Below are 144,179 nucleotides of genomic sequence, written 5' to 3' on the forward strand. Positions count from 1 at the left end.
GTACTTAATGCCAAATCAATAGCAGTACTAGGCAAGTCTAATTCCAAGTCTAGGTATCAGTACTGATTCAGAGCTGTGATCATAACCCTTGGCCAGACTTGACAAGTCATAATCAAACTCTTGCTTGTCCAAAACGTGCAAGTCTAAATCCAAGTCTTGGCCAAGACTTGTCAAGTTTTAATCTTGGTAGGCAAAATACGTCCTAATACGTCAAAAAATCCGAAAAAACGTCAAAATTAACCGGTGTTAGAAACAACTATAACCCGATTATTTTTAACACTAGCAATAACTGAGGGCAACATATGTTTACGGGAAAGTTTGAACTGAGGCACATTTATTAGTGATTCCTGTTCCGACTGATTTGTGATTCGAGTATTTTGTACAAGAATAGTGTCAACTTTCACTTGGTGAGAACAGCAAGAGCTCGGGGGGTCATCTGGGGACCCTCACAGTTGCATACCTTCTAGCATTTGGGCCTCCGTTGGAATCGTTCGACATTTGGTTTACCGGCACTTAGTGATTTCGCCTAGTTTTGAGGCTGAAACGGCTAAAAAATGACTGAAATTGGATCAGAGCACCTGAAATACCCACAATTGGCGCTGAATAGACCCGGGCGCTAATATTTAGTTTGGCATGCTCCGGCATCGTTTTTTAACGAAATCGCGAAAATCGTGGCACGTTGGAAAATTTTTTGGAATTCGAACTTCTCACTAGAAACTTTTTGAAAAGTTGGCTTTGACGTTGGGAATCAACTTAAAGGTGTTACCGTAGTCTTGGCCATGACTTGCCAGTTTTGTAAGACTTGTTTTAAGACCTGCCCAGTACTGAAAAACGAAATAAAACTTGGTTCGGTACGTGCTAATTAAACAAAACTTTTGATAGAGCGAAGAGCGATTAATTTTTGTCCGCAAAAATTTGAATGAATCTCTACCTAATTGACATGGCACAAAAACTCTGCGAGACAGACACAGGCTCGAAAGTCTGTTGTCATCGATACTAAATTTTGCTAAGCAAACTATAGCAGATATCAAATCATTTACTATGAAAATTTTTTACCACGCTTTCTGAATGGCAGACGGTTATGAATTTCAACGGTGGCAAGAGCTTGATGCGACAACTGTAGCATACCTGAACAGTTTGACTGCTTTGCATAGGTTCAATTCATAGCAAAGAGTTATGTTTCTGAAATCTTGCCCGTCGCCAGAAAAACTCCTGTTGTTTCTAACTGTTAAAAAACTCTACATTGTACCCTTCCAACTTCCTGGAAATATCATCTTAAAATCTTCAATGTTCGACCAATGTGTTTTGTATAAAGCTAGCATTTTCTTTACTATTACAAAAAGATTTTGCCATCGTAAGTTATCACTTGAATTGATTCGAAATTATCGTGGGTCCATTCTTGTTCTCTATAAATTACTTTTTATAATAATCTGAAGGCAGCATGAAATTTTCAGGTTTGAACATTCCTGAAGTATGAACAAAATTTTTCTTTATAACAACTCCATCCTTCCTCGTTCCATCTCTATTTTGAAAAGCACTTGCAAGGTTCCTTCGTTGAACTTGGCCCGAATTTGAACTTTGACCTAGATTCAAGCGCTGAAGAAACTCGGGTGCCCTCGAAATCAACTCGTCGGTTTTACCAGACAAAATTGTTCGTTTATCAGAACGGTACAATCGGCTGTTTGTTCCTAACTGAGACGGCAATTTTGATCTCTCGCTGCTACCTTGTGTTGATTCAACAATAACCTCTTTTGTGAACGTCGGTTGCGAACTTATATTTTGCAACTTGAGAGGAATTTTTGGGTCTGGGACAAACGGAGATTGATCTCTGAAGATAGTTTTGACCTTGTGTGTGGATCCATGTGAGGAAGCTTTGCTCGAAACAGAATCCTTGTTACTGTCCGGGCCGCCAAAAATGGATGCTGTTCTGGTAGGAGCTTTAGATGTATGTATTATGAATGACTCTTGACCCCAATTGACCTTGTATTGTCTTCCCGAGGATGGAATAACCTGTTCGTCAACTGTCTCAGAAGAGGTGTCCTATGTATAATTGCAGCGGTGAAAAAGAGTAGAAATTTTTGCAATATTTTGCTATTGTTCCTTCTATGAGTTTCAATTAAAATAAATATTGTTGTCCTTTTTATTCGAATACTTGATCACTATAGCAACCAGAAATGATTTCATCTCAATCATTCCAAATTTTAATTTTTTGGGGGAGACAACGAAACACTTTGGAGAAAAAGAATTGAAAATGCATCTCTAATTTCTTAATACTCGCAAAAAATGTGAAGCAATCTTCTGGATTGCAACCCTCCAAAATTTCAAACTTGAATTAAAAAAATGTGAATTTTGCTGCCAATGACAAACAGAGCGCATTGTGAAAAAAACCAAAAGTTTTTACTGCTGGGGAGCTGTGTCGACGATTATTGAGAGTGTTCGATGTCTCAATGCTGGTCTCCGAAATGTGGCTTGTTGTTGGGGTGGGTGTGATGGCACGTTCTCGTGATGTAGAAGTTCGGTCCGATAGGACAAAAGCTGTTCCACTGCTGGGCTGAGAAATTGAACTTTTAATAGTTCTTGCAGTGTCTGCTAAAACAAAATTACTGTCGTTTATTATGTAAAAACTAATAGAATGTGTTTGATCTTTTCAATTGGGAAAGCAACGCCAAAAATTCGCCAAAGGCTCCATTTGAGAAGTTGACTTAAGACAGTGGTATTCGTTATGAAGAGACTTTATGTTGATTTTAATGGTCCGGGTTGGCAGTGGGTTGACCGATATTGGCCGCAGTTGATCATCCTGTGACCGAAAAAATTCGTGGTCGACAATTTGTCGACCAAAAAATATGATTTAAAATATACATGAAAAAGCGTTCTATCGAAGATTTAGGTAGCCGTATCATCTGGAAAAAATACTGCTGGTCGACTTTTGAAAATACCCTGTTAAACCATGATCGGGAAAAAAGACCGTGGGGTGATTTACGAGAAGTCCAAAGCGTGGTTGACAAATTTTTTGCATGAAAAGAACTTGGCAGATCAATAGCGGGTATAAAGAGATCGTGGTCGACCGATACTGGGAATCAAAATACCAGGGATCATTCTCTGACAGTCTTGTTTTGAAATAGAAGGTGGTCTTGACTTGACCATTTTAGTAAAATTTAGAAATTGATTCTCGATCTCACAACATAGAGGAACAAGGAGGCTCGTTAATGTGCGTTTGCACATCAAGTTCCGACTCGAGCTGATCTACATTTTTGAATTAATTCTCAACCAAATGAAGAGATAACCAAAAATAGATGTTTGTATTTTAAAAAAATCGTTTCACAACCAAACTACTAATTCAATTACATAATGCCATGCATCATTACAGCGCTCAAAAGATCTGCCAGTAAAAAGGCTATGAGAAAAAACATACAAAAACTTAGCCGACTAAACGTCGGAAGAATTGCTCTCGAACGACTAATGGGAGTTCTAATCAATTGCAGCCGGCTTCAGTCGGGGGGGGGGGGAGGAGGGAGGGGGAGCCTAAATGGGACTAGGAAGTTCAATAGTGGGCTTCAATTAACCACATTAGAGGTTAACATATACCACTATTAAGATTACCACTAAGTAAAAAATGACACCGGTTTTGGCGCACTTTTAATTTGATTTTTTGTATTAAATTGCGGCCATTTGAGCTCAGCTTCTTGAAATTGTGATTGAGAGAGAATTTTAGATCACGCGAAACGCAAAAAGTCAAGGGCGTAAAAGTCACTCGAAAAGTCAAAAATGTCAAGCAAAAATTTTGCATAAAAAGACACACACGTTTACAATAATTGCTATGAACTTTTTTTCAAAAGCAATTAAAAGGAAAACTACAAAAATTAATGGCAAAAACTAAATATCTAATTGTAAAAGTACCTAGTAAACAACATTAAAATGCACTCAGATAAAACCCTAACTGCCCAATTTTTTTGTCTTAACTATACAACAGATAACACTTTTTCTTAATGAGACTAGGTAGCAAGCAAAAAGAAAGAATGATGAGGCGAAATTCAAAAATGTATGAACATTTTTAAACCAAATAATTTCAAACGTCATAAAAATCATTAGCCTTTAACAAACTAATTCTCGATAAGTTTACTAAAAAGTTACTACAAAACAGATAGAACCTGTCTTTGGTTAAACTACGCCATAGAAACGGACTAATGATGCAGAAAAGCTCAAGAAATTTCGAACAATCTGCGAAAACCCAAATTATTGAAGCCATTAAAATCAATAGCTATTATCTAAATATTAATTTTTAATTCAATTGTAATCTATATTAATTGAGCTAAAATTTTGCTGAACGATTAAATATGTTCACTCGGGCCTCATTTGAAAGTAATTGGGCTCTGTTACTACGCAATTGTGGTAGAAGAGAAAAAAATATGGACAACTCACAAAACATTTATGAAAACGCATATTGTCCCACAAACAAAACATCAGTTACGAAATAATATCGAAAGAAAGTTCACTTTTTGAATTCCAAGGAGTTGGATGGGACCTCTCAGTGTTGAAAATAAGTTAAAATTGAAGAATAGAACAAAAAATATACAAAAAAACTATACAATTAACAAAAAACGAAAAAAAAGGAATACGAATAATATCATAAATTTTAAGACCATTCGCTATGAACTCACTGCAGTGAGTAATAACATTCATTCGATCCTCAATTAGAAGCTTATGAGACGCCTCAGCCTTTTACGACTAAATAAAGAAAAAAAACAAGCAAAAAAGCAAATTCTGAAAAAAAATGAGACAAAAGGTTCGAATCCATTAAAAAACAGTTTTTCAGTACAAATATTTCTATTTTCCGGCAACTTGTTAACAACAATATAATTCTTCTTTTTTAAATATAAGACTTTAAAAAATCAACAAATATGAACAAAACTTTTAAAAACACGAAATATATCAGAAGACCCTTAGTATCAGCGACATTTAATTCAATAGCTTTCAACGGAAGGCAATAAACACGCTACGTTATGCTTCAATAAGAAGAGCATTTTTTTAATTGTGGACCTGTCATCAATATACCATTCATCATAAATTGTTGACCTGTCATCATAAATTGTTGACCTGTCATCAAAAAAGCTTTATCACACTAAAAACAAAAACAAATACAAGCAGAAAGCAAAAAACACTAGAACAGTGCGAGAACAAAGTGCCAAAGCCAATTAAACTACGAGCTTTTCTATGAAAACTTCAGCCTTAATATTTTAACATTTTCTCTGAGCCAATGGGAACCATCAAAATTAGGACCATGAAATAAAATTCCTAAAAGAAACAAAACTATCAAAAATTTATCCAAAAATAAAAAAGGTATGAAAACTCGTCGCATCGAAGTCATAAAACCAATAACTGAAGAAAAACCGCCAACAAAGTTTATTTTGGTAGAAATGGAAAATTTTGGGTGTATGTCAATACTGACACTGACTTAGAGTACGCAAAAATAAGGTCAAGATTGGTTAACTTTCATAAAAAAGTTTCCGATAAATTAATTTTATAAAGTATTAACGGCCATTATCTGTCCACCCAAAGCACTAGATAGGTTCAATTAATGCTCCTTAGGAAGACTATTGTACTTTAAGTGATCGTGTCTAAGACGTAGGACTTCAAAAATTCAGTAAAATCTCATAAAGAAAATCAAAATTTCAATAAAAAATACGAAAACTCAGAGTCGGAGCTAAAAAAAATAGGAGCGATTCCTTGAAAGCTTAATTCCTGTTCATTGCGCATGATTGGACTGTAAATGAGGTTTGTAATTAACGGAACCTCGATAAGAAAGGCGACTATTCTCTTACTGACATAAAAAAACAAAAATGAGAAAATTTTTCTAAAAAAACAGCTCTCAAATAGAATTCGATTTCTTTGGTTAGTAAATTTCCGAAGGAGTCCAGAACTAGTCTTTTTAATCGTCTTTCATCTATTAGGAACATCAAATTGATGCATTTTTAAGCGTGAAACGTAATTTTGAATTCAATTTTTTGTAGAAAAAATGTTAGTTCGCATAAAAATTTCGTTAAAAGTGAACAAAAGTGAACCAAATATCCCGTCTTCATTGAAACTTTTAGCCTCGGTAACTCCTCGAAGAAAACGAAGTTCGAAAAAATTAAATTTCGAAATCTACACTGGATGAGCTTTTTAATGATACCACTCACATTTTTCTATGATGAATATATCGATCGGCCGAAATTGTCTGAACAAAAAAACCCATTTGAGTATATATTTCCTCCCCGCCCAAGTGGGGTCAGAACAAAAATTTTTATCATTTAATCATTTCATAACACATTTAATAAGTTAAATCCTGGCCCAATTTCAGACACACTGATCGTTTCTGCGTTTTTTTTTATTTTCGTTTTTGACAGGGAGATATCGAGGTTTAAAGTTTCGAGAAAATAGATTGAATTCCGTTAATTTCATTCACTTTTTTTGGGAATTTTTTACTATAATTTTGATAAAATTTGATATAATTTTTCATGAAAATGTTGTTGATTTTACGTTTAAAGACAAAAAATAGTGTCGGCTAATTTCATTGAATTTTTTTTCTCACAAATTCCGGCTAAATATTTCACAATTTTCAGACTTTTTCATCAAAAACAGCACGAAATAAGTTTCTTTAGTCCACTCTGATTAAATTTGCAGGAAGTTCACGCCCAAACACCACTAACACAATCTTTGTAGACTGACAAGGGGGCTAATTCCACTTCAACTTCCGTTGAGAGCGCTCTAAAAAATAAAACTTTGCCGTTTTTTGCCAATTTATACGTTGATTATGAAAAGCGCAGCATTTATTTTGATTTTTTAACTAACAAAATATCAGATCATTCCTACTTGTTTTCTAGACTTGCAGCAATTTCTTTTATGATCATCACACAATTCAGTAGATTTAAAAAGATGGAAAAACTAAATAATTTTAATTTAAAAAATCATCGAGAAAATAACAATATCATGAGAAATAGTTTTCCAGCAGTTATGTCAATAACTTTTGTAACAAACTGCCCAAAAAACTACTCCATATACCTTTTTGAATTTCATCGCATTTTCGCAATTAAAGAGTTCAGATTTCTGCTTTTAACCTCTGTTTTGAAAGACATAGAAAGTTAATGGCTTTGTATTGAACAGTTCCCTGACAAATTCATACGTTTTGTGGCACTAACGGTCACAAAAATTGTACATCATATGTAATCCCATAGGAAAAAAATTTTGATTGGGTATCGATTAATTCGTTTATAATATGTTGTCTCATCAGATCTTGTACGATGTGAATTCTAGTGAGGGGATGATTGTTATAAATTGTCTTCTCAGATCTGTCAAGATCAAAAATCTTACAAAATATATGTTCTGACCCCCACTTTAGTGGGAAGGGAGGAACTATATACTCAAATGGGTTTTTTTGTTCAGATAATTTAGGCCGATCGATATATTCATCGCAGAGAGTTGTGAGTGGTATCATTAAAAAACACGTAAATCCTGGAATAAGTAATTAAAGAGATTTTTTTCTACAGGGAGTTATCGAGGTTTGTGAATATTCGACAGATTTTATTCACTTTTTCTGTAATTTTTGCTAAACTTTGGAACAGTTTTAGAAATATTAATTAAAATAAGTTAAAATTTTTAACAGGAGAGTTTAATTGTTACCGTTAGAGACAGAAGGGCGTTGCCTTGATTTTAATTTCTTTGGCTAACAAGTTTAATAATTTCAAAATTCAGAATTTTATATCAAAAATTGGACAAAATATCTTTTTTGGTCCACTTTGAATAAGTTTGCCGAAATTGGAGATCTATGAACTGCTGACACAATCTCTCTGAACTCCAAAAGAAGTCTAGTTGAAACTGGGTGCCCCATAAAAGCCTTCTGGAATTAAAATTTTGCGTTTTTATACAAATTTAACTCATAAAAATACAGTATGCATCATTTTTAAAAAAAAAACATTTTAGGTATTTCACTCAACAATTGGTCTAATTCGCAACAATTTGGAACAATAGGGCCGTTTTTTGAGCTCGCGGCAAAATCAGGGGTAGGTTTGACATTATGATGGATTCTTAAACTCATAAAACGCCTTAAACTCTAATTTGTTGCTGCCTTTTTTTTCAAAATTTTTTGCTTTTGTTTTTTAATGTTAATAACCGACAACATTTTTATTCGCGGCTTCATTAATGACAGCGCCCATTTAGGTAGAAACGAGGCTGAATGTATATGTAGGCTGATTTCAGAGAACCTAATGTTTTGCATTGCTTTGAAGATGAGTTTCAAAAAGCTTTAAATGAATTCTTGTGTTGCCTTAATTTTTTTTTCTCTTGCACTCCGATTAAAACGTGTAACTAACCATTTAAAATTCCAAATGGCTTCCTCAGGAGGTGTAAGCGGACCTATACCGCCCATTTTGTTGTTGTCTAATGTATCTTATGTCATTGAATATTTTGTTACAAGGAGACTTCAGTATATTTTAGAATTTGTCAAAATTTTTACAACATTTCTGTCAATTTTGAGCTTAATCGCAGTAAACACAAGTCAAATTTTCCGTCGTATAGAGCACAAACAAGTTTTGTGGCATTTTTTAAAGAAAGGTTTCTTGGTTTTGGTACTAGGAGTATTCATAAAAAAAATGATTTTTGTGAATAAATGCCCATATTTGCTTTTGTTTGTGATTCTTTGGTAAATTGTCACATTACTTAACGATCTAACAAAACAATTTTTACAAAAATTGCAACTGAATCTATTTTTTGTTTTCTTAACACATTGTTTGAGGGCAGTGACATCATACTCTTGCAGAACTTTTTTATTTTTGCCATGTATTTGTAGTTAGCTTTTGTTATCGTATGCCAATTAATGAGTATTTAGTTTCCAACTAATGATACATATGATAAAAAACTATTTTAACAACTGATATTGATTTATAGCTAATGGTTTTATTGACCTTCAAAATTTTATTTTATTCTCCAACTTCTCCCTTTTTGTTCTGGTTTTGTTTTTTTTTCGTATTTTAAAATGTTGTATCATTTTCCTAACTTTTTTAACATAAACATTGAGTTTTCTGTTGTTTAAACGTTGTTACTGATGGAAAATGTGTCTTCAGGAAATCCTCTCTAGACAATTTGTTTCAGAGGAATTTTTCAAATTTTGATACTTTTCATTCTTCGTGATTTTTTGCTGTGATTTTGAAAAATGGGACTTACAAAAAGATCGTTTGATGTTGAAAGGAGACGCAAAAAAAGATTGAATGTTGTGGCCAATAATTTTTTATAAATTTAATGGCTTCAACACAGTGGTTTTGTAAAACTGTCTGTGAAATTTTTTATTTCAGCTTGTATATGATGTTTTTTATAGTCTTATGTTTTACTTTCCCTAACAAACGGTACTTTCAGTTCTCGAAGAAGTTGGAAGAAAAACTGTATAAACTTTAGTCGAAAGATTATTTCGGATATGAGTTCTGAAAATAAGTTTTTTTACAGAAATACAGTGGGTTTCTGAGATTTGCTAATTTTCTTTCCGTTAACTTGAAGCTTAGCATTTCTATAGATAAGTAAAATCCTTTATCTAATGAACTACAATTTGCTCGATTATAGTTTTAATTTCCTCAAATGGTTTTTGTTCTACGTACAACCAGTTTTCTTAAAATATTCGTGATTTTTTCGTTTTCGCTCATTTTTGTAGGTTTTTACCTTCTTTTCACAGTATCACAACAATGGGCGGCCCTCTGGTCATTTGAGAAAAACGCAATTAAATCATTTTAAAGTTTTTAGTAAACATCTTATTATTTTTTTCGCTAGATTTTCGTGCAAATTTTTTCGTGCAATTTTTTTTCTTTTTGCCTATATTTTTCCTTCTTTTTGTAGTCGTATGACATGTTCTGGATAATTAAAGTTCTGAATTGCTCTCTAGAAGCTATAAAACAATCTAGTAACGATTTCATTTGATGCATAATGTTTCTCATCTGTTTGACATTAATTGTTTTCAAAAAAAGCAACGTTTCTTAAACTCTGCCCTTTTGCTCCTTTGTTGTGGATTTGATACCACGTCGCTTTGAGGAAAAATCTCACGTTATATATATGAAGTAGAAATTTTTTTGGTACAAGTTTTTTCTGATGCCATTTTGATTTGGTTATTATTGGTTTTCAAAAAACCGACAACTGGTTTTGGTCATTAATAGTTGTAATTAATATTTGTGATTATTTGATTGTTATCGCCGTTTTTTCTGGTAGTCATATTATGGTAGTCAGAGGTCACATCCGGGATCTAATGTAGATTTTTTTATTTTCGTTTAGTTGTTTATTGAACAATATGTTGATATTTTAATTTTTTTATCTCATCCTCATTTGGTAGAGAACTAAGTAAAAATTTTAGATGATTGGGTCGGAACTTTATGTGCAAACGCACATTACCGAGCCTCCTTGTTTGTTTGTAAGATTGGTCGGGCTGGCCTTTTGTCATGTAAAAATTTTTCAGATATTTGAAAAAATTTACTAGTAGGCATCTTACCAGATCTTACATTTTAAAAATTCTATAGTTCAAGGTAACATAGGTTTTTCTGGAAAAAGCCACCTAGTTAGTTCAATCAGTAAACTTATCTCGACACAATATTCCATTGGAGAACTCTGGGAAAAATGAGTCTCTTTACTGTTTTTCTTTAAAATTTGTGGTTTGCCGAAGAAAATTTGAGTCCAATTCTTTTAAAAATTTTCAGCATCTTAACATTTTCCTTTTTTGGTACAATTTTCAGGAGCATTTCATGGTACATTTGATTTAATGAATTAAAAAGTATTTTATGAAATAGATCTTGCAACAACAAAGTTAATGAAATGCCACCGAGAAGTTTTGTCTAATGCCATTTTGATTTGGTTATTAATGGTTTTCAAAAAACCGACAACTGGTTTTGGTCAATAATAGTTGTAACTAATATTTGTAATTATTTGATTGTTATCGCCGTCTTTTCTGGTAGTCATATTATGGAAGTCACAGGTCACATCCGGGATCTAATGTAGATTTTTTATTTTCGTTTATTTGTTTATTGAACAATATGTTGATATTTTAATTTTTTTTATCTCATCCTCATTTGGTAGAGAACTAAGTAAAAATTTTAGATGATTGGGTTGGAACTTTATGTGCAAACGCACATTACCGAGCCTCCTTGTTTGTAAGATTGGTCGGGCTGGCCTTCTGTCATGTAAAAATTTTTCAGATATTTGAAAAAATTTACTAGTAGGCATCTTACCAGATCTTACATTTTAAAAATTCTATAGTTCAAGGTAACATAGGTTTTTCTAGAAAAAAGCCACCTAGTTAGTTCAATCAGTAAACTTATCTCGACACAATATTCCATTGAAGAACTCTGGGAAAATTGAATCTCTTTACTGTTTTTCTTTAAAATTTGTGGTTTGCCGAAGAAATTTTGAGTCCAATTCCTTTGAAAATTTTCAGCATCTTAACATTTTCGCTTTTTGGTACAATTTTCATGAGCATTTCATTGTACATTTGATTTAAAGAATTAAAAGATATTTTTATGAAACAGATCTCGAAAACAACAAAGTTAATGAAATGCCACCGAGAATTTTTTGATGTCTCAATTGAAAATCAATGAATAAAAATTTCAACTTTTATCACAGCCTCCGTTTTTTGCACAATTGTGTTCGTTTATGTGTTTTAAAAAAGCTAAATCAAGCTTAAATTAAAAAATACAAAGAATCAAGCAAATGATAATGGAAGCTAATTTATTATCAAGCATTTTGAAAGAAAAAAGATATTGAATGGCAGTTGGGAACATACCAAATATTCAGTATAAAAAGTCTGAAAATTTAGTGAAAACAAATTGTCTTTTTAAACTCGGAGATCCTTTTTCTCTGTTTGTTTATTTAATTTAAGGAAAAGATTTTTTTAGAGCTCTTTGTATCTCATTGAATCCAAAAATGAAGATAGATCCCATATATCTGAAGCAGTTGAGACACCTTCAATTAGTTATAAAAGTTGAACAAGTAATCAATTGAAAGTTCCCTTTGAAATATACTGTTTCTGTTGAAAAATGGGGTTTAACATTTGACTTTTAAAAACGATTAATATCTGTTTAACATGATTTGTTTAACATTTATTGTTTAACATTTGACTCTCATGATCTATTTGTTTGTCTGGAACAAAGTAAATAGATGACTAATTGCACTTTTTTGGGCCACGCGATCTTCGTAGATCGGTATTGTTTTGCGCTCCTGCTTTTATTAAATACACATCTGACAAAGTTTGCTTCGCTTTATAAACCTTAGCCAAAATTTCAACATTTCTATTTCCACTAAATCTCTTTGATTTTTGTGGAATTATTGTTCCGACCCCTCTCTGAGGGGGGAGGAACTATATACTCAAATGGTGTTTTTTGTTCAGACAATTTTGGCCGATCGATATAACAATCGTAGAGAGTTGTGAGTGGTTTCATTAGAAAGCTCCCCAGTGTAGAATATGGAATTAAAAAAGTTTTTCATTTTCCGTTTTTTATAGGGAGTTATCGAGGTTGAAATTTTTGTGAATATTAGATGTAATTCAGCTGTTTTTGTTCACAGTTTTGACCAAATTTTCGTCAATTTTGATCAAATTTTCGTCGATATTGCTGAAATATGTTAAAAATTTTAACTGTAGTGTTGTTTATTTTATCTCTAAAGATAGAGGAGGGTTGCTGAACTGTTCGATCCTAGTTTTTTGTCTTAAACTCTTTTCGTCGAAATTTTTTTTGCCAACTTGCTTTATTTTTACTTGGACTAAAAACCTTTAAACTGCAGTCATATTCTTCTTAAGTCCAAAAAAGAGCTAGTTGTACTACCGCTGATTTTAAAAGTATTCTGGAATTATAACTTTGCCAATATTTTGCAAACCTAAAGATGATAATTATATAAAATGCATTATTTGTTTTTGACAAACCGACAAATTTTGTATAGAATTAACCTATTTTGCAACCACTCCATGAATTGAGTGTTTTGTTAGACGCTCAGCAATATCTGGGCTGATCTTGATCTCACCATGGTTCCTCATGATATTTTCTTAGATTTTAATGGGGCGCGACCTTTTTTTCAAAAAATTTCCGCTATGTAAATGCTTTTTATGTAAATTAGGGACCAAACAATGGAATCACGGCTCGATTAATGACAGATACTGCTTACAATAAACGAGCCCCATCGAGAACATATTATGGTTTCAGAACAAGGCAGATTGTTTTTATGGCTCTGACCAATTGTTTTCGTTAAAGTTTTATGGACTTCTGGCGTTTTGTTTTCATTGCGTCTTTTCTCAAGATTTTTGTAGTTCACTATCTTAGTGTTCACAATCAAAGGTCCAGTTAAGTTTTAGAAAGTATAAAGGACTTAGACATTTTCTTCGGTTGTTATCTAATGCCTGTTATCACTTTGAATATAGTTTTTTTGAGAAAATGTCGGTTGAACTTCGCCCTTCTTTTTAATTATTTCTCTCAACTATGGTGACAGTCTCAGTAAAAATAGGCGGAAACCAACTTGCTGTGATTTAGAAAATAAGGTCGTTAAAGATTTCAACTAATGGTTTCCTTATTTTGGTACTACACGTTTTCAATTTTTCTTTCATTTTTTATCATAATTGCTTATATTATGAATTCATTTTATTTCCTGCTCGAATTATCACATTATTGAAAAATCAAAATAAAAAAGGCATTTTAGGGAAAACCTACAACGGTAATAGTGTATCTGGATATGTTTTTTAGTTTTTTGTTGAATATTTTATGCTTCTTCGGCTGAGACATAGTTATCTCGCAAAACTTTGTGGGTTGTTCTGATCTTGCCTAATTTTGTCAATCTTTTCGTTGTGGTACGACATATACCCGATATATTAATTGCTTCCCCAAGACATATAACTCAACCTAGTTAATGATTTTAGTTTGTAAATTAAGATTAAAAAAAATTTTCACCTGTCTCCTTTTTGCTTTTATTTTTGTCGCCCTGTAATTCAACCTCAATCATGAGAAGTTGCAACTACTTTTGTTGATTCAAACTTTTTTCGAGTTTGGTTATACGTTGAGACTAATTGCTTCGACCATCTAATTTCATAAAAGTTTTCGAGATTTTATACTGTTCAATTTTTTGGTTTTTGTTATCATGTCTAAGTAGTCCTTTTATTAGGACTAATTGATGTTAAGATTAATGAAAAATGATAATTTACAGTTGTTGCAGGTAACAACTTGTAATTATAGTGCCTTGAACAGCGTCATGTCGTAAAATTGTTTGAAGTTTTGGCTTCCTTGTGAATTTGCTTTTTTGTGGGCTCGTGACATAGTCTCATTATTTTATTTACAGGCCCAATTGGCTTCCTGAGCTGTTGAAACTTAATCCATCGCTTTTGTTGTAATTCTGAGTTTGTTGTGGTTTTTGAAAATATTTCTTTTTCAAGAATACGTTTTGGTTTTTGCGCTTCGTCTGTCTAAAATAGTTTTTCGGTCGATTTGCAGCTCAGTCTCTGTAAACACAGGTCACAATCCATTTCCAATGAGCTATGATTTATAGCGACTATAACTTCAAACACTCGTTTCTTGGCTGTGTTACTACTGTAGCTACGAGAATTGATAAAATGTTAGATTATTATATTTTTACATTTCAAAGAATTTTCGGTTTCTTTTTAAATTATAACAATAATCGTTCAAATCTAACCTCTGAGAAGTACAGTGGATGTCAGTCTCTTATTTTATGTCTCTTTTGTGACATAAAGTAAAATATAAAAGTTTTAACCTGGTATACGCTCAACGGAAAGTGTCATCTGCACACCTGCTTCGCGCATTTGGTTATTAATCATCAATTCATTCTTTTCCTCTTCACTTAACTTTGCTTGATCTGTCGACAAAAACCACTGAGATTCATCATCAGGCGTGAGTTGCAGACTTGTCGTGTCCGAGTAGGGGTATTCGTCACTGCTTACGTCAGTAGCGGACATGTTGGTGGTCAGAATGCTCATTTCTGATATGACAGAGATCTCTGGTCGCAGGTAGAATATTGACCTGATTAAGCTATCCGTTTGTATGCTCGATATCTGCCAAAACACTGTCATCATTATTAAACTAATGTTTTGAAGATTTAACCTTTTAAGTTCTTGGATTGACGAACTTGATCTGACTTTTAACACATTTGGTTATCACCAAGAATTCACAAGTGTTGCGCTATAGCTTGACAAAAAAGCCAGGTCTCATGGCAAGTCCTGGCTTGCGTTTGGCAAATGTGATTGGAGTAGACAAGAGTAGGCAAGTTTTGATTAAAGATCGGTGAACTTTTCAAATCGAACTTGTGAGGACGTCATGTATCCCATGACTGCTATTTGCAAATTATTTAAAAATTACCTCAGTTTATGATATGTCCAAAATGGGTGGTTGCCAAGAAACGTTGAAAATAATCATTTACTAGCAACTTTTTGCAGAAACAAAACGGGCGTGGCAGTAGATTATATTTTAGCACAATGCCTGATAACTTTTTCCTTGATTCCCCATAAACCAAGTTTGCTGAAGAAATGATGTTTCTTGAGTTTTTCTCTGCTCAATTTCCAGCTATTTGCCGGCAGACCATTGAGCGGAATGATTCGTCTCTTTAAACTTGAAAACCTACAAATGAGCAAAAACGAAAAACTGTCGGAAGGTACTCGAAGATCTAATGGAAGAACCGAAGGGAAAACAATATTTCGAAAATAATATACATTTCAAATTTAATTAGAACACTCAGCGAAAAACTGATTTGAAAAAGAACTAAAAAATTAAAAATTTAAAAACTTTCAAAAATAAAAACTTTCTCTAAGGCATGTTGGAAAAATAATATAATAAAATAATTAGGCGAGCTGTTCAAGGCCAACAAATCTTTTGTTGTAAAGATTTATGGCTACATTCATGGCTACACAAAATGGCTACATTTACTCATTTCTTTCTATCAGATTTCTTTAAGAAATTTTGAATACTCATTGTAGAGTAACAATTCAAAAACATAGAAATGCTTTACCTAGCCTAACAATCAGGAACAAGTTCATAAATCTCCAAATCAGAAGGCAGACCATTGGGAGGAAAGGTTTGTCTCATTAAACGTGAAAACTTACAGAAAACGAAAGCCGAAAAACTATCGGAAGGTACTCGAAGATCTAATGGAAGATCCCCAGAGGAAAAAAATATTTGAAAAAATAATATAAAGTTCAAATTAATTTAGAACACAGCAAAAAAATTGATTTGAAAAAGATTAAGTAAATTTAAAAATTGAAAATTGTCTCTACTGCATGCTGGGAAAATAATTAAGTAAAAATTGGGCGAGTATGTACAAGGCCAACAAGTCTTTAGTTTTAAAGTTTTGTGGTTGCCTTTATGGCTACACAAAAATGGATACATTTATCTCATTTCTTACTACCAGATTTCTATATTGGTTACTAACCAAAATGGCTACATTTATCTCATTTTGTTGTATCACATTTGTATATAATTAGTGCATCAGCTTAACATATTCAAGCCGTATTCAAAACAACAAAAATTTTTGAACCAGCCTTGAAATCAGCAACAGGTTCGCAAATCTCCACGTCAGCCTAGAGCTCATTTTCATTTAAAAAATGTCTTAAGCCATAGTGTAGCCCATTGAAACATAGAAAAAAAACAAAATAGATTAAAGATAGCGGACTGATGAAGAAGAGGAGCTTGATCAGTACTTTTGTCAATTTTAAGAAATTTGTATAACAACTTTGTTTTTCGCTATTTTGGAAGCAGCGGAAGGAAAAATTTTTTATTAATTTCACTGTACTGTTCACGTTTAACCCCAACTGAGATCTAAAGTTCCATTTGTCATTATTTGTAACATTGAGGACAATAAGTTAAAGAAAAACAGAACTTTAATGAAATCAAAATACCCAACCCTTCAGGGTTACTTAAATATTTCGAAAATTTTTTAATTTCTCGTGGAGAATTTCAAAGCAAAAACAGTTTAAGACGAGTTTTTAGGCTCTTCAAAGTATTCATAACTTCCGGCATTGCTTATATTCTTCCCAAATTTTCGGCTTTTTCAATCATTTTATTTGATTTTCTAATTTGATAACTATAGTTTTCATCTTCCGGGTTAAGGGTCACCGTCAATCAACGCAAATTTTTGCAAGGAAGCGGTGAATGAGAAAAGCTTCGTAAGATAAGCGGTGAATGCGGTGGAATTACATAAATCAGGCGGTGAATGTGGTGAGAAAACCTTTATCGCCTGGTAGCGGTGAAATTCATAACTTCACGGCTGAATTTAGCGGTGAAATTACATAAATTCACCGCTTTGAAAAAAAATTGTCCAAGTTATGTAAGATAAGCGGTGAATTCAATGAAATTACATAAATTCACCGCTTAACTTAATCGTGTACTTACATAAATTCACAGCTTAGAAAAATGTTAAAATTATGTGGCAACAGCAGTGAATGCGAATAAATTACACAAATTCACCGCTTAACAATATTTGGAACTTTTGTTAAGCGGTGAATTTATGTAATTTCACCACTAGAGTATGCGGTGAGTCTACATAATTTCACCGTATTCACTACATTTCACCGCTAAAAATTGAAATTTCACCGCTTATCTTACAAAAGTTCAACGCGTATGTTTTACCCAAAGGACAAAGGAGAGCGAATTTGATGTAAATTCAAAACAATTATTCGAGATTTTAGTGAGAGGTTCTTGAAGTAAGGACGGTAACTTGAAGTAAGAGCTGATATGTGGTGAAATTTTGTAAGTTCGCCGCTTACTTTAGCGATGAACTTACATAATTTCACCGACTTTCACCGCAAAATTATGTACTAAATTTGCGGTGCAAAACTTTGTTCGAACTTTCTCAACGATAGTTTAACAAATTTACTGGCACGCCATCTTTGCAGGCGACCTTTTGATTTTATGACTCTCCAGCCTTCGCCGGTATCAGCGTGGTATTTGCAACTCAATGAACGTAAAATGAACCTTGGAGTTGTCTCCTGCAATGTACAAACTTTGTAACATCTTTTAATACAATTTTCAACCTTTCCTTATCGATGGTACATACATTCGGCCTTTGAATTCCCCATTGTGAGGCAGATGGTTTCTGACACCTCGTTTCAGAACAAATTTATGGTAGAGTTTCGGATAGCCCTATAATGTGAAGCAACTGAATCACGCCGAATTGAATTTAATTGTTGTTCTCCGTTAATAGCTAACCCGGTTCGAGGTGTCACCGCCATTCAACGCAAATTTAAGTAAGATGAGCGGTAAATGCGAAAAATTTTGTAAGATAAGCGGTGAATGCGGTGAAATTATATAAATCAGTCGGTGAATGCTGTGCAAAAAATTACAGCCTGATAGCGGTGAAATTAAAAAACTTCACCGCCGAATTTAGCGGTGAAAACACATAAATTCACCGCGTAAAAAGTGTCTAAATTATGTGAGAAAAGCGGTGAATGCGGTGAAAATACATAAATCCACCGCTTAACTTCGTGGTGATTTTGCATCATTTCACCGTTTAGAAAAAGTCAAAAATATTTGAGATAAGCAGTGAATGCTTTGAATACAAAAACTCGCTGTGAAACTTAGTGGTAAATTTATATAAACAATAGGTAACATAAACTACAAAAATTTGAAACTGTAATTTTGAGAGCTTTCGTTTTTGCAAGTAGAAAGCACTTATTAATGATACTGAAATTATGTAAGACGAGCGTTGAATTTTTGTAACATCAACGCTAGGAAGCATTGAATTTTTGTAAGATCAACGCATAAAATTGGAAAATATGTAAGGTAAGCTGTGAAAGGTTGTTTTTTTTTTCACAGCAAATTTTGTAGATAAATTTGCGGCGAAATGCAGTGAAACTATGTAATTTCACGGCTAGAGTAATAAGCGATGAACAAACACAGATCCACCACATTTCACCACTAAAGCATGTAATTTCACAACTTAAAAAAGCCGAGAAATTTCATATTTTAGCGGTGAATTGTAAGTTCACCTCCTACTCTAGCGGTGAAATTACAATTTCACCGCATTTCATCGCAAAATTATGTTTAAAAATTGCGGTGAAAAAAAAACAACTTTTCACCGCTTATCTCACTCATTTTTCCGATTTTACTCTACCTGGGCTGCTTTTTTCCTCAATGCTAGCATCGATCACTTTCCAAATCAGCTCCTCAATCTACGTTCAGATTCATTTCAGTTTAAAATTGTTAACACTTAATGTTTCTATTAGATTCAATGTTTGCTTACCATATGTCGGCGTTCTAGGTGTCTGTATACAGTTAGGTAGAGCAGTCTGTACTGAAAGGAAGAGTCCACTATCCTCAGATTGCGACTCCACCTAACATCCGCCACGCATCCCTTGATATCCACAAATCTCTTTCGCTGAAAAAAAGTAGCTATCACATCAATCCACTTGCTTAGGAGACACACCCGTGAAGCTGGCTAGGTGCGCTTTTACCCCCGTATTGGCCTCTGTGATTTTTTGTTTCAGATTAGTACCCAGCCGATAACAAATTAGAGATCTAACTGAGTACACATGACATATACAGTTTGATTCTGATCTTCAGCTGTAACGCACTTAATTGTAGTTTAGTGAACGTGAAAATTAAGCTCTCAACAATATTCTAAAGTACGGTGAAACTTGACATGAACACACCAATTTCTGGTCAATTTTTGAAATGCTCTTTTTCCTACAAAAATTAACCGCATTCACGGCATTTCCTACAAAAATTTACCCAAAAACCTCGACCCGGGTAAGGCCTCGGCATATTCTATCCCTTCGAAGGATAGATTCTTACCTCGGCTTCTTTGATGACCCTGTAAAGCACGACAAAGAAACCAGACAGTTTGATGCCAGTTTTGCAGTGGATAAGGAACTTGGTCACACTTCTGTCCCTCAAATAGTTCTCCTTCACCAGCTTGTCCAGTGTTAACACCTGGTCCAGTATATAGTCGATCGATTCCAAAGTGACATCTTCGAACCGAAGTATAGTGCCTTGATCTCCAATATATCCGTTTTTGCCGTTTTGGCTTCCAAATTAGGTTGATAAAGACACGTTTTTGGGCAAAGCAATTATTTCGAATCTTCTGTGGACATAGCAGTGACACAAGAAGCAATTAACATAAAATTTATTTCCAGAATTTCTTTATTAGTTACACAAAAAAGATTTTAATCAAATTTCCGTTGACTTATGTCTAAATGACGCGCCTCAAAGAGCAACAGTGGACATCAGTGGTGACCGGACAATAGATCGAAAGGACAACAGATCGAAAACCGAAAAATTGGGACAATAGATCGAAAATTAATCTTTATTCTTATTGGTTGAAACTAAGCATTATTTGCGAGTTGCAATATAATTAACACATTATGGCCATGCCTCGCGAGCCATGGCCATGCCTTAGCGGCCCGTGGGACTTGATATGAATCTATCACAACCGAACAAAATAGCACAACATAACATGTTATATGCTGTATAATATATGAGCGCTCAAATCTGATTGGCCAATAGGCAACTTGAATAATTTAATTTTCGATCTATTGTCCCAATTTTTGCTTTCGATCTGTCGTCTTTCGATCTGTTGTCCTAGCACCGACATCAGTAACTATGTCGAGCAAATTTATTGGAGTAATACGTAGTAAATGGACGAATTATCAGCCAATCAGAATCGAGTATTCAAATGCGTACAGAAATTCAAATGCGTACGTTCTAAATTAATAAAATACGTTCTAATATACGTAGAAAGTTCCGAAAAAGTTCATTTAACCTAATTTTAAGTGAATATAACCACTATATGTATCGATTAAGCTGGTTTTCGGCTTAATATTTTTTGGTTTTCTAGACAATTGCCAATTGAATACGAACTGATTTTTACGTCAATGACATCAGACGAAAAACCTGTTAAATGAACAGCAAAAAATCTTGCCGTCTAAGTTCCACTTGTTGCTATGATCAGCGCTAATGCTTGTACGTTGTCTTGATATTATAATGTTTAAACGTTGCTTTATGTATGAAAAACGCCGTTAATTCACAATCGAACTACAGTGTATTTACTGAGTTAATATGGAGCAAACTAAACTTTTTGCAACTCAACGCGATGATGATAATTTATGGAACAATTTCAGTCTTCCTTGCCCCACTAGAATAAGAAAAATACTGGTCAATTAGAAATTCGTAATGATAAAATAGACCAGAGGTTTATAATTACCACAGACTTCGCTTGAAAGTAATTAAATTTAGATTGTAACTCTAGTCTGTAACCACTACGGGGGTATAAATCCTTTATCTGAGCAAAAAGCGTTAATAGTTCCGGTTGCAGGACATTGCCTACTAGGAACAATCAAATGAAACGAGATGAATTCTTGACTATAATAGTTTTTCATCGTGTTGAGCAATGTGAACAAAATCAAAGCTATTGTTAAAAATTTTCAAATTTCACAACAATAAAAAGAAACGCTTGAAAACTGTCAAAACGCAATGTTTTTGGGTCGAGTTTTATTTCTAAGCAAGTTAGTATTATAAAGACAAGGCACTTTTTGTTTCCAATGTGGTAAGAAACACGTTTAGTTGCAAAACCAGACGTCTCACAGCAACATTATCACGCTTCTTTAGAATCATTTCACGACAGTTGGGCGCAACCTCCTCCCACGATTTACCCAACACGTGAAAATCTTCAACATCAATGAACCCTTCTTCATCTGTAAAGTCAGGATAGTATTTAAATGAAGCCTTTGGATCTTTTCTAGGGCTGTCTTGTGATGTCAATAGCGCAATTTCTTCTGAATCTGTAGTGACTCGAACTACAAGTCGAATGTTTTTGTCAAATATCACGTGAAGGAAGTCGTTAACTGTTGATTTCATAGGATCTAGGAACGAAAATTCATAAAACTACGTATGAGGACTTGATTTTTTTTAGCAAGCTAGACTAAAAATTGTTTTTTTAAACTCAGCAATCACACTGGGGACTCGTCATGTCAATTTTGATTAAATTTGAACAATTCAAACCGACAAAAAATCACACTATAAAATCGGTTACTTGAAAAATTTTTATAATTACGTATGATACACGAACTTTTTTTCTGAGGCAACCTAGACTATTATTTCTTTTTGTTTCATGCTTCTCTCACGCTTGAGATACTCCAAACCAGGTTTGGTTCCAATTAAATAAGTACTCGGTCCGCCGAAAGTTTGCTACTATAAAATTTGCTAACATGCTTTTGAATACATGAAAGTCTGGACATAGGTAATTTTGAATGCACAATAGACTGTGATTTTCTATGTTGGAGCGCACAAACTTTGGTTTCGAACGCGCGAAAACTTAAACACAGGCAATTTCAAACGCACGAAATTCTGGACATAGGTGCTTTCAGTCTGTGACCGTGTGGACATAGACAATTTTCGTCTGGAACGGTCTGGACAGATCTACTTTCTGTCTGGGACCTCAGATAGAGAACAATTGGGGAGTTATTTGTCAACGGGTAAAACTTGCTAAGAATTTAAAAGTCAGTATTGTCAGCAGAGTTTCTTATGGGAAAGCCCAAGTGATTGCGGAATTTTTTAGTGTAAGATCTGATAAGATGCTGACTAAGAATTTTTATTGTTTAAGATTTTATCAGATCCTACACAATAAAAGTTCCGCTTATGAGAACTTAAACGATAAAAATCTTGATAAGAGGAGTTTTTATCGTGTAAAATCTGATAAGACATCTTATAAGATAAACATTCCTCCTACCAGAATTTTTATCTTGTAGGATCTGATGAGAAAATTTATTCAAAAATTAAGCAGTTGATTCTCGATTTTTAAGACATTTAAACAGCATTTTAACACTAGATATATCCGAGATGCGAAACTTTGCCTTTTATAAAACAGTTTAACTTCTTTGATAAAGCGGCAGAATAGAAAAAAAAACAAAAATTGCTCTTTGTTAAATGAGAGTTTTTGTTATTCGAAGACTTTTTTTGCGAAAATATACTTTCTGACTTAATATTTGTGGCGAAAGTTCTGCTTACACCTTTTTTTAAAAACAATAAGTTGCGATTGTCAGTCCCACAATTTCCCTTTTTAATCTTCTAGAGTTCAAAATATGTTCTTTTAACTAGTTTTTTTGTTGCTAAATTAACAGGGTTTTTCGTAATAACGTCTTGCTTAATCTCAAAAAAAACAAGAGCATTTTTTGAAAAGTTCGCCAACTTGGCAAACTTTTTGATGGTTTCAAAAAAATTATCAAATTTGAGTGTTAGTTCTTTAGTTTGAGTATGCTTGAGATTAGATCTTTTGAGCTAAAAGCAACAACCACTTTACTAACAACATTGTAATCACAGACAAATTTTTTTTTCATTTAATTAAAAAAAAGCGTAAGCACTTTGATTCTTTTAAAGGTCTAACTTTTTGTCACAGTTGTTTCAAAAGCACATTTGTAGCATTTTTAGCATATCTCAACTCACAAATATCAAGTGTTTTTATCTGCCTATTCGATTATAGTTTTGAATTACCAGATGTTCTGTGATAATTCTGCTTCATCAGATTGTACTCCGTAAAAATGGTGTCTAAAGCGATCTTATTGGATAGCAATTTCTGTTGTGACCGGTCTTACACGATGAAAATTCTAACTTTTCAGATCCTACAGGATAAAAAAAAATTGATCTTATGAAATCAGACACAATAAAAACCCGCTCAGGAAACCAAACTTTACGAGTTTTTTTATCTCTCATGGTTTTTATAAGTCGGAATTTTTATCGTATAAGATCTGATAAGACAGAACTTTTACCGTGTAAGATCTGATAAAACAGAATTTTTATCGTGTACAATCTGATAAGAAAGAATCTTTATCGTGTAAGATCTGATAAGAGGAATTTTCATCGCGTAAGATCTGGTAAGACAGGATTTTTATCGTGTAAGATCTGATAAGACAGAATTTTTATCGTGTAAGATCTGACAAGAGAATTTTTATCGTGTAAGATCTGATAAGACAGAATTTTCATCGTGTACGATCTGATAAGAAGAGTTTTTATCGTGTAAGATCTGACGATCGTCTCATAAGATCTGATAAGAAAATGCATACCCTTACAGGCTATTAGTAAGACACTTTTGTAAGAAATTTGTCAGATCTTACACGATAAAAATTCCCGGATCACTAGGGAGAAATAATTGAATGTGCTAATTTCTGTTTCTAGGCTGAGGTGCGCGTTTGAAAACCAATCTAACTAAGCTCTAATCAAATTTTACGGTTTAAACGGCCGCTCTTGTTTGCTACTTAGTTCGGAATGTCCGGAACTGTCTTGATTCGCTCACCTCAGCCTGAGTTTTGTTAAATTATCCAACCTTGAATCATAATATACTCTTTCGCATACTCGTTGCTGGGTCCCGGTATGTAACTGGCATTAGCATAACCCATGCTTTTTGAGTGAAATTTGTCAACATGGTCAAGTTCCAATAATGTATGATCGAAAGGCAAATACTTGTATGGATACCGATTCTTGCCACGATTCACACGTAAAATGGCAATTTCTCTAGTCGGACATGGAAAATTCTCCAACAGCGATTCAAATTCGGCTTCTTTTGATGAATAGAAGTTGTCGGAAAACTCGCGATCGAACTTTTTAACCCAAATTGGGTTGCGGAAATGAAACACGGCATCTTTAAATTGTAATAAACAGATCTTTCGGTGTTTAGCTCGGAAGTACAACTGTTTTCGTCGCTGGTCGTTCAAAACAATTCCAATAGTTGTGAAGATCACTAAAAGTGCTAGTTTGATGCAGAAAAACATTGTTAAGAAGTTGTTCAGGTTTAAATCTTGAGCTTGATGACGAGCCTTAGTACTGTTCCAGCCCAATCTGTGACAAAGAACTGTTTGTTTACGATTAAGTGAAGAAAAATAAATCCAATATTCGTTTAATTTCTTAAATCTTATTTAAGGAAACAAGCTTAGAATTTATCTAACATTACAAAGAGGTTTTTGGCAACTTGCCAAAAGTTTCCTCGCTGGTGCTACATATAAATAAAGTTTTTTAATATCAGTTTGTGTTCGTCTGTTTTTTGGATCGTAATCAATGCCATTGTTAAAAAAGGGCTTTTTCGCTTTGCAGTATTTCAGGAAAAATATTTGATGAAAAAGAGCTTGATAAAAATTGGCAAATAGCCGGGTTGACAATCCTCATAAGACCTTTACTCAATTCAAAAATATCACATGACTTTTTGCTTTAAGTCTCTCTTTTTTGACCAGTTGCCGGGAGTCCAGATGTTATTGTGACATTTTCTACGTTTTCAACGTCTTTGGTTCTGTCTGGGTTAGCTTTTCTGTTCCGCTATTTGTTTTCAATTTATGATTGAGTTCCTGTGGACGGCTGGACATGGCTTTATGTTCCGAGTCCCGTCTTTTATATGATTTGGTATTTTAAATAGAGAATTATTGTCTCGTTCAAACTTCAGTTTTCTTCATAAAAAATCGCTTGAGCTTGTTCAGACTATGCTTTTTTATTCTTTGGTTTTAATTTTAAATCCTTTCTTTTGAGCTTTGGATTCGAATAAAAAATAAAAATTCTCTTTTCCTGCTGCTAGAATGCGAACGCCAGATGTCATTTCTTTTTTACTTTTAAATTTTTGGCTGTCATGTGTTTTCCTTTTGCCTTATCAACGATATTTTCAGCTATGATGTTTTTTGGTCCTTTTTTATTTCAAGATTTTTTTTCTTTCTAGCATCTTTAAATCACGATCTTTTCTGAACACGATGTTTCGCTGGTTAATTGCATTCAGCCAGAATTATTTTAAAAATTCTAATATGTTTGAAAACTTTATATCATTTTGTAAAACTTATATGTTTAAATCTCCAGAAACACAATGCATCATCTTAAATTTTATCCAATCAGAATCGAGTAATTAGAATACAGATTTAAATGCGAAAATGTGTTTTTCGGCTTAATTTTTTTTATTTTTTCAAGACAATTGTTGACTGGATACGAACCGATTTGACCTCAATGACATCAGGCGAAAAAAACCTGTTAAATGAACATCAAAAAATTTTGCCGTCTAAGTTGCACTTGTTGTCTTGGTCTTACTAATGCCTAAGCGTTACTTTATATATGGAGATTAAACGTCCCGGGCAATGATTGATTAAATTCCCGGGCAATGATTGATTAAATTCCCGGGCAATGGAGATTAAATTCCCGGGCACTGATTGATGGAAGAAATTTTTGGCCCTAATGATTTCACGGAGAGTTGCGCCCTAAAGGACCCAAAACCTGGTCAAGACAGCAACTAGTTGACACCCAAGAGAATTTTGGATGACGAGAGGGATCAAGCCAACAGTATCCAGGGGGACCTTATAGATAACCATCGATTCAAAGACCCGTTAAGAAAGAGAAATTCGTTCTTGGACTTGATCCTTAACTTTACGAGATTGCGTTTTATTTGTTAGTATTACAGTTTTCAATAATTTTGTAAACTTTTTCAGTTCCACACCTTCTCATACAAATTTAGGGTTGCAATTTCTAATTTTGAATATGAGGCAGACTATAGATCCCAGAAGTGAATTTTCAATTCAAGCTGGTTCTACTCTAAATCACTAAAATAAATTTCTAGATCCTCAAATTTCCGTTTTTACAGATTAAATTCTTAGTCAACAAATGCCGTTGGTCATACAAATTATTTCCGATTTTTAACGTTCCATCTTTTTTTCGATTTCTTTAAAAAGAGAAACTATTATTTATTAACAAGGTTAAAAAAGGGAGATGTTCAGTTTTGGATAGTGACTAATTTTTCATTTTTTTGAACATCCTGTTATCAAACTGAAATTTAGAGGTTGTAACCAACACGCAAATGGAGCACACTGAAATTTAAACTCATAGTTCAAAAACCGAAGAGTCAAAAGGCAAAAATAGATTAATGATCAATTGAAATTGCACAATTCGTAGATATGTATATATTTTTTTATAAATTTATGCTAATCTTTGGTTAAAAAATTGTCCGTTATCTTGTATTAGAAAACCAGTCTACTTTCTACAAATCTGTTCGAATCTAAAAGAAGCACGATAGCGAAAGTCACAGAGCAGCTTGTTCTTAATTATAAACACTATACACAAATTTTTAATAGTATTATTTTGGTCTCAGTTGCTTGTTTTAGACATCAAAACAGAAATGCTTTAGGAAATCGCAGCATTTAACTTTCTATGCTGTGTAATTTTTGTTTTGAACAGAAAGTCTAGGTCCAAAGAGTTTGCAAGATTTGCTTGTCATCTTCTACCAAAAGTTACAATTCGTTTTCTAATATTCCATTTATTGCATAAAACAACCCAAAGTTCAGAGTATCATATTTAGCATACTCAGTGGCAATAAAACAAAGTTTGTAGGGAGAAAAAAACTTTGAGTGAAATCTTAGATTGTATAAACATGATAGTGCATTTTTCGATTTTACTGAACGACACTAAGTAATCCTTTTGGATGATAGGTGCAGCTTTTTTCAGAAAAAAAGGTGCAGATCTTTTTCCGATTTCTTTATATTTCCCGTACAGGCAGCCGGTAATCATTTATTTTTTGCGTTATCGATGAGCATCATAGCTTTTGGATATTTCTTTAATAACAGGGTTACACAATTTGTCGATATCAGTTGCATGATATGCACCTACAAAATTTATTTTTACCAATGCTGTTTTAATAAAAAAAATCACTCACAATTAAAATTTATTGCAAGAAAATGTGTATGTCAAGTCCGTTTTAACAGGGTTACACATAGCTTGTCAATATCATTTACATGTTGTTTCTAATAATCACCCACACTTGAGAATTCAATTTTGCTGCCATCAAATGTGTATGCCGAATCCGTTTTATCGAAAATGCGTTAAAAGAAGGCATCTCTTTTCTCAAATGTTGTTCTGATCAATGTTTATTTTCAAATGTATTTTTAGCCATTTTGTAGATCTCATCTTAATCGCAAACATGAGCAAACTTTTGCCTCGGGATTTTGATTTAAAAATTTTACCTTAAATTTTTTAAAACTTTTTTAATACTCCCGTAAAATGAGACAAAAATTAAATGTATGAAAACAACAGTTCCTGTGAATTTCGCAATATCGTTTACGAGCAGTCTGCAACACAATAAATATCTCATAGGGCGTTGAGTCTCGCAATTGTCCATTGCAGGATTCTTTCTCCTTATTACTCTTCGCGCATACATCATCAGTGTCTGTACCAATTGAAACTACGAAAGTTTCCTTTATGTCCATCAGTGTTCTAATAGATCAAGCTTTTTGATTGAATATAGGAAATAAACCCACACGGAAAACCCACGGGACTAAACTCCAATGTTAATATTGAAGTTCGGTCTTAATATTTTGTTGTGCTATGATAGCTTCATATCGAGCCAAGGGGGCCGCTAAAGCATAGCCATGGTCCTCGAAGCATGATTAATTGCTCTAAACGCACGGCTCCTTAACAATCAAGCTTCTAGGATCTTTTCCTAGAAAATTATTCTTTGGGGTTTTCTTTACTTATTTAGGTGGTTTTCTATACAGAGATCTTTACCGAAAACTTGGTTGATTGAACATTCAAGTGACGACATAAATTTAGTACTTGCCGATGATATTCCATAACCTAAATAATGGAGGTCCCTCCGTTTCATTCTTATTAATTTACCTCTTTTGTAAACCCCAATTAAGTCAACCCACAAACAATTTACCCCCGTTTTAAGGCACCACAAAATGGGTACAATAAATATTCGAAATAAGGGTCACCCAGGCTTTGGGAAAATATTGCGGGAAAAATTCAATTTTTAAAAGTTGGTAGTTTTTTGGAAAGCAGTTTGTGGTCTGATGTTTGCAATGCGAGATGATATAGCGGCAAAAAACTTACGTTAAAAAATGAGGGTTTATTTCGAGCATTTTTTTGGTCTCGAGCATGAATCCAAAGTTTGTTTAATATAATAATTGATTTCAAAATACACTTGATACACATAACTCAAGAACTTTATTAGTGGGTATGTTAATGAAAATTAAAAAAATTAGTCTCGATAGAGATCGTTTCTAGCTTTAACATATAAATTTGCGGCAGTAAATACTGCAGTTTTTTCACTTAACAAATTGCTCTCCCAACCTGAGATTGAGTTATTTATATCATCACGGAGGAATGGCGTGTTGTTTCTTGGTCATAACCAATGTCTCTCAGGTCAAAAATCTCGAACCGATTTGTGACTTATATGCAGTGGTAAAATTATGGTTTCAACAAATTTAATCGATTCGGTTTTAATTAGACACCGATTCTCCAATAAACTTTTCCAACATCAGTGATCAGACATTGGTTTAGATCGAAGTTCTGAGATATCATAAAGTTCTCAGATATCAAGTTCTGAATTCATGAGATCGCATCCTCCCGCTTTTTCGAGTTAGTTTTAAGTACAATTATCTGGATGTTTCTTTTGTCCCGTTGACGATGATTTCTGGGCCCTGAATTTCGTTCCTCTTAAATTACATGACTCTCTTCATTTTTAACAGCGTATTGCAAGATCAAAATATCACTGCCGCTGTTAACTGGTTGGTCGGTAGATTTTGTACAGATCAAGAAGTTCCAACCCTGCAACTTGTTTGTCAACTAGAATGTCTTCTTTAATTAACTGGCCGGATGTGTGAAGCATCCATTCTTTCGCAAATAATGACGGTAGCTTGAGCAGTTGATGAACTGCCCCGTCACTTTGGACTAGTTCACGCAAATCAGAATCAGTGATCATTGTGCGTCACTGTGCGTCTCAGTTGCAGTCCACAGAAATTTTGGCCAAATGTCTTAGATTGTTTCGTTGTGTCATAGGAAGCTTCTGTGGGTAGGATACAGATGAAAATATTTACATAGAATTCTGACGGTTCGTGTCTTTTTGGGCACCAAAGTTTCAGACAACTGGCTTAGGGCACCATTAACAAACTGGGGACGATCGTCTGTCAAATACATTTTTGGTTGCTCAAAAAACAACAATATTCGACTAAGCTGCGCATTCACAGTTTGTGATATACTTTCTCTCACGGGGAAGGCTACACAAGGTACTGTTTCCAACGTTTTTGTTAACTTAGATATTACTTTGCGGTTTATGATTATCCAAGTCCATTCGCACCCAGGTTTAGACCTCGACTTATGAAATTTTTTTATAATTCTAGTAGGGGGGTCCAATATTGATTAAAAATACACAGTCCAGGTCCTAACTAAAGTCAAGGTAAAGTCTTTTCATGGTCCAGATAATGTCTTTTCATAGCAAACTATGGTCGAGCATGGTTTTTCAAAAGGTCGAGCATGGTCTTTTCATGAGTCGATGATCTTATTTTGTGGGATTAATAACAGTTAACTTTTCTATAATACTTTTTGTAGATGTATGACACCTACCAGCAACACCAAACTAGCGTTGCAACAGGCATTCCACCTTCGAAAAACAGGTGAAATTTCGCCAAAAAATCTTAAGAAAAATTGAATTCTTAAGATAAATTACCGTATATACACACAATTTATGTCTAGCCTTCGGTGAAGAAATTTTATGTACACTATGAAAGAGTTTGAGTTGTTGTTAAAACTGAGTTTTGGAAATCACTGTATTTAAAACATTTCTTCAGCGTTAGGTGGACTCAGCCATTTCAAGTGCCGTGAAGGACTTCTACTGGCTGATATCGACATTGTACTTGAATTGGTCGTTTGACTTCTTGGCTAGCCTCGTAGAGTATGAGCGATGAGTTTCAATTTCTTCAGGTAAGTATTTTCTTAAAATAACTGATCAATACTAATAAAAAAAACAAAAAAGCAAAATAAAACAAACTTGCAAGGTAAAATAATAAAGAAAAAGGAAAGAATCGATGTTCTTTGGTGGGGCTCGAACCACTTTCTGCGCACCTGCTGATCGGTTAGCGCACTGGACCAGAGAGATCGTTTAAATTGAAGATAATAGGATTGAGATCTAAAACAAGTGTGTTTTCAACTTCAATTAAAAGAAGTAATGATGTGATAAAAAGTGCTACGCTTACCTAAACTGTAAAGCCACTGAAACCAAACCGCGTGTAGCACATTGCAACTTGGAATGTTGTTCTTCTTTTCTTTAAGTCATTGGAGTATCAATAAAACATGTTCTAAGAACTGTAATGAAATCGAAATAAGAGACAATGGCAAAGCAGGGATTCGAACTTCCGTCGTAAAATTTGTCCGCTTCGCGTTCGCGCTTTTAGCCGCTGCACCGTTTCGTTAATATTCAAGTTTAAAAGATATGTTGATAAAAGCTGCTGGGAGAGACATGAGTTGTGAAAATGGGAGGAAGGCTTTGGTAATCTGATCAGCCCCGAATTTGCTAAGCGAGCGGCTGGCTGAACAGAAGGAGACAAAGGACTGAAATGGAGTAAAAGTGAGTTGTATCTGGCCCCGAATTGACTAAACGAGCGGCTGGCCATATACTCGTAACATGTCTGATAAGTTTAAGAGACGCATGTGTCAGAAATAAAAAATGTAGGAAAACATTTGCAAGTTGATACTTCGCGGCTTCGAACTCCTGTCGATTCGACCTTCTTTTTAGTATTGAAGGTGGTCAAGAGTACTTTTGCAAGTGTTAAGCGGGCACTGTCGTTTTTTGTGTAATAGATCTATTACAGACTGTATGTTGTGTTTAATTGCCCGACTAATATACCCATTGGCTAGTTTAATCAGAAGTTCTTTAATCATTTGCATGTTTGCCTCTTCATGGAGCTTTTGGACCCTGTAACATCTTGGTTTCCGTAGGCAGATCCTAAGGGCTCTATTTTGGACGTACTGTATTTTATTAATGATTCCTTGGAATTGGTTCATCCAGCAGGCATTAGAATACAAAAAAAGTGGTCGGATCCAAGTTTTATATACCAAAAGGAGACTTTCTTCGTTAATGTTTAGATTGCTAAGTCTAAGAGATGAGGAGTGAGAGTGATACCCAGAAACTTTAGCGACCCTGTTTTTCCAATGGGTACGCCTTTTATTTTTAGGTTAAGTTCAGACTCTTTCTTTGATGGTTTTTTGAAGATCATGTATTGGGTTTTATTAGGGTTTATTTTAAATTTCAAGTGGTCACACCAGTCTATGAGGCTATTCAATGATGATTGCAGATTGTTTTGAATGAATTGTGTTGAGCGAGATCTGTAGTACAAGGCAAAATTGTCAGGGAACTGTGAGATCTCTGCTTTCAGTTCTGGCAATTGGCTAACGTATATAAGAAAGAGAATGGGGGCAATTACGCTGCCTTGGGGCAATCCGGCTGTCGGGCAAAAGCTGGAACTTACGGTGGAATTTATCTTTACGTATACATTCCTTTGTGACAAGAATGAATTTATCCACTTAATAATTGGGTCTTTAGCTCAATTGAATGTAATTTGTGGATCAACCCTAGACGCCATACAGCATCAAACGCTTTTTCAACATCCAAGCACACTAAACCAACCATTTCGGACCGCTGAAAAGCTTCACTAACGTGCTGAGTGAGTTTGATAAGGTTGTCTGTGGTACAGCGATGTTTCTTGTATGCGCTTTGAGTTTCGCCAAAGACATTTAGACTTTCGCAGTGTTCTAAGACAATGTTTTTCACAACAATTTCACACATTTTGGCGAGGCATTTTGTAAGACTAATGGGAATGGGTCGATAATTTTCAGCCTTTGAGCAGTCCTTGTCTTGCTTTGGTATCTTTTTTATCTGCGATTCCTTCCAATTTGCTGGAACATACGAGCTGTTAATTGAGCTAGAAATTAGGAGGCAGGCTAGGGCTTTAACATATTTTGGTAACTCTCTGAGTAGTTTGTAGCAGATTTTATCAGGACCTGGGCATGACTTTTTTGATACTCTAAAAATTCCATCAAATTCCATTCTTGTGATCACAACACAAAGCTGCTCGGTGTCTACAACTGTGCCTAAAATCGCTTTAGTTTGATTTTCAATTTTCTCGCAGTGTTCAGCATTTCCTGATGAAACTGGTGTGTGATCCTTCATGGTATCTTTTAGCAATTGTTTGCACAAATCGATTTTTTCCTGATCTGTGACTGCCTGCGACTCTTTATAGTTTAAATTGGGATAGTCCCCAGTTTTCTGTTTCGACTCGTGATCTTTTGTAAGTTCTTTTATTGCTCTCCAAAAACCTTTCCTGCACTTATCGCTTGCACGTTCCAAAATTTTTGCTCTTTTTCTTTCTTCTGATTGCCTAATTGATCGTTTGATTTCTTCTTGTAGATAATTTATCTCGGTTCCTAGAGACCTAACATCTTCACCGAAAGCACTTTTGAGCTGTCTTTGCTTTCTTCTTTTCAGTTTTACCAATTTTCGTGTCTCAATACTGTAAGGAAACTTGTTTTTGATGACAAAGGAATCGTCAAGCGATTTGTGTATTAATTCAACCAGGCTTCTGCTAAACTGATTTAGATCATCCTTTCCCGGATACTGCGCAGGCCAAATAATCGATGATCTATAAGACTTTCTTGTGTTTTCTTTAAATATTCTGAGGTCAATTTTAGATTTCAATTCAAACATTTTGCTTTTTTTGAGGTTCAACGTTGTAATTGTGGTGGTTCTATGGTCACTGCCTAGATCCCCTGAGACTTTAAAATTGTTAAAATTTGTAAAAACTGTACTATCGCAAAAGTGCAGATTGAGCATATTTCTGCTTTTTCCGTCAACCGACTGGTATGTGTAGTGACCGTTGTGTAGCAATTTTGAATTCTTAGCAAGTTTGAATTCTTAAGATAAATTATTTTTTCCATTCAACCAATATAGCGAATTTGTTCGGCTGAATTCAACTAGTTAACAAAACTCTAACAATCGACATTTCATCAGCAATGAGTTTAGTCTGTTATGATTTAGTTCATTTGTTTCTAAACTTCGTTTTTCAATTACATTTATAAGAGCCCAGTTCGTTTTACGAGAAAATATGAGAAACACTGGAAATTTTGAACGAAAAAACCCGTTGACTACGTTATAAGCAAAAGCCAGTTTTCAGTGCAAATATAAATTTGTTGGGTCCAGAATTAACATTTTTGGTCGAGGTAAAGTCGAGCATCTTGTTTGGGTCGAGCTAAAGTCTAGCATCAAAAGTTTTGGTCGAGTCAAAGTCTAGCTGAACGATTAGGTCTAGCTAAATTCTTTTCATAGGCTGTTTGAGTGCAGCATGCTCTTTTCATATCACTTTTTGGTCGAGCATGGTCATTTCATTAGTCGAGGCCTAAACCTGGGCATCGTTTCCCAGCTGACATTTTTATTCAATTTGTAACTGTTTTCCACATGCTAGTCCTGTTTTGTTTGCAATGCTTACAGGAGAATTTCTTGACTGATGGCAGACCAGCAGGCTTCAATTTGGAATGACGTTTTTGTTTTTATTTTTGGGTGGGTCTTTTAGTCTTTTATTATGAGCAAGGGTAACGCTTCGGAGGGATTGCAACTTAAACAAAACAGTTGATGGTTTCGTTGTGGACGGTCGGATCAGCTCACGATTGTTCAAATCCTACTGCCCCCTAGCACTCTTTTGTCGTTTTTTGGATGGTGTCTTGGAGAAGTACAGTCAATCCTAATCAGACCTGATCTTTGTCGTCAGCCAAGTTTCGCCTGATCAACGCATCATCGTGGAGATCATTTTGCTGGGTGTAAATTTGAGTCGGATGCCGTAATTAATATCGCCCATCGCTGGATTTTTTGTCTGTTTTGGGATTTCTTCTGCTATTGCAAAAATATTATTTAGAAATCTATGGTCAGTCAGTTGAGTGAACCGCTTGTAGAACCGGAAAAGTTTCAGTCATGTAGCCAAAAAAAATCGTAACAGGTGCCTCTGACCTTTGATTCTTTCTTGCTCTGTTTTTTACTATTTATAGGGTCTTTAGAGCTTGGTTGCTGGCACTGCTGCCTGAAAAAAGACAACCTGCTTGAAGCAATTGCAATTGGGAGATTAGCTTGACGTGAAACATAATTGGTTCCAACGCTTCGTAAGTTCTAGTTTTGACTGAACAAAATTTGCTTCTTTTTGGCCATCTGTTGAAGCATGAGCAGGCAAAAAAATATGTCGAATCAGTCGTTTCAACAACTGAAGGTGATTTTCAATTCCCTCGTCCAAAAGAGCATCACAAAAATTTTGCTTAGACTTTCTAAAATTTCTCACACATGGGAATAGTTTTGTCTGACTTCATTCTCAAACCCACTGCAACATTTGATTCCCTTGGTAGCCATCATTTTGTTCTGCAACAAAAGCCAAAAGGTATTCACAAAATTATAATAATTGTTCTGAGAACCTTCAAAAAGTGTTTTGGACAGTTTTTCTTGCAATTTCAAAGGCACCAAAGCTTGTTTCAGTTGAAAATGTCACTGATGACTTTACCAACAATTTGGGTCAACATGCAAATTAAAAAAGAATTAGGAATTTTTAGGGGTAAAACCACGACAAAACCGTTTTTTAAATGAAATTTGAGTATAATGAAATACATATTTTCCATTTTACGTACACGGATTAGCGTTCCACGTGATCTAGTGGTGGGGTGCTTAAACCTGAGATCAGGGTATATAAATAGCAAAGCTCAGTCATCATCAGTATCATGAACTTTATGATCGAATTTTTTTTTTCACACGCGGGTTGACTACCATAGAAGATACCATGAAAACGACGTAAATGTTTCTGTTGGCCGCAATTTATCTGACTCGCCGGATAGATGTTTTCAAATTTAAGTTTTCACGGCAAATATTGCAGCAATGTTGAACGGCTTGGACATTTGGAGTATAAAATTAATTTTTGTATAATGAGAATACTACTATAAACCGGGGTTCATCAAACTTACTTAACATAAAACGAAACATGTATGGTTTTATACTTAGGAAAAAACGGACTACATATCCGATAGCACATAAAGGCCATATTTTTTTGTTCTTTGATCTTGCTATGATTCCTTAGTTACCATGTATGGTCCGTTTTTTCATGAGAAAGCTTTGATTAATAATTATTGATTAACAATTTAAAAACATAATGTTGAGGAAAAGAGCAATTACTACATTCTAATCGCTATTTACTCCTCTTATTCAAATCAAATGTTAAATTTAGCAAGGCCATAGGTCAAATAACTGCAAATAGTGAGAACAGGAGACAAACGGCTTCAAAATATTTTTCTAAGAAATAATAAAAGTAATCGCCTGATATCTAAGTAACAATTCTACATTTCTACTTGATAATTTAATTTCGTGTTTTGTTTTTGAAAAGGATGTGCCCTGTGATTGTTTTTTGCTAAGTGTAAATCCGAAAACCTGTATTAGTTGATTTTATACCGAAAAGCGTGTTTGATCCATTTTACCCTCTTTTGTTTAAAGACTATCACCTTTCATAATTTTTTGATGTTTTGAGCCGCAATCCGTAAAAAATTGCGTTGAAGTGATTTACAAAACATCCTTTGGGGGTTTGAATTGTATTTTTATTGATATATGACCAACAGAAACGGATTCGAGAATCCGAGGACAAAAACGTTTGCATAAATGCGAAAAGTCTTGAAAAGAGCAACTTAAAAATTTAATGTCCAGGAAAAGAGCAATCACGACACTTTGATTACTTTTTGCGCCTCTCAATTACAGTGAAACTTATAGTGCCATGTTTAAACATGATCTTGGCAAGTTTAATCAAGAAATTTTCTTGATATTGCTTGATAAGATCATGGCAAGATCTCACCAAGATGTACCAAGAATTTTTCTCCTATCAAGATCTTGGTAAGATAATCCATGTTTTGTCAAGACTGTCAAGATCTTGCATGTCTTGGAAAGGTGTATCAAGTTTCATTTCACTGGGTCAGGCCGATCAAGTCAAAGTTGGGTATCAGCCAGACGGAGCATATCCAATTCAAGAATGGACCAGACGGAGCGGGGCGACGACAATTTTGTCCAGACTCTGAGCTCCGTTGCACCAGACCCCCCCCCCCTCTCCCCACTGTCCGCGGCAAAATTCCTTCTGGCCCATGCCCCTCAAAATTCGTGGACTTCATCCAGGCAGGGTACCACGCAAAGCATATATTCTCAAACTTTGGCTCTTTGTCAATGAAATTTGTAGTGAATTTTAATTTAGTTTTTAGAATGGGTCCATCGGGGCAGTTTTACTGGACAATTTTGTAAAAACTCTGTGAGTGAGGTTAACATTTGAAAAAAGTAAAACGTGTTTGAATCAGAATTCAGCTAAGCTTGATCTGTCACCTTTTCCATGGGTCGTAATATGGTGAACAACTTGAAGGCCGGTCAAAGTTGTCTGTAACCCAGGCAACTAGGCCACTGTGGGGCTCCAAGTAAAGAAATTTATGCCAGGCGCAAAATTTAACTGCTTTTGGCGGGAACAACAATTTTTGCGAGTTCTCAACCAAATAGAAACGGAAACCAGTAATGTTGAGTTTGCCCGACAAAATTGCACTGCAGGGTAGTCGTAGATTTATGGTGAACAAAGTGCTATTCACAACGAAATCGGTCACATTTTTCAAGTGATCAAAAGTCAATCTGGGTTTATATTTCTCGGACGAGACAGTAACAATAGATTCGTTTCCGTACCCTCGATTGTGAAACAGACCCCGAGCTCTGACCTCAAAAACGTAACCATAGTAAATTGGCATACTTTGGCAATGATCAAGAATTTGAGATAAGTCAACGGCGTCTTCAGAATAGACCTCGTAATATGGTCGTACAATTTCCAAACTTTCGGGGTACGAATAGGTCGAATTGAGATTTACACACTTAATTTCGTAATACTCTAGTAAGTGCAAATGCGTTTTTGCTTTCCGAAATGAACAGTTTATTTGCAAGTGACTTTTCAATGGGTCATCAATAAGATGACAGGTCAAATTCTCGGGAGGAGTGGTCCAATCAGCTTTCATATGGCACAATTGTTGCTCAAAGGACCGGTCCATTAGATAATCTGAAAGCTTACTCATTACATAATAATCTGCCTCTGCTTTAACTCTGAATGCCAATTGCACTCTGTAAACGTTTGAAGACTGCAACTGTTCGAGTCCTGCTTCTGTCCAAGTGTAATTGATCGGGAATTGAACCCTCAGTTTTTCCCGGCCTTCTTCTTTTATTGACGTTATATGGAGTTCACTCCGTGAAATTTCAATGAATTTGTATCTATTATAGTGATAACTTTTTTCAGCCGATAAACTTCTGATAAAGTAAACTAATTCTACTTCGTCGTGAAGTGACTGAGTCTTGAACTCAGCTAGGCAAAAGTGGGTTTCACATGAACAAATTGGATTTTCGATTGTAGGGAAATTTGAAGTGTGTTCGTATACTGTAACTTGTTCTGTACACAAGGTTGTTCTTCCTGATTGGAGCAAGGAAAAGTTTCCATTACAGAGAAAAAAATTCATCAATAATAGCTAGCAGCGTACAAAAAAGGGGAATCAGTAGGGCGCGTTTGTACATATTTCAAGCACATAAAAATGGTTAAAATTTTAAAAGAAAACTTATCCTCAATGTTATCCTCAGTTAGGTATTTGACCTCCCGGGTCGAGTCCGAATGGTTATCTTGTAAGAACTTGCAAGTTTCTGGCAGAAACTTACAAGGCGATGCATCGCCTTGCAAGTTTTTCTTCCAAAAACTTGCAAGTTCTTACAAGATAACCATTCGACTTGCAAGTTCTTACAAGTTAACCATTCGACTTACAAGGCTCTTACAAGTTAACCATTCGACTTACAAGGCTCTTACAAGTTAACCATTCGACTTACAAGGCTCTTACAAGTTAACCATTCGACTTACAAGGCTCTTACAAGATAACCCTTCATCTTGCGAATGTTTATCTTGTAAGAACTTGCAAGTTTCTGGCAGAAACTTACAAGGCGATGCATCGCCTTGCAAGTTTTTCTGCCAGAAACTTGCAAGTTCTTACAAGATAACCATTCTGCCTATGGTGTAAAAAAAACAATAAAAGTTAATAAAGTCAGAAACTTTGAACAGTCAAAATTTTTTGGAATTTTTTTCTCTAGTGCAGCTTAAGAGGAGTCCTTTTTCGTCAAATGAACTTGAATTCAAGAAACTTTGATATAACTGCCAATAATCTTATATGAAGTTAATCAAAAATTCGGTTTTCAGTGTGTTTTTCAGTTTGGACTGAAACTTACAAGTTAACCATTCGACTTGCAAGTTCTTACAAGTTAACCATTCACTTGCAAGTTCTTACAAGTTAACCATTTTTTGCAAGAAACTTGCAAGTTCTTACAAGATAACCATTCGGTCTTGACCTGGGCTCAATAAAATCATGCTTCCGGTGCCTGCAGACCAGTAACTGTTTACTAATGTGGCGATCTGCTTGCTTCGAAAAAGATTTTAGTAACAATCTTGTCCGTTCAGTTTTTTTAAAAAAATGATTAAGCAGTTTAGCATTTTCAATATCTGATTCTCATGAAAAAAAAATATAAAAAAATTAGAGCAATTTTTTATGCTTTCTGTTCAATATTTTTTTTGCTTGTGCTAATGTTGTTTTGGAAGACCGAACGGCAATATTGAACATAATCTAACTCAAGTTTCTGATATCAATATCAATTCTGTAACGTTCATAAGCAATCAGAGATACATCTAACAAAATCTGGGCATTCATCCATCATTAAATCAGACAACAGCTGCAAAATTGTCTGGATTCCAATCAATCAACGACTGGACTGATTGCCCATATCAAAATGTCCGAAAGAAGCAAAATTTGACCTAAACAATGTAGTGCTGAAACGATGAAAAATTTGAAAATACAGAATCTCCAGTTGCAAGAGCATGCGAAACCCTCAATTTTTGGGTGCCAAGAAAATGAGTTCAGTTTTCAAAAAAATAATTGATATTTTTCTCCTAAGAAACATAAAAAACAGAGTTTCTGCAAAATTGCTCCATGTACTCTGAACGATACCTCATCTTTTAAAAATAAACTGCATACAAGAAAAATAAACTTTTTTGAGTTGAAAAAAATGATTTCAATCTCAAACAAACAATTTTATATTTTATTACAAGACGGAAAATATTATTTTACTCTACAAAAAGTTATACACAAAATATGTATTAATCAATGCTGCCAATAATAACCGGTTAATATTTTATTTTTCGTGGGAAGACAACATTACCAAAAATGGGAATCAGTTTCTTTAAACATCTGAAGCAAAATTTGGTGCTGACATCGGTTGGCTTGAAAAAGTTGGGTTAGTATTATGTCACTTTCGTGGGTTTGGAACAATAATTTTTTATTAGATTGAACATTTTTCACTTAAATTATACCAAAATATACCGGGAAAAAATAAGGTCCATTTTAAAACAAAAAAAGGAATGAAATTAAATTTTGAACAATTTGTGTTCAATGTTCGCTTCTCATATATTTTAAAAACATATATGGGATTGATCTGTTCCAGGGTTTGCTAAGTACAAATCCCCTAAAGTAACGAAAAATTTAACAAACTTCACAAAATTTGTAGTTTTTTCGAATTCTGAAGTCCTGTTCGGCTAAAAACAAATACAGTGACAGGAAACTGACCAAAAGTTTTGTTGAATGAACCAAAAGATTTGAAAAAAAATTCTTTGTAGAAAAACTGATAGAACTAGAAAAATTTTTCAAGAGTAGCAGTTTCAATTGTTGCGTCTAGTCTTAAAAGCTGCTATTGTGTGAAGGTCTCATATTGTATCAAAACTTCAAACTAGCAAATAAAGTGTTGCAGTTTAATCAGCCTTCATCATTATCACCACATAGGTTCATTCTCCATTCACAAATATCAAAAGCAGAGGTGGAGGTGAGTTGCTGAATACCCGGAGATGGGTGACAGAGCAAATCAGCGCTGAATCCGTCTAGAGGCATTCTGTTTTTTAGTATGGCTAGTACTCTGTTCATGTCAAGATTTACACTGGCTAGTCTTGATTTTTTTGTAATTTGAGTAAAATTTACTGCATGAAAAATAATATGTTCAGCTTAACTCCCGCCAACAAGGTTTGCTTTATATGCGACTGGAACTCCCGCATGGGTACTTTTAACATTTAATTTGCGTAGCAGGTCATAACCACTACGCTAAATGGGCTTTGTAGTAAATGCCTACAAACTAGCTTATGTATCAATACTTGTATACTACTATAGTAATTACCGGTTATAAGCTACAAATGCATGACATTACTCTGCTCAGACTTAATTTTGTGGTATGAGTAATTTTCAGAATGTACATGAAAAGTTTAGCATGGGCGAACTCTATCACCTCAATATAATCATAATGAAGAAACACTACACATAAAGAAACTACACATATTCTGAAAACGCAATGCTTCAGAACTGAATTAGGTTTTTACGCTTGACATATTCTGGTTCGGAGCTGAGATGCTCTGTGACTCAATTCCGGGTAACTTCAATATGGTGATAACTACTGCGTGACAATGTTTTTAATCAACACTGTTTGCTTTTATTATTGTTGCATAAACTAAACCACACTAATTGAAAAGAAAATTTAATTACTAGTATCTAGCCGTACCAAAACAAAAACCAGTTCCAAGAAAAGTGGCCCGCACTTCCCGCCGTTTTTTGACGCCCAATGTAGTCAGCAATTTAACTTCGCACAGTTTACATTCTTTTTGTTTCGTCTCGTCGGTCTTATCTTAAGATTTAATGTTTCGTTGATTTTGCGTCTCTTATTAAGCGTTTATTTTCGGTGCGACTTGTCAAATTTGCCAATATTCAAGCCAATTCACTGAAAATTGTATCCAGCTCCTATTAAAAACGATTTTTGCTTCCAGTCCTTGAAAACGCAATATGCGCTCTCAAATTAGGTAAAATCGAATTTTGGCATTTTTTGCTGACTGGGCTTCCACAAAAATTAATTTGCATCGGAAAGTAGATTCCACTATTGAAAAATAATACCTGGAATTTCCACTTAGGGCACCGCCTTTTCATTCTCCAATTTTGTAAGTAACTTTTCCCACGTAAGATGGATAGGAAAAGAAAAAAATGTGGCTACAAAAGTAAAAAAAATTGCTCGCCAGTAATGTTTTTTATCACCATTCTATTTCCGCCATTTTTTAACAACAGTCTCGAGAAAACAGTGACAGAAAAAGTCATATACCTATGCAGATTTTCTCCAGTTTTAAGTTCTCCAGCTTAACTCTTCGTATCATTCATTGGGTACGACGAGTTGCGTTTTTCAATGCATATTTCAACTGTTGTGATCGCAACGGAAGTTGAACGAATGTCTTTCAAAGACATCAATGCCACGGTTGTACTCTAAATTCATAATATCCATCCAAAAAATCAAACACCAAAGAACTCGACTGTCGAAGAAAAGATCAAAATTCAATGAAAGTGGACACAAAGACCTTGCACGATGGTAAACTAAGCAAACTAGACTATTGTTTTACACCATTGGTTTTATAATTGTTCCATTCAGCCGCCTTTCAAACAATTATAAAATTAGAAAAGACAAAATTTTTCATAAATTGTGGACAAAATCGTTTTTTTGTGATATCTCAATAATTTCTAGATTTCTAAATAGGGTGATCAAAAATTTGTGGCGAAGCAGAATAGATCCTGCATTCCTGTTTAACTAAGTTTGCTCACTCTGTGATGTCCTATATATCGAGATTTTTACAAGCAAAGAACTAAAAAAACTTTTCCTTGCAAAGATATGCACTGTGAATTAGTGAAGTCAGCCTTGAGTTTGAAGTAAAAGAACCAACAGTAAGGAAGTCCAACATATGGTTGAGCGTCTTTAGTTGTATCAATCGCAATAGGAATTTGTCGTTGGTATTTATTCATACTGGGGTAATAGTTGCTAAGGACTTCCTGATAGCTCAACTCAAACAGTCTCGTTTCTGTTTTGTTTTTCTGATAAAAGTGTTTGATGAAAATTCCTTTTCTCGTTCATTGCAGAATTGCTTGACTGAAAAGGTGTTGTTTGCCAGAGAAAAAAAATGATATATGATTGCACTGCAAAATGAGCTCTTTTGTCGATTAAATTTACCAAAATTCTTAACTGTTTTCCACAATATCTAACGTACCAATAGACATAAAAGAAACAAATCAAGTGCCATTAAAAGCTTGCATTATTCAGTGCAAAATAAAGAGATAAAATTAAATTGCAAAGTAGATAGAAAAGGCAACGATAAAAAAATTTTCTAAGCAAAATTGATTTCTGACTTGATCTTAATGATAAAAGCAAACTCGAAAAATCAATTTAATTCTAATTGAAATTGTTGTCACTTTTGATGTTGTCCACGAAAGTGGTAAAGTAGACGAGCTATGACACATGTGTACGTTGTGCTGCGTAAAGATTATGCAAATTTGATATTTTTGAGAACAAAAGTAACGAAATAACCTGATGGGTAAAATTCTGAAGGGTAAAATTTTTTTTATGATAAAACACTTGTTATTTGTGATGAAAAACAAGTTTTTGCTTGAAAATACCCTTCATGAAGTTTTTTAACACAACACAAAGCTTTCAGAGAGAGAACTTCTGCTCATCGTAACTGCTCGCTTCATTAGTCTGTAGTCTTTTGAATAGTAATAATTAAAAATTTTTCTGACAGCAAGTCGCTTTCATAATCATTGGCTAATTATTACTATTCAAACGACTACAGAATAGTGTAGCTTACAGTTACAATGGGCAGAAATTCTATTTCTAAATGCAGAGTGTTATCCCGGGTCGAGATTTGTTTCGAAAATTATGAAAGCAATGCGCTGACAGGCGCTGCAAAAAAGGTTTTTCGGCGGATAAGTCTCACATATTTATCCGCTCAGTCTGCTGTTCTTTCAAAGCATTTGTTACATAATTTCAGCACGTGTCAGCTCATGAAGCGGATATTTATGTAAGACATACCAACTGAAAAAAAAAAACAATGTTTTTTCAGCACCTGTCGGCTCATTTTTACATATATTTCAGTACATTCAGCAGTTATCTTACATTTTTTTTTACAATTTCCTCAAACCAATCCAGAACTTATCTTTCATTTTTCCAACGCTTTCTTTACACATTTTGAGCACTTATCTTACACTTTTTCAACGCTTTCTGTAGACAGTTTCAGCACTCACCTACAAACTTTTCTGAAAGGCTGAATTCATGTATAAAAAGCATGATTTCGCTTTATTTTTGAAGTGTTGAATTTGTGTAAGGAATGTGTTGAAAGATATGATGGATTTTTGTAAGAAATAGGCTGAATTTACACATGGAATGTGCTGCAGGCGCTGAAATTCTCTCTTTGTCTGAGTTGCTGAAATTATGTTAAGAATTGTGCTGACCTTTTGAAGTGTTGATTTTACGTAAGGAATGTGTTGAACGATATGCTGAATTTTTTTAGGAAATGTTTCATGCATGAAATATGCTGGAAGCGCTGATTTTGGGATTTTCGGAGCTGTTAAAAATACGTAATTGATGTGCTGAAAATGGTGCTGAAAGTTTGTAAGAATTGTGCTGACAAGTGCTGAAAATAATTCTATTCAGCAAATTCAGCGCCTACAAACAAACTTTCAAATCATTCAGCGCAATTTTTTCATAAATTCAGCTTTTTTGGGCGCATTTCTTACAAAATTTTACGCTTAAACCCGCTCACATTTCGACCCGGGGTGTTAAGAAATTTCACAAAGGATATTTACAAGTAAAATAAATTTTATTTACAAATAACAGGTGTTTTATCAAAAAATTTTTGCGTGAAAATTTGATTAACAGAATTTTGCCCATCAGGTTAGCTGCGTAACTTTTTTTCATAAAACGTCATATAACCTAGGAAACGCTTTAAAGTTTGGTAGGAGAAAAGGAGATCATTGCCTGATATTTGACAATTTCAGTCAGAAATTCTTCTTCCTTGCAAAATCCGCCGAAATTATTAAGCAGAAAAATGCGCTTGTTCATATTCAAGTATGAATTGTAATCGCCACTATTTATCGTTTCAAGTTCAATCGTGAACAATTTTCGATTTAAATGATCTTCAAATAATATGCCAATCACTTTAATTGCTGGAATTTCGACGGGTAAGCGCTTCGACGTGTATACTTTTCTACTCATTTCGATGAGCATGTCATTTGGACACACGCGTGATCTCTCCACTTTTAAGAAGATGTCTTTTCCCGGACTGAGGTTCGTGACATCTATTTCAAACCAGCTGCGAAATATATGAGTTATAGGGTTATAAGTGCCAGCCAATTTAGAGATTTTGAAATCATTTGTAGTAATGGAACATTTTTTAATGCTGATGGCCTGCTTAGACTGCCTTAATAAGACGAGGCCCCGTGGCCGACCCCTGAGTTTGACCGCAAAAAAATATAAACACCAGATATACTCTGCAATTGGAGATTGGAGATGCAAAGTTTGAGGGCGATCTGCTCGTTGGAAGAGAGTTTGTCTAGAGAGAAGATCTCGAAAAAAGGAAAAGAAGAGTAATAAATCACATTCATATTCGAGAAATTAATAGCAGAAACAAATCCATTTTGTGATTTCTTAACCAATCACGGACTGACAAGACTCCATTCTCTTTTAAATACCATATGCTTTAATAATAGAGTCAGTCTCCAAGATAGTTTTAAAGCACATGTGTGCACCACTGACCCCGGCACGGCAACATATAATCATTTTACAGTTATAACTGAAGTTTAACTTCAGTTTCTTTAGCTTAGTTTTTTTCCGAGTTAGCCTATATTAGAATTTAGCAATTCTACTTCGTGCCCAGAAAAAAGTTTATATCCATAGAACCCTTAAGGCTCAGAAACAACAAAATGAACACCTCATAGAGAAAATACAACCTTTCTCAATGGCTAACATGAATTCAGCTGATGACTTCCACATTTAGTTACCACAGTTATAAGGCCACTAATTCGGGCTTGAAGAACAGCCCTTTCCTTCTATCTCAGATAAGTTTTCCCCAATAGCTCGAATTGCCCCTGTGTCTTAAATAATTGGATTTTACAGTCACAACCCCTATAAACAGTACAATAGTATTCCTACACTAAACGCTTGTCAGCAGGACATCCCCTATAACATTTGTAATTTTGTACTTGCCATTATCCGACAGTCTTTATCAAATTTACAAGCGATAGAAAGGGAAAACATACAGCTAACAGAAATTACCATCATTTTTTGAAATTTTCAAACCTTTAAGATTGTCCGTAAACATAAGTACTATTTCTTCCTGAACTGAAATTGCTCAAAAAAAAGCCGGTCAATAAATTGAATGTTTCCATCATCAGACAGCAAAATTAAGACAAAAAGTCACAGAAAGTGAATAACCTGAAACACATGCATTAGAATTCTTTAAACTTTTAACAGTATTTCCAAATGTAAACACGCCTTTACGGCGGTTATTTAGACAAAACTCACAAAATTTTAATAGTCAATCAATATTTTTAAAAATACCAAAAGACCAGCAACCGACCGCTCATGTAACTGTGCAACAGTGATTAACTTCAGCTGGACATTTAACACAGAAGAAGACGCAGTCGAATACCGTTGCCCCCAACACTATTTCATGAAAGCTGTGTTTACTCGAAGTCCATCAGCGGTAGTAAGACGAAGCAACCCAGGCATATCGATTTTTAGATGTTTCATTTCCATTGAAACAATTATTGAGACCATTTGTCTGCACAGACGTAACATGTACAAAAGATTTAATTAAGCGCTATAACAGCAGATATATCTATGAAAGCAAGACCAGAAAAATCAGGTTGCACGTTTCTTGAAGCAATCGGACATAAGATAAATCAATTTGATCCAAACAGCATTAAAAGGCGCAGCTCCACAATAGTATTCTCACTTAACAATTGAGACAATGACTGATTGGGAAGCTTTTGGCGAGAATTCCATAAACCTTTTCTTAACCGGCAACCACGAAAGCCAGCTCAATTTCTTATCGAAGGTATTACCCGAGCTTCAAGGGAAAAGATTAAAGCACCCGCATTTCGATTTGTAAAAATCATATAAATCACACAAAAAGCATACATTGACAACTCACAACACATGAAATTTAGACAAATCAACCGCATTGTAACGACAAATTCTACTTTGTCAAATTGTTGATAAAATTCATGGCAATATAATGCACGTGCATACTCTGATTGTCGCGAAATCGAATTTGAGTGTACTCATACTAACCCAGTGAAAACTGTAATCCCACATATGACAGATCTGACAGATGAAGATATCGAAGCAATGGAACTTGACTTGGATATGGAATAAATACTTTTAGAAATAAATATTCCGGTGACAATTATTGTCAGATGAAACAATTTTTTAAATGTAAAAACTGTTCCAGTTCTGGTCTTGGTAACACAGCTTGCCAATATCAAACGTTGAGACGCACAGAGGAAAAAACTCAATTTCCCAAACAAACCTTTGAACAGGTAGTGAGAAGAAATCAAAACCTACCGAACCGATAAGCCACCTCCAACAGCGTTAGAGAAACGCCCCTTCAATTTTCAAACCGTTTTTGAGTTGACAGCGCTGATCAGAGAGTTTCTTCTCAACAGAAATCACTTAACAGAGGCTATAGTTAGCAAAATTTTCACAATAGTTTTTCAAAATGAAATAGGTTATAAGTAATAGATAAACCCTGTTGAAACAAGAAGGTTGCAACTAGATTTACCGTAAGAATGCCTGTATATAGCTCAAAGCACAGTACAAAAATGCAAAACCTAAATGTCGAAAACAGAAATCGCAAAATTTTGTCACGTAATAAGTTTTGTGTGATTTTCACGGAAGACTGTTTACTTGTGTTTTTCTAAATTTCGGGACTTTTATTTTCCTAAAACTTAAGGACGTATGTTAGTCAAAGAAAATAAGCAGGCCGCGTTACAAAAGGTTTGCTGCCAGATAAGACATCGAGTTCTTCTCATTAGAGATTTTTTGTTTGGAACTCCTTTATGCAGAATTAATAATAACGGAGACTTAGTAATCATTTGTTGATGATGTAAGATTACCTTGAATCCTTAGAGTTAGTTTCGGCTTCCACAATCTGCGTCAATTGCGCATATCCTAAACACATCGTTCAGTATATGAGGATAAGAAAATAAACAAACGATGTCCGCCAACCCTGCTCGATGTGTCAACGCTAAAGTTGTGGTTGTTACATAAAGTAGTTCTGAAAATCGCAACTCTAGGCGTTGGATTCGGTGAATCTGTCAACAAAAATCTCACTTCTAGAACCCGCGCATCGAACGTCAATCAACCTTGTATAAAATCACAGCAATTTATTTGGTGTAAATTTGTTGAAAAATTCGTGGTTTTTAGCGTTGAAATTTGAACTGTCACCGCCCTCTTGATAACGGTGAGTTATTTTTTTTCACTACCTATTCGGTGAAAATAAAAAATTTGCCGCTAATCTTTCAAATCTTTGCCGCTAAAAACCGCAAACCTTACAAAAATTCATCGCTAGAGACCACATTGCTGACAAAAATTTACTGTTTCCACCTAATTCGTCGCTACAAGATGCGGGCGCTTTGCGTTGAAAACTTTTATCTTTTTCAGCTATCCACCGTAAGTCTTCCATTTTTTATCAAAATTTTATTTATTTATCTATATTTTTAACTATTCGTTTTTTCTTCAATTTGTTTGTTTTTTTAAGGATTTGATTGTCTATTTATTACCTATTCAATTATTAACTTATTTATTTATTCTCTTTCATTCGTCAATTTGTTCATTCATTTATTATTTTACCATTTTTTGTTCAATTATTTATTTACTTTTACACAGTTTCAACTATTCTTTCCTTTATATTTTTTTCACTTTTTTCAAATAAATACTTATTTATAAATTTATATATTTATTGAGTCGTTCATTTAATAACTTTTTATTTATTTACCTAATTTTTTTTCAAAAGTAATTATTTTTTTAATTATTTGTTTAATTGTTTAATTACTTATAAACTTTTAAATTTTGTTTATGTGTTTTTCTGATTTTCTAGTTATTTGATTATCTATTTATTAATTTTTTTAAAATATTTTTTGTACTTTTAATAGCTTTTTATTCATTTACTTTTGGTTAATTTAATAATTATTCATTGTTTCTTTTATTTTTTATTTATTTTTTCTTTTTGTATTTTTTTTTCAATTTTTTTTTATTTACTTAAATATTAATCTAAACATTTTTCTGTTTGTTCGGCTGTCTTTTATTTTTTTAATTGTTTATTATAAGAAAAATATATTTTTAGTTTTTTATGTATTCTGTTTTAACTATTTTGTTTTGTTTTATTCATTTTAATTTTTTGTATATTTTTAAAAAGAATAATTATTTTTTATTTCTCTTTATATATTAGTCGATTAAATTGAAAGTTTCTTTATTTGATTATTTAATTAGTTATCTATTTTTTTTTTGTTTTTTATAACATTATTTTTATTCAATTTGTATTTTTAACTCTTTTATTTAACTGATCATTTAATTACTTTTTTATTCTTAATTCTTTTCACTATAATTTATTTTTATTTACTTGTTTAATAGTTAACTATCTGATTTTTTGTTTAGATTTTTTTTCATATAATATTCTTTAATTTTCTTTTCAAATTCTCCTTATAATTTTTATTTACTTATTTTTTCGTGTTCATTTTTTGCTCTATTATTCATTCACTAAATTTCGAATTTTAATTACTTTTTTAATTTTTTATATCAGTATTTTTCAAATAATGTTATATATATTTGTTGAATTATTTACCCTGTCAGATTAATCAGTTATTGGTTTTTTGAAGAATTTGGTTTGTTCATTTTATAATTTCATTTAATTATTTGTTTTTGAACTAATTGTTTTTTCGTCTTTTATTTCTTTTTAATTTATTGACTTAATTGTCTAATATTTACCATGCTTATTTATTTTTCTTTGTCAGTTTGCTCAATAATTCATTTTTTAAAACAATTGTTTTGCTCATTTACTCATTTATTTTCGCACCTTTTCAATTATTCTCTGCCTATATTTTTTCACTTTCTTCAATTATTTACTTATTTAGTTTTTTATATATTTGTTCAAGTGATTCATTTGCTATCTTTTTATTCAATTACCTAATTTATTTTTAAAAAATATTTCTTCCTTTTATGTATTTGTTTGATTGTTTAATCACTAACATACTTTTGATTTATTCTATAAATTTTTTTTAAATTTTTTAGTTATTTAGTTATTTTTTAGTTTATTTGTTTATTTAATTGCCTACGTTCATTTTTTCTTTGTTTACTTTTTATAACCTTTTTTTATTTGTTCATTGTTTCTTTTATTTGTTTACTTATTTGATCGTTTTTAATTTTCTTTATCAATTTTCTTTTTTTTAAAATTTTTATCTATTTTTCTCTATTTATTTGACTGTTTTTTATTTTTGTTTTTTTTAACTAATATTCATTTATTTATTGTTTTTTTTTAATTTTAAAATTAAATTTTTTGTTCTTTTCTGTTTTCTTTTATGTATTTTGTTTTATTTATTTTGTTTATTTCATTTGTCTTGTTCATTTTCAGAAAAAAAATAATTATTTTTTTTTCTTTATTTACTTAATAATTCATTTTAGTAATTTATTTACTTGATTATTTAAATAGTTATATATTTTCATATATATTTTTTAAATTATTTTCACTTAAACATTTTTTATTTATTTATTTGTATCTTTTACTCCTTTATTTAACTGTTTTTTTATACTTCATTGTTTTCATTTTCTTTTATTTTTATTCACGTATTTAATAGTTCACTATCTCGTGTCTGGTTTAGATTTTATCTTTGCCTATGTTATTCTGCAATATGTTTTTTTTAATTTCTTTTTTGTACTTTTTATTTGCTTCTTTTGTTCATTTGTTGGTTGAATATGCATTTACAAATTTTCTAAGTCTACTTATTTTGTTAGTTTTCCATATATCTATTTTTTCAAATTAATTATATATTTCTTTGTATATGTATTCTTTTTTAATTATTTATTTATTCATAATATTTTTTCTGTATTTACTTTTTACTATTAAATTACTTATTTCCTCGTTTATTTTCAGTTTTATCTTTTTGTTTTTTAATTACTTATTTATTTTTCGTTTATTTGTATTTTATTTATTTATTTATTTTTACTTCTTCTTTCTTTATTTTTTGATTAGGTTATTGAGTTATTAATTTTTTGATGTCTTCGAGGTATTTATTTGATTATTTATTTTTTTATTAATTCCTTGGTTACTTATTTTTTTACTTATTTTTTCTTATTTATTTATTCACTAATTTTTTTCATTTTTCATTGATGTATTGACTCATTTTTTTCTCTTTTGAATTTAGTTTTTTATTTATTAATTGCTTGCATGTTTTTTACTTCTTAATATATTCATTTTTTATTTGTTTCAGTTTTCTTTGAATTTTTTTTTATTCAAATTTTTATTTATTTGATTTTATGGCTTTGTCTTCATGTTTGTATTTTTTTTATCGATTTCTTTAATTTGTGGCAATAGGACGACTCACTCCTAAGTTACTATGCAGAAACTTAGTACTCCCTGATTTCCGTACTTTGATCTTTGCTTTTTGTTGTGTATGTTCATTAACCATATGCGTCAATCGTCCGACGAGTGACTACTTACTTGACAGGTACTTAACGGAGCATACACGTTAGCCGCTAAGTGAACAACTGGAGTTCTGCTGTAACGTTTTGAATTTGAATTGTTCTCTGATCTGAATTTCTAACAACACATATGGAAACTCATTAGGACAATGATTAAAGCGTGCATGTTTTAGATCTTTTTATAAACTTTTTGTTTACTTTATTATTTATGAGCGTGCTCCACATATCTATCACGCGACGCCATATTGAAAAACATAGACTATAATTTGTCTTCAAACGGAAATTTTGCCTCAACACGGAAAGAATATAATTTGTTGAAATATAAGAGTGAAATTGCCTAATGGGTGTTTAATGTTGTTAGAATATCGATCAAACTATAGTCTTAAACATAGTGAGAATTAGAAAGAAAGTTTGACTTACCAGATTAGAAATACAGCAATATGACTTCGATCAAAGAAATTATATAAATGAATCGTCAAAAAATGGTACTTAGAATCAATATTCGGTTCAATTTGTGAATCTAGATAACTATTATTAGAGTTAGATTAATTGATGCAAAATCTTCCCAGCATGTATTAAATGATGATGATATCTCCGGAAGTGTGATTGAATTCTTCGAAAAGTGCAAATGCATTCCATTTATGGTTCCCTTTGCGACTGATTTGCAGAAGCAAACCATATTGGTTAACCTTTGCGACCCCCCTATAAATCACGGTGCTAAGATTAGTTTTTCATCTTGACTTTTTCACACTGATAATGGGTATATATACAGCTGATTTTTGAGTCCTTTTTCATCCCCAAATTCAAATCACCATCTTGATCTAATAATCAGATCTCTCCTGTAAATCTCTAAATTCTACTGTAAAATATCATTTTGTTATTCCCTCATTTTTGAGAAATTAATTCTTTTACTTAGTTAAAAACGCTTTTTATTCCGCTTGCGAAAGTCCATAACCCAACAGGTTATGGGCCCAGCAATTTTCTAAGTCATAAAATTAATTTCCAAAACAAAACAAATTTGTTTTTGACAGTCATAATCCTTTTCTGCTTAGTACCTTTTCTTTTCACAACTGTTTTGCCTGCTCAAACTCCAATGGATCAACAGACAGTGAAGCTGCTGACCTACACAGGAAAGGCACAGGACTTTCCAATCTGGAGCACAAGATTTGTGGCGATGATGCAGACGAAAGGACTCTACAAATCACTACTGGGGACAGAGGAGCAACCCAATGAGCCTGCACCACTGGCCAATGGGGCAACAAATGATGAGAAGAAGAACCACAAGGTGCTGAAGGATGCATTTGAGAAGGAAGTTGCAGATATCAATGAAAAACGGACCAAAGTGTGGTGCCAACTGGCACTGACTCTAGATGCAACAACCCCCATGCTGATGACACATGACTGTGTGGGAGATGACGGCATCGGAGACGGAGCAAAGGCTTGGAGGCTTTTGCATGAGAGATTTCAGAGTGTGGAGACGCCGACAGTGGTGAATTTAGTGGCACAGCTTGCTCGACTGCAGCTCGAGGATTCTGAGGATTTGGACAGCTTCTTCATCAGAGGACAGGAGTTGCTCAAAAGGCTAGAAGAAGCAGCGAAAGCAGTCTCAGAGACCCTCTTCAACGCCTTGGTCCTCAATGGTCTGCCAATGAGGTATGAAAGTTTTGTTATACAGGAAAGCTTCAACCCGGCAACGAACTTCACAGAGTTGAGGAAAAGGCTGCAGAACTTTCATGAGAGCACGGTGCAGAGACACAAGGGACAAAGTGGTTCAGTGGCACTGGCAGTGAAGCGTGACTTCAAGAAGGGACCCAAGAAAGGAAACTGCTTTGTGTGTGGGATCCCTGTACACTTTGCCAAGAACTGCAGGAAGAAGGAGACAGCACAATGCAGCAAGTGTGGTGAGATGGGTCACCTAGACAGGGCATGCAAGAGACAAAGAGATGGAGGCAAACGTGAGTCAGTGGCAATGGGTCCAACACTGGCTACGCCAGACGAGGAATGCTGGGCAGCTCTTACCCAGTGGAAGACAGCAGATATGCTAGTGGACAGTGGTTGTACAGATCACATAGTGACGAACATCGATGCGTTCCTGGACTTTGTGCCCATTCAATCAGTGGTCAGAAATCCCAACGGAGAGGCTTCCAGAGAGGTGGGCAGAGGCTGTCTGAAGATCAGCATACCCTCAAACAAAGGGGAATTCAATGCGAACTCAAAAATGTTCTGTGTGTGCCGGACTATTCTTCAAACCTCCTATCAGTCTCAAGAGGCACGGAGTGGGGACATAGCTTCACTTTCGAGAGAAGAAACAGCTGCATGAAACTCCAGAAGGAAACTCGGGTAAAACAAACACAAGAAAATAATTTGTTTTACTTACCCTGCAGCGTTCTAGAATTCAAGATGAGTTCCAACAGCCTGAAACTTGACAGTGCAAGGAAGTGGCACAGACGATTGGGTCATTTGAATCAAGCGGAGGTGGTCAGGAATGCACCAGAGACAGTGGGGGAACTCGATGATGTATGCATTGTGTGTGCATTGGCCGAGATCCCAAAGACTCCAGTACCAAGAGTGGCAGAGACCCAAGCAGAAGAGAAGCTGGAGAGGGTGTTCACAGACGTGATGGGACCTTTCAGAGTAGAGTCACTGTCAGGTTTCCGGTTCTGCATAGTGTTTGCAGACCAATACACGAAGTTTGTGTTTGTGGAATTGCTTAAGGCAAAGAGTGAAGCATTGGCCAGCCTGAAGTAATTTGTTCTCAGTGTGGGGACGCCCAGGAAGCTGAGGAAAGACAATGTGAAGGAGTTTTTCTCAGAGCAGTTCAAGACGTACTGCTTAGATGCAGGCATTCTACAGGTGAAGACCATACCAGAGACGCCACAACAGAATGGGTTAGCTGAGAGGTGCAACAGGACACTGCTGGAGATGGCAAGATGTTTGCTCATTGACTCAGGACTTCGCAAGATGATGTGGGGAGCAGCAATTCTTCACGCAGCAAGGATCAAAAACTTGATTGTGAGACGAGGAGAAGAAAAATGCCCAGCAGAGCTGATGAGAGGTATAAAACCTAAGCTTCCAATTAGTAAATTATCTATTTTTGGTTGCACAGTCTTCATGAGGAATAGGGACAGAGAAGTCAGCAAACTTGAACTCAAGGCACTGGAAGGAAAATTTGTGGGTTACACTGAAGGAGAAAACGGATACCTGGTGTACATACCCAACACACGCAAGGTGATGGCAGTTCGAGATGTGATCATCAAGGAGTCTGAAGTGGGCTCAATCCCTGACAACAAAGAAACGGCTGACCTACTAGATGATGGGTCGGAACTGGGAATCTGGCACCCAGAGGATGGTCATCAAGACGATGACAACAGAACGACAGGACACATCTACTGCAATAAAGGAGGAGTGACATGACGCATGAAAGCGTGAATACTCAAGAAACAACACTGAGACAAGAGGCCTCGGATGTTGGAGAAACAGCACTAGATGAAGGATCTACTGCAACAAGAGGGAGTCACAGAGACTCAGAGTCACTGGAAGACAGTGACACAAAAGACTTCTCACAGTTAGAGACAGCTGGCTTCAATGAAGATGCACTGGAACACGCGGACAGAGCAGAGCCCAGACGAGGGACACGAGCAAGGAATGTTCCGAAATTTTTTGGAGAAGTCAGGACCAATCTTGCTGTGACTGAGGGCGACTATGTGGAACCCAAAACAGTCTACGAAGCCAAGCAAGGTGACGATTGGGACCAGTGGTACCGGGCAATGAAGGACGAGGTCAAGGCACTCCAAGACAACGAGACTTGGAACCTAGTGAGACCACCCACAGACAGGGACGTCATACCGGGCAAATGGGTCTAAAAAGTGAAATTGGGACCCAGTGGTCAAGTGGACAAATACAAAGCGCTCTATGTGGCGAAAGGCTTCAAACAAGTGGAAGGACTGGACTACTTTGAGACTTTTGCGCCTACCTGCAAGCCAGAGACATTCAGAGTTCTACTTCAGCTATCAGCGCAGCAGGGCCATGTGATGCACCAATTTGATGTCAAGACTGCTTTCTGCACTCACCAATCGAGGAAGAAGTGTATCTGGAACAGCCACAGGAGTTTGTAAAACGCGGATCAGATGGGGAGAAGTTAGTATGTCGACTAAACAAATCAATTTATGGTTTGAAACAGGCTGTTAACAACTGGTACAAAGAGCTGGCAAACTTTCTACTGAGACAGGGGTTCACCAGAAGCAAGAACGATCACTGCTTGTTCGCAAGATCAGAGGCAGAGGATCACACCTTCATCTTGGTCTGGGTTGACGACATCACAGTAGCATCAAGAATTATGACAGTGGTCTCTGATGTAAAGAAGGCACTAGAAACAACCTTTCACATGGAATACAGAGGGAGACTACACTGGTTTCTGGGTCTAAGAATCAGACGAGAAGAAGGCAAAGTCACAGTCGACCAAAAACGCTACATAGAAACAATGCTTGAGTGGTTTCAAATGGATCAATACAAACCCTCAAGAACTCCAGCTGATTTGAATTTGAAACTTCAGACAGCACAGAACGGAGACGAAGAAGTGGACCAGAGGATCTACAGAAGCTTGGTTGGATCACTTCTGTATCTGGCCAAACAGACGAGGCCAGACATCATGTTCACAGTCAGCATTCTGTCCAGACACATGAATGCACCTACCAATCAACACTGGATGTGCGGAAAACGACTTCTGCGATATCTTCAAGGTTCAAAAAGTTTAGAACTTACTTACACAAAAGAAGCTAGTTATGATTTAGTGGGGGAAAGTGACGCAGACTGGTCTGGAGACGTGAACGACAGAAAATCAACAACGGGCTATTACTTCAAGCTCAACGGACGTGGCGCAGCACTCAGCTGGGGTGTCAAGAAGCAGGCCACTACTGCTCTTTCTTCATCGGAAGCAAAATATCAGGGCATGGCAGCAGCAGTTCAGGAAGCACTCTACCTGAAACAACTTCTAGAGGATTTTGGCATCTAAAAGAAACGTCCAATAGCAATTGGAGAAGACAACCAAAGTTGTATCAGACTCTGCCAAAACCCAGTCATGCACGAAAGGAGCAAGCACATCGAAACAAAGTTTCACTTCATCCGGGACAAGACGGAGGATGGGACTATCTCAATTCATTACGTCCCTACAGACAAAATGGCAGCAGACATCTTCACAAAGTCCTTCCGTTTCGAAAGTGGAAACATTCAGAGCAGTTTTGATGTGAACAGACTCTACGCAATCAGCTCAAGTCTGAGTGGGGGTGTTAGAATATCGATCAAACTATAGTCTTAAACTTATTGAGAATTAGAAAGAAAGTTTGACTTACCAGATTAGAAAGACAGCAATATGACTTCGATCAAAGAAATTATATAAATAAATTGTCAAGAAATGGTGCTTAGAATCAATATTCGGTTCAAATTGGTGAATCTAGATAACTATTATTAGTTAGATTAATTGATGTAAAATCTTCCCAGCATGTATTAAATGATGATGATATCTCCGGAGGTGTGAATGAATTCTTAGAAAAGTGCAAATGCATTCCATTTATGGTTCCCTTTGCGACTGATTTGCAGAAGCAAACCATATTGGGTAACCTTTGCGACCCGCACTATAAATCACGGTGATAAGATTAATTTTGTATCTTGACTTTTTCACACTGATAATGGGTATATATACAGCTGATTTTTGAGTCCTTTTCCATCCCCAAATTCAAATCACCATCTTGATCTAATAATCAGATCTCTCCTGTATATCTCTAAATTCTACTGTAAAATATCATTTTGTTATTCTCTCATTTTTGAGAAATTAATTCTTTTACTTAGTTAAAAACGCTTTTTATTCCGCTTGCGAAAGTCCATAACCCAACAAATGTAATGCGAATTGTTACCCATGGCCGAAGTATAGTGGAATTAGGTAACGGCACCAAAGACCATTTTCACTACTATTTGATCAAGAGAGATCTTTTTCATGACCTTATCGTAAGTCAGTGGCTGAACTGGTAAGTGATTGCTAAAAATTAAAATGAGATAAGAAATTTTGGCACTTGCCGTTTATGCGCGAATCGGTGTTTAATTTTAAGGAAAACTGAACAAAAACATTAGAAATGTTCATTATATCATGAGATGTTGATGTTTTTTTAACTCAGTTGAACAATTGCAACATAAGATAATTGAATTTTGTCTTGATCTTGAAAAAAATCTTTAATTTCCGTTTTCGATTTTGAAATTGACCTAGTTTTTGTTGCTAGTCTTTTTGAATCTTTAGATGTTTTATTAAATCCACTAGTAGCCAACTTTTGGCTCTATAGATACGACACTTATTTTTTTGGGCTCAAATTCCACTGGGGTACGTAGAAAAATTCCCAAAAATTTTTCAAAAATTATCCCCGCAGTGAGTATTTTTTAGGACTTTACGTAACTCTCTTTTATCGTGTTCTATTATTCCTTAAGTAGTCCATATCAGTAAATTCTCTTCAAAGAAGTTGGAAAACAACAGTTGCCGCCTTTCAAGTGAGCTTTTTGGCACTTTAATGGTCTATAGAATGTTTAAGGAACCCTATTCGTCATGATAGGTTGCTTCATTGAAAACCTTAGCACGGCTTTACTTCGGGTTGAAACTTCTTAATCTAAACGACTCAATCCAAAAGACAGAACTATGGAAAAAAAGGGGGGAAAACTTTCCGTGGTCGTTTAAGATAAAAAGACCGCTAAAAACTTAATAGTTTTTGAAAATTTGTTCTCTCATATTGATTTTTGTTCTCTTATCGATTTCAGGAGTGAAAAAGGGGATCTCTATAACATAGCCCCCTTTTCAAAACTGTTAGATGGAATAATGGAATAATTTTAAATGAATCTACTAATGACTCATCGAATTGACTAATAAGTTTCCAAGCTTAGGTTGAGGTCAAAAAATAATCTATCATCTGCAGTAAATGGAGTTGACCATTTTTTACACAAATCGTCCGCGTCTTTTGTCAATCCTAGTATCTTTAGCGATCTTCGTAATGTTTGCCGTGAATTTAGAGTGGCATTTGTTAGAGATTTGCAGTTTTTATAGTTGAATTTTCTTTACCGCATTCCAAGCCCAATTATAGGTTGTCGGGTAAATAATCTAATAATTGCGGATACTATTGCTGAAAAAATTATTTGGACGCAACGTGTAGGCATATTTTAGTGTGAATGCGTTGAATGTGGCAAGTTTTTAAGGATTTCTGATGATGAAAAAATAGTAATTTTTTGTAAGGCTCGAAGTTTTTAGCGGTACAATTTTTCACTGCTACCGACGCCGTCACCCTTAGTCTCATTATATTAGTTTCAATATTGAATAAAATGAAGATATTCCGAGAATTCAGCGGTGAATTAAAAAAAATGTAGTTTTTGACGGTGAAATTTTTCAATACATTCACCTCTATTATTAAATTGTTTTAATTGTTCTGACCCACTTTATTGGGGGAGGAACTATATAATAAAATAGGTTTCTTTTGTTCAGTCAATTTCGGCCGATTGATTTCTTCATCGTAGAGGGTTGAGAGCGGCAACATAAGAAAGCCTGTTCACCGTACAATATATAACCAAAAAGATTTTTTTGTTATGTTCGTTTTTTCCTCGGAGTTATCGAGGTGTAAATTTTGTGAACTTTTGACTAATTTTTGTTTCAATTGTTCACATTTGACATATTTTTCACGAATTTTTTCCAGGTTGCTAAAAAAACGTGGTAAAAATGTTAAAGAATGCGATGTTGGTTTTACTTCTGAAAACAGAAAAGCGTTGTCGATTTATTTGATCCAATTATTTGGCTGAAGTTTTTGCTTAATTTTTCAAAGTTAAGCCTTGGTCATCAGAAATGGCCCAGAAAGAGCTTCTCTAGTCTACTCTGTTTAAATTTGAAGGATTAACACACCTAAAAACTACTGAAACAACCTTTGTTTATCCCAAAGAGGGCGTGCTAAATTTGTGCTTTCGTTGAGAATGGACGAAGGGCATTCGCAATGCTAGTTTTGGTTTAACTGCTGTTTCTTAAAGCTCAAATTTCGGATTGTAATCAGTCGATTACTGACACTTCAATTTAAGGCGTACTAATGACAGGTTCAACTGGTTTCCTAAGGAGTTTCAAAAACCTTATGGACTTTCAGAATTAAAAATACATATCTTCAAAGTAAACAACAGATTTTTGAGCTTTATGCTATGTTTCAAGTTCATGGTCAAATCGTCGGTTGAGATCAGTAAAAGCAGGTCTCAGTGTTTTTCAAGTGGATGAAAATTTAATATTTAACGCGGTCTAATGTTTTAAAAAAATAGATTTTTCGGCTTTGATGATAGGATTATTCAAAGAAATTTTTTTAATATTTGGACATTTTATGAAATTGAGGTCCTCGTTTCTGTCTTGTCACATTATTGACAGCTCAAATAGAACAATATGGGCATTTAAGAAGAAGTCACAATAAAATACATTACTTTTTTATTGAGTATATAATGGTTTAAACTACTGCGGCACAGTTCTAGCAGAATTAACTAGATTTTTTCAACTTTGCCTTTATTTACAGTAGTTTTTGTGTTCGTTTGAAAATTTCTGGATCAATTGAGGTCTTAGAAATTTTACGAATTTGATGAGTTTGACGAAATTTAAATTTTGCGTTTTGATTTTTGTTTGCCTACTTGCTGCCTAGTCTAACTAACTACAGATCGCAAGATAAAATTCTGGTGTTGAGAAGAAGCACAACTGAACATATCAAAGATTTTTAAGGCTTTGCTTATTGTTTTAACGGCTTCGATTCCAGTTTTTCGCAATATTAATTTTTAATTTTTGATTTTTCTCCATTCATTCATTTTTTGCGGACGTAAGAGACATTCTGAAGAATGACATATCTCTTTCCTGAGGATAACAAGAACCTGTTTAATTGTTCCTGTTGATAATTGATGTTCTTATGTCTTTAAAACTTACTGTTTTTGAAAAAAAAACAATTTTTTCCTAATTTTTCACTTTTTGCGCTTTTTTCAATAATTTTCCTAGTCTCACTAATCAGAAGTTACTCATCTCATTTTTTTTTTCAAAGGAGGCGCAGTTGATTATATCTTTTTTAGGGAATAGATTATGGTTTCAACAGCTTCGACACCGTTTTCTTGCGAAAAAATAATGAAGTTTTTGCTTTTCGTCTGAATTTTTTGTTTGTTTTTGTAGACGCTTAACATATTCTGGATAATGACAGGTCTCGTTGACTTCGTATTTACATATAATTCCCATAAACCAATTCATAGATTTCAGTCGACATTTAATTGTTTCATTTGAAGTAATCCAATCTTATTTGAAATTATTTGTTTTCAAAATTTTGAACAATTTTCTTTTTATTTTGACGTTTTTTTTGTTTAGTTATCTAATTGTTACCGGATCTCATCATGGACTGGTCCCATGTTTTTTCTAATGAAGTGCAGACTAATTTGTTTAGTTTAGATTTTATTTGACGCTATTTTGATTTTGTTATTACGTAACTTTTTACTTACAAAAATAGATATTGCGATTTGGATGTAAAAGTTTGTTGTTGTCAAATGGTTTTTTTCTGTTATCGTAGTCTTGATAATGGTAGGTCATGGGTCAAGTAGTGTGGTATTTTTTACTTACTAAGGGATTTGAGTTTAAGTCTTTTTGGCGTACACCAATTTTTTTAATCAATATGCCAGATTTTTTGAAAGTTTTCTGTCTCCTCTTCATTAAACCATTAAACAATTAAACCAAATTTTTGGATAAGTGGGGTCTGAACGTTATGTGCAAACACATATTACCGTGCCTCCTTGTTATGATATTGAATTCGGTGATACGATATTCGGTGACTTTGGAAATGAAGATGTAAGAAGTGTGGATTTTAGCGTTTGAATAATTTCACCACGGGTCGAGAAAAAATCGGAAAAATTTGTAAGATAAGCTTTTTCTTCCACTGCACCACTTCTCACTAAAAGCTAGCATGTTTGTTTTGAATTTAAATCAAATTCACTCTACTTTTTGTAAAACAAATGCGTTGAACTTTGTAACATTAGCGGTGAAATTAAAAATTTTAGCGGTGAAAAGTGGTGATTTTTTGTAAGTTCACCGCTTACTCTAGTGGTGAAATTACATAAATTCACCGCTAAAAAGTTTCAAAAAGGTGTATGTTTATTTGTGTGTAAATTTTCCATTCGTCTTTTAATAAATGTATCTTAACTGCGTTGAGCGAAAGACAATTCGAAGCCTTTTCTAAGCGGTGAATTTATGTAATTTCACCGCTAAATTTAGCGGTGAAATTATGTAATTTTTCCGTTACCCTGCATTTACCGCCTTCACTGCAAATTGAAATCCTTTCGCAGCATTCGCAGCAAATCGTACATTTTCAGCATTTCTGGATTACGCGATTTCTGGACTATCTCTCAGAATGCTTATGTTAGTAAACAGCTGTCTAGACAGCCTCCTATAATTCTCAATGAGGCGTAAGCATATTTGAGCAGTATCCTATCCTAAGCAGGCTATGATTCAAGACCGACATGATATCTTATCATAATCAGCCGAGAGTCCACATGTGCATTCTGCACTCGAAACCACATGAGATCTGTCTGACCTCAGGAACGCACTTGAGTTCAATCAGAGGTGAATTCAAGCACAAATGAGTCTGAGCAGTATCAGATTTGAGCACCCTGAAGTCGGAACAGAGTTAACGCTGAGAGCAAGGGCGTCTGATTGGAGACAATTTGGAGTACACGTCGGTATGTTCAGGGCCCAGCAAAATTAGAGAATTGAAAAAAGTGATTTTTGTTGGTTTAAGAGTTTATTGTGCTACCAAAAGCCACCAGTACATACTCGATCTAATCAAAAACTCCGGCGTTAAAGTCTGTGATAAAAACCGAGAGGTCAAGCAGCTAACAAGCGCTCGTAAGGTATGAAACATTCGCTGAGGAAGACTTGTTTGATAAATTCTGCTCATTTTCAGCTTTTGTGTAACCATCTTGTCTCTGAGGGGCTTATAAAAAATGCATTGTTACAATTTTGGGAAAATTGAATGCCAAATTTGTTCCAATTTAAATGAACGCTTTTTGTACCACAGTTTTGGCCTAATAAAATTATTTTATAAAAATGATTGACTAGAGTCTGGGCAGTAAAGGTTTTTAGCGCACTTGGATCTGATTATAAAGCGCTGATGGGACCCTTTGAGTTAACCAGAAATGAATTTAGAGTGTTCTTGAGTCTGATCATAGGCGGTTTTGGTCTGGGAACTTATGTTGATTAGCACGTCAATGGTATCAAGCTTCGCTGAGGAAACAGGAATATATCGAAGCAATTGTTCAAAGGATTCAAAAATCGTTCGGTGAAAACGAAAAACATATAAAAAAGGCAATATATGTAGAATAGAATGTTGAGTACCGCCTTGCTGGACTGTCATGACTCTGATTGTTATATGCTCATCACTTTGGAAGGGAACAGGAGGCGAGTTTCCGAACTTGATCCTCTCGAAGAAGAACGGATTCACTAAAACATATTCTTTCATAAATAAACACCAAGAGAAACATAAATTATATATATTTGTATATATATATATATATATATATATATATATATATATATATATATTATATATATATATATATATATATATATATATATATATATATATGTATATATAGATTATGCATAACGGTTTCATGGCAATTTCAAGTTAATTTTGATTTAATTTCAAATCACACAATACTGGTTCAGATGTTACCAGATAACTATTGTTGAAATAATTATGTAAGATCCCGGGTTGGGCTCCTACGTCAAAAAAAAGGTCCGAAAAACGCCAAAAGTGATTCGAAAAACGTCAAAAATGGGTCCAAGAAACATCAAAATTGTTTACAAAGACGTCCAAAATAGGTCCGAAAAACGTCGAAAAAGATCCGAAAAAATAATATGGTGTAAAAGAAGATATAATGGATCGATAGAGTCAGAACTGTCTTCTTCCCCTTCATTCCCATTCGCCATACATTTCGTGGATTATGGATCTTTCGGTCCCTCTAGCGCGTCGACACCCCCTCCCTCCAGAGCGTCACACCCACCCCACCAACCCCCCCCCTCCAGTGTGTGACACCGTTTAAGTTTTGGCTGAACGTCACAACCCCCCTCCTCCAGTGCGTCACACATTTTAAGTTCTCGTTTAAGTGCGTCACCCCCTCCCTCCTCCCTCTTCCAGTGCGTCACCCAATTGGTCATTTGGGGGGGGGGGGGTGCAAATATCTGCTATATAGGACGAGGCGCTAGCGGAAAACATCCGAAATCCGTTTTCTGAACATGTAACTTCTGATAAATTGATCGCGTTTAAGTTCTCGTTTCGCTTAAGAGCGTCACCACCACCCTCCCCCTTCAATGCCCCACATTGTGTCCAAATTCTGGGTTATAGCAGAATAGATCGAAATCTAGAGGCTTGTAACGAGCTTTTAGAGACACGTAACCAGCTTTTTGGACAAATTTTTGCAAACATGTGAGATTAACGAAAATTTCAGTATTAAACTTTTTTGTTATGAAATTTCTATGATCCATCGATAAGTTTTTATCAACAGTTTTGATGAAGTTTCTCTGGGCCATGGATGGAATTGTAAGTTTTATGAAATAACGATGATCCATCGATAAGAAGCTATGGGACTCTAACCCGGGATACCAAGTAACAAAAGTAACCAACCACTCGTCGCTTCGAGCAGCTCGCCGAGTTTTACTAACCATCAAAACGAGACTTGGAAGCTTGGGACTTCGAGATTGAAAAAATTCCGTTTGGATATTCTGTGCAGATGTCCTCAATTTGACTGAATCCAAAATTCCTTATTGTTCTCTGGATCTCCTTGCGTTTGGAGGGGTGAAACGTCCTCGCGGCTTGAACTGAGTACTTTTCGCCAGGACACAATTTGTCAAGCTGAACGCTGAGTCCTTCATGGTATCGGGATGTTTCATTGGTTTCTCAATAAATGTAAACTTAGAAAATTGACTGACGCGTTAGCGTACAATTTCTGATTTAAAACATCTTTCTTATATACTCGAGTATATGGAACAATGTTTTAAAAACGAAGTTATCTAAGGAAATAAATAAAAAATAATGTTTTAAGAAATAATCGAATGGATCGTTTGCCAGAAATGGAGACAGAGAAAACCAATTTAAAGCGTTTTATTTACAACTGTTTCGTTTACGCAAAACTGATCAATGTCAACAAAGTGATGTTGGATCATTTTATTTAGCGGTGAGACAGTCACCGCCAAGATATCCGTCCAAAATTAAATACACTTAGTTAGAGGCTGACAGACATACGGTTCAGAGACTCAAGGACTAATTATTGGACTTATGAGCAAAAACTGTTCATTAACTACTACTGATGGTTGTTAAACACAAACAAGTTTTAAAGCCAAATTTTTACAAAGACTTTATATTTTTAATATGCCGCTGCGAGCGGAAAAAGACAACATTGAAGAAGTCCAGATTATAAGAAGATTCGATCGAGAGCCAGATACAAACGTCCACAAAATAGAGGAAAACACTGTCAATTTAAGTTTTTTGCTTACCGATTCAAGCCCGAAACAGAACTAGATAATGAGGTCTCTGCACTGTCGAATCAAAAAAGGAACAGACCCAAATCGCTAGGCAAATCCTAATTGTTAAAATGCTTATTTATTTAACACTGGGCTACTGAAAACCAAAACTTCCAAACCAAGTCAGCATTAGAAAAGGTCCAAGGAAACACCGATAAACAAATTATCAAAAATGAACGCGGGACCTTTACAATCGAAATCGGCGAAACAATAGTCATAACACAAAGTCTGAACTGTAAACAAAAAAGACGAAGACAACTAAATTTGGTACTAATGCAACAAGAAAATCACCAACAGCAAATTGGCAGAAAAAAATCTAGTAAGTCAGCGTGAAACAAAAACTAATAAAATCAATGTTTCCTAGTGGATTCCAGAACAAAACTCAAGCAGATGCGTGCCGAGAACTGAAAGTTTCATTCGAAAGACTACAAAACACCCCAGTTATATCATGCAAAAACAAATACTCCTCAGAAGACTTGAAAATCGTATGAGAACCAATGGCTTCAATCTGGAAAATTATTCCGAAAAAAAATCAAAAACGCAAAATTGTTATGACTCCGGTAGCAAATACTTCCAGAGAGTAGAGGATTTAAAAAACTGCAGAAGCTCAAAACAAAAGGCAGCAGCTCAAAAAATAAGAAAGCAAATACCCAAAGACCCAATTCAACCAACTTGGAATCAGAGTCCACATAAAACGGACAAAAACGCGGACCAAAAATTCGAAGACCAACCCGGAAAAATAATAAGAAGATGAAAACAAGCAAAAAATAAATCGGCTATTACCAGAAGCCGAAAAAACATTAGAAATAAAAAACAGCAAAACATTGACAGCGAAGAAAACATCGAAAATCATGACGTCGACAGAACTGTGGAGATTGAGTTTGCAATAAATGGCTAAGAGCCTAAACAATTCTGGATTCAGGTATCCCAATATCAAATTTAACATTAGAAATAGCCACTATTTTATTCAGCTAAGAAACTGTCCCCTCGAAAAAAAAATAATAAAGAGAACTTGATGATTTAAACCATAAACCGACAAACAAAATTGGGAAAAAAACAACTCTATATACCAATAGCAGAAAACCAGTGTATCGAAAAACTTGTGGCTAATACGATACAGCGCGTCATCTATTTTAGTTATAGAGAACAGGAAAGACAAACTGTTTTTTTTTTGGTAGTTCATAACAATCTCATAGAACGGACATGCAGATAGTTATGAAAGTTACAGACACATTAGGCCTAAAAGGTTCAGAGACATTAAATACAACATAGTTTCCAAAAAACTACCCCACAACAAAGTGCATATTTGTCCCAATACAACTCCAGCGATGTGAACACTGAATATGCCGAGCTCATCGATGAAGGTCAAGTAATCCGAAAAATATAAAATGAGAGAAGTCAAACGCATCAGACCAATTATAAGCAATAAAAAGTGAAATTAAACGTTAAAAGAGGCAATAATTACAACCAACCTAAATGACAACCATTGCGAAAGAACCACAAAATCTTAGCTTAGAATTTATTATTGGACAAAAATATCGCTCTAAATTTCTTCTGACAGCCAAAAATTCAAATTCTATGCATTTCATAGTTAGGAAAAAAAATTTGGACAAACGTATGAAATATAACAAAACTGAAAACGCCGCAGTTTTATAACTATAGGAGGCAAAATAACTATAGGAGGCAAATTACCATTGCAGAACCGTGTTTCATAGGTTAGCTGGTCTGCCCGAAATCTTCCCAAGAAACGAACACTGAACTAAGAAATGACCGCTTGGCAAGACGACATATCTATTGTAACTGGAGGCACAAAGAAAAACAGCAAAAACTTGAACAACATTAACACTGATTTATAAAAAGTAACGTTAGCAGACAAAACAGAAATATTTGCGACTTTATCATACGACACGGTGTAACATAGACAAATGGGAGAAGCCGCACAAAACCGAAGAAAGAAACGAATATCAATTAATGGTCAATTTGAACTGTCTACAAAATTGAAGAGTTAACTCAATTTAAGGTTCATTGTACTGATGGGGCCAATCTAACCCAAAAGATACAAAACGCAAAATGCACTTGCAAAACTGCTCGAAGTCTTCAACACGTGGGATTGAGGTATTGAAGAACAAAAGGCATTTGACAAAAAAGACCAAAATTCCTGAAATAAAAATCCAACAATGATACCAACGAAGAATTAGTCTTGTCGGTGAAATCAAAGACATTAAGATTAGCAGTTAGAAAATGTGAGCTCAAAAACAATACCAAATGGCCAATCACATGCACTTCGGGACGATAAAACAAAGCCGAAGAAAAACCAGATATAAATAACCAAGTAGAGTTGAATGTCAATAAGGAGGTCGCATAAGATAATTTTTGGGAAAAAACCACTGTATAATCAGACTGTTGAGCACTAATATCTGTCAATGACATATATAAACAGACAATCAAAATAGCCACATAATTATTGGGAGTGGACAATTACCAGTCTACCGATTTAATATCAAATATTGGAAATTGTACGGGTATCAAGCATAATGAAGATACCAAGAACCATAATAAACCTAAACGTACCTAAAAAGTCTTCTCATTTACGCAAATAAATTGAAAATCAAACATTTACACAATTATTGTCCAACTCTAGTTTTGCATTGAACTTAGTCGGCAAGCAAACAAAATACAATTAACTTAGATGATGAGTCAAAAATCAAACTATCGCCTTCAAGTTTGAACAAGACAACTGAGAATGACGATTTCAAGCTGTGAACAACAATAAAGGACAGCAAACAAAACGACTCCCCGGAATTTAGTCTCAGAGCATTTCAGTGCTAAACCGGTACAATTCAAGAGTAAGATTTTAATTTGGTTCTGAATAATCGGATTTCTAGAGTTTTTTTAAAATTTTTTATTTGCAGTTTTTCTTCATTGTGATTATTTTGAGGTCATAGAGTTTCCTCAGGCCAAACTTGTCCTATATAGTCTGAAAATCACTCAAACCCAAATTTAAGTCTGAGCAAAACGACGTCATACTTTTGTAGCTTACAACTGGAAATTATCAGAGTAGTATGCAACCTATTAATACGTAAGCTAGATTGTACGCAATTACCTCATAACCGATTTATCGTAGTGGTAACCTCTTGCTACACAAATTAATTGTTAAAAGCACCCACGCGGAACTTCGAATTGGATGTAAAGCAAAACTTGTTCGCGGGAGTTAAGCTGAACAAATTTTATTTCATGCAGTTAATTAACAATCATTAATTTTATTAAGTCAATTAAATAATTAAAAATCAGGACTGACTGGCCAAAATAAATTGTGACATGAACAGGGTACTGGCCTTCCTAAAATACAGAATGCATCTAGAGTGATTCAGCACTGATTTGTTCTGCGACCAACCCCCGGGCCAAATATTAACGTATATGGCCATAAAGCTTGCTAAAATTGCACTAAATCGTTCAAGAAAACAACAATTTGAGCTAATCACAAGTCTATCCAGCAAAATAAAAAATCTTACTTCAAAAATTATCCGATGCATTTAAAATTGGAAAGTGATCATAATCAGAAAAGTCAGACTCCATACACTCACTGTAACGTCTGAAATGAACCTGGTTAGGTTTTCCCTGGAGTTATAACGTTAACCTCAAAAGTCAGAGTCCACAAAATTGCATATGCATTTACGAACAACAAATACGTGAAGCGTGTCCATCAAGAAAAACAACATCAGTTACAAAAAGAAGACTGAATTCAAAAGAAAAGATCAGAAAAGTTTATGAGAAAAGTTTTGAGAACAAGGAGAGTAAACTCGAGCCATCCTGGAGACGAAGATCTACAAATTTCATTTGTTAACAGAAACTAGAACATAAAATATGACTACCCGGTAAAAATGAACTGGGAAGAGAAAACTTGGTAAAATGGCTAAAATGAACTGGGTAAAATGAACTGGGAAAAGAAAGTACAGGCGATGTTAATTCACATCTAAATTAACAAAATAATTTCAGATACCCAAAAACTAATTTCTTAACTAGGCAAAAAATAAATCTTTAAGAAATGATCCTAGACAAAAAACTGAGAGCAATCCACTTGCATACAGGTACTACATAAAAACAAGGCACCGCATTGTAAAACATGATGATGAAAGACAAAACCTTCATAGGCAAACGTAATTGTCGGTGGTTCCTCTTGGCGCTACTGAGATCCCGCAATATCCAGCAAAACTGAAAGGAGTTTTATCTGATAACTTTGGAATTGCCCAATTTGGAATTTGAGATCGAACAACAGGCAAACAAAGGCCTCACTTAAAAATCTTGAGGTGAGAGTCTAAATGCCAAATCAACGAAAATTGATATAGGAAAACTGAAATCAGTAGGAACTTTTGTGGACCAGTAAAATTTTAAGACCTGAAGAATTATTGGGATATTTAGGTCGATTCCCAAATTGAAAAATTAAGTTTAAAAAACAGTAAAATCAGAACGGTATTAAATTTTATCAAGGACAAAAAACTGACCACATTTACGAAGAAATATAATAAAGCGTAGCGTGCAGGATGTTTCAAACGCAAATTCCATAAACAAAATCAAGTCAAAATTGAGTCAAAAATCAAACCAGCGCATTCAAGTTTGAACAAGACGACTGAGAACGACAATTCCAAGCTGTGAACAAAAATAAAGGACAGCAAATAAAACGACTACTTGGAATTTAGTCTCATAGCATTTCAGCGCTAAACCGGCACATTTCAAGAGTAAAATTTTAATTCGGTTGTAAATAATTAGATCTCAAGGGTTTTTCATGTTTTTTATTTGCAATTTTTCTTCATTATGATTATTTTGAGGTCATAGAGTTTCCTCAGGCCAAGTTTCTCGTATATAGTCTGAAAATCACTCAAATCCCAAATTTACGTCTGAGCAAAATGATGTCATACTTTTGTAGCTTACAACTGGTAATTAGCAGAGTAGTATGCACACTATTTATACGTAAGCTAGTTTGTACGCAATTACCTCATAGCCGATTTATCTTAGTTGTAACTGCATGCTACGCAAAATAATTGTTAGAAGCACCCAAGCTGAACTTCAAATATGATGTGAAGCAAAACTTGTTCGCGGGAGTTGGGCTGAACATACTTTATTTCATGCAGTTCATAAACAATCATTAATTTTACTAAGTCAATTAGTTAATTAAAAATCAGGACTGACTGGCCAAAATAAATAGTGACATAAACCGGGTACTGGCCATCCTAAAATACAGAATTCATCAAGAGTGATTCAGCACTGATTTGCTCTGCGACCAACCTTCGGGCTAATTATTAAAGCATATGGCCCTAAAGCTTGCTAAAATTGCACTAATTCGTTCAAGAAAACAACAACTTGAGCTAATCACAAGTCTAACCAGCAAAATAAAAAAATCTGCCTTCAAAAATCATCCGATGCATTTAAAATTGGAAAGTGATCATAATCACAAAAGTCAGACTCCATACACTCACTGTAACATCTGAAATCAACCTGGTTGGGTTTTCCCTGGAGTTATAACGTTAAGCCCAAAAATCAGAGTCCACAAAATTGCATATGCATTTACGAACAACAAATACGTGAAGCGTGTCCATCAAGAAAAACAACATCAGTTACAAAAAGAAGACTGAATTCAAAAAAAGATCAGAAAAGACTATGAGAAAACTTTCGAGAACAAGGAGAGTAAACTCGAGCCATCCTGGAGACGAAGATCTACAAATTTCATTTGTTAACAGGGACTAGAACATAAAATATGACTACACGGTAAAAACGAACTGGGAAGAGAAAACTTGGTAAGATGGCTAAAATGAACTGGGTAAAATGAACTGGGAAAAGAAAGTACAGGGGATGTTAATTCACATCTAAATTAACCAAATAATTTCAGATACCCAAAAACTAATTCCTTAACTAGGCAAAAAATAAAGCATTAAGAAATCATCCTAGACAAAAAAACTGAGAGCAACCCACTTTCATACAGGTACTACATAAAAACAAGGCACTGCATTGTAAAACATGATGGTGAAAGACAAAACCTTCAAAGGCAAACGTAATTGTCTTTGGTTCCTCTTGGCGCTACAGAGATCCCGCAATAACCAAACAAAACTCAAAGGAATTTTATCTGATAATTTTGGAATTGCCCAATTTGGAATTTGAGATTGAACAACAGGCAAACAAATGCCTCACTTGAAAATTTTGAGGTGAGAGTCTAAAAACCAAAACAACGAAAATTGATATAGAAAAACTGAAATCGGTAGGAACTTTTGTGGACCAATAAATTTTTAAGACCTGAAGAATTATTGGGATATTTAGGTTTATTCTCAAACTGAAAAAATAAGTTTAAAAAACAGTAAAATCAGAACGGTATTAAATGTTGTCTAGGACAAAAAAAACTGACCACAGTTACGAAGAAATATAATAAAGCGTAGCGTGCAGGATGTTTCAAACGCAAATTTCATAGTCAAAATCAAGTCAAAATTGAGTCAAAAATCAAACCAGTGCATTCAAGTTTGAACAAGACGACTGAGAACGACAATTTCAAGCTGTAAACAAAAATAAAGGACGGCAAACAAAACAACTCGCCGGAATTTAGTCTCAGAGCATTTCAGCGCTTAACCGGCACATTTCAAGAGTAAAGTTTTGATTCGGCTCTAAATAATCGGATCTCAAGAGTTTTTTATGTTTTTTTATTTGCAATTTTTTTTCATGATGATTATTTTGAGGTCATAGAGTTTCCTCAGGCCAAAATTATCCTATATAGTCTGAAAATCACTCAAATCCAAATTTACGTCTGAGCAAAATGATGCCATACTTTTGTAGCTTACAATTGGTAATTCGCAGAGTAGTATGCACACTATTTATACGTGAGCTAGTTTGTACGCAATTACCTCATAGCCGATTTATCTTAGTGGTAACTGCTTGCTACACAAATATATTGTTAAAAGCACCCACGCGGAACTTCGAATTGGATGTAAAGCAAAACTTGTTCGCGGGAGTTAAGCTGAACATATTTTATTTCATGCAGTTAATTAACAATCATTAATTTTATTAAGTCAATTAGTTAATTCAAAATCAGGACTGACTGGCCAAAATAAATTGTGACATAAACCGGGTACTGGCCATCCTAAAATACAGAATTCATCTAGAGTGATTCAGCACTGATTTGCTCTGCGACCAACCTCCGGGCTAATTATTAACGCATATGGCCCTAAATCTTGCTAAAATTGCACTAACTCGATCAAGAAAACAACAACTTGAGCTAATCACAAGTCTATCCAGCAAAATAAAAAAAAATCTGCCTTCGAAAATTATCCGATGCATTTAAAAATGGAAAGTGAACATAATCAGAAAAGTCAGACTCCATACACTCACTGTAACATCTGAAATCAACTTGGTTGGGTTTTTCCTGGAGTTATAACGTTCAGCTCAAAAGTCAGAGTCCACAAAATTGCATATGCATTTACGAACAACAAATTCGTGAAGCGTGTCCATCAAGAAAAACAACATCAGTTACAAAAAGAAGACTGAATTCAAAAGAAAAGATCAGAAAAGTTTATGAGAAAAGTTTTGAGAACAAGGAGAGTAAACTCGAGCCATCCTGGAGACGAAGATCTACAAATTCCATTTGTTAACAGAAACTAGAACATAAGATATGACTACACGGTAAAAATGAACTGGGAAAAGAAAACTTGGTAAAATGGCTAAAATGAACTGGGTAAAATGAACTAGGAAAAAAAGTACAGTGGATGTTAATTCACATCCATATCAACCAAATAATTTCAGATACCCAGAAATTAATTCCTTAACTAGGCAAAAAAGTAAATCATTAAGAAATCATCCTAGACAAAAAAACTGAGAGCAACCCACTTTCATACAGGTACTACATAAAAACAAGGCACTGCATTGTAAAATATGATGATGAAAGACAAAATCTTCACAGGCAAACGTAATTGTCGGTGGTTCCTCTTGGCGCTACAGAGATCCCACAATAACTAAACAAAACTGAAAGGAAAGTTATCTGATAATTTTGGAATTGCCCAAGTTGGAATTTGAGATCGAACAACATGCAAACAAAGGCCTCACTTGAAAATTTTGAGGTGAGCGTCTAAAAGCCAAAACAAAGAAGATTGATATAGGAAAACTAAAATAGGTAGGAACTTTATTGGACCAATAAATTTTTAAGACATAAACAAATATTGGCATATTTAGGTTGATTCTCAAATTGGAAAAATAAGTGTAAAAAACAGTAAAATCAAAACGGTATTAAATTTTATCAAGGACAAAAAACTGACCACGGTTACGAAAAAATATATTTAAGCAGAGCGTGCAGGATGTTTCAAACGCAAATTTCATACACAAATCTTCCCACAAAAAATTTAAGACAGAATATGTGACAGAGTACCAGAATACAGAACCCAACAAAATAGAAACAGCAATAGTACAGCAAATAGCTAGCTAAAGTATTTCAGAGAAATAGAGTGTGCCCTAGAAGACCGAGTGACAAATATTCTCCAAGCGCTGCAGTTTTTTCATTCTTATACCACTCTTCCAAAAAACAGCCACATTAAGAAACACTAAATAAGTAAACCGACAATATTTTTACAAATTATGCAAATCATTTATTGACATTTCAGTTTTTCGACTCACCACTATAACGGAAACCGTCAGATATCGAACATGCAGAGAAAAAAAGTCGACAGTCGCTTTGAAAAAACCGGATAAGTTCAAGCCTCGCAAAAACAAGAAAAAATCAAGAGAAAACAAAAGCAAATTTTGCCATCTACGAGACCCAGTCCAGCCTGATGACGGATGCATGTATGCTACAAAAACGAAAAAAAGTTCATCCGCATTATCAAAAATGGTAACACCGCTGAAAAATTATTTGACCCGATCAAAAAGTCTGCACTTCTTACAGAGAAGAAGATAAAATTGTTCCTCTCCGGAATGGAATCTGGATTCTTTGTACTCCGATGCTAATTCTCACTCCACCTTGGCCAAGCAACTGGCAAATAAAGTTAGAGCCTCGTTAAACCATAAACCAGTAAGAGTTTACAAAACTTACTCGGCAGCGTCGAATCACAATCACCGCCTCAAGAGATCGAGCGAACCCGAGAAAATCCAGAAAACAACTACTTGGAAGAGAAACCTCAACTAAACCCACAAGATAAAAATCATCCTGATCTTGACTATTTTTGCAACATTGAACAGACAACAAACGCTTAATGAATTCGAAGTAGCGGGGCAACAAGCAGCTGATGAAATTTGAGAAAGCTCAACCTATTTAGAACGGACGCAAACCAAATCCAACGTAGATCAGATCGGCCCAAAGCAAAACATGTCAACTAAACACAAACGAAGTAAACGTAAAACTAAAACAGGAAGGTAACCTAGACCAGAAGACAAAAATAATGACAACTCGACAGAATCCGAAACCAGTTGACTCTCTGAGGCAGAAGCGAACCCGGATATACAAAGGCAATCGAGAAAGAACTTACCATGATACTCTGATATTAACCCTGGAACAAAACATAATATCTCAACCCCAGAAATACAGCGACTGTGATGCCCGAAAATCTTATTTAGCAGTGACACTATCACCGCTAATATATCCCTCTGAAAAAATAGACTAAGTTAAACGGTTGCCAGTCACGTGGAATGAAGAACTAAATGTTATATTTGATCAGCAAAAACTTCAAAGGGTAGTTTTCAACGAGAACTCAGATGTTACCGAGTTTTTTGAGAAATTATATAAAAGTTGATTTTATTGAAGGTTTTATCAACTTAAAAACCAACAAAAATCAAAATTTCTTGCCTTTCATATCAATGATCACTTTTAATAATCACTGATTCAATGAAAATGCATATCTTGGATCAGCACTGTATCAAGCTGAACATGTCACTTTTTAAATTTGGCATGTCTTGAATCAAATCTTAAGTATTGGCGAGTCTCAAGTCTTGTCAGTATAAATCTCCAAAGTGAAAAAGATGCACAAGCGAATGCAATCACTTCAACAAATTTTATTTGATAAAAAATGGGAAAAATACATTGCCTAAACACACCAGTGATGGCCACTAATTTCTGCCCATTGAAAAGGGGTATTCAAGTGAATATTTAGGACACTTTATTAGGTGATAGGTGCTCAAGCCAGAAAAGACTTGGTCAAGTTTTGATATTGACTCGATTTAGACATCTCTTGAGCAATTCTTCACAAGCCTCCTCAAGTCTTAAAACCTAAAACAAGACGCGATCAGCAATAGTGTGTCAGTTCAAGTCGAGCATTTCGCTGGAGAGGTATTGATGAAGACTTGAAACTCGTTCCGGGAATACATCCAGGAATTGGAGCAGATAACGCTTAACGTACTAATTTATTTAAAATAGCAAATTCTTATTTCCTATGTGAACAAGAAACTTCGATTGTCCTTGTTTGGCTGATAAAGACTTGGAGGCTACCTGACCGTTTAACAACAACAAGCTCTCCACGTTGGGGTCCCACGCCAACAGTTGATATGTCCAGACCGTCGCAAAAGAAACATGTCTATGTCCAGGCCATCCCAGGTGCAAAGTACCTAAGTCCAGACTTTGGTGCGATAAAAATTATCTATGTCCAGACTTTTGTGCGTTCAAAAGCATTCGTGCGTTCATCATGCGTCCAAAAGACCCTGTGTACAGACTTTCGTTCAAAACTGCCTATGTCCAGACTTTGGTGGGTTCAGAATTTCCTATATCCAGACTTTGGTGCATTCAAAACTGTCCGTGTCCAGACTTTGGCGTGTTCAAAGTTGCCGATTTTCAGTCTAACGTGCGTTCAGAAATTACTATCTCCAGACGTTGGCGCGTTCATTTTTCTTTCCAGACTGTTTAATTATGAACGCACGACACCTCCTGGTGCCTTCATTTCGGTCTGGACATATCGACTTTTGGTCTGACACCTCAGTCTGGATGTCGTTCGCTCGCAACTGAATAAAGCGAGTCATGCAGCATTCGAAGGATCCAAAGTTAACTGTGCTGCATTCTTCTATACCAGATCGGGAGAGTAATTGGCTCAGGCGATATTTAGATTTTGGGTTAGCTGCAATCACAGAGAGAACAACGTCATCTTTGGGGAAGGAATCGTAGAATTTTGAATCGAAGTTGTAAAAACTGTCATGAATTTGAATCACCATGCTAAAATAGAATTAATCAACTCTCGTTGCAATTAGCACAGCTGCCTAACGTCCAGATGAAGCCCCAAAAGTTTAAGACGGTGGCAAAAGTCTGCATAGGGATTAGATTTCGTTTTCCTCAATTCTTTTCTCGCCACTGTTATTATAAGAGTACTGGCAATAAAATAATGGCGGGAAAAGTAATCTAATCTGTTCCCAAAGAAACGAAACTTTAGTTTACCTCGATAAGATCCTGATAATATTCTTGGAAAGAAAACATCAAGATATGTACAATTATGAAAGATCTTTATTTGTAGAAATTAAGCATTTTGCATAGATCCTTATCAAAACGTGTCAAGATTTATCGTGAAAACTTAGCTATAGAAGATGTTCCTACGATGCGTGGGTTTCGTTTCACGTTGAGCTACGTAGTGACGTAACTTATGCAACTGTTCAAAGCAAGTTATTAATAATAATGGGTCCGCTTTTCTGATTAAAGTTCTTTACATGGTTATGTGGCGATCAAGCGCCTTGTTCTCATTTACTGACTTCTGGTTGACTTTTTCTTTTTCAAAGTTGTGTTTTAATTACCGTTTTTTTTCTTTTTTTATCAGAGTTAACTTTTAATTGTTAGTATGAAAAACTCTGTGTGAAATGCGCCAAATTATTTGCAATGGTTATCATGTCTCGTTTATTTACTGATTGCTTGGCTTTCGATTCGTAGTCAGTTGGGTCCTTTTCTATTTTACCTTTTCCTTTTTCTTCCTGTCAATGTGTTGATACGAGTTACAGGGTACTGGTGCTCTAGAAATTATCCTTGTTAGTGTATTGGAGTACATTCGCATTCGCTTTGAAGTTTGTAAACCTTTTTCTTTCAGTTTTACATTTTTGGAAGAGTTTTTATTGTCTAGCTCCCTTTTGTGTTTCATTTTTCGAATAACTTCCGCAACGGTCTCTTTTCATATATTAGAATAATTAAAATTTTTGTCAAGTATTTTTTTGCTAAACGTTGTAGACACTGAGTATTTGTTGAGTTTTGTGAGATGATGCAATGTTAAAAATTTACCGCATTTAATACCGTGCTTTAATACCGCATTCTTTAAATTGATATCATGTCCGGTCTTCTTCCGTTTAAATTAGCTTCGACGTTCGGCATTTTTTTCTTCTTCGTAATTCAATCTTTCTGACCACATTTGTTTCTGCTGCTATTCTAGCTTTGAAGTGCTATTTTCAACTGCTTTATGAATTGAATTTCTCTCATTTATTTTTTTTTCGAACTACTTGTAATTCAAAGATTATAATTTCCGTTTCAGTTTTGAGTTTTTCTAAGTGAATGGGTCTTTTACATCCTTTTATGTTGGGCCAGTTTCATACTGCTTATAATCTTTAAGATGATTAAAAAAGTTCTGCACAGTTTTTTACCTTCAGTATAAAAACAATTTTAAATTTTATTCAAATTTCTTGGCACATTGGTAACAGTTTCTCTGTTGTGCTCGCAAATGTTGTCGAAGTTTATCAAAACTATTCGTTCCGTTCCTTCAGTTACAATTGCAATCTGGTTTTCAAGTAATTTGCCTTGCAATTCTTGCAGTTAGATTTTTGGCGTGCATCTTCTGTCTTTCATATACTAATTTTACCTCGAATTCTGCGTCACCATGTTTAGGCGCCGAATCTCCGCATGTTAACTCTCCTTAAAAATGCAGCCTAACGTAGTACATGCGTTTTCAGACGAGCTATGCCACCATGTAGAAGCTCGGTATCTGCACAAGTCTTAGCGTTCCTTAAACATGCAACATAGCAAACACAAAGAATCGTTGAACAAAAATTACTGTAACTTAGGTTAATGGACGCCAACCATACGCATCGATAAACACAAACGATGGGCATGGGTTCAAGCCCGAGTTCTTGCGAAAAATAAAATTTAATTCCTTTAAAACCATCCATACCTTTAAATGAGTTTCCTGAGATGCTTTTGCAGGCAAGCTAGTACTTTTTAAATTGATGTCGTCAATTTGGCATTCCGTTTCATCTATCTATCTCGTCTATGTCTTGCTAGGATGTTGCTTAAAACATTTATTCTGTGTCGTTTTTTTCCTCGTTTTGGCCTTGCTGCTTTATTTTGTTTAGTTTTGCGTACGTGTCATTTAAAGTGTCTAATCCCTTTGCATGCTGACCACTGTTTGATACCTACTTTTAACTATTCTTATTGTCCAAATAAGGATCACGCGAAAATTTTACCAGTTGCTATTCATGTGGTTTTTTGTTTGAGCTTTAAATATAGTACCTTTTCCAGTTTAGAACTTTTCGGGGTCTGTTGTTATGCTCAACCGCTTGTTGTCTTCAGTATTGCATTGTTAAGAGAAGCTTCAAATTTTTTGTATGTCGTTGATTTTTTCATTTTATTTTCCTCTTTAGTTTTATTCTCTTCTTTCGGCTAGTCCGTCATACAAGGTAATATCAGCTAGGCTCTTTAATTTCTATCTCTTCAATATATAGTTCTGTCAGTTTGGATTTGGCAAATTCCTTTATTCAATTGAAACAGTTTTTGGTTTGTTTTTCACAATCCAAAAAAAAAATTAGCGCTATGTTTTTATAAAGATTTTTTTCACACTTTTTTCAATGACTTTCATCTTTCAAAATGGCATAAACAAGTGGCGCCCAGTGGGTATTAAGCTTGATTAGAAGCCTAGAGTGGGCTTCGGTAGTCCTTCAAGTGCTTAGAGTGATGCAGCTGCTGGGATGTCCTTAATTTAAGATTAAAAGGTCATTTATAGGACTTTTGACCTCAATATGGTCCATTTTTTCATAATTTTGTTATTTTTTTGAGTTTTTGTTTGATTAGCCTGAGGTTGAAGTTTTTAAATGTTGATGAAGATCTTTTGCGAGACAAAATTACCTGTTGTGACCATTTCATGAGCTATATGTTTTGGTACTACAAACACGCAAAATGATGCTAATTTTTGCAATTTTTTGGTTTTTTTTAATAGTTTTTTATCTTTTTTGAATTTTTCGAGTGTTTCCAGCACTGCATAGCTTCTAGTAACAATGAAACGGTTTTCAACATTTTAATGTTTCAAATTTTTGCATTTTTTGATAAGATCTGCAATCTTTTTTCAAGTTTTCGTAAAATTTTCGTCAATATTTGATTTTTGTTCAGCCTCAAGGGCCAGAAAACCCATTTCACGGTCTGATAGACAGTTATTGCATGGTTTTTGATGTCCATAGAATTGATTCCAGCTGTTTAACTTTTCGAGTTTGTTCAACTTGAACTTGGCTTCGCCTTACAGTGAGACAACTTCTCAACAGTAAAAACAATTGCATTGGCAATATTAGTGAGCGAAGTTTTCACAGCTTATATCAGTATATATTTTTTCTTATAGTAGGCTATTTGCATAGTCTGGAGGTCAGGGGGGGGGGGGGGGGGTTAAACATGCGTAGATCAGATTAGAGTAAAAACCTGTCCTTCATTAATTTCAAAAAAACCTGTGAGATATACAGACAAAGGAACGATCAGCGATGAAACTAATCGGTAATTACACATTCCCCTCTGTCTTTGTAGTCAAGTTCCATGCGGAAAATATAATCCCATGTTCGGTTGTTATAGTATCATATCAAGTCCCAGGGGCCCTTTATTTATATAGTCGGCTAAATAGTCGTTCTGGTGTATTTTGTGTGTTTTGTCACGTTGGGTATTTTGGCATTGGGTATTTTGTCCTGACACCCGTTCTGGTAATTTAAGCAATAGGGTAAACTAAAGTTATCACTGGGTAAAATGTTATTGGGCAAAATGTTATTGGGCAAAATGGCAGGTTGGGTATAATATGGCATTGGGTAAATCGTACTGACACCTAAATAAAGGTAGGGGTGCTGACTTTTAATGTATTAGCACTTTACCTGTCCATGAGGATTCTGTTCACACCATTTTTCTTGTTTCCATACGAGTACTCTATCTCGAGTGTCACACTTTCTTTGGAACACAGTTGTTGGGAGGGTTTGAAAAAGCAAAGAGAGTGTTTTGGTTCATTGTAGCCAGTTTTACGGAAAAACTCCACGAAGAAGTTGAAACACACTCCGGGTAACATCACTTTGGTTAAATACACAGCAACGCTTTCTGTGCCTGTAATGTAAACCATAATTTTCATTTGAGGGTTACAATTTGCTGAACATAAAGATCACACAAAAGCTTCCAGGCTGAAATGCCAGAGGACAACCGGTATGTTCAGACCGTCCCAGGCCGAGTGTGTTTCTCCGGACATTCAGGGCTTAACCAGACTTTTTTGCGTTCATTTCCAGAGTTTCGTGCGCTCACCAGACATTTTTGAATTAATCACTAACGAGCATTAATATACAGATTTCGAGCATTAATATACAGATCATTAATAGCATTAATATACAGATTTCGAGCCTTAATATACAGATCTTCGTGCGTTCATGTTTATACTATCGTGCGTTCACGATAACCTTGAGCATTCATGCCGAGACTATCCAGTGCACACCAGATTTTTGTGCATTAATCAGACTTTCGTGCAATCATGTACAGACCTCGTGTGTTGACGTTAAGATTATGGCACATTCACACGACTTTTGTACAATCATGTCGAGATTTTTGTGCGCTCACCAGACTTTTGTATGTTAATCAGACTTTCTAGATTAATGTGCAGACTTTCTAGCGTTCATGCTCAGATTATCGTGCGTTCACGAGACTTTTGTGCATACATGCCCAGATTTTCCTGCGCTTTCCAAATTTTTGTGCGTTAATCAGACATTCGAGTATTCATGTACAAATCTTCGTGCGTTCAAGTTCAGACTGTCGCGCGTTCTCGAGACTTTTGCACATTCCAGAATTTTGTGCGTTCTCGTTGAGATTATCGTGAGTTCACCAGTTTTTCTAGCCTCTGCTAGAGTTTTTTGTTCATGATCAGATGAAGTCTCAGAGCTTGGAAATTAACACGCGAACTTCTGACAATTTCTTAAAAAGATTTTCTTGTTTTTCCGCCTTCACCACAAATTTGCGCCTTCATTTCTATACTTTTGTACTTTCATATCCACGAATTGACATATTGATCAAGTTTCTGTGCGCTCACCAGATTTTCGCAGCCATTCGTATGTCTATTTTCAGATATTGGTGCTTTAATCACAAGTTCAATGCTTTGGCTCCAGTAAGAATATGCTGCACAATATTTTTCCCGATTTAAAAAAAATCTTGCTTCTTTATTATACACATGTAGCTCGTGAACAAAGTAGTTCCGAGGGAAATTGCCTTTCTGTTCGTTTTTCGATGTTTCCAGATTATGTAATATTGAATGCGTAAGACCCTTTCGTGAGATCACCCTCTTCACCCTCTATCTGGTCAAACTTAATTTCTTCTGGGACCTCAACCTGGGCTCTTTAAGTCTACCTAGTACGAAATGTCTCTACTGGCAATAAAAGAAAGTGAGAAACAAGGCGCGTGTGGCTGGGTTGCCCCAGATTTGCATGCCAACTTGCTGTATTTTTGAATTTTAAGTTGAAGGCAAGGAGGAGCAATATAGAACTCTCGCCATGTTTATAAAGTAAGTTAGTGAAATACACACTATAGAAGAACTTGAAATAAATGCAGAAAATCCTAGCAAAAATAACTCCAACTTAAATCTGAAAAAAAATACAGCTGGGACTTTTCCAAGGATTCAGGAAATTTGCAAAATTCAGAGAATAATAAAATACTTTTAAAAGCAACTAGCTTATTACAATAACTCTATGAAGCAACTGTCGTTACACTTCGGCAAATCTCAATATACATACACACGCAAATATAGCTGCTAGGACAATAGATCGAAAAATAACAGATCGAAAGCGAAAATTAGGACAATAGATCGAAAATTAAATTATTTAAGTTGAGTATTGACCAATCAGATTTGAGCGCTCATTTTTTATACAGCATATAACATGTGTTGTGATATTTTGTTCAGTTGTGATAGATCCATACAAGTCCCACGGGCCGCTAAGGCATGGCCATGCCTAGAGAGGCATGGCCATAATGTGGTAATTATGTTGCACCTCGCAAACAATGCTTAATTTCAACCAATAATAATTGAGATTAATTTTTGATCTATTGTCCCAATTTTTCTGTTTTCAATCTGTTGTCCTTTCGATCTATTATCCGGTCACCTCAAACATATACCCATACACAAACAAGCGATAGCACACACACACACACAAATACGCCTCCCACTGCTTTACGCAAGCACATTCTCATAAAAGAGAACACTTAAATCTCAAGCTACCAAATTTTAATCAATTATATCGACCGACAACAATGTTTTAAATGCAATTACTTCTAAAAACTTTATTCAGTTTCATTTTGTTAAAATTTTTATTCATTTACATTTTTAAGCGTTAAACCAAAGCATGAAACGAAAAATCAGACAAACAAAAATTCTTGGATACTTTCTGCTAGCGCCCCCCAGCCTTATGTAGCCGTTAAATTTGCACCCCCCAAAATCTAAGTTTTTGCGAATTGTGAGAACGATATTTGCATTTCATTGAAACAAGAGTGTCTAGGTCGATTGAAGGCACTTTTAGAATAGTTTCCTTAAGCAGTTTTAAAAAATCAAGCCCTTATTGTAGCCGATAACACCAAAAATGATCCAATACAGAAATTTTTATTGATGCTTACGTTATATGCACCAAATTTTGGTTGAATACGTAATACTTTTAAACCATAGCTGTGCTAGCTTTTAGTAAATGCATATTGTTCATATATGTTCAAGTAAAAGATTACCCAGTTTTAACAATATGTTTACACATTTTTTAATGGGGTGCCTACCGAAGCGGGGGGGGGGGGGCGCTAGCAGAAAAGATCCAAATTCTTTTGTTTGTGATTAGTTATCATTTTTCTTTCCATAATATACATTATTTTTAATTGGAAAAAACGGCACACAATCTCAAAAGTTTGATGTTCATAAACCAAACAAATTTGACTGCAAATAAACAAAGACTGAAATTTTACAGAAGAAAAACTACTGTGATGAAAAGTAAAGAAAGAATTTATTTACTAACTCAGCGTCATCACGGATGCTGGTTTTCTTATTGTTAAACTTCGATTCCTATGTGTACCAATCAGGTTTAAAATATTGAAAACGTTTGTGAAGTGCAGTCAGTCACTCAAATCAGATTCTAACTAAATATATTGAATAAAATGTTACAAATAAACCTGAACGCCGTAAGGCAAGCGTCCTGTAAATGTTTCCTCTCAGCGACGAAAAACTCTCTCTTTTATGTTAATCCATATAACACTGTTGATGGTTTCGCAAGAACAACTGACGCACCTATCAACTTGTGTAGTATTCCGAGTACAGATGTTCTTTTCAAAAAGACTAAAAACAAAATAGTTTTTGTTCCGACCCCACTGAGTGAGGGGAGGAACTCTATGCCCAACTGGGATTGGCTTTTATATAGCCAATTTTGGTCAATCGATATTTTCATCGTGGAGAGCTGCGAGTGCTATCAGTAAAAAGCTCTTCAAGCGTAAAACTTAAAACAAAAAAAAATTTTTAAATTAATATCTTTTGAGAACTGATACATTTAGTTTATGAAGTACTTTTGGCCACTTTAGGTGTCAAAATTGTTCAATTTTGGTCTCAAATTGTTGCTCCGAATTTTTTTTTGAATTCGATTAATTTTAGTTATTTATGCAATGCTGGATCTTTCTTGAAGTGTTCTCAGACTTTGAAAACCTCCTGCTGGCGTTTCAAAGACGCTCAAAAAAAACTATAGCGAATAGCATTTGGTTTTAAATAGCTTCATCACTTTCTTCACATGCTTCTCTACTTTTTATTTTTCGTTTTTACCTGTATTTGTTGACCATTCTCTAGTTGTGAAAAAAAATTCTCTTCTGATCAATAATAGATCTCATTGCCTTCTTATTGAGATGTGAGCAACGTTTTTCGATGCCATTTTTTGATAGCTAATGGCTCAAGAGATCTTATTTTTCAGCAACTTCAGGATAATTTTTGATTTTGCCCTCGTTGTTCTTCTTTTTGTAAACTTAGTATCTTGTTTCATTAATGAGAGGTCTCGTCAATTTTTCCCGTTTATGCAACCTTTTTGTCGCGGTTTTCGTGATTTAACCGCAGTTTTCTGACGGTGGCACAACGCGTTTTCAGTAGTTTCACTAAAAATATGCAAGTGGTCAATATTTGTATTTCTTTTTGTTGGTTTTCAACATAAACAGTTTAATGGCGGGTTTCACTGATTTTCAAATGAAACGCAAAAAAAAAACAGATAAAAATTTTTGAGTATTATTTTTTAATATAGTGTGAATAATAGCCGAAATAATTTATAATACCCTGTTAATAGCTAATGACACTAATGGCTTCAGTACTTATTGATTCCGTAAACTGGTTTAAATTTTGTGAGCATTTCTCTATTGGTTATCATTTTGTAGTCCTGACCTATGACTAATTGTCATTAAAAAAGTCGCAATGTTTTTTGAGGAGTAATATTTTAGTCTAGAAGTTATTTGTTAAAAGCTAATGTTTTTTATAACTTGTAAATTTATTTGGCATCAAAAAGCCATTTATTCTAACTTCAACCCCTTTTTTTCGTTTGTCCAGTTGTTACGTAGTCCCATTACCAACATGCTACAGCAATCTTCAACAGTTACTAAGTTGACGAGTGCCGTAGATTTGACTTAAATAATGTATTTCTTGTTGTTTATTTTGGTGTTTGTATTGCAACGTAGTGTTTTTATTGGCAGATCTCTTGGGCGCTTTTAATTCAGCATGGCGTTATTTAATTCATTGATTAGTTTGTGTTTGTAACATTTTTTTTACTCTTTTCGAACATCTCTACATATGGTAGACAAATAAGTCAAAAAATTATCAATGAGCGAGTCAGAAACATTATGTGCAAACGCACATGACCGAGCCTCCTCGTTCTCTATTTGGCGTTGTTTTTTTTAGCAAAACTCAGAAACAGAAAACCTTGACAAGAGCTGGGAAGCAGTGTAACTTGGACAAAAAATGGAAAATAATTTTGGGAATATTACAGCAAAAAGAGCTCGGCTTTGGATGCAAACGTTTTAAGTTCTTGGCTTCAATTGGCTTAGGCTTCTCGGAACTATATTTACCTTAATAAGACTTTTTAGCAAACGAATTGAGGTTTAATTTTCATGTGTGAAACACTTCTTGTGAGAACTTACGTGCGTCAGTTGAGGTCAAATCCAGCATATAGGATTGGGTGTACCCTGAAACAAAATAAATACATACCATCTTGTTTGCTTTGTAAATTTTTTGAAGAACTTAATCACAAATCTAGAGTTGCGGTCAAATTTTTGGTATATTGAAAAAAATCAGTGTACAAAAATTCCTACTATTCTAGGAAAAGTGTAAAAATATTGTGTTGGGGAGTATAGTTTTCTGATAAAAATTATCAGAAAAATGTTTAAAGTCAGGCACATTCAGCCACTATAATCATGGCTATTGATTTTCACGCAAGTGCTGCAAAAGATGGTCCGTTTTGATCAAAAATTAAAGCAGAGATGGAATATGACAAAAACTCGGAACTAACCTCGATAACAGAATCCACTGGATAAATCAGATTGCATATTCTCCATTTCGCTGCAATTAGTCTGAGTGAAATTACTAAAGGTGTCGTTGTGTCTGATGAAGTACTTCTCTATCTGATCTCTCAAATATTTCAAATAGAAACTCAAATCGGGATATGGCCACTCAGAGGAACTGTGTTGGATTATAAACTGTTTCCCTATTGTTTTTTTGGAATCTACGCAAGAAGCCTTAAAATTGTTAAACCTTAGAGAAGCGTGGTCGAAATACACACGACAGCTATTGCTTATCCTCCTGGATCCTGGTAGCAGGGTCTCTCCTATAATAGCCCCCGTACGAAATTATAGCACCCCCACTCCATTGTTGTTTGTTCCCCATGATTTCGGCGGGGAGGAGGTGGAGGGGAGGAAATACACGTTATACATTATATGACCTCTAATCTGGCGGGGGGTTATAATGCGCTAAAGTTCCTATTCATCATTTCTCAGTATTAAATAATCAAATCAGTACTGTAACACGATATCCCTATTTTTTTAGTTTCAGTCTTGGCAGAACCAAGCAGCTTGTTTTTTCCCATGACTGTAGAATGGACATTCGGTTTTTGCACGTTTTTATTGATCATAAGAAAACCAGTTAATTATTTGAAAAATGAAATTCATTAAAAATTTTGGATGGACAAATGGCTTCGGACACATAAGTTTAGTATTTAGAACTGTACTTGCCATTCCTGCATTTGCTCAGCCAAATAAATCTTGCAAGATCCTACTCGATTTTTGGCTGCAATGCATATCTTATACAAATCATTATAATGCTCACAAATTGAGCGCTCTCTTGCAAAAAGAATAACATATGTTTTCTTTAAAAAAGAGGTTGTTGGCATAGAAAGAGTGACAGTTCACTCACTATTCATGACATTTTTTATTTCATTTTTTCTATAGGAAAAGTTTCCTCTAAGTGTTAAAATCTGGGGTACAAGAGAACAGATAATTACTAAATGTTACTGGCAAGAAAAGCGTTTTTCTGCCTTTTTCTATGTCTTTTTTAATGCAGCCAAAGAGGTCACAAGCTAAAAGTCAGTATGTGAAAGCAGAAAATGAAAGCACAAAATGAGTCGCGCGTTCAAAATTACACATTCTGGAAACACGAATGAATGCACGAAAGTCTGGACATGGGCCTTTTTGAACATACAAAAGCCTTGACATTGCTAACTTTGAACGCAAAAAATCTAGAAATACGCAACTGTGAACCCACGAAATTTTACAATAGACAATTTTGAACGCACGAAAGTCTGAACATAATAATCCTTGAGCCCACAAAAAAATCAAATTGAAACAAAAACGATAAAAACGGTTGAGCTTATGGTTAATTCAGCAATCTTGACTGATCTTGCAAAAGAAAGTTTTTTACGTAGATAACCTTAATTCGTTCAACGAGTAGAACAGTTTCAAAAAGTCAAACGGAAAAAAGTTGCATCCAGCATGTTGCTTTGTTGTGAACAAGTTTACGACAAAAATTAGAGAACATTGCTAAACTTCTAAAAATTTATCAAGCTTTATTACCTGGATTTATGGCACCCCTTTGTCCAACAACCAAGTTTTATTAGTTATATATCTATAATTTTCTAATGGCCTACATCATCACCATCATCACCCTATGGTACCGATAATATCTATACTTGTAATGATAACTTTATCGGACATGAACTAACATTTTGAACGCACGAATAACGCACAAAATTTTTTGAACACACGAAATTTTGGTGAAATGATGATAGTTTGGTGAATATAAAAAGTCTGGAGATGAAAGAACGACAGTCTGAAAATACTTACTTTTGAAGAATGAATGAAAAGTTTAGATTGCGGTAGAAGTTTTTTGCCTGGAAAAATCTAGACACAAGCATGTTCTGTCTGGGACAGTCTGGATGTTTTTTTCACGTTGTGTTATAAAACACTAGAACATGGAACATATTTGCACAGCTATTAAAGTTTCCATAAATTAATTTACATGTTCTGTTGGTCATTAGTGTCTTAATTCTAAACAGCACAACAGATTCTTTTTTATAATAATTTATCAATGAGTAGAAATCCAAAAAATTTAGTAATAAATTATATTGTGAGTCGGACTCACAATATAATTTATTACTAAATTTTTTGGATAAATTTCCTTAATATGAATAAAAACTTGACGGCTTCTATAGCTGTACTTATAATCTGTTAAAGCTACCTTTAAATGATGCCATTTTTCGTTTAATTTTTCTGTATACTCATTTTTGTAAACTCTGTACTATACATTGATCGATAATCTTATTACTTAGCAAATCGCATTAGTAAACCATAAGAAATTTGTAAAATAATGTAGAACGGATAGGTCTTGATATTTTTATGCAAGCCGGAGAAGCTTTTGCATTATCACTAAAACGTCATACAGAACAGTTCCCTATTAGTTGAGTTTTGCATGTTTTATGTTGTAAACCTTGCGCAGTTTTGATGTACTCAAAATCGAAGAGCTATTTCTTTACCACGACGAAGAAGTGATCAGAGCAAAACAACAACAGAGTAATTCTAGGAGTGATTCAAAGTATGGATGCTTCGAGAAAGCATGAGGGATAAAGTATATTAGTATATTTAAAATAATAGATTGTTTTTTAGCCAGCTAGTGGGTTTTCGGTAGATTCGCGGGTTGAAGTTTCTTTGATTTCATACAAGGATCATATATGATTTCATACTGTCCATACTTGATTTCTTAGTACGATCCTTGTATGAAACCAAAGAAATCATATATGATCCTTGTATGATTTCCAAGAAATCATATATGATCCTAGTACGAATACCAAGAATCATACATCTATTTTTTGAAAATCTTTAACCATTTATGTTTTTTTGTTTCTATTCGGTAGGGCATCACATATACGATACCATGGCATCACATTGTGATCCGTCAAAAGACCATAAAGTACAATATCAATTGCAGGTTTTGAATATTGAACTCAGAGTGTCTTACATTATGAGGAAATATTTAAAAACAATGACATTGCAAAAGGACAATTAAGAAAGAACAATCATTATTCAATAAGAAGAGTTAAGTTCTGAAGTTTGTTAGGAAGGAAATAGTATTCAAGGAATTTTCAAGCCATGCAGCAAGTAAGATGCGGGTCGTAAATCGAAGTTTTCTTGTAGTTGGATAACTAAAAATGTCCTCCCAACTGGAGATGTCAAAGGAGGATCGTAAACTGGAGAGTCGGTCACATTTGAAGAGAAGATGTTCTGCTGTTTCAAATTTATTGTCACAGAAGCAGCAAATAGGGGACTCGGATTTATTCCAGAGCCATCGCAATTGTTTGTCAATGAGGGTGTTGTAGCATAAGCGATAGAGAAGGTCTCTTTGGTACGGTCGAAGCTGTTTATTCAACCAAATTTTCCGTGAAAACAGCATCAATTGATCATAGGAAGTTCCAAACCGTGTCATTGATCTCTGAAGACGCGTATGATTTAGAGGATTAAATTTAAGCATAAGAAGCTGATACACATTATTGAAGATAGGTGGAGATTGAAGAGTGATGACTTGATTGTTGATGCTAGAAGAAATGCAGTTGTTATCTATGTCAATTTTAATATTGTGGTGTTTGAGTAAGAGCACAAAGAAAGGGCTCAATTGAATGTACTTTCGAGAGTAGTCAATGATGAGGGAGGCACATAATTTTGCTGGTATGTAAGGTAGGTTGACACCACCATTGTAAATCGGGAGATGTAGAGTTGACGCTTTAATTTCAATTTTGTTGGATACTTTCATAAGATTGTTGATTTCTAATTGACATTTTTTCAAAGTAGAAATTGTAGTTGTAGAGTGTCTGACAATGTAAAAGAATTTGGGAAGTATGAAAGTGTCAATTGCGAGGGCTTTTGCTCGCGTATTCCGACAACGAGCTTAAGTGGCTTGATTATTGCTAATTTGATGTTTGAGGAGCTTGTGAAGATCGTAGAGTGAGTGCATTAAATCGAAGATGATACCCAATATCTTGGATTGACGAACTGTTACATAGTTCTCAAGCGGGCTGATACATAGAATAGTAGATTTCTCTTTGTTGAATTCCAGGGATGTCATGTCGCAGAAATCCTCAATCATGTCAAAGAGAGTTTCTAAGAATTTGGTTTTGATAAAACAATTGACATCATCAGCTTAGCCGATTGTTTTGCTGCCTTCATAATTTCGTATTTGAGGACATTCCTCAATGGATTGTAGTAGGGGTTCAGGGCCCAGAATGAATAACAGGGCAGAGAGAGGACACCCTTGTTTCACACCCCGATTAATCTCTAGGGGACTTGATAGGTGACCATTTATCTCAATTAGAGCGGTGTTCGCTTTGTTCATAAGTTGAATCCCTTTAAGGGTGATCTCATCCAAGTTGAGACCATTTAGTAGATCATATAGGTATTCCCTGTCAATTTTATCGTACGCTTTTGAAAAGTCAATATTTACTACGCATCGAGAACGATTAAGTAAGTTAATACGTTTTCGGATTGCGTGAAGTGCTGAGTGGATACTCCGATTGAGTAGATATGCAAATTGAACGGAACTAATAATTTTGTCTAAAACTGTTTTAACACGTGATGTCAAGATATGCGACAGGATCTTAACATCAGTGTTAAGGAGATTTATAGGACGAAAGTCTTTCAGTTGTTCAGAGTTCTCTTTCTTAGGTAAGAGTTTGATGATGGAAAGCGTTTGACTGGGAGGTAGTGAGTTGTAATCAAATGCTGAGTTATAGACTACACATAGGATGGGAGATAGTTCCAAATAAAAAAGTCGATAAAAATTAGGGGTTAAGCCGTCAGCACCAGGAGCACTTCTTTTATTCAATTTCTTAATGGCTTTTTGGACTTCGTCTTCCGTTATGTATCCACCAATTTCAATGTCTTTGTCAATTGAGTGCTTTTCACAGAATTTCTGAATCAGAGGAGCACAGCTACTCGGAGTTTTCTTCTGATATATGTCTTCAAAATATGTTGGAAAAGAATTGAGAATTTGGACCGGACATTCTATTACATGATCATCATGGGTTTTGAGGTGGGAGATATTGATGACAGAATTCTTGTGGTCTTTCCAATTTTTGAGGATCTTAGGACTGTCAGCATTGCAGAGTCTCCAGTTTCGTTTGAAAATTGCGTCATTGTCATAGTGTTCTTTAGTTTCAATGGATGTCAATTCATTCTGTAGTGTTTGAAATTCATCAAAGGAGGAGGAAGAGTTGTCACCACATTCAATGCTTTGGGTTTTTTTGTTTCTATTCGGTAGGGCATCACATATATGATACCATGGCATCACATTGTGACCCGTCAAACGACCATAAAGTACAATATCAATTGCAGGTTTTATGAGGAAATATTATGAGGAAATATTTAAAAACAATGACATTGCAAAAGGACAATTAAGAAAGAACAATCATTATTCAATAAGAAGAGTTAAGTTCTGAAGTTTGTTAGGAAGGAAAGAGTATTCAAGGAGTTTTCAAGCCATGCAGCAAGTAAGATGCTGGTCGTAAATCGAAGTTTCCTTGTAGTTGGATAACTAAATATGTCCTCCCAACTGGAGATGTCAAAGGAGGATCGTAAACTGGAGAGTCGGTCACATTTGAAGAGAAGATGTTCTCAAGCGGGCGGATGCATAGAATAGTAGATTTCTCTTTGTTGATTTCCAGGGATGCCATGTCGCAGAAATCCTCAATCATGTCAAAGAGAGTTTCTAAGAATTTGGTCTTGATAAAACAATTGACATCATCAGCTTAGCCGATTGTTTTGCTGCCTTCATAATTTCGTATTTGAGGACATTCCTCAATGGATTGTAGTAGGGGTTCAAGGCCCAGAATGAATAACAGGTCAGAGAGAGGACACCCTTGTTTCACACCCCGATTAATCTCTAGGGGAATTGATAGTTGACCATTTATCTCAATTAGAGCGGTGTTCGCTTTGTACATAAGTTGAATCCCTTTAAGGGTGATCTCATCCAAGTTGAGACGTTTTAGTAGATCATATAGGTATTCCCTGTCAATTTTATCGTACGCTTTTGAAAAGTCAATATTTACTACGCATCGAGATCGATTAAGTAAGTTAATACGTTTTCGGATTGCGGGAAGTGCTGAGTGGATACTCCGATTGGGCAGATATGCAAATTGAGCGGAAATAATAATTTTGTCTAAAACTGTTTTAACACGTGATGTCAAGATATGCGACAGGATCTTAACATCAGTGTTAAGGAGATTTATAAGACGAAAGTCTTTCAGTTGTTCAGAGTTCTCTTTCTTAGGTAAGAGTTTGATGATGGAAAGCGTTTGACTGGGAGGTAGTGAGTTGTAATCAAATGCTGAGTTATGGACTTTACATAGGATGGGAGATAGTTCCAAATAAAAAAGTCGAAAAAAATTAGGGTTTAAGCCGTCAGCACCAGGAGCAGTTCTTTTATTCAATTTCTTAATGGCTTTTTGGACTTCGTCTTCCGTTATGTATCCACCAATTTCAATGTCTTTGTCAATTGAGTGCTTTTCACAGAATTTCTGAATCAGAGGAGCACAGCTACTCGGAGTTTTCTTCTGATATATGTCTTCAAAATATGTTCAAAAAGAATTGAGAATTTGGACCGGACATTCTATTACATGATCATCATGGGTTTTGAGGTGGGAGATATTGATGACAGAATTCTTGTGGTCTTTCCAATTTTTGAGGATCTTAGGACTGCCATCATTGCAGAGTCTCCAGTTTCGTTTGAAAATTGCGTCATTGTCATAGTGTTCTTTAGTTTCAATGGATGTCAGTTCATTCTGTAGTGTTTGAAATTCATCAAAGGAGGAGGAAGAGTTGTCACCAAATTCAAAGCTTTGGGTTAAGAGTAGTAGTTTGTTTGTTAATTTTTGCTTATATTCCCTTTCTACTTTGTTCTTCACGATGGACAAAGACCGTAAGAGATCGCGTATAGAGAGTTTTCCTCCTTCATATTCTAGTATGATGTTATCAGCGGAGTGGTGGAATGCATTTATTTTGAGGCAATAAGTTCTTTGTTTGGTAATAAGACACTTTCATTGAGTTTCCAATGATTTGTTCCACGATCTTGTTGTGATGAAGGAGGTATTAATTGAAGTAGAAAGTGAACCGAAAGTGTAGAATGATGAGTCTTCATAGAAGTGAAGCTACAATTGGCTAGTGTAAAGAAGTAATCTAAGCGAGAGAAAGATTTATGCTGTTTATCTTAATGTGTGAAGTGGATTTTGTCTGACAGGGCAGCAAAATCGTGCAAATAATGTTGTTGGATAAGATCAACGACTTTGGAAAACCGTTTAATACGAATGTCATTAGTACGTAAACTGCGGGATGAGGTAATAGGAATAATGTCAAAAGAATTAAAATCTCCTGCTAGAATAATTTCTGTATTATTAGAGAGAAAGCTAAGAGCTGAATTTACATTTTTACAAGCCTTTTCAAATATTCTGCCGCATAAATAAATGTTGCAAATTGAGATGTTATGGGAGCATAAGTGAAGTAATTGGCAGGATTCATTATTTTGTAGCAGGGAGGTCGTGCCCAAATCTGAGCTCCAGGCAATAAGAAGACCACCGGATTTGTCGGAAGCGGAATGAAAGTGAAATTGTAACTTGAATTTGTCAAAAAGAGCTTTTTGAGAGACTTTAAGAAAGGAACATTTGACTTCTTGAAGACAAAGGACAAAGTATTCAGTGGTTTTGTGTTTGAGGCAAAAATTGAGCGTGGCTTGTATATTAATCGAGTTTCCCATGCCCGCAGCATTGAAAGAAAATATGTTGAGAGCCATGGGGGAGAGTTATATTGAAGCATCTCGGTCAATATGACCGGAAAGAAGCAAATTAGTTTGTTTTTTCTTTTGTCTATCTCGTTGTCTTTTGCCAGCTTTATTCTGCCTCGGTCGTTTCGGTCGTGCGGTAGGTGAACATGTTGTAAGTTGCCTTTTATAAGACACTACATGAAAAGTATCGTCATCTATAAAGGGATCATCATTACTAAGGTTTGTAGGATCTTTATTTGATTTTTCTGAATCACATTCAGAAAAATCCGAAGTGGAATTTTGATCCACTATAGAGAGCGATGATTGAATATCGGGTATCAAAGGGTCATCACATTGTGAAACACTCGGAAATTGTTGTGTAGAGTTCTGCTCTTGTAGTTTGTTAAAAGTAGTGGACGATTTGTCCTGTATTGTAAGTATATGAGTTGTTGTATGAGGAGTTGTATTAGTATTCTTTTCAATAATAGTAGAATCAAGTGCTATGGTAGAAGTAATAGAAGTAACAGTATTAGTTGTCTCGTTAGAAGTAACAGTAGATGTGTTATTCAAGTTGTCAGTAGTCGAGTCAGTATTCAAGTTGTCTATAGTAGATGCAGAATTGTCGTTATTTGAATCTTCTTTAATGGGTTGTTCTCTGGTAGAAGCATCTTTGTTTTCACTTTTTTTTTGGCAGCGAAGGAACACCAATCCTTGTGATGACCTTGGCTGAGTTTCTTTGCTGCAACGCAATGCTCACAGTGATGTAGTGACGGGATTTGATAGCCGACTATTACAGAGTTCCACACGAAACCACCACTGGTTCTAGTTTTGTAAGACCACCCACGTAGAGTGGTTTCCTGTTCCGAATTGGAAATAATAGCATTCAACGTGGCTTTGCCTTAATAGCAAGACACAGAACCAAAAGTGTCCTGATCTCTCACAAGGGCAGCCTCATGCTAAATTTCTGACGGAAGCACTATCAATTTCTGACGGAAGCTCTATCAACGTAGAGTGGTTTCCTGTTCCGAATTGGAAATAATAACATTCAACGTGGCTTTGCCATTATAGCAAGACACAGAAATAAAAGTGTCCTGATCTCTCACAAGGGCAGCCTCATGCTGAATTCCTGACGGAAGCTCTATCAATTTCTTGACATTAATATTGTCGCAAATTATAGGTAGATTTGTGAATTTAATTTTGACTTTTTTTGGGAAATATTGTATTAAGGAATCGAGTTTAACTCTTTTAATAGGAAACACAGTTCTGTTTTGTATTTGTAGACCCTGTGTCCTAATTCTTACAAAAGTCGCTTTGGCTTCTGGTGGGAAATCACTGAGATGGAATGAAGAATTTTACCATCTTTCTTTTTGAAAAACGTTTTCGAAGTCGTGAGTTTAGGATGTAAGTTTTCAGCAAACTGCTGTAAAATGGAACTTACACATTCATTGTATTCAAGTTGTAATTTAGAAGAGTCTTTAAAGTCATCCTTCGTAAACGGAGGAATAAATTGCATATGTTGTAGATCTATTTCGGATTGCAAAGTATTATTAAGTTTATTATTTTGTAGAATATTGGAATATGACACAGCAGGTGAGGACACGGAAGATGAGGTCATATCAGATTCTCAGTGATAGAATTAAGAGATCAAATTTGACAACAGAGCAGCCAATAAAGCAGAACGATAATCACTAATATTTATAACCATTAACAAGTTAAGCGAGTGAAAATGAACTCTATGAAAATAAACTCACCTGAATAATCCGAAGATGAATTAAACTAAGAAAAGGATCAACGTAACATACATAACACTAATGTACCAAAACGGAGGAAATGATGAAATAAAATAATGAAAATGGTAAAGTAAATTAACAGGAGTAAAAAAAAACAGTGAAGTAACCAGAAAGTAACTAGACAGAAATAAATGAAATAAAATAACAGTAATGTAACAGGAATGAAGTAACTAAAATGAGTGAAAAGTAATAACAGTATTGTAACAGGAATGAAGTAACTAAAATGAATGAAATAAAATAACAAGATTAAAATAAAGGAATAAATGAAGTAAATGAAATAAAAGAAATAAAGGAAATAAAATAACAGGAATGTCACAGGATTAAAATAAATAATGTAAAGTAAAATAAATGAAATAAAATAACAGGAATGGCACAGGATTAAAAAAAGGAAGTAAAGTGATGAAAAAAGGTAATAGCAGCTTTGAAGGGGGTGGAGGGTGGGGGTAGAGGGTGGGGGGATGAGGGGGGGGGGGGTAGTTGCAGGACATGAAATAATGAATTTTAAAATTGCAAGGATTTATTCAAATTGGAATTGAGAAAATTTGGAATTTGGAATTTGTACAATTTGGAATTTGGAAGATTTGGAATTTGTACAATTTGAAATTTGGACAATTTGGAATTTGGACAATTTGGAATCTGGACAATTTGGAATTTGGACAATTTAGAAGTATTAGGAATGTACAAGGATTTACAGGATAAGGAATACTTTACTGGATTCATAATTCGTTGTGATAACAGAATTCTGGGAGATAATGACCATTCTAACTAAAAAATTAAAAGCAATAACCCTTAGGTTTTTTGGGGGTAGGGCGGGGAATGCACCCCCGGCCTGTTTCCTACCAGACTAGTCCCGCAGATCAGCTAGTAGGTATACGTGACTTTACTACTGGGACTCGTAACAACTATTGTTAGAAAACAAATAAGAGTGGATTTTGTAAGCGTAGGTTTTACATGGGGGTATAGGATATAAATAACAAACAGTAAAATGGACGAGAAAGAAGTATAAAATGGGTGCAAAACAGTTCATATTTATACTGTCCGGAACGTACGATAATCTATTTTTCAAATCTATGAGCAACCAAATCGTTATAGCCGACGCCAGGTGAATTGCGTGAAAATTGATACTTGAAAAAACCTTTTTTAAAAGGATAATAACATGCTAATGTGTAATCGATATTCTCTACTCAAGGTACTGTGATAATAACAACTAATGCAGTGTTAGTCGTGTGAGGTTTCACCATATTATAGCCAGAGTTACCAACTTTTTCTGTATACAAACAGAATGGCGTTGACAATGTCATTTGATAACTCAATTACAATTTAAATCAGCTCAGCTAATAGTAAATTCGAACAGTGGAAATTTAAAGTATCCTCCACAGTCCCTTTTAATATGAAAGACCGTGCTTCTAAATCATAATCTCAAGAAATTGAAACAATGCATCTGATTTCCTTTTAAAAGAGTGTGGTCCAATCGGCCTCCACCTTGAATCTGCTGCATGCATGAAGAAAATCTTGGTTCGGAAATTTATTTCTTGGTAAACAGGATTGAATGTTTATTTTTCAACCCTTTGGTCCACTAAATTTGACAACAAAACGGTTGCGTGATATTAATGCGCAATAATTTTTTATTTTGTTTTTTATTTAATTTGGCTTACGGGTATGTCATCTGCTATGATGCAGCTCTACGTTGGCATTCGTTACAACACAGCATTCCGTCCTGTCCGTGATCACAACAGAACTGTCAACGTAACGCTAGGTAACTATAATGGTGCTATGCCGAAGTCCTCATAATAGCTGGAGATCAAAGATTGTAATGCACTTGTGGTTAGTCATAAGTACCCGTGTCGAAATTACCCCCTGAATAACCCCAAGGTTAAGGGGGTAACTGTTTATGGGGGGTTAAACGATAAAAGAGTAGGGGGTAATAAGGGGTGATAGGGGTAATGGGGGGATTTTTTAGAGTTGACCCACTAAAAATTACTCCACAAAAAGATGTAAGATTAAGGGGGTATTTTTTTGGGGGGTGGGGGTTAAAACGATGTAAGATTAATGACTAGAGGGTATTAGGAGTAATGGAGGATTGTTAGATTTTACCCCCCCCCCCCAAAAAAAAAAAGAAAATTAACGCCCAAAAAATGTAATATTAGAGTGTAAGTTTAAGGAGGTAAAACGATGTAAGATCTTGGGGGTAATGGGGGGATTGTTAGCTCGGGTTGAAGTTTCTTTGATTTCATACAAGGATCATATATGATTGCATACTGTCCATACTTGATTTCTTAGTACAATCCTTGTATGAAACCAAATAACTCACATATCATCCTTGTATGATTACCAAGAAATCATTATTGTTTTCGTTCGGTAGGGCACCACCTATATGATACCCCGGCATCATTTGTGATCCACCAAAAGACCCTAACTTACAATATCAATTGCAGGTTGGGCATAAAATAAAAGAGTACGTCCAAACAAATAACAAAATTTTTGACATACTTTGTACATATAAATGCTCATTTATAAAAAAAAATTAATCAAGAAAAAAATGCATATCACGCCATATTCGTTTCTGAATACGTTTAAACCACAAAGTTATTCTTTTAGCGCACACAAAGAATCAAATGTGGATTGCAAATGCGATATAATAATTTAATAAGTCTTCTGACTACATTATACGAGAGTTTGTGGCACCAGTCAATGTATTATGTGTCATATATGACCTTGTATGAAATCCAAGAAAATTTTTCAACTTCTATCGAAAATCAAAATAAAACAGTTTTTAGTCTTTGAATTTTTTGTATGATCCTTGTATGATTTCTAGGAAATCATATATGGTCCTTGTATGACTACCAAGAATTCATACAAATCATATATGACCTAGTATGATTACTAAGAATCATATATGACCTAGTACGAAATCAAAGAAAGTTGTATGATCGTTGACCCGGGTTGATTAGTATTTACCCTCAAATTTTGAAAACTTCCCTGCAGAAATATTCACACCCTATCTAAAATGGTAATGAAACGTTTAAACGCCATTAATGTCCGGATTTCATGAATTCAAAATGATCTATAGATGAACCTCTCTGGGCTTTCCCATATTACATACATAATTTCCAGGTTTTGGTGCCAGACTAGAAGTCAATATTTCCAGAAGAACCCAGACAGAAAGTGTCCATGTGCAGACTTTCGTAAGTTCAATAGTTTTTGTGCATTCATCTTGTGTTCATAAACACTTATGTCCAGACTTTTATGCGTTCACCAGACGATAAAAAAGTAGGTATTTCTTCATTTGATCAAGGATTTGTTCAAATTGAATTTATTTAATTTACATGATTAAATTGGTTAATGTTTTTGCAGAAGGAAACTCATCCTTGTCTTCTACGGAATGATGATTTGTGACAAGGTATGAAATCTCTTTGAAGTTTTTAATGTCACTTAAAGGAGTGGAAAAAGACTCGATATTTATATATGGTCGTGAAACGTTGACTCATAAAAGTTAAGCTCCTTAGAGAGGAAACAGTTTAATTCCTCGAGAAATTAAAGAAGCACGCTTGGAACTGAAAGTTGACCATGGGACATGTTGACCTGACTCTCTGTAGCTCACTCTTAGAGACTCTTGTAGAATGTAGGATGTCAAGTATGTACATGGTGACAGGTTCTCTTGTGTGGCGGTCAACTGTCTCCACACTGTAGAAGGGAGTTGAAGTTATTTGCGGGTACGAGGGACAGGTAGGCTTGCATTCCCAAAATCCACGAGTCACTGAAATTGGGTCAGATGCTTGGAAAAAAATTGGTGAAATTCAACCCGTGTCTCATCCAATGAGCTGGCCGGGGAGATATTTGTTCTTGACATATATACTTTTGGTCTGCTACCCATCAGCGTGATTATCATTGCAGAGCAATTATACGACCAGATTTTAAGTCTTAAACATGATCTCAAGCGAAATGTGATTTTTTCTTGATATGAATCAAACTGACGCATATGTTCAACTAAATAAAGTTCTTTAAATTGATACCACATAAATGAATAAAGCTATAGCAATTCAAAATTATGAAAAACAAGGAGACTCATTAATGTGCGCTCGCACATAAAGTTCCGACCCCGCTCATCTTCATTTTTGGTATGAATGTCTACCAAAAGAAGAACAGATAGAAAACCCCCAAAAACTTAAGTATTTTTCAAAACAAATGTGTATGAACAAAAAGATTGCCACCAAAGCAGATAACTCAGTGGATTTAAAAATACTGCTTTAGATTGATGAGATCTATTAAGACAGCAAGCTGCAAGTCAAGACAAACAACAAAATCAAATAACAATAACAACAAAAATTAATAACATCCAAAACTTTGTCCATTTAAAAAAAACTTATTTGAAAGGTCAAAATAGCGTTAGATAAAACTGAAACTAGACAAAACAAACTGTACTTTAAAAGAAAAGATATGAGACCACTCCCTAATTACACTCGTTAATAATTAGACAAAAAAGAACAAAAAAATAGCAAAGTTAAAAAAAATGGCTTAGTTTTATAAAAACAATTAGTTTCAAAGTAATGAAAACCATTAGATATAAATTGAAAACATCCGAAATGATTATAATCAGATACGCCTCTAAAGTAGGGCAATAAGGCCTGTCTTCATTAAATTTTTTATGCAGTTACAAAAAGAACAACAAAGAGAGGCAACCAACAAAAATTCGATGAAAACTTGCGAGAAAACGCTGTCAAATGCATATTTTGCCCGTCCAAATAGTTTCCACAGAACCTTCTTTGAACGTCAACAACCTAGTGTGCGCGCTTTCTTTAATGAGAATAGATAAAAAGTAGACAAAAAAAAAGGAAAAAAGGGCAAAATTAAGTATCTCTTTTGTATTTTTGGAAAACAATTAATTTCAATATCATGAAAGCCATTAGCTACAAAATGAAAAAAAATAGGTTTGTTTATTCATTCAAAAAAAGTGCTTGAGACCTTTAATTATTCAGAATACGTCTTAACTCTACAAAAAGAATGTCAAATTTAGACAAAAATCAAAAATCAGTTTATTTTTTGCGAAAAACCTGTACCGAAGCCATTAAAAACATAACGACATCTTTAAAAACCTTGGATTCTGTTAACTGGCATGTTCTTTTGACGGCAATAGTGTCAAATGTGCCCTGTAATGTACGAGACTAGAAAAAAAAACAACAATTGAAAAAATATTTTGTTTTGTTTTTGAAAACGATTGTTTTCAAAGTCCTGAAAGCCATCAACTCAAACCAGAATATAAGTTCATTTTATCACCAATGAAAACCATTGAAACTTGCCAAAAATTCAGCAAATTTTATATGACTGAAGAGCATAGTAAAAATGACTGTTAAAGACAAATGAAAAAAAATTCAATTAATTTAAACGGGTGTTGAAGCCGTTAAAACCATAATCCTTGCCCTTAAATATTTTTATATGTTAACTGGTGCCCTATTTTGAAGGGCATTAAAGAAATATGTGATCTTTTAATAATTCGATAATGTGAGAAAACGAGAAAAGCTGTGAAAAATGGGCCAATGTCTGAAAATAAAAAAAAAATGTAAACTCTAGTAGTGTCAAAGCCAAAGAACCATAACTTAACGCGCAAAAGAGATTATTTTTAAATCAGTGGAAAAAAATGGAAGTCTTTCTTTGCTGACACTAAGCTACCAAATAGCCAATTTAATTGAAAAAGGGTAGCAAAGTTCTTTAATCCATTGTTTGCTTAAAAATCAAACATTTTTAAAAGTCAAATCGACCAAACTCTTTCGAGCAAAGAAACTAGATACAATAATTTGAAACTGATTATGATGAAGACAATTGGACCTATCAACACTGAGTTTTAAGAATTTTTCTTTCCTTAATTAAAAAAAATCGGTTTCTTTTACAAAAACTCCGACTGATTTTAATCTGAATTGTTTTTGGGTTGTAACAGTCCAAGATTGGATCAAAACCAGCCGTGCTTTTGCAGTGCGTCCATTATGAACACGCAATTCTTTCAAATGTTATAGATCTACATAATTTGTTAGCTAAAAGATCAAAAAAAAATGCTGCATTTTCGATAATCATAGAGCAAAGTTCGCAAAAAACGGCAAAATTTTAATTCCAGAATACTCTCAATGGAAGTGGTGTAAATCTAGCTCTTCGTGTAGTTTACAAAGAATGTGTAAGTTGTTTATGGGTGTGTACTTCCGGCAAATTTAATCAAAGTGAACTAAAGGAGCTTATTTTGGGCAATTTTTGGTGAAAAATGCTGAATTTTGAAACTTTCAGCCAAAAATTTTAGCCAAAAAAATTAAATCAACATAGTCAACAACACTTTTTTCTCTTTAAAACCAAAATCAACAGTACAATTGTTTTTATATGTTACACATATTAGCCAAATTGACGATAATTTAAGCAAAAATTCCGGAATATGTGAAAAATAAACCAAGTCGGTCTAATATTCACAAAAATTTATTCCAAAAATTTAAACCCGCTCTATAAAACGAAAACTTAAAAATTTCTTTTTAATTTCAAATTCTACGCTTGACAAGCTTTTTATTGATACCGCTCATAACTCTGTACGATGAGCATATCGATCGGTCAAAATTGTCTGAACAAAAGAAAACAGTTGAGTATATAGTTCCTCATCCCCCCTCAATAGGGGTCGGAACAAATATGACGAGAAAATTGTTCATGCATCTATATAACGCTCTTTGTAAAGAAATACTCCTTGTAAGAAGAAAAAAACTATTTTACTAAGAATGATTGTGTTTTAATATTTAGTGAGCCATTTCAAATAATAAAACAAAACAAATTTTAAGACCAAAATATTTAGACCAAAATAATCAACAGTACAATTGTTTTTATATGTTACACATATTAGCCAAATTGACGATAATTTAAGCAAAAATTCCGGAATATGTGAAAAATAAACCAAGTCGGTCTAATATTCACAAAAATTTATACCAAAAATTTAAACCCGCTCTATAAAACGAAAATTTAAAAATTTCTTTTTAATTTCAAATTCTACGCTTGACAAGCTTTTTATTGATACCACTCCTAACTCTGTACGATGAACATATCGATCGGTCAAAATTGTCTGAACAAAAGAAAACAGTTGAGTATATAGTTCCTCATCCCCCCCTCAATAGGGGTCGGAACAAATATGACGAGAAAATTGTTCATGCATCTATATAACGCTCTTTGTAAAGAAATACTCCTTGTAAGAAGAAAAAAACTATTTTACTAAGACTGATTGTGTTTTAATATTTAGTGAGCCATTTCAAATAAAAAAACAAAACAAATTTTAAGACCAAAATATTTATAATCAGAATGAAAACTTGAGAAATTATTAATTTGAATTTTAAAATGAAGAGATTTGAAGCGTCTTTTACTCATTTAAGCCTCATAATTTAGGTGCAACCCAATATCAGATCATGGAGCTTTGATGCGTGAAAATTACGTCGGAAGCTTTGAGCCCGAGTCAGGTAATTATATCATCAGTTTCATCAGTTCATCATATTTTTATCTGCATTTCATTGTCGAGGCGTCTCACACTTTAAACTTGGTGTCATCATTAAGTAAAAGAGAACAAACCTTCGGTAGAGATATAGTCGAACTCGTTGACTTTGTCCAGAGTGTTTGAACATTGGCAAATAAAGGAACCCACAGTGTTCGTGCACTTATGCCCTGGACCCCAACATCTAGGCGGGTTTTTGAGACTACATTCGTCAATGTCAATGCAATGCTTCAGTCTAGGCCACACTGAGTTGTCACGCGTGAAGCCTTCTTTACAGTCACATATGTATGCTCCAGGGTAATTTGTGCATTCGACCTACATTGAATGAAGTTGGCGAATGACCTCTTAGAGTAGCCGTACGGGACAACTCTAAGAGGTTAGATCTTGTAAGATCGAACAAGGCTCCAAATCGTACGAGAATAATTTCTGTCAAACTTCTACAAGATGAACATTAGGCCTACAAGAATCTCACAACACAAATATTTGTTTCGAAATATATTCCTAGTAACCTTTGTTTTTTCCAGAAATTTCTAGAGTCAAGGAGTGCACGGCTTAAAGTTGAGGAAAAAGGCGAAAATTGTGTGAGAAACATTCCCCCTATATGTTCCCTCGGTTTCACCATAAAGTGAACGAACGGTTATTTTTTATAAAATACGAGTATTAATTGGCAACTCGTACTTTGTGCATAGATTTATTCCAGTGATTCGTTTACACTGCTTGTCTAGTCTGGTTTGATTGGCTGGGTGTACTCAAGTAAAGTTGGAGCTGACTAATGCTAGCTTTTGTTCTGGCGCATAATAAGTATAGAAAAGATTTTATGTCATATCGAGCTTTGTTTCCGATAGGGGTATATGGATCTCTTACTTCAATTAACTTCAACCAATTTGAAAATTATTTTTAAGCCTAAAATTTGTCACTCAAAAACGTTCTCGAGAGCCAGCCCTTCTGCTAGGCCTCCTGCTCTTTTTGGCTCCTCTCAAGTTCCTGTGCTTCTCGTCTGCAAGGGGACAACTTCACAACTAGAAGATTGCATTGAGTTCCTTTCTTCTTGCTGGAGAGAGGGCAGTTTCCAATGAGTTGCTGATGCTCCCAAAGTCCGCAAATTTTGTTCATAAATAATTCAGAGTCCTCCTTTTCTACTAACTTTCCATAGATTTTGTGTTAAGCCAATCAAAAGCAAAGAAGTCAGAATTTCGCTATTTTTTGGTAATACGAACCGCATTGAGCATGAGCTTTGAAATACGCCCTCTCTTCAGCATTGCTTCCTAATTTTTTCATCCCCACAAAATTTAATCAAAACCACACACAGCCATATTTCCAGTGAATCACTTCTAAATGAATTGCACATATGTGTTTCTCCTTACCGATGGGCATTAAATTGGTACTTCATTAAAAACAGCAATTTTTTTTGTGTTGCTTCAACCAACCGAGCCTTTTCTGCTAGATAGATGTTACTAAATTCTTCAAAACGCATTTCTAATTCACTTCATGTTATATAATTTGCTCGGTTTATCAAATTGGACAATCTGCTTGATCTCGGATCAACTACTTGTGGAGAACAATCAACGGCGCAGGAACTCATCAAGATCCTTGAGTCAGTAAAACAGAACCTAAGAGACAATCCTAGATTACATAAAAAATAATTTGTCCATATATGTTATTGAGTTAACCTTGTTGTAACTGATTCCGTTAGTCAATGAGATAGCGCTTGACTCAGGCTAATTTTTTTTTTGCTCAAATGCAATAAGCATTTGAGTATTTGCAACAATTAATTTAGTCCTAATTTGGAACTATTTTTCTATTCTACAAAATTCAAATGATACACATTTGGCGCACGGGGCATGTTATAAAATAGACAAAAAGATAGTCAACATAAAATAATTGAGAGATCTAATATTTAGCAGCATCAGTTGTCCCATATCACTTTTATTCTTGTTTTACATAATTGAAAGACCTTCAATGTGAATTGAGAAAGCTATCAAGTGAATTTTTGAAGTCATAACAACATTACCTGATAAGTATACCGGAAGTAGTCTGTAGTTGCAGTGTAAAATACCTGTTTTATTCATATTTAAAGTTGCTATTCGTGTTTGAAGTTGCTATTCGTTGCTATTCATATTTGATACGTCACATTTGATATGTTAATTAGTGATACGTCACAACTGAAGTTTAACATTTGACCTATGCTATGGACTCGGCAAAAGAATAGAAATATTGTTGGGGGAGGTAAAATGCTCTAACCATACTCTTATTGATAACTCAATTGAACAATTCTGGTTGTTTTATTACGGTTATTATTTAATGTAGAAACTTCCGCGATCGACAGGAGCACCGTTGAGTAAAAAGAGCGTTCCGATAGAATTCCAAGAGATATTACCGAAGTTTATTTTTAAGGTTAGAAATCAACGATGGAATTAGAGAGGGAATGAATGTGAAATAAATACGGATTTAAAATAGAATTCTGCAATGTCCTCTCTAATAAACCACTTTCCACGTTTAACGTCCGCTGCAATGTCAACTCTTTTCTATGAATTACAGAAGAAAGTTGCGCAATCATCCAATTTTAAGAAGTGGAACAAGTACATAATTTGAATTACAAGATAGCGGCCATTCTATCCCCTAGAAGTTGAACAAAATGTTGTTCTCTTGATAACAATTCGAATGATGGTAAATTTCTCCATGATCTGTTTAAGATATTTAACGCGTGAGAAAATCTTGATTCACTACAGAAATAACACTTTTTAAATAGTATTTAGACTTTCAACACTTCGTTGATTTGGACTTGCCCTAGCAAGTCTTCGCCAACACGAGCACAAAAAGATTCGGATCGTATTTCAGAATCAGATCTGACATTGAGCTTGTTTTTAAAATTGTCCAATATTGAGGTTGACTTTGCGTTGAGTCCCGGTGCTCAAAATGTTGATCACATCAGCAGCAGTGTAGCAACTAGCGGCTTTCTGAGTGAAAAAAAATCAAAAAGGCATATGGACTATATTACCTAATATATGATTTCGAAAAATGCGATGCAAAAATTTAACTAACATTATACTGAGAATCACAGTCGCTAATTGCGCTGCACTCATTGATATCAATGCAGTCATCCTGCCTCCCACTTCGGGACTCAAACCCCTGCCGGCAAAGACAGTAACCTGAGACACAGTGTGAGTTGGCACCGCACCGTCCGGGAGGACCAGAGCTGCAAGGCACCCCTGGTACTGTTTAAAACATCAGAACATACCATACATTCGATAAATTCAAGCTATCAGTGATGACTCCAACTAGCATACCACCCCGACCTATCTGCCATTTATTAACAGTCAAAATAACTCCCCGGACCTAATGTCAGGTCAATTTCAGTACTGTGCAAGTCTTATTGCATGTCCCAATTCATTACTGATTCAGAGCTACGACCAGTTCTTTTTTTTACACTTGGCAGTCTAAATCCAAGTCTTGGCCAAGACCTGGCAGATCTGAATCCGTATGTAAATCTTTTTATAAAAAATAGTTCCGGAACACGCGAGAAAATCAGGTTTTTGTGGGGTAAAATCATGATAAGAAGGGACCAACAGCTTTAAAAAAAAATTGCTGCAAAATTTGATAGAAGGAATTTGCAAGAGTCTAATTTTTAAACAGTAAATACGTAACATAAGATTTTGCCAATAATTCATCGTGTTTAAAAGTGTGACTCAAGTATCTTGTATCTTAATATCTTCTTTTCCTGAAAACTGCCAAAGATAGCATAGACAATTGAAAAAGAAATATTCATTCAAACTTTATTGCTGTGTTACAACGAATCCTTTTATTTCCTATAACCCATATATTTAAGGCACGTATAGTAAAAAAAAGCAATATCTTCAATCACTAGATTTTGGCTAATTCAAAATTATGTACAATTTGAATATCACTATAGCTGTTCAAGATAAAAGATCGATTTTATTTTTGATTCTAATTGAAATTCAAAGCAACTAGATGGTCATCCAAATGATAGGATACTTGTTATAAACTACAAAATGGGAATTTCGAAATAAGCATTTTTAATCTGAATGAAGTCAACCTAATTCGCTTTTTATCAAAAACTTATGAGCAAAATCTTCGTTGTCTCTTTCAGGGCTTTTTTCATGGGCCAAAGCTGAACTAAAGGAAACAGTGGTATAGTAAATGAAATCCATATACGTAGCAAGTTTTCTGAGAACTCGTGGAAAACGCGACTACGGAGCGATAAAAAACATGAACGATCAAGTTTGAGTTTTGTTCAGATGTTTAATTGAAATTTCTAGTAAACGGAAAAGAAGAAACATCAAATCTTCGAGTTAAAAAAATCAAATATTAAAAGTTTTTCGAGCTCTGTGGTGTCTGTTGAGACAAACTTGCGGAGAACTGGAGGCATTGGCTGTCTAACTAAGTAAAGCAGTATAGAAAATCACAACATTAATGAAACAATATGAGAGTTGTCAGGTATTGTAAAATAGCAGTTGGAATTTTTAAAAGACTTTGTGCTATGTTTTAGATTTTTGTACGATATTGTAGATCACAAAATTGATATTTTATGCAAAAAAGACTGAGTAGTTATCGTTTTGAATTTAGACTTTATTAACTTTGAAGTCTAAAATCATTGTTCTTGATGGTCACAAACAGAAAAAGAGATCACGCAGATGAAGTGAGGCGCGCTATTAGACACCTTTTACTCAAAACCAATTCAATTGAAAACATGACCTCAAATTTAGTGAATGTTGATCCTCAACAATTTGGCCCTCAACTTTTTTTAAACTCATTAAGAAAAAAACATAGCAGGACAAGTCCTGACGTACAATTCAGAGAATTTTCATTGACTAAACAGAAAACTAGACCTAGAACGGACCATGAATGGATTGGGAAAACCATTTAGAAAAAAATCCGATCCAAAAAATCGAAAAAACAGTAAAAATCAAAGTGAAATTGCCGGATGTGAACAAAAAACCACTACGGAGAAAGCGAATTTTTGTTCAAACACCGTTTTCTCCCTCTACTATACATTTAGAGCAAAAAAATTTCACGCCGCAAAACCACTCGCTTTTTCGCTCCACTTCCTGTTTCGGCGTGACCAAAATCACTACTCCAATTTGACTTGAAAATCATGAAAATGTGTGAACAGATCTTAAAATGAACATACCCGGAAGAATTCCGGAAACGACTCGAAGGAGAAAATTGTCCATAATTATGAATAAACAATTAGCACAACTATTTTGTAGCCTTAAATTCCACAAATGCCATAAAAATTAAGGAAGAATGGAAACGGCATTCAAAAACAAATTGCACAATAAAACTAGAGAAACTTAATAATAGTTTTCTTTTAATAGTGCAAGGAAACATAAAGCCAAATAACGTTCCTTTGCAATTAGAGCAACGAAAAACTCGAGAAAAAATGGGCAAGTCGTAACAGGTAAGAAATTTGTCTCAGATTTAAAAAAAAGAAAAACTGCAAAAAACTAAGAAAAATGGTTTGAAATTTTTCAATTTTTCTGTCATTTTTCCTTAGAAAAAAAAGGTTTTATACCAACAAAACTTTAGTCAATTAGTATTTATATATTCCTTAAGTAATAGTCTTCTTTTCAAATCCCTCTTAAAGCAGTAAAACAAAAAAGAGGCAAAAAATCGTTAAATTTCGTCTAAAATCAGCGAAACTGATCAAAAACCTCCAAATTAGCATTAAACTCAAATTAACTAATTTAAAACTTCAATTTCTATCAAAACAAGCCTACAATTAATAAAATATCATAATCAAACCTCTTAATCATCATAAGTTGCAAAAAAAAACTGCTTTTAAAAGCTGCACGTGAACAAAAGAATTTCGCTCGCTGAGAGAAAATTTTTTCACACATCAAGTTCTCGCTCTCTCAAAAAGAACGGTATGAACAAAAACCACTCTCTTTTCGCTCCGCTCTTCACTTTTGTTCAGCGCCAAAATCACTCCAATCTTTTTTCACGCGTTTCATTTCCTGCTTCAAAATTCACTCCATTAAAATTGATTAAAAAAAGGACTTTTCCAATACTCCTCTTCGAGTCGTAAAAAGACAGCGCCCCAATACAATTCAAATTTTTTGATTTATAAAAACGTTTGATATCGACAACCACTTCAGTTAAAATATTGGATTGGTAACAGATTTAAAGTGTTTGATTCACGAGTTTGCTCTTGGACCCTGAGCAGATGCTATCAAGTAAAAAGAAATCATAAATTAGTCAAGCGCAAGCATACGAAAGTAATAGACCCAGATGAGTTATAGGAAAAAAATATCTCTCTGCACAAAATTTGAGGGATCAAACCAACACTGGACAGAAGAATTGGCCTTCAAAAAAATCAACGATAGTATTTTATGTTTCATTTGCAATAAAGGTTTAATTTGATACTAGCAGATGTTGCGCCTAATTTGGTTCAACATTAATTTTGGCGTCAAACGCAACGAAGTGATAAGACTAAGAGAGCTCAAGTTGAATATCCTGTGATTTGTTTTATACTTTTGCTTATTTTTTATAATTGTTAACTGGCATGTCAAATCTCACTTCAAGAAAAACAATAAAATCTGCTTAAATGGTTTAGGAGTTTTAAAAAGGTGCTTTCGTAATCGCACTTCGTACGACGATGCAAAAGACGCTCTTACGTCTCAACATATTCCATGCATAAAGTTTTTTATCTATTGATTCTCTTCTTCTCAAAAAAATCATATTACCTTTTGAAACACTCATGCTCACATTTTAAAATGCCCAAAATCTGCAGTTCTAGAAATTAAAACGCCACAAGTTCCTAGTAATTAGCCAGAAAGTTGGCTTACATGGACTTTCGTCATTTTAATATGTGCACGTTTTGTTTTTCTTGAAAGCTATGTGACTCTGCATAAGTCACTTCGACATTATTATGTATTATCTCCAATTGCTTCGTGGCTCTCGATAAACCCGAGAAATTTTCAGTGCCTTCAAGCAGAGTCACGTAAGATACACTTAAAAATTTTACGACTGTTCTATTAGTTTGCTTTTTGCATTCCATCTTAAGGAAATCAACTCAAATTGAGAAAATGAGTTTCGTTTTCGGTGATGTAAGAGACGTACTTCATTAAATATTATTGGTTAAAATCCACGAATATGGAAGTCATCTACTTTTTTTCTATATTCACGTATAACACCGACTTTTTCATAGAATAGAACCGCACCATCATTAAAATGCAACTATTCACTTCATCGAAGCTCAAAAACTGCTATAAACACCACAAAAACCTAAAATTTGAACTACCTACTAAAAGTTCTCAGATTTTTTTAATATCAAAAAAGATGGTTTTTGATTTTTATCGCCAACTTTAATGCTAAAAGCACTGCTGGTTTTTTTATTTCTATCTTTTTTCACTTTATTCTCCAAAATCAGGATATAATTAACATTTATCTGAATTGGTTTTGTAGGCACAAAAATTTCTGTGCCCTGAATTTCCCGGTGAACGTAGAAATTCAAAACATAGGAAATCGGTGTTCACTCATCAAATTGGTTTTAAACGTGGCGAAGTAAAGTTTCAAGAAATTTAAGCGTGTCCTGATTGGAGTATGGACAACAATAACAAACACTACTAATAGGATAAAATGCGTCATTCCCATAATTGCCCCCCCCCCCAACCGCCCTAACTACCCCCATCCAGTTCAGTATCATAAAGTGTATTCCTTGGCCATCTCTAAGCATGAAAAACAAACCTGAAGCTGATAGTTTTCATGATCATCAACAGCCTTAGGAGTTTGTGTTGTTAAAGTTTCAAAAAAAGATTTTAACCAATGAATACTATTGATGTGATGATAAAAACAGGTCCAGAAAACTCAACTTCACTTCAACTTTGTTGCTATGGCTATCTCATTGACGTATAAAACAGATGTCATTATGTAAATTCTCAAACCTATCAAAATCTGAACAGCTGACCTCCAACTGATGATGTTGATTGTACAAGGTACAAATATTATTTTCATGCAATGTAATGAAACTAACTAACCGCGTACGAGACACGGAACTAACATGTTTTTGCATGTCTGTCAAGTAGAACATCTGTAGATATACTAAACTTTCACTGCGTTTTGTCGAGATTGTTTCCGTATATATATATATATATATATATATATATATATATATATATATATATATATATATAAACTGATATATAAATAAACTGATGGCATTTTTCGACCCGAATTAGAGAGCACGACAACGGTGTCCAGACCAATAACCGACCGACAAGTTCTGCATCTACAGAATGCAGAGTAATTAATATACTGTGTGGATTTTGTGCAGAGGAAGATGTGTGACCACTACCACGTCTCAGGGAATCAAATAGCACGTCTCAGAGAATAAGCACGCTACTGTGACTTCAAAAGGTCAAAACAGTTACGAATCCCGAGTTGTTTACTAAAAATATAATTCATCTCATAATTGAGGCACACTGAAGCAAAACATAGACAACTAGACGGTTTCCAATCAAAACCAACAAAGTCTCCCGAATGGACCGCGATCTTAGTGCTCAGTATTCAAGCACTGGCTTTCGCAAGCTCTTTCTCAATTAGAAAGCTTTTCATAGTAAAAGAAAAAGTTGGCTACAGGTTCAAAAAGACCTATCGAAAACTGAATTCCAAATACACAATTAACAGAAGTAGCATTATGTTCACTGGATGTTGCGGTAGAACATGCTCTTATAAGCCTTGTCTAATTATGAACAAGATTGTTTATCCAGTGAGGAGATGAGACACTATTCAAAATGAGGTAACTCCCAATCAAGCTTAGGTAGGTATAAAAACAGAACAAGTTTTGGGAAGAGGAAAGGCAGTTCATCAGTACGAGCATCTCAAGGATCAGAGATAAGAATGTTTTGCACAGAAAACAATTTGAATGTACCTCAATACATAACTCCAAAATAAAAATCCAGGTAGAAACCACTCTAGATGGCACGTTGGTATCATGTAGAAAAAACGTTTGAGCTCGGTAAACCTCAGTTAGATTGTAAGGTAAGACATCTTGAAGCTAATGGTGGTCACCAGTTAACACTTCGAGGTTCACTTATATGTGCGCTGAGGTGAGTGGACACAAGTATGTACAAAAACAACTAGCAATTGTCAAATCTGATGAAAATTTTGGACTACTGGGAACAGATCTTCCATCAGTACAAAATGCAAAAAACATCTCAACTGCAAACTTGCCGGCAAAGCCTTGCAAATATCATACAAAGTCGATAACAGGATCACAGTCAGTTTTTTGCAAAGCCAGGTAAATACTTCTACATATTGAAGACGAGGTCGCAGAGAAGCTAGCACAAAATATCTTTGGACACTTGTAGCCAAGAGAAGTCACTAATGCAACACAAGTTTTGTTGAAAGGAAAGAAGAGTAGAGAACTAAGAATAGAAAACTTTGCAATGAGTTGAATGTTTATATGAAGGGCAAAGACATGGATGACGACTACCCAATGCCAGACATGGAACAGGGCTTCTAGTCTACATTTGGCCTCATAATATGGCATAATTAACCTCTCAGACGCCTAATATAACATTGAATAATTCAACCAAGAGGCAGAGGCAATTTTTAATAACCAGCAGCTTTTAGGAAATTTTTGAAGAAGTGACAACTATCTCGCGGGTTGAACAGCAATTGAACAGCAATCTTCCTAATTTGCATAAAATCAACGGTCAAAGTAAATAAGATCGTTGTAATCTTTCAGCACAAACTCTTCGACTTTAGATCTGCCCTGGAGCATCCTCGCAGTCAAAATACGACCGATTGAAAAGAAATAAACCATGAAGGATAGAAAATTTAACTCCAAACATGTCAACACTAATAGTTTTTTGGATCCTCACTTTCTATTGAGGGAAGAGCATCAAAACCAAGCACTTCCAAAATTTAAATGGGAAAACTTTCCCAAATTTGCGAAAAAAAAACTACCTCTGAAAGACATGATAAACAGCAAATTCTCTCTCATGAGGTAAAATGCTAGAAAAGGCTTTCGAAGACATAAAAATCTAACTTTGTGCCTGCCCACTTATACAGCCCTGCAGTTTGTAGAAAGAAAACACTGTTACTTGTGATGCCTCTGGTATAGGCGGTCTTCTTCCGCAGGAAGAACATTCCACAAAAAAGTGTCTCAAAAAATGTCTCCAGTGTACTCAGACATGGAGCATGAAGCACTGGCAGTTGTCATTGTGGTCACAGAATTGACGCACTTTCATTTGGCAGACGATTCAACACTCTAATGTCTCTTGCATCCGAGGAGGAGATCCTGAAAAGGTATCAGCTACAATCATAAGATAAGCCATAGCTTTTGATGGGCTTTGACTATCAGTTGAAGGACGCACCTAGAGAGCAGATTATCCACGCTGATACATAGACTGGGCAAATTGATTTTTGACGCAGACGAACCTGACGGCAACGGTGTGCGCTTTGCAATCATTGACATTTGTTCCTCACAGCAATTTGCTGAACCACGCAGAAGTCAGAAGGGAACTCAAAACAAACAAACTATTCCAAAACATAATTAAATGAATCAAAACTGGCATGCTGAAAAAAACCAAAAGGATTTGAACGACAGAAAAATGCACTGACCATTTACAAAGGGATCATTATCAGAAATATTGTTTCCTTAATTCAAAAAAAACTTTAACTCTGTTAATTGGTTTTTGCAGAATTAAATCAGGCACACCGTGGGAAAATTGCATTTTGAGCATCAATCGGATTAAAAGCGTGGTGGCCTGGTAATACAAAAATATTTCAACATTTGTAAAGTACACTTAGGTCTTGTCAAATGAATAGACCTGAGCTGGGAAAAAGAGTATCTTCGGGTCAAAAAGTAAATGTTTGGAAAGGGCTCTATAAGGACTGTGTTTGTCTTAAATATCCAGACAAAATCTTAATTTTTGTTGGCGCGGGTTCAGATTGGATTGAAGTTTTCCCCTTGCAAAAAGGAACAACAGTAACAGTAACAAATTATCTCAGTAAAATCGTTGCATGCTTCGTTATACCTAAGACTTTAGTTTCTGATAATGGTCCTTAATTTGAGCAAGGTCATCTAAAAATGTGTTGCGAATGACACAAAATTAGAACAATGAGTCACCTGTCTGCCATCCAAGAGCCAGTGGACTAGCTGAAAGAGCACTTCAGATAGTGAAGGAGGCACGTTGAGCATGGAATCCCAAACTCAAGGTATTTTTTAGAGTTTTCCTTCGACAACTACTGCTGAGCTGCGAGTTCAGAACGCAGGGGTAGGACATTTACATTGAAAAGCTTCTGCGGCATCAGCAACTGCAGAGCGTCCAATTCGTGAGCTATCAGATCCTCTAGCATGCCTCAACAGGAAACAGAAAACAACCAGATACATTTAGAGAAAAATTGGATAGATTTGGATAAGGAATTCTCCAATACTTTTTTTAAAAAGTGAGGGAAGATTTGATGGTTTTGGATGAACATAAAGGACATTAAAATTTTTTGTTGAAGTTTTAAAAAACTTAGATAATGAGCCTGTGTGACGAACTTTTTTGATGTGCCGGTAAAAACTGGCCTCAGAACTAATTTTGATTTTAAATCTAAATTAGTCTTGGCGCTCTCATGATCTTATTGACCCCTGAATCAGGTTTCCCCAGTAATACATTTCATGAAAATCGTGCCAAAGTTCTTTGGAGTTGGCAAAATAGAAGAAACCTTGTCAAGAATAATATGGAGAAACATATCAAGAAATATAGGCCTCTGTAGGTGTATGCAAATTCTTACTCTTCCAACTAGGAAAAGTGAGAAAATTTGGAATACTAGTGAGAAATTTAGTCAAAAAAGAATCACAGCAGAAAGTTTTTAGCCTTACAAGATTCTCAACAGGAAAAATGAATTTGAACGAGATTTTTTAAAGAAAAATCGGGACTTAGCGAGATTCCTAAGAGTCCGAGCAAAGAACTCTTGAAATGAACTAATTGAGCGCTTTTGATGCCACGATAGCAACGAAAAAGGCAGTGAACCAGTGAAGCTAGGACCCTAAACTCTGTCCCAGAAAAGCTGCGAGAGATGAAGACAATTTCAGAGAAAGGGCAGGGACCCGGAGAAGCAGGATATCTGAACAACGCAAAAGATGTCCCAGGAAAGCCGGGACCGATGGGAGCAAAAACACAGAAAAAAGGAGGCACCCCGAGAGGAAATGAGAAGTTCTGCTTTAACTGTGGCAGCAGCTCCATTAGATAACTTGGGTTGTGAATGATTTTGTTCCTCACCATTGTTCTCGATCTTATCATAAAAGTTGCAGCATCAACCAAACCTTCTAAATGTGACCAGGCATAAATAAAAGATCGATTTTAATTTCAGCAAAAAATGCCGCCGGGTAAAATCGAATAGTGGTCTTTTATTTCTGTTTCCCAATTTTCTGTCTTAAGTGGGTATACGCAAGTTTCCAACCAAAAAATAAATTAAAAAAATAACGATTCCTATCATATTTTTACTAATGTGTACTTCTCCGGTCAGAAATTTAAGGAATTTTTTGTGAAAGAAGTTTTTTGACTGGGAATTTCCTGTAGTATTGGTCATATTAAATTTCCTGTCGAGAAATGTCTGAAATTTAAGTTTTGGCAAGAATATCTGGAGTCCAAGTGAGAAGTGCAGGAGTCGTTGCACCGTATCGTAAGGTAAGTTCTCCCTTCTAATGTAATCCGACTCTAACAACCACTGCCCCCACCGATGACCTCAATTTTCTCCGGTCTAGATAAAATTCTCATGAAATGTAATAAAAAATCACTTCCGGGAATCGGAACTAATTTTTTTTTCGTATTTCAACCATGTAAAATATGGGATCTTTTCCGTTTGCCCCCCAGCTTACTGGGAGCATATTAATTGCACATCCCAGACGCACGTGCAACATTTTTACATAATGATTGACTTTCTAATGACTCTGTAACAAGGGGCGCATAAGGTACTGGAGGGGGGCACAAACGGAAAAAGATCCAAAATATGTTTAGCTAATCTAAATTTTCCCTGTATTTTCTTAAAGAAGTGTGCTTTTTATACCAACTATTTTCGGGTCTTTCCAATTACAGCCCCCCATGAAATTATAGCCCACCCATTATGGTTTACTTACCATGATTGGGGGGCTATAGGTTATCTGACCACTAAGCTGTGGGGTGCTATAATGGGAAAGACCCCTATTTTTTGCATATTTTGCATTTTTCAGTTCAATAATCGGGTCTTTCCCATTATAGCCCCCCATTATGGTATATTTACCATAATTGAGGAGCTATCGGTTATCTGACCTTTAAGTTGGTGGGTAATAATGGGAAAGACTCCAAAAATCAATTTAAAATTCAACTTAATGAATCCTTTTGCCCGTGTTAAAGGAGACGAGACCTTATTTACTGATCCCCCTAGAGTTTTTATGCCACTCACTTACAAATTACGGATTGTTATATAGCACGTAACTAAGCAAAATAATGATCTGTTTTCTGTTTTGACCCCCACTCCCAGCTTAGTGAGCATAAATCTTTTATGATCTCCAGGTACATGTGCTATTTTTGGGTCTTACCCATTTTAGCCCCCCCCCCCCCAGCTTAGTGGTCAGATAACCTATAGCCCCCCCCCCCAATCATGGTAAAAATACCATAATGGGCGGCTATATTTTCGTGGGGGGCTATAATGGGAAAGACCCCTATTTTCTTACGTAGTAACGTGCTATATAACAACATATAATTTTTTTTGTAACTGGGGGTCATAGAAAACACTGGGGGGGGGGGGGGGGGGAGGGGAGGGGGAGGGGGCGAAACAGAATAGATCCAAAAAATATCATGTGCACCTGGGGGGCGTAAAAGTTTATTTGCCCACTAAGCTGGGGGCCGAAAGCGAATAGACCCGATGTGGGGTGAGAAAAATTGCAATGTGAGTAATGAAAAGCACCAGGAGACAAAACGGAATAGATCCCTCTCTTTTTATAACTAGCTGCAAGTCGCTGTAGATCTTAGGTCTTGCCTGTTAGATTAGAATGGAAACATTCCAAACCAACATTCGAAAACTGGAGTAAATTTTTATACCCTTTTACTTCGTCTTCGGGTGTCTTACAAAAGTGGTGTCTATGCAAAGAACATTGCAGTCCCAGTATACATCTCCTGTAACAGAGCACGTCCCATTACATAGTGAATGACTATGTAAAAGTTTTGGGATCTATTCTGTTCCCACGGGGGGAGGGGGGTGGCAGAAACAAAAAATATCCAAAATGATTATAACCTAGAATGCTCCGACTCAACACCAATGCTGACCCAGGCGTCTCGGCTGCCTTGATTGGCGAAAAGAAAAATCTCTCGCAGAGACACATTGTCGCACATATTTTGCAGCATTTGGCTAATATGTAATCACCAGGTAATATTTTTTCCAATTATAGACCCCCTCCCCCCATAAGATTGTAGCCTCCAATATGGTATGTTAACCACAATTGGGGTTATACGTTATATGAGCACTATGCCGGGGGCTATTATGGATAAGACCCATATTTTTTCGATCAGATATCTGTTAACTCGAGTTAAAAGATATCTGGTTGAAAAATATGGGTCTTATCCATTATATGGGATTTATCCGTCCTGGCCAGGCCAAATGCCTCAACTTTATAAAGGGGCAGTGAATAATAATACTTCTTGAGTATAAGGGTAGTAGGCTAACCCCCCCCCCCCCCTTTAAACAAAAATTCTGTAAATGGGGTGTTTCATTGGCTCTAGTCCCGCTAAATTTGTGGGGGAAAATGATATTATACAGAACAGTTTAATAACGCTTATTGATAATTAAAATTCATTCAACTTAGATTGAAATCAGTTTATTGTGACGATATATTAAACAAGCTTGGGCGACAATGGGTCATTCGTTATACTTGCACAGCAATAACATGAAGCATGAGGCTAAGTCAATCATTTCAAAAAGTTTAACAGGAAACAAAGAAATGCACGTGTCCAAATGTCAAATGAAAATCTTCAGAGAACGTTTTAACACTCCTGTGTCGTACAACTATTACCAACTCTGCATGAATTTGCAGTGTTGGTAATTCTGATTGAACTTGTCCATACTTATCTACCTATCTACAAGAAAAAATTGAACAACAGTTGAAAGCTTTTCTCAATCGAAATAACAATTTTTTAATTTTCTGAAACGCTCTCTGTGAAGTTGCGATGCAAAACAATTCAAAACTTGCAAACGACAATTCCGAAATTGTTCAAAACAAATTTTCATGAACGAAGATTTTGCATTAACACTTTGGGTTATCCTAAATAGCATGCTAACAAAGGTAAGTAAGTTCTGAACAAATTTAAAAGCTTGAGATTTTCAAGTATGCTACTACTCAACGTAGAGATACTGTTCAAAGCTTGAGACGTTCAAGCAAGCATCTATGAAACGGGATATAGAGATCCGAGAATTGATATGGATTTCAGGCACTATTTTAGACAATCAAGGTTCATATATAGAATTCAGGTTCCAAAGAGCAAGCTCCGCTCTGGCAAGGTTTCCGCTCTTATTGGCTACTCACTGGTTCCTAGGATTTTCTTTTGCAAGGCGGCATTAACTTCACTTCTACTGTCGCTACTTTACACAGAGGGAAAAGAGTTTAACTAGAAGATTCTATTGGGCTATTTTCCTCTTCTGTCGAGATTTGCTGGACAAAGGGCAACGTTCAATCCTTATTTGGTGCTCCTGGTGTCCGCCAATTCTGACTTTGAATTTCTCAGAGTCCTCTTTTAGGGCTACTTCGCTATATGCTTTAAGTTTAGCCAATCAAGATCATTGAAGTCAGAACATTGCTTCTATTCTTTATCAATAAGAACCGCATAGAGAAAGAATTTTGAATTACTGGCCCTTTATTCAGCATTTCTCCTATTTGGTTCATGCATGCAAAATTTAAACAGATCCCCAATCCCATATTCCAAGCAATTAAAGTTTTAATAAGCAGCCCATATGTGTTTCCATTATGAGCGACAGAAAATTGATTTTGTTCAAAAACTGTATATTCATTTTTTATGTTGCTATCAAGCACCTGAGCTAGTTCTGTATTCCACTCATTTAGCACTCTTCATAACTACAACTTCATACGTAATATCCTGTTTTCTTTGACATATTTTTGAAAATGGCAGCCCGAAAAGCCATTAGTTTATACTCAGCGAATTCTAGCTCCTGAGATGGCGAATTTCCTGCGAGCTTCGCGGTGACTTCGTCATCGACGTTCACGGTGCCAACTACCGCCCTCTCAACGAAGCGCAACCCCAGAAATGACATAGTCACTGTACCTCCTGTTCAGTGGTCGCTGCCAACAGAGAAGGTAGGGATGTCGCAATTGAGTTCACCAAGAAAAGGGCCAGAGACGGTATTAAATTCTTTGAGTACACCACTGTAGTGGTGGAAGTTCTGGAGAAGGTAACTTTGAAAAGGGGAATCATCAGTTCTCATGGTAAAGTGAATTGTACTTTTAAGTTTTGGTTGTATTTAGGTGATAACAGAGACTCGAAACCCGCCGTACGAATTATATGTATATTCTTACTAAACTTAGATTACTTGTTTGTCTCTACCCTTAGTCAAGAAAACACAGCTTGATTGAGAAAAATTTGTTTTCTATAAGCATTTGAGGCTAGGTAACAATTACTTCAGTTCTTAATTGCGTCCATTTTTCATTTCTACTAGAGCATATCTGGTCCTTGTTTCTGTTAATGAAATAGTTGACTTTTTTCGACGGTTCTGAGTCAAAGCACAACTCCCCAAAGTTGCACATCACCTGTAACAGATCGCGAAAATCAAAGTTTTTGAGTTTAAGTTTGAGGGATATTTGACAATTCTACGAAATATGATTGGGGCTTCCAATGGGCGAGTTCATGTAGCTATGAAATTTTTTAAAGGTCAACAAACTGCTAACATAGTTATGATCATTTGAAATCTCGACGGTGTAAAGAACATCTACTGGTACTAGTGGCAGCGAATGAAAAAAAAACATAGCAGGACAAGTCCTGAAATACAATTCAAAGAATTGAATGAAAAACTCAGAAGTACTCTACCTGACCAGCAGATCAATTGAACAATTACAGAAAGAACACAAACAAAATCATCTCAAAAAATTGAGAAATTTAAAAGAATCAAAATTAAACAAAATATACTCAGTGCTAAAGCTCGAAGCTTTCAAAACTTTCAAGGCAAAATTTTTCCCTTTAAAAATACCTATTTCAAAAATATGTTCAAAATCAATTTTTGTTTCTGAAATTGGTCCAGTAATTTATCTGCAAAACCTGAAAAATATTCATTGGCCCTTGAAGATCGATGATTAACTCGAAAATGACCAAAAAATTAAAGAAAAAAAGAAATCAATTGCAAATTATCAGAAAATGCTGCTGAAAATCGTGATATAAATCTCTTCAGAATGATTTCTATGTCTCTAGAGGCTATCCAGTAACCCAATTCCAAGCTTTAAAAAACTTATTGGCCCATAGATTGATAGGCAAAAATTTTTAGAAAAAATTTCAAACTTCAAAAAATAGAAATTCGTTCTATTAAAATGTTGAAAGCCATTCAATTGCCCCTAGCAAATAATAATTATTTTATAGCATACTATCAGACACTGTATGACGCTACCTGTCTACTGAGACAAGAAAAAGTAAATAAAGCACAAATGTTTTCAATAAACTTGAAAAAAATTGCAAATTTTATCCAAAAAATTCCAAAGACGAAAGGTTAATTTGTTGAAAACAAATCCATTGAAAATGAAAACCATGCACTAATTTTTCATCAGAACGTGGAATACACTTTCAAGCACTTAAGAATGGACGAACATCAAAAACTGACAAAAACTTTGGGAAACCTTGAAAAAATTGAAGATTTTATCAAAGAAATGCTAAAATTCGAGACACTAAAATATTAAAAACCCTTCCATTGTTAAAAGAAACTATGAAGTGCCCTAATAACAGTCCTCAAAGGAGATTGCCTTGTCCTTGAAGCTGGAAAAATTGAAAATATGACGAAAATTTTCAAAAACTTGAAAAAAATGCGAATTTTGTCAAAAAAATTGCCAAAATTTGTGATATTCAAAAGTTGAAACCTATTCTATGGCAACTAAAAATTTTTCAGTAACTTATCATCCAACCGCTAATGAGGTTTTCTGACACTTGGGACTCAAGCAACTTGAATAATGACAATAAATGTCAAAAAACATGAAAAAATTGCAAGCTTTGTCAAAAAATGCTAAAATTCATGATGGCAAAAAGTTGAAAACAGTTCCATTACCACTAGAAATTATGCAGTAATCTATCATCAAACCCTTTGTCAAACTCTAGAGCAGGTTTTTTGGCACCTAGGGCTAAAAAAACACAAAAAATGACAAAAATTTTCAAAAAAACCTGAAAAAAAATTGCAAAAATTAGTATCCTTTCGCGAGTTTGTGTTTGTAGTACCAAAACTTATAGCTCATAAAATGGTCATAACAAGCAATTTTGTGTCGTAGACGACCTTAATCAACTTTTAAAAACTTCAACCTAAGACTAATCAAACATAGAAACTCAAAGAAAATACAAAAACATTAAAAATTGCACCCTTTTGAGCCAAAAAACTCCTAAAAAAGACCTTTTAACCTTAAATTAAGGCCATCCCAGCAGCTGCACCACTATTAGCTCTTGAAGGACAACTAAAGCCCACTTTGGGCCTCTAATGAAACTTAATGCCCACTGGGCTTTACCTGTTTATCCCGTTTTGAACGATCAAAGTCATTGAAAAATGTGTGCACACATCTTAAAAAATAAAAAACATAGCCGGAAGAATTCCGGAAACGACTCGAAGTAGAAATCTGACTATTCTCACTAATCAGATGCATCACCAGCATAATATCAATCGACAGACAGTGTAAGCAATTGACAAAGAAAAGACTGGAGAACTGGAAACTTGACAAAGGACCAAATCAAAAAATAATATTCTCTAAAAATCCAAACAAAATTCTCTACAAAAAGATAACATGCAGCTTCCCATCCATAACTCATAGAAATCAATTATTTATATGTTTGGCTAGATCAATCGCCCACCTAGTAATTGCAGAGAAACGTTATACAACAAACTATAAAAAAAAATAAGAAAAACTCTTTAACGAATTAGAGATTTGTATAATTTGTTTAAATGAAAACTGCCCTGCTAAGCCTTCAAGTGCAAATTCACAGCATCGACACCTACAAAAATGCTCTTTATTGAGAAAAAGTTACCAACAAAAACATTAAATTGGAAGAAATAGGCAACAAACTTAGAAAAAAGACAAAAAGTGGCCAAAATTTGCTCTGATTTACTCGATTTTGTTTAACAAAAACAACTCTAAACTAATATCAATCAAAATGAGAGACATCCAAAAGAGCTACAACAACTGACTTCCACTAGAAAACTCGCCAAATGCTACCAAAGGTTGAGGAAGAACAGAAACGATATTTAAAACCAAATTTAACAAATAAAAACGAGAAAAAGTAAGGTATTTTTTAAATTTTACAAGAAAAAATAAAGCCAAATAAAGTTACTTTGAGCAAATAGAGCAATGAAATGCTCAGGAAAAAATGGGCAAGTCATAGCAAGCTAAAAAAATTGTCTACCATTGAAAAAAAAACGAAAAAAGACAAAAACTTAAAAAAGTGGTTAAAAAATTCCTAAATTTTCTGCCATTTTTCTTCAGAAAAAATGTTTTATAACAACAAAATTGTAATGGATTTGTATCCCCGATGATCCTTGAATAACGAGCTTCTATGCAAATTGCACTTAAAGCAGTAAAACAAAACAAAAGGCCAAAATACAATAAATTTCGTCGAAAAATCAGCAAAACTGATCAAAAACCTCCAAATTTGCATAAAACTCAAATTGACTACTTGAAACCTTCAATTCCTATCAGAACGAGCCCAATTCCATTACAATATCATAATCAAACCTCACAAACAAGAAAAATTGCAAAAAAAACTGCTTTTAAAAGCCGCACGTGAACAAAAATTTTCGCTCGCTCAGAGAAAATTTTTTCACACATCAATTTCTCGCTCTCTCAAAAACAGCGGTATGAACAAAAAACCACTCTCTTTTCGCTCCGCTCTTCACTTTTGTTCAGCAACCAAATCACTCCAAATTTTTTCACGCGTTTCATTTCCCGCTTCAAAATTCACTCCAATAAAATTGATTAAAAAAAAAAGAACTTCTCCAATACTCCTCTTCGAGTCGTAAAAACACAGCGCACCAATACAATTCAAATTCTTTGAATTGTAATCAAATTCTTTGAATTGTAATAAATGTGTTGGTGGACGTCTGCTTGAGCGTTGACATTTCTATGCGATGTTAGCTTTGTTAGCTTTGTTAGCTAACGTGCGTTGTTAGCTTTGTTAGCTCGTTAAGCGAAATCAACAAGCAAACAAGAGAAATTTACAGATCCGGTGAGATTGTTCCTAATACCCCCCCCCCCCAGCCCAGTCTGTCCCTCAAGTTTTCTGGGGCGGTTTGCCTGTGAAAACAATCGTCTTACAACATACAACAGTCTTTGTTTGTTGGGGTAGTTTCCAAAATTAGTTCCCCCAACCTGTGGTTTTTTTCAAAATGAAATACAACTTAAGAAATGCAATTTTCGACGAGAGTGGTGCACAGCAATTAGAGAATGTAGGCACACAAAGCGAACCACAAAATCCTGAAACCAGCAAAGACATGCATACGGGTTTGACCCAGGAGTTGCAAAATGTTTGTGTTAAAGAGTTTTTTCACGTAGCTGCAGGCACAATTCTTTTTCTGCCAGATACCGCAGATAAACTCTACAGAGTTCAAGTACTGGAAAACTGCGATCAGTACACCAAAATAAGATATTTTGGTTGGGGATCAGAGCACGACGCTTGGTTCAATTCAAAATCAATTTGGGCGTACTCAAAATACAAAGAGCAGTTGTGCAGCCGTCGGAAAATTAACACAGAACTCTCAATTAAAATAGACAATCTACTGATCTCCTGTGATTCAACTGATTCCAGTCAGTTGAATAACTCATTTTTTGAACGTATTGATCTCTCAATAAAGTCAGAAAGTAACAAATTGCCAGATGTGTTGACAATATTGAGTTCGTACGTGCCAACCTGTCGCTTTGTTCCTATCAAATTCAGAGCAAGATGGTCTCAATTGCTATCAGGTATTCTTCTTGAATGTGTTGAGGCTCCAGACATTGAGACAAATTGGCAAAAACTTTTTGCGGTTTCAAAATGCGTTCTACGTGCTTGTAACCGCGGAGGCAAAAAGCAAAAGCGCAATCAAGACCAACGTCTTGCAGAACGTTTTGATCGTTGGAACGCCGGTGAATATGGGAAGCTTTGGTCAGAAGCTGTCTCCTTGAAACAATCAAAAAGACAGAGAACTAACAGCATTGAAGAAATATCGGTCAGAGCGAAGACGTTGTGCCTACAAGGCCAATATGGCCGAGCTGCTAAAGTTTTAGCTTCTGAAGGTCTCGCACCCGATAACAAAGCTACATTCAAAGCACTGGAAAAATTACACCCGAAAGAACCAATACCTGATGTCAGTTTACCTGACGATATTGCATCCAATGCGTTCCAATTTAGTGAAAACGCAGTTTATGAACAACTAAAGACATTCAGCAAGCACACTGCAGCCGGTCCCTCTAAGATGTTTCCAGAACATCTTCAGCACGCAGTAGACTGCACTGCACCTGATCGGTCCGAGTTTGCACTGAAAGCGATAACAAAGTTTGTAAACTTTGGTAGTAGGTGTCTCTTTCCTGTTTTTATTTCCAAAGCACTCTGCTGCGCTTCACTCACGGCTTTATCCAAAAAGAAAGGTGGGGTGCGTCCGATAGCAGTTGGCGAAGTGTTGCGACGCCTCATAGCAAAATGCTTGGCAAGTGAAGCTAAATCAGAAGCAATTGAGCTATTTGATAGTTTGCAATTGGGAGTCGGCATTAGCGGAGGCGCTGAGGCAATCATTCATTCGTCAAAAATTACATACGATAACATAGTGAGTTCTCAGAAGGACGAAGGCGTGCTTCAAATTGATTTCCAAAACGCTTTTAACTCAGTCAAGCGATCACACTTATTAAAAGCAACTTATGAATTTATTCCAGGAATTGCCGCCTTCACCAATTTTTGCTACTCCCAGCACACACCACTCTTTTATAACAATGCAATCATTCAAAGTGAGTCGGGTGTTCAGCAGGGTGATCCGCTGGGACCGTTATTGTTCTCCTTGACGTTATGGCCGATCATACAGAAGATCAAGACTTCAGTTCCGGATTTGGTACAGCACACTTGGTACCTAGATGATGGGTTTATTGCTGGTTCCGAAGATCAGATCAAACAAACGCTTGAAATCCTAGCCAATGAAGGCCCTGAGAGAGGCCTAATCTTGAGAAAAGACAAATGTGAGCTGTGGTCAATTAAAGATTTACCCTCCGTTGATCACGCAGTAAAAAGGAATTTGGGAAACGGTTTTGAAATTCTGGGTGCTGCAGTTGGTTCAAAAGAGTTTGTCGCTTCTTGTTTGAAGAGGAGAGTTCAAAAAATTTTATCTATGCTGGATAATTTACATCACCTCAACGATCCTCAATGTGCATTGGGTATCCTTCGTTACTGTTTGGGAACTCCGAAACTAGTATACTCTTTACGAACTAACACTCCATCAAACGAGATGCTCGAAGTATTAAAAAGTTTCGATGACGGCCAAAGAGAAGTGTTGGATCAAATTATTGGCTCAATTATTGATGATGACGCATGGAAACAGTCTTCCTTACCTATCAGTTTGTCGGGACTAGGCGTCAGACAGTCACAAGAGCAATACAAAAGTGCGTTTGTTGGCTCAATTTTAGCCTCAGACGAGCTGGTGAACAAAATAACAAGTAGGCGTCCCTCAGAAAGTGACACTTTTAAAGAGTTAAAACAGAGTCTGGAACAGTTCAATCTACTTTCGCACACGCAAAATAAGATCCAAGAAGCACTTGATAAAGAAAAACTTGCTGACCTAATAAGAAATCAGACGTCAACTAGGGAGAAAGCAAGACTCCAATCACTATGCCTGCCTCATTCCGGAGCATGGCTTGCCGCGCCTCCAATTCCCGCTATAGGTCTACACTTTTCGGCAAAGGAATTTCAAGTCAGTGTCAAGTACAGGCTCGGGATCGCGGTTTATGATCAAGAAAGAAAATGTCCTTACTGTAAGTCAGGTACATTGGACACGTTTGGTGACCATGCAGTCGCCTGCCATGGAAGGGGAGATGCGATTTCAAGGCACGATAGAATTCGCGATCGTATAGCTTCTGCCTGTTCAGCAGCTAACTTGTCTCCAGTAATTGAAAAACGCAATCTCAATGCGGAAAACAACTCACGCCCAGGAGACGTTTATCTGCCTTGTTGGAAATCTGGCCGATCTGCTGCTCTAGACATAACCGTGACTTCCTCTCTGCAACCGAACATTATTTCTCATGCGGCAGAGAAGTCAGGCTATGCAATTGAAGCTGCTGAAGATCGAAAATATGCTCAGTATGAAAATAGTTGTGCTCAACAAGGAATTATGTTCGTCCCGCTGGCAATTGAAGTTTTGGGCGGTCTGTCGAGGACTCTGAAGAAGGCCTTACTGCGCATGTCGTTGTTAGCTGATAGCAGAAATTATCAGTCGGTGGGACAATCCATTGCCTTCGACAGAGCAGTTCAGTCACTTTCTGTTGTCATCATAAGAGGATCAGCTAATATGCTGTTGTCTCGAGCTCCGTAGTTGAACGCAGCAATTAGTTGAACTGTGTGATAATCAGCGACCCGATTGTGTGGGACGCAATGTGAAGATAACTTTTCCTAGACGTCTGTGTTGAGCTGAATCAATCTCTTGATGAATTAGAAACAAGCCAGAATTCTTATTGTACTCACCCAATGAGAGGGGAGTATTTTCTTAAGCAATGTAATACAACAGGAGGGTACTTGAGCGCAGTTCATTAACGCGAGGAAATTAAAAAACGAGAGTTAAAAGGCTGAGGGAGAGAGGAAGAAATGTCAGAGATCGGAGAAAACCTTAAGATTGGCAATAAGAGAAAATCAGCAAACATTTAAATTTTAGAGCAATATAAACCAAGATTATTTGATAATGGAGACCACGCAGATTTAATTAAAATATGGTAAAATTTCTATGCGATGACGAGCTATATAGGAGGCACCTACAGGGCTAACGATGACAAAAAAAGAAAGATAGAGCTTTGCCGCTAGGCTTGCTGAGCTATAACACCGTTAACCGTTGTAAGCTCCAAAGAAAAGCTCAGGCTGGTATTTGCTTAGTCTTTAATCTGTGCTACTATGTCTTTTGAAGAAATATATTTTTGTATTAAAAAGGATTAGTATCCGCTACTAAATAGAATTGTTCTGAAAATTGATTCTCTGCAAAACTAAGATTTATGGCTTGCCTTTCAAGAGAAGAAATCCATTTGTCTTAATTTGTGTGGAAAAAAATTTCGATCTTCCTAGTTTTGATTTGGTGTTTTAAACACAATTTCACATTTCTTGAGCCTGCAAATTGAAATTCAAAACATAGCAAATGTGATTCAATTCAGTTTGTTTTTAATTAAATTTAAATGAGTATTTTGTCAAAACGAGGTTTTAATACCTTCTGTAGAACACATTTTGCTTTTTCTAATCGAGTGATATGTCTATTGCGATTTTTATGTGAGCCAAAAAATTTAATCGAAAGATACATTAAAAGATCAGAGACACTTCTTGTGCCAGAGACTCTGTTCAAATAACTGTCTGAAAACACACTTTAGTCAGCAAAAAAAATCGAGAAACTAGCTATTAAAAAATAACGATGAAAACATTATTTGAGAGGAATCAGTAGTCTTGTGAGGAAGATTGAAAGCACTGAAAAAAATTCAACATTTGGCATTAAAAAGGAATGCAAATACTGTCTCATATGATCAGACACACAGAGAGAGAGAGAGAAAGAGATTAAACTGGAAAAAAATCATTGCTGTAAAAGTTTCCCTGTTGGTATAAAACTATTCTCCAGTTCCTTCATTTTAACGAGAAAAAATTAAATCTTGAAGAAATGTTCTGGAAATTTATTCTTCGCAAAACTAAGATTTATTGTTTAGCGGCCTTTCTAAAAAAGAAGTACTCACTTTTTTTAATTTTTGTGAAAAAAAATTCGATCTGCCTAGTTTTGATTTTGTTTATTGGATTTTTTCCGTTTGTGCCCCCAGCTTAGTGTTTGCATATTATTTCCAACCCCTCCACCCCCGACGCACCTGCTATATTTTACATGATAAACTACTATGTAATGGCACGTGCTGTGTAATGGGAGGGTGCATAACGTACTTTGGGCATAAACGAAAAAGGTCCGGTTTTTTAACTGAAAAGTCACTTTTCCTGAGCTTGCAAGTTTATATTCAAAACCTAATAACTGTGATTCAATTTAACATGTTTTGAATTACCTCGATTGAGTGTTGTGACAAAATGAGATTTCAATACTTTCGGTAGAATGTTTTTTTTAAATTTTTCTAACCGACTGATACATCTATTGCGATATGTGAGCTAAAAAATTATTGAAAGATATTTTAAGAGACCACAGACACTTTTTGTGCAATAAGCATTTTCTTTTGGTCAACTCACTGTCTGAAAACACATTTTGGATAGCGAAAAAAGTATGAGATTATCGCTATTAAAAAGTAAGCGCTTCGATGAAAACATTTTTTTGAGAGGAATCGATAGTGTTTTGTGGAACATTAAAAACACTGAATAAACTTTCAACATTAAGAATATTGGATTACCATTTGGAATTGAATTTTCTATTTTGCATTGAAGGAGAAGCAAATAACATGATCAGACAGAGAGAGAAAGAGATTAAAACTAGAAATCAAAAAATCATTGCTGTAGAAGTTTCCCTGATGGTAGAAATTTTTTTCTCCATTTTCTTCGTTTTAACAGGAAAATAATAATTCTTGAAGAAAGGCTAAAAACTTATTCAGTTATATTTTAACTGTTTTCTCGTATAATCTAATTTTTAGAATTAGCTGTCCTGGCAAAAGAAGTAAAACAGCAGACAAACAGCTTTTTAAGATTAAAAAAGCTATTAATGTCTCCTCATCATGTTCTTGGGCAATTCATAGATACAAAATGAGAAGTTTGAAAATTTGTCATTCACAAAATGACACAAAAATACATATAGGTGAGAAGGCTTTGTACACTCGAAACCAAAAAAAACATAATAAGCCGTTGAGACTTCAAATAGTGCAGAGAAAAAAAGAAAAATTAATCTCATAGCCCGGGTATACTTAATTTAGATAAGTAAAATTATTTTTGATGAAATATTCATTCCGAGAATTGTCGAATTTTGTGTGTGTGTGTGTGCGCGTGTGTGTGTGTGTTTGTGTGTGTATGTGTGTGTGTGTGTGTGTGTGTGTGTGTAAGTGTGTGTGTGTAGATGTGCGCGTTTGTGTGTGTGTGTGTGTGTTGAAATGGCAAATATATCAATGTTAAACGTACTCATTTTATCTATGAACTTGTACAATAACCACAGCAAAGCTCTTGCCGGAGTTTATACAGAGCTCAACGCACCTACAAACAAAAGTCGGAGACGTTACCACCTTTACTCCTGTGCATCCAAGAAATTTATTTCAATAAGCAAACAATTGCTTCTTTATCTGTTGTAATAAGGGGTACCGTAACGTAATAAAGAGTTAACGTAATCAGAAACATAGAGTTGTAAGAAAGATAGATTATACTAAAACACAAGCCTTGAAAAAAAGCATAAAAAGAAGAACCTAAAAAAGAAGAAGAAATAAGAAGGCACGTCAATTTGCGTTCGGACATAATCTTCCGACCCCACTCATCAACATTGTTGACTTGTTAAGTTCCAAACGCGGAAGAGATAGAAAACTCATAAAAAATTTTCAAGAATAGCTGGTGTATGCATTAAAAATCGCTTTACTCAAACCACGAAGCAAAATATATAGTAACAGCTTAAAAGAAACGATGATATATGCCCTTAACGAACTTCGAGACAAGGCAACCAACGAAACAGACATTTATTACGACCAACGTTCAAAGTCTATTTCAAAAAAAAACAACTAACAAAGTCAAAATTGCATCACAGGAAACCTAAGTTAAACAAAGGAACATGTTGAACAAACCAGATATGGAATCTGTCCTAAAGGAGACTAGGTATCAAGTAGGCAAGAAGACTAAAGAGGGCAAAGTTAAAAAGTACGTTTATGTTTTTGAAAAAAAGGCGTAGATTTCGAAAACTTAAAAGAGGAAAGCCAATAAAATCATGAGCTATTAACTAATGGAAAATTATATATGCTTGAATGAGTCTTCGTTGAACGCCAGTTGGATTTATGTTCAGTGTGCCAATCTGAGGAAACACTAAATTTTAAACTCTAATATGGGCAACTGTTCCCATGTTACAAAATTGTTGTCAAAGCCAATAAAACCAAAGCCAGAGAACCAATAGTTTAAGCAAAAAGGAATACATAGATTCAACATTGAAGTTTCAAAGAAAAATAGCAGCCAGTGGATGAGACTAAGCTACAAGTTGACAAAAAAGAAGATTAAATGCGGGCCGAGTTCGAAATTTCACTAAGACTTTTTACATGAAATATGGCCAGAGTCAAGAATATCATTAAAAAAGAAATCCTTAATAAAGTTGATTTACATTCAAACCATTGAAACCTGTGATTGTCCAGATCGTATCATACAATAAAACGAACGAAAATTGAATTCAAAAAAAAACATCTCAAACAAATTTGATATCAATCTCTATCGAAGTCGATAAAAACAATAATCTATTCGCTTAGAGCGTTACGTAGTTTCATTTTCTCCTTTTTCGGCGCCATTTTTCTAAATTTGGCCTGCCAATAATGTAATTTAGTGCTGTTGAGTGCAATATTTAACGTATGATCAAAGCTTAATCAGGCAAATGACACAAGTTTCTTTGCTAGATAGATTATTGGGGCGCAAAGGCACTTACTGGGAAGAAGAGTCATTAAGAGTTTTTCGTTTTTATTCAAGAATTAAATTGACTAATAGAGTGAAAACATCAAATGTGTACCGCAACTTAAAATTTAGACAATTTACAAAGCCAACAGCAATATATGCGCTTATATTATCAAAAAAAGTCCGAAACCAAGAAAAAATTTGAATGCAGGATTTGGTGTTTTAAATTTTACTGAAAATCTCAACACTTTGTGAAAAACAAGGTTTTTTGTGAAAAAAACAAGATTGGAAACTAGCGGGTTCAAACTAAGACTAGCGGGTTCAGACTAGCGGGTTCAAACTAGGAGGTTCAGACTTTTTTACATGAAATATAGTCAGAGTCAAGAAAATAAAAAAATCTTTATTAAGTTGATTTAAATTCTATTGCAAACCATTGAAGTTTGTGACTGTCCAGATTTTATCTCACAACAAAACGAACGACAATTAAACGCAAAAAAAACATCTCAAACAAACTTGATATAAATCTGTATCGATGTCGATAAAAACAATAATCTAATCGCTAAGAGCGTTACGTACACTCATTTTCTCATTTTTCGGCGCCATTTTTCTAAATTCGGCCTGCCAATGATGTAATTTAGTGCTTTTGAGTGCGATATTTAACGTTTGATCTAAATTTTATCACGCAAATGACTCACAAGTTTCTTTGCTAGATAGATTATTGGGTGCAAAGGCCCTTACTGGGAAGAAGAGTCATTAAGAGTTTTTCGTTGTTATTCGAGAATTAAATTGACTAATAGAGTGACAAACATCAAAACATCAAATTTGTACCGCAACATCAGATTTAAACAATTTACAAAGCCAACAGCAATATATGCGCTTATATTATCAAAAAATATTTGAATGCAGGATTTAGTGTTTTAATGTGAAAAACAAGGTTTTTAGTGAAAAATGAAGAGTATCTTTGAAAACTAGCGGATTCAAACTAAGACTAGCGGGTTCAGACTAGCGGGTTCAAACTAGCAGGTTCAGACTTTTTACATGAAATACAGTCAGAGTCAAGAAAATCAAAAAAGAAATCCTTAATTAAGTTAGTTTGTATTCGATTGCAATCCATTGAAACTTTTGATTGTCCAGATTGTATCATACAACAAAACAAACGAAAATTAAACGCAAAAATAAAAACATATCAAACAAACTTGATAAAAATCCGTATCGAAGTCAATAAAAACAATATTCTAATCGCTAAGAGCGTTACGTAGACTCTTTTTCTCCTTTTTCGGCCCCACTTTTCTATATTTGGCCTGCCAAAAAAGTAATTAGGCAATGAGACTTAAAAAATTCTTCAATATGGGCAGATGTCCGAGAACGGAAAAAACGAAACAGAAATTTATATCCAAGAAAACTTTTGCTTTAAATTAAAAAAACCGAATTAATACTAGATTTTAAATCATTTTAAAAAAACTTAAATCTTCGGCTGAGAAGAATCTAAGAAAATTGATTCATTATTTTTTGCGTTCTCCATCCGGCAATATTAGTTAAATATTTTGTCGATGCATAATTGGCTCACTTTTGATTAGAAAATTCTAAATTAGAAAACAATTCGCACATTTTTTAGCCGCAAATTTGGATGAAACAGTTCGGCAAAACTTGTTAGTCTTTTAAACAAAAACACAACTGGCAGAAAATTCCTCGGAGGCCCCTTTTTATTACTGACATTTATGAAATAGTTTTCTAAAACTAGTCAAATTAAACTTAAGTTTAAAGCCCCGTAGTCATTTTGTGGAGTGGGATATTTAACGTATGATCAAAATCTAATAACGCAAATGACTCAAAATTTTCTTTGCTAGCAAGAGTATAGGCCTTTACAGGGAATAAGAGTCATTCAGAGTTTTTCGGTTTTTTTAGAGAATTAAATTGACTAATAGAGTGGAAAACATCAAATTTGTACCGCAACATCAAATTTAGACAATCTACAAAACCAACAAGCATATATGCGCATATATCAAAAAAAGTCCGCAACGAAGAGAAGATTTGAATGCACTTTTTAGTTTTTCAAAAGTTACTGAAAATCTCAACACTTTGTGAAAAACAAGGTTTTTTGTGAAAAATAACAAGAGTATCTTTGAAAACTAGCGGGTTCAAACTAAGAGAACCTAATGACAACCACATGGACGTCAGTAGTCAGAAAAGTTTTTTCAGAAGTTCTGATTGCTGGAAAAAGGACAATAGCACTACAAAGGAAGGCAAGATTCACAAATTCACTTAGATTTTTCAAAAACAAACGGTTTGCTGGTCAATAAACATAAAACCTTATTAGAGCTAATGAGTCAAACAATTTATGTCAAACCAAAAAACCAACATATATAGTTGTTTTTGACATAAAACAATAAAAACAAAAAACTCCTATTTCTATTTTTTACGCATGATGGGATTTTGCCACAGCTGACTGAACGAAAAATTTCAATTGAACCTAGAGTTCCTCACCCAACAAGGTAGGCGAGAACAAAAATAACAGCTAAGATTGGATGTTTTTCTGGATAAAATGAAAACTGTTTGTGTCTGATGTTATACATAGTATGTATGACCTCAAGCCAACCAAAAATTTCGAAACGTTTTTACAAATACAAATATTCAAATGAAAAAACGTGAAAACCAATGATGGGGACAAAAATAATATTATAGTAAATAATATTATGGAAACAAAAAATAATAAACTTAAAAAAGACAGCATTTTTCAAAAGTTTCTTGAAAAAGTGTAAGGAGATCACACAAAGTTAAAAAACAATTCATTTTTTTTCGATATTTAACGTATGATCAAAATCTAATAACGCAAATGACTCAAAAGTTTCTTTGCTAGCAAGAGTATAGGGGCGCAAAGGCCCTTACAGGGAATAAGAGTCATTCAGAGTTTTTCGGTTTTTTCGAGAAATAAATTGAGTAATAGAGTGGAAAACATCAAATTTGTACCGCAACATCAAATTTAGACAATCCACAAAACCAACAAGCACATATGCGCAAATATCAAAAAAAAGTCCGCAACGAAGAGAAGATTTGAATGCCCTTTTTAGTTTTTTAAAAATTACTGAAAATCTCAACACTTTGTGAAAAACAAGGTTTTTTGTGAAAAATAACAAGAGTATCTTTGAAAACTAGCGGGTTCAAACTAAGAGAACCTAATGACAACCAGATGGACGTCAGTAGTCAGAAAAGTTTATTCAGCAGTTCTGATTGCTGGAAAAAGGACAATAGCACTACAAAGGAAGGCAAGATTCACAAATTCACTTAGATTTTTCAAAAACAAACGGTTTGCCGGTCAATAAACATAAAACCTTATTAGAGCTAATGAATCAAACAATTTATGTCAAACCAAAAAACCAAGATATATAGTTGTTTTTGACATAAAACAATAAGAACAAAAAACTCCTATTTCTATTTTTTACGCATGATGGTATTTTGCCAAAGCTGACTGAACGAAAAATTCCTCACCTAACAAGGTAGGCGAGAACAAAAATAACAGCTAAGATGGCATGTTTTTCTGGATAACATGAAAACTGTTTGTGTCTGATGTTATACATAGTATGTATGACCTCAAGCCAACCAAAAATTTCGAAACGTTTTTACAAATATAAATGTTCAAATGAAAAAACGTGAAAAGCAATGATGGGAACAAAAAATAATATTATAATAAATAATATTATGGAAACAAAAAATAATAAACTTAAAAAAAAGAGCATTTTTCAGAAGTTTCTTGAAAAAGTGTAAGGAGATCACACAAAGTTAAAAAACAATTCATTTTTTTCGATAAGTAACGTATGATCAAAATCTAATAACGCAAATGACCCAAAAATTTCTTTGCTAGCAAGAGTATAGGGGCGCAAAGGCCCTTACAGGGAATAAGAGTCATTCAGAGTTTTTCAGTTTTTTTCGAGAATTAAATTGACTAATAGAGTGGAAAGCATCAAATTTGTACCGCAACATCAAATTTAGACAATCCACAAAACCAACAAGCATATATGCGCATATATCAAAAAAAGTCCGCAACGAAGAAAAGATTTGAATGCACTTTTTAGTTTTTTAAAAATTACTGAAAATCTCAACACTTTGTGAAAAACAAGGTTTTTTTGTGAAAAATAACAAGAGTATCTTTGAAAACTAGCGGGTTCAAACTAAGAGAAGCTAATGACCACCACATGGACGTCAGTAGTCAGAAAAGTTTTTTCAGCAGTTCTGATTGCTGGAAAAAGGACAATAGCACTACAAAGGAAGGCAAGATCCACAAATTCACTTAGATTTTTCAAAAATAAACGGTTTGCCGGTCAATAAACATAAAACCTTATTAGAGCTAATGAGTCAAACAATTTATGTCAAACCAAAAAACCAACATATATAGTTGTTTTTGACATAAAACAATAAGAACAAAAAACTCCTATTTCTATTTTTTACGCATGATGGTATTTTGCCAAAGCTGACTGAACGAAAAATTCCTCACCTAACAAGGTAGGCGAGAACAAAAATAACAGCTAAGATGGGATGTTTTTCTGGATAACATGAAAACTGTTTGTGTCTGATGTTATACATAGTATGTATGACCTCAAGCCAACCAAAAATTTCGAAACGTCTTTACAAATATATTTATGACGATCAACCCTTGTGGTATCGAAATGTGGTCAATCTGCAAACAAAATCTGTATCTAAGAATTGATGACTAAAATTCTAGTAAATTCGGCTGATACAGCAAAGAAAAAAACAGCCTAACATAGAAAAAACAATACATCAAATCACACTGAAACAAAACAGGCCTCCAGTTTTATGGCTTGGGAAACAACTAAGCCCACAGGCATATACCTCCACTTGACTGCATCAAAACTGCGCTTTTAGAGTTTTTGACCATGCCTCGTGCGCCGTGGCCATGCCTTAGCGGCCTATTGGACTTCATAGGGAACTACCACAGTCGATTTCGTAATGTCATCTCGCAAGGTTCTTGTGAGGAGAACGGTTATCTTGCAAGATCTTATCGATTTGTCTTGAAAGAATCTTGCAAAAAGTACATTCATCTTGAAGTTACGCAATTAATTGGAACATACATGCCCTAACAGGACTAGCGCCAGAGGAATACGTTGTTTTCTATACTTTGTACCGTCAAAATATACATCAACTTTGAATTTTCCGATAAAAAATAAATATTCAAAGGAAATAGCGTTTTCTACTATAAATGTTCAAATGAAAAAACGTGAAAACTAATGATGGGAACAAAAAATAATATTATAATAAATATTGCGGCTGAGCTTAACAACTCAGAAATCAATTTGAATAGCGCTTCAAGGTCATTTGAAGCCTTAAAGCTAGAATAGTGTAACAAGCGAAATTTAATGCTACATTCTATCGAAGCCAAACGGATTTGTTCATTTTGTTCAACATTTATATTTAGCAACTATTATTAGTACACAATCGTCATTCATGAAGTCAAACTATAACTCAAACTCGAACTACCTCAACAACCAGCAAAACAATACTACGACTTAACAGTATTGCATCAGATTCTTTGCGATTGGATTGCGAATCAACCTATTATTGATACAGAATATTCGACAAAACTTCTACATGGTTAACAAATTTCCCATGACATCAAATTTACACTGAAAAAGTGACGTTATGGAAAAGTGTTCACATTCTGTCGACATCATTATCTACAACCAATCAACATTTGAATTTGACATGTAAATCCACGTGACTAGCAGCATAAAAGGAGCTTGAAAAACTACCAAAAATCAGAAGAAATTTGCAATTTTGGTTAAATTAAACCGACATACAGTGCGTATTGAAGCACACTCTCTTGAGCGGTAAATTACTTGTTATCGTGTCTTGTTTCTGTAGATCAAATTAGTGATTGTACAGCCTAACTTTACTCTGACTTATTGAAAATAGAATTGACTTTGAAATTCTCAAATTTTCACATTGCGGAACAAAGTTCTAATAAGTAGAGTTACAGAGCAGTTAAACTGTTCGTTCTTGTTTCATTCATTTATCAGTTGCGTAGGCTGATTCCAGTTTCTTGATCGGTAGATCTGAGAACTTGGTTACAAAGATATACAAAACTTTGTATTTCGCCCATGTATTAAGATTCGGTATAAAACATAAAAGGTAGCCCCACCAACGCAGTTTACCCAGCGTTGTTTATTTTTACATCAGATAGTAGGCCCACCTAATGCTCATAACACTGTGAAATTTTATCTCACTAGCATTTGTGGTTAAGGAGATATCAGTGAAAAACATCTAATTTGAGACTATTTGGTTATTTGTAATTTTGGACTTTTGCTTAGTTGAAGCAAAGTTATTTGTTATTCGGCAAAGCTGAACAAGCAGTTATTTGACATTATTGAATATCCAGTAATGCAACGGCATTCTATAGTATAGCGGATAATACAGTTCACAAAAGTTAACTGCAAAAACACAATATCCGGACAGATTTGAAACCGCTGAAACGAACTGGGCGGTGTAAAGTTTTCCTTGACTTTGATAGGAGAGCAGCCGTTACATTTGGTCCGCCGACCCGGACAGTGGAAGGCAAACTGCTGTCCAATCTGATGAAGAGAGTGCCGAAGGCACCCCCCAAAGAGAATCAAACTAATCAACAACGCAACGCCAGTGAGGCAGAGCGAAAGTTGCGAGTGCAATTCACAAAACACGTTGAAGAATTAACCTCTTTTAAACGGAACAAGCAAAGCAAACAGCAACCAGGCAATTCGAGCACAAAAAGCAAAGAGGAGCTTCAATCAACAGCTCACAGGTACGACAAGAGATTCCGAGACTTAGTGGAAGAAGTTAACACTAAAACCGGGATTGGCTACAAAATAATTGAAGATTCAGATCGACCCAATAAATTAAAAGTCCTCTACCAACAGACTGTCCACCTCCTAGAGGAAGAAATACCCAAGCAACTGCAGCGTCGAAACAAGCTTGTGCCCTACCAAGCAAATTTCGTTGATGAACATCTGAAAGAAGCAAGGAAGTGCAAAGCAAGTTTGGACTATCATTGGCTTTCATATATAAGCAAAGGCACGCAACCAGAAATGAATGCAGAGCAAAGCAACGCAACCCAAGCAGTGAAAAACAGCGAGAGCAATAACAACTGCCCAACGGACAGCCCAGCTGCTCAAACAGTGCAAAATGGAACAACGGCAAGTGGCCAAGAGACGGAGAATGTTTCGGAAACATCTTCAGCAAAGCAAAGGCGCGAGGAAAGGATGAAGAAATTCGATATCGAATTCGAAACCAAGATGCGACTGGAACAGGCACGGTTCGAGCGGAGGAAGCTAGAGCTAGAAATGCAAATGAAGGAACTGGAAACCAAGCATCAACTGCTGGAGGAACAGCGTGAGCTAGAGCGCAAAGTGAAGAGAACAGCATTAGAGAACGATGATGCTCGTTCCCAATCAACTGGTGCTCGAGACAAATCGCCTTTCAACTGGACCCCCAAGAAAAGAGATATCTCTGACTGGGCCAGCAGAATCGACAACCCTCTAACACCAGATCGATCAACAGCTCGCTTCGAAGTAACCCCTGAAGCGAACAGGCAAAGTCACTTCTCACAATATCGCAGTTCACGAGACCGATCCTCAAGCGTTGAAGACCGGGGCGTTTCCCCCAGAGCTGGTCTACTCCGACACAACAGTGGATATGCAGGTAGCAATAACCTACCAAAGCTGAAGTTGAACAACTTCGACGGAAACCCTCTCGAATGGCCGGAGTGGTCTAGTATGTTCATTGCTACAGTGGATCAACGACCAATACCAGACTCAGAGAAGATGAGCCATCTAAAGACTCTACTGACAGTCGAGGCAAGGTCAGCAATCTCAGGAATGGGCTGTTCTGGACAGTTCTATGGTGCTGCATGGAGTATTCTGGAGAGGAAATTTGGAAGGCCTCATGTGATCATTGATGCACAACTGGAGAGTCTTCGCAAAGCAAGTCAGTTGAAACCACACGACTCAACAGGTCTGATCAGTTTCTCAGTTATTGTTTCGAACTTTGTGAATGTGCTCAAAGAGTACAAGCAGATTGGTGATCTGCAATCAAGCTCGACACTCTATATGGCAGTAGATAAACTACCCCAAGTTCTCAAAGAGAAGTGGTGGTTCTATGTTGATGATAAAGATGAAGATTGGCCTGATCTGATTATGTTTGAAAAGTGGCTATCTAGGATAGCATTCGTGCACGAAGGGTTTTCAGCTTTCAAGGGAGAGTGAAGAGAAGAAGACCGAAGAAGCACAAATAGAGACAAACGGTTCTCGAAAACATCGAACTTCAGTGCAAGTTCGAACGTGAAAGAAACGAAGCAAACGCAAAGTGATCACTGTCCGCTAGCTGATGGCACCCATAAAATATGGAACTGTCCACTATTCAGGAACATGAGTGTGAATGATCGGTACGCAGCAGTGAGAAAGCAACGCCTATGTTACGGATGTCTTGGCAAAGGACATGCAATCAAAGATTGTAAAGTCAATGCGTGCGGCATCAATGGATGCATCAAGAAGCACAACCGATTGCTACACTCAGAAAACCAAATGGACGAGGGCAATCATGCAGTCAACGTAAGCGCAGCAACAATCAACCAGAGTAACGGAGTTACTAGCTTTCTTCAAATAGTTCCTGTCTCAATACAGAGCGGTGGCAACAGGCTGAACACATATGCTTTCCTCGATAGTGGATCAACAGTTTCATTCATCGATCAAAGTGTGCAAGAGAAGTTACGGGCCCAAGGCACCGATGTGACGCTCAACATAGCTGGCATACACGGAACGAAGGATCTGAAGACACAAAGGGTTCCTCTCAAAATAAAGGGACTACATTCAAAGGTGCATTTAATCGAAGCGTTTGCGCACCCGCCAATCTCCTTGGGAAATACAAACTACAACTACAACAAGCTGAAGCAAAGCTTCAACCACTTGAGTGTTTTACCCAACAAAAGCTTCAACTTGATGGAAGTTGGCATCATCCTTGGTCAAGATGCTTATGAGCTACAACGACCATTGGACTACAAGATAGGAACACGAAGTGAACCTTTCGCCGTTCTAACAGAGCTAGGATGGGTAGTCAGTGGACCCATGACGGGCAAAAGAAGACAAAATTTTTGTCATTTCGCCTTCACAGAAGATGTGAAAGTGGCTGAGAATATCCAAACCTGGTGGGACATAGAAACCTATGCTTCCAAAATCAACGTCGTCAGTCAGTCAAAGAAGGAACTGCAGGCACAAAAGATGCTAGAGAGTACGACAAAGTTCACAGGCGAGCGGTACGAAGTGGGAATGCTGTGGAGTGAACCAGAGCCAAAGCTACCGAACAACTACAGCTCAGCCTTGGGTCAGCTTTACTCACTGGAGCGAAGATTCCAAAGGGACTCAAACCTGAAGAATTTGTATCAACAGTCAATAGATACAGACGTAGAAAAAGGATTCGTAAAGATATTGGACGAGTCCGAAATGAAAGGCACATTCGGGAAAGAATGGTATTTGCCACACCATCCAGTGCTAAACCCGAACAAGCCTGGCAAAGTAAGACGTGTTTGCAATACTGCCTCAAAGTACAAAGAAGTATGCCTAAATGATAAGCTACTAGCAGGACTGACATGAGTTGATTGGAACAATATTCAGATTCTGTGAAGGACCAATAGCCCTAACAGCCGACATCGAATCGATGTTTCTACAAGTGCAAGTTCCTGAACAGGGTAGAAGTTGCTTGAGGTTTTTATGGCGTCCAAGAACTAACGAACCTGTTCAGATATACGAATATCAGCGTCACGTATTTGGAGCTAAGAGTTCTCCAACTTGCGCGAACTATGCTCTCAAGCGAGTGGGACTGGCAACGAAAAAGAGTATCCAATAGCAACCAAGGCAATACAAAACAACTTCTACATGGATGATTTCATCAAATCAGTAGAAACCCCGGAAGAAGCAATTGAAGTCTTCAACCAACTACAACCTCTTCTCTCACGACATGGATTTGAACTGAAGAAGTGGATAAGCAACAATGATGCAGTTACCGAAGCAATCCCCGACGACTTGAAGTCAATCAGCAACACAAAGCAAGTCGAAGTGGAACCCAATACGGAGGGATCTTCAGTGCTAGGACTACAATGGACCGTTACTGATGATAGCCTTCAATTATGTAGAGGTACCAACAAGGAAGTGGAAACCCCTATAACCCAGAGGAAGATTCTGTCACTGGTATCTTCAGTATTCGACCCGATCGGATTGTTTGCTCCGTTCAGTGTTCACATGAGACGACTTCTGAAAGGCATCTGGACTAAGAATGGACAACATTGGGACAACGAAGTGGAGCCCAGTGAAGAGGAAGAATTCCTGAGATGGAAAGAACAACTTCCATTAGTGGCTGAAACCAGCATCGATAGAAGATACTTCAACAGAGAGAGGGATAAAACCGAACTTCATGTGTTTGCTGACGCATCTGAAGACACGATGTGTGCAGTGGCCTATCTACGTTCACAACCAAAAAAATACTCAGCTGACTTAGCATTTGTCATTGGAAAATGCAGAGTGGCACCGATGAGGCATCTTTCAATACCACAATTGGAGTTGCAAGCGACAGTCATGGCAGTGAGGTTGAAAGAACAGATAGTCAAGGAACATGAAATGAGGATAAATAGTTGCAGTTTTTGGCAGACTCAACTACGGTATTGCAGTGGATACACAGTTCCCATCGCAAAAAACAAGTGTTTGTGGCCAATCGAGTAGCTGAGATACTAGATACAATTGATGTTTCACAGTGGAAACATGTGTGCGGTATCAACAACCCAGCGGACATTGGCACCAGAGCAATCAACATTGAAGAACTCAAGAGAAGCGAGTGGCTCACTGGGCCGGCCTGGTTGAAACGATCAGAAAGTGAATGGCCAGAGCAAGTGAACCTAATCTTTGCAGCAGATGAAGAGAATATACCCTCATCAGTATTCATGATACAGGCTGAAGAGAAGAAAGCTATTATCCAGTGGGAACGATTCAGTAACTTCAACAGACTAGTAAATACAGTGGCATACGTACGGCGAGCATCGAACAAACACAAACCAGCAACACTCGTAGTCAGCATCGAAGAAAGAGGAAAAGCAAAAGCAACAATCTTCAAGCTACTACAACAAGAACAGTTTGGTGAAGAGATGAAATCTCTCAAAGCTGAAAAGGAAATTCCAAAAGTCAGCAAAATTCTACAATTCTTCCCCTTCCCGGATGAAGAAGGGAAGAATTGTAGAATTCTTCCCTTCCTGGAGAGCAAAAAGATTGAACTGATCTGATGTAAAAAAAAATAAAAAATTGGAAGTGAACTCAGATTCTTTGCCACAGCAAGTTTCATGGCAATGAGAGATTGCAATGAATGCTGTTAATTAAAAAAATATTTTAAAAAGTTTAAAAACGATAGCGGTGAACTATAAATTCCCCTAATAAGATGCAAACCTTGTGTAAGAGTTTCGGGGTCAAAAGTTTGCGACAGGCAATATTTGTATTTGTGTGTCAGCTGGTTTCAAAAGGATCACGAGGTGATTACAACCCGAGCCGAGATGTCAGCGCCTTTTCAGCGCAAATTTTTGTAAGAAATGCGCTGAGTTTGCTAAAATTATGTAAGAAATGAGCTGAATGCGCTGAAAGGCGCTGAAGTGTGTTTAAATGCGCTGATTTTTCAAAACGTTCAGCGCAAAAATCTGAGACAATAATACACTGAAATAAGCTGAAATTTTGGAAGAAATTCATTCAAAATTCAGCGGTTTTATTAAATAAATTCAGTGAATCTCAGCAGTGATTCTTGAAGTTGGTACCAATTAAATTGGTCTTACATTAGCTATTAACGTTTTGTAAAAATTGCGCTGAAAAGCGCTGAAATGCGCTGAAAATATGTAATAAATGCGCTGAACTTTCCGCGTATTTCTTACATAATTTCACTGCATTTCTTACTCAATTTTTCATTAATATAAAATCAAATGAAATTGGAAAACCTTGAATATCTGGCGCAGCGGATTAAGTGGTTGAAACGGCACAGGAAACTAGGTTTCGAGTCTCAGCCAACTCTTATTTTTTTGGCAAATTAAGGTTTTCATCTCAATTCTTGCAAAAGTTCAGCGCATTTCAGGGTATTTTGACGCATTATTATGTAACATTTTTGCGCTAAAAATTGATTTGAAAAATCAGCGCATTTCTTACATAATTTTTGTTCAATTTTTCGACCCGGGAAGGTGAATCACACAGGAGAGTTTTAAATCGCTCATCGTCAGCTTAACATGTGATAAACTTCTGTGAGACCATCGTCAAATATAGGTGACTTTGTTTCTCTCACACTCAAAACCGCGTTCGAATATAAACCCGCTTATAGTGAATGAGGTTCGAACATAGACCCGCTTAAACTTTAAGTGAAATCATATTCAATGACTGCCAGATCGTGAGTGCAATAAGAAACTTTTATTTTTCAGCAATTTTGAGTTGAGGGCAAGAAGCTGGAAGAGATGTAAATAAAACGGATTAAGTTTTTGCACATGGGAAACAAGGAGTATGGGTACAAAAATGATTATTCATTAGTTGAAGTGAAGTTTTGAGATGATAAGAGTAAAGTAAAATTCTGTAGCTGTCTGAATCTAATGGTATTTTTTTCCTTCATACTCTCATACAATTACTGAGCTGTATTACGTTGGTCGTGACGTCATTCACTTGGTGAGTTCATTTTGAGCTAAATAAAACATTGAGAGTTATTAACTACCCACTTTGCTCTTATCAAAAATAAACATTAACAAAAAGAATTCATCGTAGCCGTCGCTACAGAATCTCGTTGTATGTGCGTTTTTTTCAATGTTTTTCAGAATTTTTACCATAAAAGATGCGTTTTTCAGTGGTGTTTTTATACTTTGCACCTATATTTACTGTAGTGTTTAGCAAAACAAATAATCCACCACTTGTAGGACATCAGATTCAACAATTATGTTCGGTGGTTTAGCAAAATAACAGTGTCCAGACAAAACAGTCCCAAATTGCAAAATTTTCCCAGACAAAATAGTCCCAGACAAAATAGTCCCGAATGAAAATCGAAACGATTGGCAATTTAATCAACAAACAATTAACAAACATAATCTATGAATTAAGCTTCTGAACGCATTATTTTCAATTGATATGAATTAGGATTAATCCAAAAACATTTTTTCAAAATACATAATTTGGTTAAAAAAAACAACTGTGCATAATCAGCTTAATATTTGTTCAATGTTACAATTATATGAATAATCTAATAGTTTCATTGTTAATTGGTGTGCATAATTGGTGTTCTCTATATTTAGGTCGGACTATTTTGTCTGGGACTGCTTTATCTGCTTTCTTGGGACTATTTTGTCTGGGACTGCTTTGTCTGGGACTGTTTTGTCTGGGAATATTTAGCTATTCGAGACCGTTTTGTCTGGGACTGTTTTGTTTGGGACTGCTGTCTGTTCGACAAAATAAT

At 35.2% G+C, this 144,179-nt stretch overlaps 3 protein-coding genes across 5 annotated transcripts; all 3 read right to left on the reverse strand.

Moving 5' to 3' along the window:
* Positions 1-1,358: 1,358 nt before the first annotated feature.
* Positions 1,359-24,806, reverse strand: LOC142342189 (uncharacterized). Of its 2 annotated transcripts, none has more exons than XM_075393416.1 (7): positions 24,295-24,806; positions 21,506-21,838; positions 19,773-19,948; positions 19,222-19,356; positions 14,746-15,043; positions 2,402-2,586; positions 1,359-2,040 (listed from the first exon to the last, which is right to left on the reverse strand). In XM_075393416.1, the coding sequence occupies exons 1-7, from the start codon at positions 24,737-24,739 to the stop codon at positions 1,414-1,416; spliced, it is 2,199 nt and encodes a 732-aa protein (XP_075249531.1). In that variant the 5' UTR covers positions 24,740-24,806; the 3' UTR covers positions 1,359-1,413. The 2 variants fall into 2 exon arrangements, with proteins under 2 accessions (XP_075249531.1, XP_075249530.1); XM_075393415.1 differs by having other exon boundaries at positions 2,402-2,589.
* Positions 24,807-42,035: 17,229 nt separating this feature from the next.
* Positions 42,036-64,357, reverse strand: LOC142343005 (uncharacterized). The gene is made up of 6 exons (XM_075394686.1): positions 64,148-64,357; positions 62,819-62,923; positions 47,835-47,889; positions 44,695-45,028; positions 42,543-42,758; positions 42,036-42,158 (listed from the first exon to the last, which is right to left on the reverse strand). The coding sequence occupies exons 2-6, from the start codon at positions 62,835-62,837 to the stop codon at positions 42,036-42,038; spliced, it is 747 nt and encodes a 248-aa protein (XP_075250801.1). The 5' UTR covers positions 62,838-62,923; positions 64,148-64,357.
* Positions 64,358-75,372: 11,015 nt separating this feature from the next.
* On the reverse strand, positions 75,373-117,724 carry LOC142342190 (uncharacterized). Of its 2 annotated transcripts, XM_075393419.1 has the most exons (10): positions 117,629-117,724; positions 116,995-117,065; positions 105,808-105,980; positions 102,843-103,080; positions 98,790-99,021; positions 85,694-85,863; positions 85,326-85,370; positions 80,039-80,261; positions 75,932-76,166; positions 75,373-75,568 (listed from the first exon to the last, which is right to left on the reverse strand). In XM_075393419.1, exons 1-10 carry the CDS (start codon positions 117,667-117,669, stop codon positions 75,461-75,463), a joined length of 1,536 nt encoding a protein of 511 aa, XP_075249534.1. In that variant the 5' UTR covers positions 117,670-117,724; the 3' UTR covers positions 75,373-75,460. The 2 variants fall into 2 exon arrangements, with proteins under 2 accessions (XP_075249534.1, XP_075249532.1); XM_075393417.1 differs by having other exon boundaries at positions 75,448-76,166.
* Positions 117,725-144,179: the final 26,455 nt, after the last annotated feature.

This window comes from Convolutriloba macropyga, chromosome 7 (genome assembly GCF_964194025.1).
Source record: "Convolutriloba macropyga chromosome 7, txConMacr16.3, whole genome shotgun sequence".
Lineage (NCBI taxonomy): Eukaryota > Metazoa > Xenacoelomorpha > Acoela > Convolutidae > Convolutriloba > Convolutriloba macropyga.

What these genes read in the sequence shown, in the direction of transcription:
- LOC142342189 (XM_075393415.1), bottom strand. Translation starts at nt 24,739, where the DNA reads ATGTTTTTCTGCATCAAACTAGCACTTTTAGTGATCTTCACAACTATT. An exon ending in AGAGTATATTATGATTCAAG is followed by an intron (nt 21,839 to 24,294) that starts GTTGGATAATTT and finishes TTTCGTTCCTAG; the next exon opens with ATCCTATGAAATCAACAGTT. An exon ending in TTCCGTTGAGCGTATACCAG is followed by an intron (nt 2,590 to 14,745) that starts GTTAAAACTTTT and finishes ATTTTGTTTTAG; the next exon opens with CAGACACTGCAAGAACTATT.
- LOC142343005 (XM_075394686.1), bottom strand. An exon ending in ACTAACTCTAAGGATTCAAG is followed by an intron (nt 45,029 to 47,834) that starts GTAATCTTACAT and finishes TATATTTCGCAG; the next exon opens with CTGGTTTGAAATAGATGTCA. An exon ending in CTGAAATTGTCAAATATCAG is followed by an intron (nt 42,759 to 44,694) that starts GCAATGATCTCC and finishes CACTTTTATCAG; the next exon opens with AAAAACAAAACAGAAACGAG.
- LOC142342190 (XM_075393417.1), bottom strand. Translation starts at nt 117,669, where the DNA reads ATGATTGACTTAGCCTCATGCTTCATGTTATTGCTGTGCAA. An exon ending in GTTGAGTCGGAGCATTCTAG is followed by an intron (nt 105,981 to 116,994) that starts GTTATAATCATT and finishes TGTTTTAAACAG; the next exon opens with TACCAGGGGTGCCTTGCAGC. An exon ending in TGCTTCTTTAATTTCTCGAG is followed by an intron (nt 85,864 to 98,789) that starts GAATTAAACTGT and finishes AATCCAACACAG; the next exon opens with TTCCTCTGAGTGGCCATATC.